Source organism: Scomber scombrus, chromosome 5, assembly GCF_963691925.1.
Source record: "Scomber scombrus chromosome 5, fScoSco1.1, whole genome shotgun sequence".
Lineage (NCBI taxonomy): Eukaryota > Metazoa > Chordata > Actinopteri > Scombriformes > Scombridae > Scomber > Scomber scombrus.
In genome coordinates, this window is record NC_084974.1 from 14,805,675 (window position 1) to 14,949,853 (window position 144,179).

A 144,179-nucleotide genomic window follows, 5' to 3' on the forward strand; every position below is an offset into this window, starting at 1 on the left:
TCAGAGGCCGAATACACTGACCAATACTTAACCTGACTTGTATTTACGGTGGTAAACTGACCCCAGGAGCAAAATTCGGTTTTCACTTAAAACCCTCCTCAAGGAGGTCAAAGGTCAGGGTCGGTCGGAACAGGTAGGAGTTCAGGAGGTATGTTTGCTGACAAGAGGGTTTTATCCTTATTGAAGGTCATGCCCTGTCCTCACGAAACCTTCCAGCCAGGCAGTTCATTGATCTACAGATTAGGTGTTTCAGTTCACTTGAGATCTGAGATCCCAAGTGAGATTCATTGATAAATGTGCAAATGCACAATTAAATACATTTTTCACATTATTTAATTTCATCTTTCACATCTCAAGAACTAATTTACTTAAGTCCCATGTTGGATTACACCCTGTCTGTCAGGGAATGCAGTAAAATAAATTCCCCAAATCAGAAAAAGGGTGTTTCGAAGAGATAACGAGTTTGTTTGTGTGTAAAGACAATTACTCAGCCTCGGGATGAATGAGGTCTGTGGATGAGTTTTTTTTTTTGTTTGTTCGAGAGTGGACGGGAAGAGCAAGTGGAGGGGACAGAGAGGAGGAGCAGAGGGAGGTGGGCAAGTGATTGTCCAGATGAGATCTAATATGTGAGACGATGCATCCTAAAGAGACGTTTTCTCATGGGCCCACCCCATGAATACAAATTCACTCACCACCCGCTCTCTACTAGAAGGACAGATGCACCTTGCTTCAACGTGTAGTGGAGAAGTACAGTCTACTTTTTCTCTTTTTTTCTTTTTTTAATATCGACTTCCATCCAATCACGAAACCCAACTGTGGTGACTTCATGGCAGCTGTTATGAGTCATCCATTCATACCTTTGTGTTGTAACTGAATCTCTTTGCTCTTATTCAGTGTCATGGGGCCATGTATTTATAATGAAGGAGCGATTGTCTGCGAGCATGTTGGCCGAAAAGTAAAATGGTGCCAATGAAAGGCAGCAGGTGAGTTTGTTAAGAGGAGAAAATATGGAAATTAATCCGTCTGCTTCTATGTGCTTGACCTCAGGGTTCAACTGGAACCGGTTGTATATATGTGCATATGTGTGTGTATGCACATGTGTCTGAGTACATGTTTGTGTGTGCGTGAGGTGTGATTGCGTGTACATGTGAATGTCTGAGTGTTTGTGCATGTGTGTGTGTGTGCATGTGCGTGTGTGTGTGTCTGTGTGTGTGTGAGAGAGAGAGAGAGAGAGAGAGAGAGAGAGAGAGAGAGAGAGAGAGAGAGAGAGAGAGAGAGAGAGAGAGAGAGAGAGAGAGGAGAGGGAGAGCGAGAGCGAGAGAGAGAGAGAGAGAGAGAGAGAGAGAGATAACAGCTTGTAAATGTACTGGGGCCGGTCTTAGTGACATCACTATTTGGGGGGATCTGAGTGGCCAGGAAAGTCAATTAGAGTTGAACTGAGTTTACCAGCTGGACACTTAGTATAGCACAGACAAAAAGAAGGGGAAAAAAAGAGTGTGTGTGGATGTGTGTGTGGGAGAGAGAGCGAGAAAGAGAGAGAGAGGAAAAGGGGAGGAGATACAAAAGGGAGTAACAGAGTGGAGAGGGAGGGAGAGAGACATAGTAAGGAGGTTTAGGAACAAGAGGGAGTTGTTGCCAGACAGACAGACTGACTGACAGACAGATACTACTCATTTTCCTCCTGCAGCTTCCATGCACGGCGGCACCAGCGGTACAAGTGTGTTTCAAACAACCAGAGGTGGAAGTGCAGGCGACAGAGAAAGGGAGTTGCCTACGAGCAGAGGTCAGGCAGGCAAAGGGGGAAGCCGGTGGATGTTTTTAAGAGTTTGCTTATCTGACACTGACAACAGGATGAGAAGCTGAGTGAGGGAGCATAAAGGGGAAAACACACAGCAGGGCAAAAACATGGAGAGGGCAGCATTACCTGCACTGCATTTATATAGGAGACATAGGAGAAACAGGCACTGGCTGTCCTGAAAGAGGTAAAACAGAAAGCGAGGACATTTACAGAGAAAAAATAGTCCACTTTGTCCATTCTGTCCAAAGGAGCGGGAGCGAGAGCCGAGGGATCGTAACACTGGAGCTCAAGGATAAACCATGGACTCTGCATACATCCCACCACACCTGGACGTGAGTACCACATCCCTCTCACGCACTCAGACGCACACACAAGTGGGTCTGTCAAGCCACAGGCCACAGGAACTGCACTGCTGAAACCATTAGTCACTCTGGGGAAAACACACACACACACACACACTCATGCTCATGCATACAGCGCTGGCACACCGCGTTGCTCAATCAAAATCTTGTCCGGTAAGCAACTTGTCCAAGAATAATATGCCCATTATGAGTTCAAAGAGCATAACGTAACTCACCACGGCTGCAACATACACAGTATGAATTGGCCCTCAGTGGTAACGCTCAGTAGCTTTAATGTGAAAAGCAGAGGTGTGTTTTTGCTCTGTGTTTCACATCGGTTTAGCTGTCAGACACACAACGTGAGCAGTCTCAGTGTTCAGTAGTCACGGGTTTGATATGTCAGTATTTCCACTGATGCTTTTGCAGTGTTTTGCCTCAGCGGGGCCTCCTGTTAACCACAATGCACTTGTGACACCGAGACCTCCTGGCATCCCAGACTGAGGCATTCTCAGTTACAGCAGTGGGGAGGAAAAAAAGAGTGTGAATGAGAAAATGAAAGAGACAAGTTGAAAATACTTCTGACGTCCAAAGCCAAAACATTGTGTGTAGATAGCAGGTTGCAGTTTGTTGTGGAAGCAGGGACGTCTACTCCACTCCTGAATGTTCATGTGAGTGTGTGTGTGTGCCCATGTGTGTGCGTGCGTGAGTCTAAATCTTTTTCCAACTGCTTCAACATATTTACAACACAGCTCTTCCACTGTTATACATCTTGGCGTGTGTTTCTGCGTATGCATTAGCACTCACTCGGTCCGGCAGTTAGCATGTGTTTAAGTCGTGTACCTTTCTTAGCATACATGCATATGTGTGTGTATAACGGAAACACACGTTTGACGTCTGGGTCATTAGCCAGCTAATCGGACCAGCTGGGATGAATTAGAGCACTGTTCTAATAGAGTCCAATAAAACCACACAGCAGCCTACCTGGAATATTGTTCTAATGATTTCATCTGTTACGACTCAGAAAGCAGAATTATGACTCCACTCGCAACATTTTTTGACATTTTTTTACTCCGCCTCCATTAAATATCAACTCCACTTCTCAAAGTAATGCATTATTGACTAGTTAAGTTTGGGGAATATTGTGCAGTTGTAAGCTCACAGTCAATTATAGTCTATGGCATGCATGCTTGTTTTATAAGAGTGTAAAGGCCGCACCACAGTGGAAAAAGAGAGGTAGTGGATACAGATGTATCCTCAGAAGTGTTCTCAGGTGTGTGCACTGTACATCACATTTGGGCTCACGAGGCTGTCTGACATGACATATTTTCGAGCATTTGAGTAAGCTCAGAGCTAGAAAATGAACCCTGTGGCATGTGCGCTGCACGTATCATGTTCTGAAAGAATGAGATGGCAGCAAAGAAAAAAGAGAGCTGGAAGCGAGGGGAGAGAAATCAGGGAGAGTGAGAGGAGGAATTTGGGAAAAGAAACACGGGAAGAACAACAGGAAGGGAAAGTTGAGGGACCAGGCGTAACATGAAGACAGCGGCGATGGATAAATCAGCCGGCTGCGGTGACACTCCGGCCCTCAGTCCGCTGCACTCTTCCGCAAAAACACCATTCATTTAAGGCCTAGGAAAAAAAGACCAACATTAATGGGAGAGAAGGAAAAGGAGAGAGGGAGATAGGGAATGAAAAGGTGATTCAAAGACGCACAAAAATAGATATTTTTAACAAGAACAAGAGACTAAAAAGAAAAACATTGTACAGAAGGGAAATCAGAGGTTGGAGTAAAATAGAAGAAAATGATAAGGACAAAAGAGAAAACTGTAACATACTGTATAGCAACAAAGAGTACAAAGCAAAAGGACAAAGTTCAAGGAACGTAAAGAGGAAGGAGGAAGGGAAAAGGCAGCAGGGTTTGAAATAAACAGATAAAAAGAGGGACAGAGTAAGACACACAACAAAAGCAGGAGTTAGAAACGGACGTTGGTGGTCAGAGGTTTTAATCAGAGAGTTCAGAGAGACACGAGGCTAGCGGGCGACAATGCTCGTCTGCCGCACGCCAGGGTCACGCTACTGTCTGCTTAGGAGGTCAGGTCACATCTAATAAGTCTTATGGGCTACGCTGCATGCATGCACACATGGAGAAGATGCACAAACACTGCTGATGAATTCCAAACCTTAATCTCACCTTATCCCTCACCTATTTATCATATCCTTCGTCATCCCCCAACAACATTTGATTAGGACAGGTTCATGCCAAAGAGGGGGAAAAAAAAAGAGCGCAGTGGTAGTCAGGGATAAAAGGAGAAACTAATCATAACAATGTCAGTTTTTCTGGCTAACTGGAATGAGTCGACACGAGGGTGGGTGGCACCCTGATGCACATGACACATAAAGATGCTAAATTAGGCTCAGATCCTTTTTGCCCGGTTTAAATTAGATGGAGCCAGTCATAACACAGACACCCAGGGAGAAAAGAGAGACTGAATGTATGTCAAAGTGATGTAGGGCACACTGGCCTCCACTCACAGCATTTTTCCTCTCTTTTTGTGTCTCTCTGCTTCACGCAAGCCACGATGACACACCCTGTTGTGTGACGACTGAACCTTTGAACCACAGAGTAACCCAGGTGACTTTTGTAGGTGAGGAAAGTACAGGAGAGAGGTGGTGTTGTTGTCCTTAATCTGCTTTACAAGCCTCCACAGTACATGGGAGAGGCTGTCCACCAGAGTGTCTAATCTGTAATTGTCCTCTGCTGCGTTGCCTCAGGTGAAACAGCACTGGGTGGGGTTGCAAGAGTTTAATGGATAGCTAGCAACAATCCCACGCTTAGAAATGGCTTATTTTCCCAGGCATGCCCTTTGAACCACAATCCACATGGACAACACACATACACATGCATAAAAGCAGAAACACACACATATTCACACCTGTGCCCTCCTTTTAACCCCTTTTCTGACAGTGTGGTAAGATTAGCAGTCATTACAGTGGTGTTATGTGTCTGCACAACCATAAACACATCTGTTATCTCGCTGTAGAAGGTCTAATCGATTCTCTGTCCCTTAGAGAGATGAGATAAAGAGATAAGGGAAAGAAGGAGAGAGATATGGCAAACTCGGACAAGGAAAAAGATAAGTGAAAACTTATAAGTGAAAAGTTTAAAAAATATTTTTAGATTTTAAGTTAACCAGGCAAAAACATTGATACATGATTTTTGGAATTCAGTCTAGATTCTCTTCTCTCTTGTCAACTGGTTTTATTCCTTTTTCTCCTCTGACCGTTTTACACCTCACCTCAACCTCTGCAGGTCAAGAGGGTTGTTAACTTGCTGGTGTCTAATTACTGGCTCAGTTATTAACACCTGCACTACAGAGGAGCAGGGTGTTAGCCAGGTCGTAGGAGTAATTGTGTGACCCCTGTCTGTGGTCATGTTCCCGCACCGAGCAGAGTCATGGAGGGAGATCATGGAGGCTGAACACTTGTTTTGAGTCTGAAGCTGAAGCACTGTCGAGTTTTGCTAAAAGAGCACTTCTGTGGGGTTTCAGTCAGAATTTACTTTGCAGGCAAGAACAATTACTTAAACTTTCTATCCTAAACCATAAAAAGAGATCTTTAAAGAAATCAGCTTAAATAATTTGAGCATTCATGTTGACTGAATGGCGCTGATGTTACTTTAGGTTAGGAAAAAGAAGAGACGTCTATTGTGATGAGAGACCCTTAACAAACCATCAATTAATGTCAAAGCTAACCTGGAAACAGAAGAGATTTTTGGGCAATGACATTAGCACAGCATGAACAGGTAACCTAATCTAATTTGACTCAACACATAACAGATCATTATCGAACCCATATTTGATCTATTGCTCCACATGAAACACTAATAAAACCAGATCAGCCATAAAACGTGCCTCCTTATTTTGCATTTTTATCTTTCTCTGCAACTTTTGACTCAGTAAACAAGGTATTGTATTGATTGTGCAGACATCTTTGTACATGTTCACAGGCTTTAAATCAGGATTTAAAAAGCTACTCTGGTGATTTAGTATTGCACACCCATAAAGTAAGGCGATTTCCACAAGTCATGTTTAAAAAGCATGGTCAAAAGCAACAGAGGCAACAAAAGGCTCTATGTCCCAATTTTAAACTTTGGAAACTCCCTCCTGAGCCACAGAAGACAACTGTTTTCACAGAGTAATACTCTCCATGACAAGTAAACTTTGTGTTTAAAAATCAGTGAAGTAACCATTTAATATTACTTTTCAGTATACTAACATAAATATCCTTTCATATATCCTATCCAACCTCCAAAAGAAAGCGTAAATCTCTCCAAAGCAACACAAAGCTACCAGTTCCTTTGTCCACATTCATACGAAACGTACTATGTCCATATTCTTCTACAAGAGTGCAATTATCCTCCTGGTCTGCAAAAGTCCAAAATCAATGTGCAATAATCTCTGCAAAGTAAGACTGTTGAACATAGTTGATCCAAATGTAAATGAAGTGTTTGTCCCACCACAGAACCTGATATAAGACTAAACTGACACATGTTTCAACACATGGGTTAACATCAGACAACAACTAAATCTGAGTTATTAATGTTTTCTGAGGGTTTATTGAACGATTATAATGTAAAAAGCATTAAAACGCGCCCATATTTTATGTTACGATCACTTGAGGAACACCCAAAAGTCTGATTTGGCAATTAAAACACTTAAAAAAAATTGGAAGCTAATTATGCATTAAATGAAAAGATTTATGGCTTCTTTACTCACTCACTCTCACACACACAGACACACACACAGACACAGACACACACACACACACACACACACACACACACACACACACAAGTTATAGACAGATCCTGAACGATTTAGTACACATACTCTCCAGTGAGTTGAAAAGGACGTGAGAAGCAAAGTAAAACTAGTTATCTGTCATTTTGACAAGCCTCTACAACTCAATTACTCATCACCAGAGTCCACAGCCTTTGATTGATGCTTTCATACACAGAACTGTGATCTCTTTTGCAGGCAAACATGCAGCATGATTAAATTACAGATAGAGACGGTTTAATTAATCCTCCCAAGGTGTCCAAGGAGATATATGAGCTTTGGAGTTAAGAGGCTCTCCATAAATTAATAGAAAAACAAAGTAGTGCTGTTTGTACAGACACAAGTAACTAGAAAACAAACTTCATATGGATATGTGGGACAGTAACATTTTTTAACTTAAGCCACATGAAGGCTGAAGACTAATGAGAAACTACTGTGACCAGGAAGGAGAGGACAGCATGATATACAGAGTCCAGCAGCATCTCATGGGAGCTATCTCTTTTGCAGATTTCTCAACCAGTACTTTATATTGTGACATTAAGTTGTGTGATTTACATTGCTCCTGGATGAAACACGTATTGTGCACAAATATGTAAATTGAAAGGACATAAATTAAAGACAGAGAAATTGCTGTACAACCTGCCTTCACATGTATTTACTATTTCCCCTCTTCTTCTCTCCACCACATTTTGCCCTCTCCTGCCTTTCTCCCTCCAGGTCCACCATGTTCCCTGCTAACCTACTGCTCCTCATGGTCCTGCTGCTACCTCAAGCCTCGTCTGGTCGCCAGGGTGGAGACACCAGCGAGATCGACCATGACAGGGTACCCCCCACACCTTCCACTTTGTTGCCCCGACCAGCCGGTTCCCCTCTGGAGCCCAGCCTGGCTCAGACCATCCAGAGTCTCCTCCTAAGCCGGCTGGGCCTGCAGTCGCAGCCCGACCCTCGGCACGGAGTGCCAGTGCCCCGCTACCTTCTGGATCTTTACCGCTTCCACCAGCAGCAGTTCCATCTACTGGAGGACCCTTCCTTTAGCTTCCCCAGCCACCACATCCAGGAGGCCAACACAGTACGCAGCTTTCACCATACTGGTAAGATCACTGGCATAATGTGATGCTGTGAACCTTTCTATAAACATTTTGAATTGTAATTGTTAGAGGAAGGCCTTTGGACTCCATCTGTTTCAAGGAACCTGCCTGCTAAAGTCTTTTATCAGGCATTGTGGATGTACAAAGCTCCAGTTTATGACAGTAGCAGATGTGACTCGTTATATAATAATGTAAAAACACTAAATAAAATCCATCTGTGCACTCTTAGATAAGATGGGTTGTCACAATAATAACTTAAAGTCTTATTTCAAAACATGTATGAGGCTTCCTTGAGAGCTTATCTAATTATTGTATTAGATATATCTGACACAGAAGAGTTAAACAGAAGAGAACTTGACACTGCAGTTCTGATCATTGTTATTAGTGGGCCTCGGTCAAAGATTTGCTTTTTGGGCCCTTGGTGACATGCATCAGGTGAACACTACACTTACAACAAAAAATCTCTTCAAGACCTGCACCATAAAATTAGCTAATAATGTAGGACCCGCCCTAGTTGATATTGTACTTCAATGGTTTAAATGCTCTAATAAGTTTGTTCTTCACATTATCAACACAAATTGACATGCAGTAACTCAGAAGCTTTTATGGCACATGTGGCATTTGCTTGCATTGGTTTTGATACAATGAATTCAAAATACAATTCACAACGTAATAAGAGGGCACTAAAACCTAATTTAATAATTTAAACTACATGCAACCATACTGGCTATGGATGTTGCACAAACTGTATTTTTACCACCTTTAGAATGCCAACACATTTAGGTACAAATTATATCTGTTGATCAAACTACATTTAGGAACTTTATATTTTCTGCAATGAGGTAAAAGTTGGAACAGTGTTAACATGAACTACCCGTGTAGTGTTCTACCCTTGTATCTAATGTTATTGGTTGGTATAGGTCGACAGCAAATTTCCTCTTTTTGAAATCATTCAAGAAAGATGTGACAAATGACGAATTGGACTAATGTAGCCACTGTGTGTTTGTGTATTTGAGTGTAAGATGGATGCATCAAACTAAAGTCCCATCCCCTCTCGTTTGTCTTCCTCTTTCTCTCAGACCCCCTTGGAAACAGTCCTTCAGCAGACGATCGTAAGAGAGTGAACATCTCCTTCAATATCTCCTCCATCCCACAGGATGAGAAGGTGCTCTCTGCTGAGCTTCGGCTCCTCCGCAGTGACAGAGCCTCGCTGGGCCCTGGGCCCCATAGACTAAACCTGTACCTCTCTGAGCACCATGAGGACCCTGAACATGCTCTGCTTGAGACAAGGTTACTCAACACAGGCCTCCACAGTCATAAAGAAAGTGGCTTTTGGGAAGCGTTTACCCTAAGTGCAGAGCTCCTTCATAAAGCCCTTGCTGGGAGTGGCAGCCTGGGCTTCCTCTTGGAGGTCAGACCAGAGAACAGCACCGCCTCTCTCCATGACCAGAGTTTCCTCCCTGCTGCAGACAAGGAGGTGGAGGAGAAACACAAAGAGGCACACCTGAGGGTGTGCAGGTCTGTGGGGCAGGATGAGCACAGCTGGGCCCAGGAGAGACCTCTCTTGGTGACTTATAGTCATGACGGGCGTGGAGAGCCTTTAGTCAAACATGTCAGGAGGAACCAGAGTGGTGGCCAGAGGATGAGAGGGAGAAAAGGGACCAAAGATAGGACCAGGAGCAGCAGTAAGGGCCGCAATAGAGACCAAGCCTGGGGGAGGGCCAAGAAGACGGGGTATGCAGTGCCAGGCTGGGGAGGCGATAAAAGAGGGGTCGGTTGGAGTGAAAGTGGAAGGGTTAAAAGAAATGGAGGTCGTGCTGCAAAACTGAAACGCCTTTCCCGTAACAGATGCCGCCGTCATCCTCTATACGTAGATTTCAATGATGTGGGCTGGCACAAGTGGATCATTGCACCCAGTGGCTACGATGCCTACTTCTGCCTGGGAGAGTGTCGCTTTCCTCTGGCCGACCACATGAACTCCTCCAGCCATGCCATGGTGCAAACTCTGGTTAACTCTGTGAATGGAGCAGTGCCGCGGGCCTGCTGTGTCCCCACATCCCTCAGCCCCATCGCCCTGCTCTACCTGGACCCTCAAGACCGAGTGGTACTGAAGAATTACCAGGACATGGCGGTTGAGGGCTGTGGTTGCCGGTAGTGGGGTCGAGGACTGGGGCCCAGAGAAAGTCAGACACAGACAAGGAAGCATCGAGGGAACAGGAGAAAGACACTCAAGACAACTCACTGACGATTAACAGCATTAGCAATACGACGATGGCACCAGAATGGCATCTAAACTTTGTGTGACGTGTTGTTTATGCAGTATTTGAAGCAAGAGGTGGGGTGCATCTGTTTTTATGAATGGATATAGTGCCAGACTGTCCCTGACAAGCACCCTTACATCACAAGCTATTTAAAACCACAACAATAATGCTGAGGACTTATTATGCTATTGTTTGAATGTACTACTATCATTATTATTTAAAAAAAGAGACTTTTTTGTACATTTATTTTGCAGACATGAAGAAAATCCAAGTGATGGTTGTCTTGTGATTATACGTAATTCCACTGAATCGCGATTCTAACTTAAAAGACACATTATGTATTTAAATAGCAACAATATGGCATATTTAATCTTGAAAATATTTAAGATAGCTGCACTCAACAGGACATACAGCAAACTGAAAGCCTGCCTCCCACATTGCGTAAGTTATAGCTTTACATCTGTACAAATGTTAAGTGTATTGAATTAACCGTATGTGTTACTTCAGCTGCCCACTTAATCATTGCAGAAATGTTGGTGTACAACAAAAGATAGCAGACATAAGCGAAGTCGCCTTCACAAGCTCAACTAACCAGCCAGGTGAAAGCAATATGTATTGTAGCTACTGAATTGTGTAACAACAGGTGTCTTTGCTAGTTGTGTCTGCATGTGTCAAGAATTTAAAAAAGGACTGGGACTTTAGTGCCTTTCAAACAGGGGCTTAAAAAATGTTCTCTGCTGAGCTTAGTAATTGTTTTTCAGTGTCTTTTTTTCTGTCTGAGTGAAAACATTTAAGCAACATCTTGTAAAATGTTTGACAATATACCTCTAATAAACCGAGCAAACAGTACATGTGACTTTTCTGTTTTCTGCTTTTGTGACATTTGCTTCTCAAGTATTTTCACAGGCCAGTGAACTTATCACCATGTTTAGGAGGAAAAAAGGAAGCTGAAAGACCCACTGAGAGTGCAGATCAAAGCAGATGTGTGTGTACTGTATGTGATACTGTAGCTGAGGAAGTAGCTCCAACTTTTAATATCAATCCAGCTGTGAGGTTGAAATGCAGGGGTAGAGGTCCTCTCTCCACTGCACATCCTAACTGTCAGTGAACCATCGTATCACTTCACACTATCCCCCATGAGGAGTGCACACATGTTTTTGATCCCAGATATCACACGGAGACAGAAAGACAGAAGGAGAGACAGAAATGGCAAATTAATGAAAAGAGATAGAGCCACAAAGGTCTACACACTCAGCCGCAGGTCATTCTTTAATGGAGGGGTCAAACCAACTCAACAGCTTCTTTGGCCACCACATTCCTGTGTGTTAGAGAAGAGGACTCTGCCCTCTCAGCCACCACCAGATGGACCAGTTCACCGCAGAGGTAACTGAAGCCCCATGTCTGTGGAGGGAGGGAGAGTTGGGGTTTGGTTTCACACCAAACGCACAACCACGAGAAGGAAGAACTGTACACAAGCCATCAACACCCTGCAAAGCAGCTAACCCCCAATGTCCATCAGACATGGCTCCAGGTCCATCACTGCTGCCAGAGACCATCTGCTGCTATTCTAGTCAGTGTATAAATGTCCACAGGATGGGTAAACAGAGTGGCTGCTCTACTCTACAATCTTTATACGCCTGAGATCTGTTTCACAAAAGCAATCTGCAAGCACCGCTTACACACAAATGGCGCCAGCGTCCCATTCGACACAGTGTTGTTACTTACAAATTGCAGATAAATATGTGACTCCTACAGTTTTCTTGCATGCTTCTGCTTGATTCATAAATTGTTTCAAGTATATTGTTTCTTTTGGTAAAGGAAGCTATCTCACATTGCAGGTTTGGAGAAATTTGGCGAAGCAGGCCCCTGGTCTATTTTTGCTGGAAGTAGAAGCATGAATTTCACTGAATGTGAATGTATGTACTGTACATTCCCGACCGATTTTTATTGATAACAAACATAAAATTTACATCTTAAATACATTAATAACAACACTAGTTTTACTTGATTGTTTATGGCACTTCTGAAAAGTGTGTGAAAAATTAGTGTGTGATAGTGAGTGATTTTCCTTCCATTAATATACAGTATATAATAAACTCATAACAAAGATGAAGATAAGACAGTGGGCTGTCTATAGGAATTAAAACAAGTACAGCCGCAAAATATCTGATATACCAATCATAAAATAAGCTAAAAACATTAAATCAGTATAATTGTAAACATCTCATAACAATATTAGGTAGTCTTTGATAAAACATTTAGTTTCTCAAATGCTTCCAGTGGACAAACAACATGACATCATGACGCAACAAGAATAGAATTTTTTAGGTACGTGTTCTCTGACCGCCTAAAATGTATGACAGAGAAATAAAGGTTGAAGCAAAGAGAATAAAGTGTAGAAATGTGCACACAAGATGTCACATTATATCTTGTTCACAGATGGTATGTGCTCTGCTGCTCTTCAGAGGTTTTGTAGATAACACACAGGGTTAGTGCCAGTACATTTCATCTCATGGGCTGTAACACATCGTGGTTCACTTAGTGATTGAGCGATAACCTCTGGCCTTTTTCCTCGGTGACCTCTACTCACTCTTTTACCCGCAAGCTATCCCTTATCCTCTCTTTCCTGACTCATTTATCTCTCTCATCCTTCAACATCCCTTTTTTCAAATCACAGCTTCGACCTCACTTTTATCTCAGCCTATTTATCAATCACCTGCTCATCCTTAGCCAGCTTTCGTTTCCAAATCTTTTCCTCTTTCAACTTGACCCAACAACTCCTTTTTATCCCAGATGCAAGATTAGAAACAGGTGTTAAACAGTCAATTTATCCCTCATGATGAAGTGAGTGGAGTGACTATTGATAAACACCAGTCTGTTATTTATATATTGTAATATATTGATGATTAGATTGTAATAATTTATTTATATGTTCATTGCGGTCTATTATAAGTTAAGTTGGACTAACTGGATTGTTTAAGGCATGTATGAGTCGGACTACTATTTGTTGTCTTCTTGGGCTTCTTTCTTGCAATATTACCAACTTGAATGATGGACAAAACTGTAAGAATAAGATTCAGCATGTCGTATGAAACCAGACGTTTCCTTTACACATTTCAACCTCCCTGTCCTGCTGATATAAAATCAGTCATTACAAAGTCATGCAGGTATGCCAAACTTTGTTCAAAACTTCAGAAATATATTTCAGATACTGGACGAGATCCCAGAGCTTAAAAACTGGCAAATATGTTTGCGTTTTGGGGTGGAATGTATAAATGGATGTTTTGATATTTAACTCTGTGTTAACATCATACAGCCTAAATGAAGAGTTTAATCGGGTTGACATAGATATGTGTAATACTACTTAAAAGAGGAAATGAAAGGAAACTGATTATTCAGAGGTGAGATGGCCCTCTATCAAGGTTGCTACTCATCACACCTTGACCTGTGCTCTCATCAGGGCTGTGCCTCTATCTCTATTTATCTTTCAAAACACATTTTCTCCCACTCCTCTTCCTCTTGCAGGTGCTCTGGTTATGGATTCATGAAGGTGAGGTTGTGGAGCACAAAGACAGGCTTATCTTGTCAGGTGTTGACTTTTTTTGAGGTTGGGTAGCAGGAGCCTTGACCCAGTCAACCCTAGAGAAACACCTTCCCACAGTCCATAAATCATTCAGAGGGCTAGCTGTGGAGGGTTACTCCCTGTGACAGACTGCATGGACACATCTGAACAGGTGTCTGAATTTATCTGTGATGTATGCCAGATAAGTACGGGGGAGAGCGGGCAGGAGTACAGATGCCTCACATTACAGAGAGTTTTTTAACAAAAGGGGTGGACATCATTTATGAGGGATTTTTTTGATACAACCAGAGTGGTTTTCTCAAAAATACTATAGCCAGATTTTTGAAACATGCAAGTCAAGCATCAACAGTTCCCCATTTAAGAAATGTATGTCAATCCACTAAAGAATGTCTGAAAACAGTATTTTTCTAGATTTTCTACATTAGTTCATCATGTTCTGCCAAATTTGCTGCCAACAAAACTGTTTCAGGCCTTCCCTGCAAAGTCAGTGAAGAAATATAAACAAGTCTAAAACAGCCAAATTTAAACATTTTGATGAATTTTCCACAACAACACTTGATTTCAGAAGTTGAAACCTTCACAAATTGTGTTTTTAAACAAGGTTGCATTTTTCAGCACACAAAAAACTGCAGCTCCCCTTCAGTGAGCCAGGGTGGTCTAAGGCTTATTGGAAATGGGATACATCAAAAATGGCTAAAAAGCAGAAATACTGAATAAACAATCCAATTATCTCCTTATCTACACAACACGACATACTGTTGACATAGGCTGTTCCCAGGCTGGATTTTTACTTATTTGCATTACTACTTAACGTTATTTGGATTTTAAATAAGCTCTTACTAAAGAGCAGCAATGCCTGCATACTGCAGTTGACATTTGTAGCATACCTCAGTTGTTTAATATCATACAGCAGTACCAACTGCTCAACATGAGCAATGTCATACATGTATGGCAGGTGTGGAGAGTGCTTCCTGGTTCACTGAGGTGCAGATAGTGTAAACAGAGTTCATGAGGACTGGCCTGCCACTCCTGCCGCCCACGCTGACAGAGCTGAGGTGAGCCATGTCCCTGGTGTCCCCTGAAGACTGACAGCCTGCTCTTTACCTGCTGGTTCATGGAAAGTACTCCCATCTTCCCCCTTTGCCTGCTGGACTCTCTGCTAAGTCAGCTATGCAGCCCACCCACAGTACATTCAATTCCACTGTCTGAAAAATGATACATACCTTGAGGACATTTTTGATTACTACCAGTAATTGCGTAAACATGTTTAAGTTTCAATATGAAATACTGTGAATTTGGGGTAGTCCTACTTATCAAAATTGATAATGTACTAAGACGGAAATGTTGCCTGAAAAGTAAATGCACATGCACACATATTATTTAGAAATCTGGAAACACTCTTGGCTTTTCTGCCACGTCACAAATCAAAAATGTCTTCCCTTGCTACAAAACGTCACAAATCAAAAATGTCTTCCCTTGCTCCAAAACTGATTAATATATTTCTAAGTACGCCAATTCTATTTGTGAAAATCTGTGGGCTTGGCAAAGAGGCACATACAATGTGTGTCTGCAGGGTTTTTTTCAAGAGCAAAGATAAATAAAAAGCCAAGATGACAGTGATATACCATCAGCAGAAGTACCAGGGCATCACTTATACTGCCGGGGTCAGAGACCCTTAATGGCTGAAAAAGATTCCCTTTTGGACATCAGAAACAGTTTTCAATCATGGTAACCCCTTAAGTGCACTAAATTGCAGTTTGATACATATAGTGTGTCACACAATAAAATGATAGTGTCCCAAATCACTGTAGCAGATGTGAATGTATCTACCAGTTGTGTGCTGCTCTTGCTGCTGCTGCTGCTGAGTTGGTGGTTTCACTCAGGAACACATAAAACAGATAGCGAGGACTTGGGGTTTCGCCTCTAAGCTTCAAAGACAGACCCATGCTAAAACTGAACAAGCAAAATTGGACCTCTGGGTCACAGAGTGAGGCAGGTGCAGCACGTCAAAACCCCAGGCATGCCGGCCGGAAGCAGACCTGTCACAAGCCAGAACGCTGACCCCTAAAGCCAGGGAGCGCTGCTGCATCCGTCTGTCTCTCTGAGCGCATGTCTGTCTTTTTCTGGCTACATAAGCATGTGTGTTTGATGTAGCGGTGCAGAGGTTGCATAAGGGCCAGCTGTTGTCCTAAACCCATTATTGTCAGCTGGCTGTGCCTGAAAATTTACATAGACATATTACAAGGTAAGAACCAGATAACATCTTAATCAAAAGTGAGTTTAAACACTGAATGAACCAACTTCCTCTTTTTTGGTCTGTCCACCTCTTCATTTATGTCTTCATCTCATCTCCATCTTCCCTCTTCCCATTCCCTCACAGCTCAAGGATGAAAAATTATGTTTTTACAGGTGTCTCACGATTGCAGATGCTGTCCCTGCTTGAATGGAAATTGCATTCATTCCTTCCCTCCTTTCTGCTCTTTCTACCTTCTCTCATCACCTCTGCTTTGCTTTCAACACTCGAGGCATGTGTTTAGGGAAAAATACTGCTGAAGTCAAGAAGAGGGAGGAGATGTCCTTAAGTTCTTTTTTAATTAGATAGCTGCAGCAGAGATTTAGACTCTGTGGGGTCGATGCCCAACTTCCCTCTCTCATCTTTTTCAATAGCACAATAGTTACTGAGAATTGGGAACATGCAGACATTGACACAATCAAGCTCAACATAGCAAAAAACACAAGTCAACAAGTCAACTGTAAGATCTAATGGTACAATTATGGTGGGGTCAAAGTTGTACTACTTTATGGTTTGAATGAAGACTTGGAGCTAGAATGCACCTAGAGGCAGGAGGTGGTTTGAACAACTGGATTTCAATCCACCTCTAAAGGGTTTTTGGTTGAAGTGTGATAGCTATTTAACATTTTTATAATTTACTGTTGATTTAGTCTCCTGAATTTAGTTGTACTACTTCTCACTTGATTTATTACCACAGTAAACACTTATGTAATGACTTTATGGTTTGAATCAGTATATTCAAGTCTTCTTCAATACAGCATGAAGACTTGGAACCATAATTTATTGTAAATGATGGTACCATTTAGAGTAAAATAGACGATAAAGCAGGGTATGCTTGCTAATGTTGGCTACATACATTACGTATCGAAACCTCAGATTAGAATAGGGGTATAGATGTAGCTGTTACTATTTCAGTGTGTTTTCAGTTCATGAAAGTTAATAGTAACATTTTGGTCGCCTGAAAAAAGTCTTGTTCGGAGTTTGGTTGTAGAAACAAACCCTCTAAGGAGATGGCTATTCAGTCAGTAAAGGAACTGCATTAAGCTGGTTTAAATCCTATTTATCAGATCAATTTCAGTTTGTACACGTTAATGATGAATCCTCCATGCATACAAAAGTTATATATGGAGTTCCGCAAGGTTCAGTGCTTGGACCAATATTATTCACCTTATATATGCCTCCTTTAGATAATATTATTTCGAAATTTCGCCATAAATTTTCATTGTTATGCTGATGATACACTGTTATATCTATAAATGGAGCCAGATAAAACAAATCACTTAACTAAAATCCAAGCAGACCTTAAGGACATAAAGACCTGGATAACCTGCAATTTTCTGTTACTAAAGTCAGACAAAACTGAAGTTATTATGCTTGGCCCCCAACACCTTATAACATATTATCTAATGATATAGCTACTCTGGATGGATTACTTTGGCCTCCAGCACCACCATAAAGAATCTAGGAGTTGTCTTTGATCGGGATATGTCCTTAAACTCCCACACAAAAATAAATTTCAGAGACTGCCTTATTTCACTTATGTAACATTGCAAAAAGGAACATCCTGTCTAAAAAAGAAAGAAAAAAAGGAAGAAAGAAAGAAAATTAGTCCAAACATTTGTTACTACTAGACTGGATTATTGCAATTCCTTATTAGCAGGCTGCCCTAACAAGTCTCTAAAGACTCTCCAGCTGGTCCAGAATGCAGCTGCAAGTGTACTGACAAAATCTAGTAAAACAGATCATATTTCTACCATTTTAGCTCCTCTGCACTGGCTTCCTGTGAAACCCAGAATAGAATTTAAAAATCATTTTTCTTCAACTACAGAGGGCCCTTAATGGTTTGGCACCATCATATCTTAAAGAGCTCATAGTGTCTTATTATCCCACTAGAGCACCGCACTCCCATAATGCAGGCTTACTTGTAGTTCCTAGAGTCTCCAAAAGTCTACCTCCAACCTCCAACCTCATCTCCACTTGTCATTGCGTATCCTTGTCTCATATTGGAATAAAGTATAGTTTATATAGTTTTGTTATGTTTGTTTGTTCACTTAGCCATACATGTGTCTCCATTAATCAGATTGTATTCATCCTGGTTTTCCTGTGCTACACCAGCCTCATTCCAGAGGGTGGTGGTAATGCACCTGAAGCTGTCTTGTAATGGTATGATAATTTAGTAATATCAGTCTCATGTCACTTCACCATCACCACAGAGGGTAAACCCTTTAAGTGGTTACATATGCGTCTTGGAGAGACGAATGCCACTACACCTTTGCTTGCTAGAATGCACCTAGAGGCAGGAGGTGGTTTGAACAACTGGATTTCAATCCACCTCTAAAGGGTTTTTGGTTGAAGTGTGATAGCTATTTAACATTTTTATAATTTACTGTTGATTTAGTCTCCTGAATTTAGCTAACTTGGCATTTTGTTTCAAACCTGCATGATCTAACTGCTTGTGTTTCTTGCCCCACTGAATTCTTAAGCAATGTCACCACATTGTCGAGTCATGGTGATGAACTGAAATGATCATTTAATGTTTGTAGCTGCAGTCAGACAGATCAGCATTTCAATGACACAATCACTCAACCTCTGTCCTCAATGTCCCCAATCACTCAGATTGCATTGCCTAGTCCAGCAGGGTAACAGCAGCATAAACACATCTATCACTGATGGTTACCCGTTGATGAGCCAATAGACCAGAGACAAACAGAGAGGAGGGGACAGAATGGCTGACACAGAAACCATCACATAGCCTGTAAGGAAAGGAGAGAAATATGAGGAATCAAGTGATGAAGGAACAGAGAGATGGCGAGAGGAAAGAGAGGAGCTGGTGGACAGCTGTTGGTCTGTTTACTTCGAGGATATCGCTCTTCTCCAGATGTTTAGCAGCACACAGAGGAAAAGGGAGAGAGAGGCGGGCAGGGGTGAAGGAGAGAGAGCAAACGAAGGATGTGAGTGATTCGGCTTTCGGCAGTGTTTGCCAGGTTGGACTCATCATAGTGTGTTTTATGACTTGCACATTCAAAGTGCTACGTGGTCGGCAACCAGGAGTGAGCAGTAGGAATGCCCTGTCACAGGATAACACAGGAAACAATCTCCAACCAAGAGTCACATTGAGTGATCCTCTTAAATCACCTCAAAAAGTGAAGAAGAAAAAAAGTTAGTGAGGCTGAAATACCATTGATGTTGATATATAATCGGACAACCTGTAAGTACTCATGCAGAAAACAATGATTTTATGCTTTAATTCTTCTCACACTTCCACAGTTACTTCTAATCTCTGGCTATATTTCCAGGCTTTGTGACCTGGGGGATTTTTCTGGCAGTGGCCTCTTTGTTTCTGTCAAGAGGAAGAGGTTTAAACCACAGGATTTGGGTTTGCTGTTAAATTCTGTGGAGTGAGACTAACTCCTGTGCAAGCACATCCGCTGAATCTGAGGGAGCTGTCGGTGTATTTCAATGTAGCCACTGTCTGACACAAAGTCTCCCACCTATCAGACCAGAAAAGGGAGGAAGGCAGAAATAGCAAGAGGAAGATAGTGACACAAGGAGGAAATGAGTTGAAAATCAGAGTGGGCTGTACAAGTTATAAGTTTCACTAACATGAGAGGTCAGTGTAATCCCCCTTCATCCTGCATCAGTGCCATATAATACACACTTTTGGCCAATAAGGTGTCAGAGTGTAAAAAAGAAAGGTAATTGAACTTGATGAATGACCACCATGGGTGATATTTGAAAAGAGAAAAGACTATCGCTCCTTGCTTTCCATTTTACATCTACTACCTAACCTATCATCGTTTCTTAAAGGCAGCTTTGTGCGAGGTTATTTTTCATTACAGTTTTTCTCAGATTCAGACTCCTTCATTGCAATTGCACATGTGTGTGAGCCTGAAAACAGGGCTGATAAGAGGCATATGAATAACTAGAGCCCATCACCGAGCAGCTGTACATGATGCTCCTGAGATACATTAACACAGGCCACAGCCTTTCCAACCTCCCTCCAAAAAGCAAGAGGAGGAAAAGAGAAAAAAAATGAGACAGGGAGAGGGGAAAAAAGCCGAGAGGAGGGGGAAGGCCTGGCATAAAGATTAGATTAGCACTTTAAAACATCTGTGAACTCGTCCGGCCCAAGCTACCGCTTCCCCACAGATTTGGGCCTGATCTCACATTTTCTTTACTCCACCCCCCTCCCTTGCTCTTCACCTCACCTTCCTCCTCCCTCATTCCCTTTTTTGTGGTATGTCTGCTCTGTTTGCTCTGTCAGTGGTCTTTTAGTTAAAGGATAAAGCTGGTGTTATATGATCATTTCATTTTTTATCAGAAAATCCCCTAAAACAAAACCATCAATGATTTAATCGACCACGGAGCTCCACATAAAATAATTGTACTATTGCAGTGAGTGACATATATCCTCACAGAAAACTGCATGACTCCATTTCAGATCTCTGAATAAATCTGTCAGGCAGATATCACTTAAAGCAGCCAGTGTTCATGCTTTCCTGACAAGTGCTTTAGTTTGCTTCAAACAGCGCTGTCAGATTGCTAACACAATCTAAAACCTCCTTCCCGTTACACCTTTTGTGAGCCAAAATTGGGCTGTAAACACAGCTTTCCGAAACCAACAATCCAACAAAGATGACCATTGACGACCATATGCAGTAATGAGACCAGGGGCTAGATGTTGTGTGATTCATTCATTTTACCATTCTTTTAATTTATGTAGGAGACAATATTTTTATCATATTATTTTATTTTATCCTTAGTTGTGATACACATTGTGAGCACTAAAAAAATCATTGATTACATTTCTGAGATATCATAGCAGATGAACGTTTACTGTTCTATGTGATCAATTAATTATATGGACGCTTAAATAATCTCATTAACAGTTTTGATTGTGTGAAAACAATAATTAACATTATTGTGTGCTGAAATATTTCTTATATTCTCGGGTGCAGTGACTTCAAGCAGTCTAGTTGCTTTTCTGGTGTCATTATAGGTTTGGTCTTTTTTGTTTTTTTTCTGCCATGTCATTCATAGGAACAATTACAACGTTTTTTGTATTGTGGCAATAGTCCTGTTTGCTTCTGTCATGCGTAAAGTACATGTACTAAGTACTTTTACAGCCATTCCTACATAATGCAAAGCTCCAGAACAAATTAAACGGCTAGTAGGTTTTCATTAGGGGGCCAATGTGTGAAATAAATCCAGCAATATTCCCAGTTTATGGCAGATAGCCACCCCGAACACAAGTTAGAGTTTGAAGATGAACTTATGTCAGCTCATATGTGTTTCCTATACTCCATAAGAAGCATCACCATCTTCCCAGAGGGTTGTTTTTTTAAGGCTTGATAATGTGTGTTGCAGTGAACACCTGATTACAGACCATCCATCCCTGCAAGTGAAGGCAAGGGACGACATGCCTCCCAACATTGTTCACATCACCATTATGTACCCATTGGGAAGAAAGCATTGGCCTAGTTTGGAGGAAAAGGGTTTCCTCCATTCCTTCCCTCTTATAGCTGTGAGCTTGTTTCCAGCAGCACTGAGCTGCAACTCCAAAGGGAGGAAGGGTGGGAACAGTATGAAGACAAAGCGATGGAAAGACTGATATATTCCGTCTAATCTCTACTGGTGGGCTGGTGGAGACTCAATTATTTTGTCTGAGAATGAAGAGATGAGCTGAAACTCTCGTGGGACCACAAGAATGCCCATCTGAAACCACAAATTTGGACTGATATATTCATAATTGGACTGCAAGCTATCTCAAAACAGCTTCAATGGCACGCCCCCAAACAGAAAGAGAGAATATAAACCTTTCTAACCAAAAAACAAGACATTGGAGCTTAATCTCTGTATTATTTGCTTGTAAAAAAGGTTTCATGGGTTGTAACTATTCTGCCCTCGCAGATGTCACGCTGCATAGCTAGACAGATAGCTAACACAAGACTCAGTAGGCTGTACTTCATGTTAAGCATGATTTACTGAAACTTAGGTTTCAAAACTTATACAGACCAACTAACATACATTTGTGTAAATATGTTAACTGAGAAAACGGCTACAGAGAACATAGATGATTAGCTCAGCAGCTAGTTAGCTCCTCTCATAAAACTGATGACAATACAATCCTTTTTACCAGCATTTCTTAAGCAGATAACTAAATCACAAAGATCAGTAACCATACTCACAGGCAGAAAAACTGCACTAAGCCTGCATGTGCACTGCTTAGCTGTGCAGACTAAAAAAAACATGGAGATTATGGCAATTTGGGGAGAACCTTAAAAGAACAGTAACACAATGTAAGAATTATTCAAAATAATACACACAATGTGCACTATGTTCTATACTTAACTGTATTGTATTGGTGTAATTTTCCTTTTAAAATAAACTTACATAAGACAAGTGACATAAAATAAGTAAAAATGTACTGTACCTAGGCACTGCAGGTTTGTCAAGCTTCAGTATTTCTTGAATGTTGACATAGTGCACATAGGGCTTTAAAAAAGATATCCAGTGTAGAAATAGTTTGGAGACTGGCGTCTTTTTTTATGATCCAGCGGGTAACACTTTATAATAAAGGTAAAAATAATATACAATATATAATATATATAAGTAATGCTAACTAATGTATGACCTATGATGATTTAAGACATGAATTAATGCAGGATGTAGCCTATCATGAATTTCTGTTGCTCAACATTGATGTCATAGTGCCTTGATCATTTGTTAACAGTGAGCAACAGGAATTTATTATACATCCTGTATTACTTCATGTATTATATCATCATTTTGCTTCACGCATTAGTTAAGTCACGCATTAGTTAAGCATTACTTGATGATTTGTACCTTTACTATACCATGGAGCGTTAATTCCAAGGCCAGGTAAACATTAAAAAAAGTCATTCACAGCTTGCACATCAACTGTGTAGCACTCCCACACTATGTGAAAGCCAATCCTGGATGCTATCAGAGGTTTTTGCTAACATTAACGGGTTATCCTTCTGTTTTTTGGTTTAGGGTAAGTTTACACTCCAGCAACCTCAGTAACGTTACCTGAGAAAGGATCACGTTCATCAAGCACATCGATTATTCCTCACACTAAAAGGCTTTTCTCTTATGTGTTTCCAACTACAGACAAGTGTGCTCAGCAAAATGTGCTAAGCAGTCAAACATTGTTATGGTAGAGTGAAATAACACTTTTTTCTTATAGGACTAACAAGTTATTTCTTTTTCTTCACCGGCTAGAGATGAGAAACATGCTTTTGTCTGCTTCTGTCTAAAGTCAAGGACCTGTTGTTTCAAAAGTTTTTCGAGCGGTAAATCTGCCACAGTTATCATTGTGAACTGTGAGCTATACGTGCTTTGCTTGACAGACGTATCGGTAACTAAGGGTTGGAGCATGGCCTAGTGAACGCCAGCTACAACTGGCTGTTTGTGGCTGATCGCTCTAAGAGTAGATAATGTGTTTTGTTGAAACAGAATATTCTTCATGATCTGCTCTCAAGCCCCTCTCATTTCTTTAACAGTTGTATTTCCCCCTCCTCTGTTTTTAATGTCTAGCTTTCACTAGATACAAACTTCAATTTAATTCAAAATCCAGCTTTGACAGACTATTTCACCATCAACCAGATGTCCAGCTGAGATCAGTGGTTTACTGGAAGCATGTACCCTCTTTAAATAAAAACAAGCCGCCACATGGTCTTGCAGATTCCCAAAACCTGGGCTGAGTCAACTTCAGGTGTGTGTGTGTGTGTGTGTGTGTGTGTGTGTGTGTGTGTGTGTGTGTGTGTGTGTGTGTGTGTGTGTGTGTGTGTGTGTGTGTGTGTGTGTGTGTGTGTGTGTGTGTGTGTGTGGATGCTATGTAGCTCACATTTGGCAGATTGTGACTACAGCTAGTAGGAAGGAAGCGGTGAGAAGCCAGCCAAGAGGCCATGGAGCATTTCCATCTGAGCGCTTATGGGACATCAACAAAGCCTGTTGTAATAACAATGAGCACTAAAGCAGGTGTCCATATTATACTTGTTTTGAAGATGCCTGGCAATAGAAATCGAGTGAAAATCGTTACAGAATTCCTATTTAATATGAGAGGGTATTATGTTTTATTAGGAGAGAGAGAGAGACATCCTGATTGCGGTTTGGTCACAGCTTGGAAACATCAAAAACATGTCATAAAAACATCCCTCACACTCCATTTGGATTAATTTATTTAGGAAGCAACTCGGGAACTTAAGACTCAGAGGGTTGAAGCCATCAGATCACAGACAATGGTAACCAAAGCAGAAGGACATGTGAATAAATTAATTATACATACAGTAGTATACAGTGTGCAGCAATAAGCAAAATTAGCAAGAAATGTTAAAAATCACAGCAAATCAATGTGAAAATCACTATTTGGCCCTGTGTGCAGCTGCAAAATACTTTTATCTGTGTTATCCTTCATAAAAATAACTCTGCTATGCCCTATTTAAATGCCAATTAAAGAGAACTGAATGTTTGAGTCGGCCACATTCCCGAAGTCTGTGCTTCTTGTGCTTCCCGAAATTTGCGCAACAGCTGCAATTCAGAGTGAATCATCGCTACAAATTGATACAAGCACTCACATGTAATTTAACAACTGATGGTGGTCGAGTATAATAAAGTCAAACAGATGATGTAAAAACTGATACTTTCTGTTGTTATTTTATTTTACTTTATCTTCTTTGGCCATTATTTTAATTTGATCTTATTAAGTGTTTTTACTCGAATTATTTTTCTCATTTTTTAATTCTTTTTTCTGTCTTAGGGATCGTCTAGCAGGTTTTCTGGTACAATTGATATGCTGTTGAAAAAGAGAGCTCACTTTTCTCATGTACATTGTATATTTATTTTTGATTGTATTTATCAAACTTAGACGGACTTAAGCTTATCAATCTTATTTAACGATTTTTATTCCACATTCTGCTCCCTGGTGTTTTTTTATTCCTTTTGTGTGCTGAATATTGTATTATTTGTTTGTATGTTATTGTGTCTGTATGTACAACAAACCACTCCCAACAAATTGTCCTTACTGGACTTAATAAAGTTATTTGTATTGTATTATACTGTATACTGTTTCTCCCTGACACTGTGTCAGTCTATTAGTTTTAAATAAAATGTTCCAAAATAATCATAACATGAGCTGATTCTTTCACCTTTTCCACCACTGCAGTACCACCCTTTTCCTGAATTTGTTTTGGGGGAAACAAATATTTGGACTCACTGTACAGAATACAGATAATGTCACATTTAAATTAGTAATGGGATTAAGCCCAGACTAACTGTCAACATGTACATGTGAGCAATCGATACTTTGTCCTGTCCAGCAACCCTTTCGTTCGTCCCTCTGTCCCCTCATCCCTCTTCCAGTCATGTTTTGGCCAAAGCAATAGCACAATGAGATAAATCACAGGTCTGTTTGTAGCCAGAATGAGAAAACCAAGCCTGAAGGTTAGAGAGCATCTGTTCTTCCCTCTTGAACACACAAACATACACAGACATGCACGCAAACAAACACGAGCCTGAGAACAGCCTTGAGCTGTCAGCACAGAGGCCTGAATCCTGCAATAGGTTATTTTAATATATATTGACAGGCAGGGAGGGACTGACCTGAGGCGTCGTGCGGTCCAGATGGAAGACTGAGGAAAGGATAGAACCGTGGTTGAATCAGAAAAGGCAGATGGAGAAGAGGAAACAAAATATGACCAAGAACAGAAAAGGAAAATTCAGAAAAAGAGAAAATGGGCCATGATGATTTAGGAGATATTCCAAAAGCAGCTTCATCTCAGCGTATCAGAGGAAATGTGAAGCAGCTAAGTTACAACCTTGTGTTATATTCTGTCATTTTCTATATATTCTGCCTTTTCATGTTTCATATAACTGAATGTTGTTTCTGCATCTGGTTTTGTGTCCTCTGTTGTCCTGTCTTTTTGTATTACAGTACATAATAAATGGAGTAGATGTGTAGCACAGACAAAGGTATAAAGGCCTGGTCACACCAGCATTCAAAATGCCAAAATTTAACAGTAAACTCAATTAATTTAAACTGCTGCATACAATGGATTTTCTTGCTAAGGTGAAGCAAATCCACGCAAATTTTTTGTGTCAGGCTGAACTTTGGTGGACCCACAAATTTGTGCCGCTGACTGTTTGCAAGCCGTCTAGACAGTGTTGACCTTTGAGAAAAAAACAGAGAGCCAGAGAGTACAAAATGGAGGACACTATCATAGCCCATTAGCTATGACCTACTTTTATTTAACCTCCTCTGTCTGAAAATAAACTCCTCCACAAAAGAGAGATGACTTGCCTAGTCTTTATGAGACAGGAGTCAATGGCACAAATACATCTTTTGAATAAAATGTTTGAAAGTATTGTCCAATTGCTAATTTTAGCAAGCATTTACCAAGCATCTTAGGTTCGAGAGCTTTTTCTGTCTTTAGTAAAACTCCTGAATGAATAAAATAATGTTCAATCCTGAGAAATGGATATTCCCTGCGGCCAAAAAAAGCATTTTCCCCTCAGACAGACATTATAAAAGAGATGTCTGTAAAACTGTTGGCAGGACACCTCAAATTGCAAATACAATCAATTAATACTCTTTGAATAATGATTTTTTAATCCATAAAGGTTTTATATTTGTAAAACTTTTTAGAGACTAGAAAAGCAAACATTTGTGAAGTCATCCTGATGTCAAGTCTATGGGCTGGGCCAGCAGGAGAAACTGTCCATATACAGTGGAGAAAAACCTGGAAGCTTCTTTGGCTCATGCGCCAGGCAAGCAATTTTCATTTGCTTCAATAGGCAACATCCTTGAGTTCGGTATCTAGTTCCTATACATCCATGGGTTAATGTGACTGACTAGCCTTAGCATGTTCTCAGCTTGTTAGCCTGTTAGCTTGCCAGCTGCAGTTGACCACTAACTAAACCTGTGGGTGGTCAAAGATGAATTTCACCGTGCCACTTTCTGGTGTGACCGGGCCTTCAAGCCAAACGAGCAGTTAAATCAGTTACACAGACATTCACATCCCTCTGTTTTCCCTCTTTGACCTCTCAGCAGTCATCGTCTGCTGCAGACAACCAGAGAGACTCCGGAGGGCTTCTTCAGCTGAGAGTTTGGTGCTCCTCTGAACTTAGGCTTCCCAACAGTTTTTTTTATTCCCTGGTGTCAATGTGGCCCTACAAATCAAGTATTCTTCAGCATGTCAGATAAAAGAAATAGACCATTTCCAGTCATAAATGAAATGCACGGATTCAACTTTGCATGTTTATGTTGGGGAAAACATGCCATAACTTCCTGAGTGACAAACTGGGAATTGTTTCTGTCAAAAGAATTGAAGAAATTCTAAGAAACCTCCAGCTGTGAAATAGAGCAATATGCTGAGTTTATTAGCGAGGCGGGTTGTACAGGTTGTCTTGTAAAGAGGGCGATATTGTCTGGGAAAAGGCTATTGCAACAACAATTTTTGTAACAGAATCCAGAAACCAGTAATATTAAATGGACAGTAACCTCTATGGCAGAGATCCATTTCTCTCTTTCCGTCTCTGTTGGTCTCTATAAGGTGGGAATGTGATGTAAGGGTGGGGGGCAAGGAACGAGTGCCAGGACTGCCACTTCCTACATGGCGGTTCTCAGGGAAGCGGGAGGGCTGGGAACAGGAAACTCCCCAAAACACATCACAGACAGACGGAAATGAATATTTAAAGTAATGAAGTGTGTGAATGCCTGTGTGTGTGTCTATGTGTGTGTGCACGTGCGAGCGTGCATGCATGCATGCGTGCATGTGTGTATGTGTGTGTGTGTATGTGTGTGTGTGTATATGTGTGTGTGTCGGATGATGAGGTACAAAGGGTGTAAAGAGGAGAGAGTGGACAGGAAGAGAATTACATCTTTAAAAAATGAGTTATACAGTAGAGAATAGTGTGAAGGAGTGCCAAAACAAGTTATGGCTGAAAAGAAAGAAAGACAGAAAGGAAAGAGAGAAAAACAGATGGAGGAATTAAAAGCAGGGAGGAATGGGAGTTTTGCACAGGTGGGATGGACGGATGGGTGGCTGGGTGGATGATGGAAAATCTTTGTCTTTCATTCTTCCCCCTTCCTCTAATGACGTGGCAGTGGATTTGCCATGTCTGTCTTCTTCTGGTCAATACTTACACACAGGTGCTCAGTACCAGATCAAATCCTACCCCCATTTTATATATCCCAAGGTCCACCCTGTGTTTTCATACTGTTTAAAAAGGGAAATGTTTTTTATTGGGAAACCAGTGACATGTGGTATGGACATATGGTAACCGTTACAGCTGGCTGATACCTGAGGAGGATAAAAGATGCATAGTAGGGTGATGCAAAAGATGAGGATGGTGGCTAGGAGAGAAGAGGATGATGGTGTGGCGCAGGAGGGAAAAGAATCATAAAGAATTTTCTAAAATTCTGAATTTCCAGAAATAGTAAGCACAGGAAGAACTAATGTTGTGGGAAAGAAAGCAACTAGGCATTTGTCAGGACTGACGAGAGCTGGGAGCAGTCAAACTGGTTTTAATTATATTACTTCGCCATGATAATATGTTCAGTATGAATAGCCCCTTTTCTACCAGGAAGTTCTAAGAACTATGGACCCAGAGAAACTAATGCCAGGAAGTATGCTAGGAGGTAAAAGTTGTGCATTACTGTTTGCATTTCCTCCACATCTGAAGAACAGTGTTGAAATGCAAAATAGACTTGTGCCGATTTAAAAGAAATACAGCAGTGTTTGACTTGCGGAAGGAAACAACAGCACAGTGACAACCTTTTGTTCTTTGCATTTACTTCTGTATGACTGATGTTTGAGTGAAAAATGGAGAGGAGTTTTCTAGCCTTGGGAAGCTGACAGCGAAGCATAACAATGAGAAATGTCCACCCCTAAAACTAATATCGATACCAGAGTATTTCCTTGTTCTATGAATAAAGCGGCACACAAATTGAAACAGCCGCTGTGACTGTGTTTGACCAATCAGTGGCAGCCCGCCCTGCAGACCCTGAACCTTTGGAAAGTCTGCACCCCTGGAGCAGGGAATTTTTGTAGCACCTGGAACTATCCCACAGTGTAAGACACAAAACTTTCCAAAAAGGCTTTGAGTTACTGTATCGGCCAACAGGTGAACAGAATACATGTCTGCTTAGAGGAAGTTCACAGGCAAAATCCACTGAAAATATGAAGAAGGTATTGGAGCAGCTAATACCAGCTAGACATCAGCATCAGCCAAGGGATCATATGTGAGGATTCCCCCTTTCCTTTTCTGTGCTCTTTGTGCTTCCTTCCTGTAATATCCACAATAATTACTTCATTAACCCATTCATCTTCCACACAGTCTCATGGCAACACTTTACATCCTGCCTTTCAGGAAGATAAATGTTGATGGTCAGTTAGCGGGCCCCTAAAGCAGTTCATTAAACCATTACAATTTATATTCTCATATTATAATTTAATAAATAAACTATTGGACTTAACACTCAAACTGAATGTGGTAGCCAATGGTTAATCCAATTAAACAGCCTAATCAAATTGACCTAAAGAGAGCAAACTTCAGAACAAACTGATTCTGTGCTGCTGTTTTTGTAAAGTTTTTGTTGAAAGGAATTTCTCTCCACGTGTCCTGGAAAGACATCACCATCAAAGTCAACATTCAGAATGTATGAGATTAAAGAGAAGGACAAAGTTGACACCAAGAAAATCTGCGGTAATGTAAATAGGATCCACTCTCATTATTATCCTTAATACCAAGTGTTATATGGATTGTGTTCCACATCTGGGTGGTGCATTGGTGGATCTGGAGGTTTGTTAAAAGAGTGTGTTGGCGTGCACATCAGGAACTGGGAAAGTACACCTTCTGTGGGTCTCCTTGTCAATTAATGCAAATTCAGAATCTGAAAAAGTAATGTACACGTTATATAAATTGCTGTCCAGTGAAAACAGTTGAACTAAAAATTAAATATATCAAATACCACGTTATGTGTTGATGAAACTCTCCTGCATCTTAGGCAAGTAAAATGCACCAAAATGTGTGCACAGGACTTCTCTCAAACTTGTTTCTCCTTTTTTTTAACAGGAGTGAACAGACTGTTGCAGAAGCAGCCATGGAAAAACAATCACAGCCTCACTATTTTTCTAAGAGGTGACAGACTTTAAGCACCTAAGGATCCTGGGACTTATGGACGCCCTGCCGCACTCTGGGTGTCCATGAGGTTTTTTAATTAAAGTGGATCCTTTCTGAAAATCACTCACCCTCCATTTACCTTGGAAACCTCACATTAATTGTGTCTTTATTAACTTCAACTTACAAGAAGGCTAGACATTCACAACCCTTTTTTCTGCTGTCACAGCACCCATTTATGAATGAGGAGAAAGTGGTTGATGATGAATGGGCTATTATCCAGTGAAAAAGATGAACAGTTGCAATGAAAAAATCAGTCATTTTTAACAGATTTATTGCCTTTTGAAAAATGACTCCACCCTTCATGTAAAAGCATGTCTATTATTGTACATGTGCGTCCGTGACTGTGTACACATATGAAAGAAGTCACTGAGCCGTGTTTGTTTCATTCAGATGATTAATTGCTTTCCCAAGATCAGACACAATCTCCTCTAATCCGCCGCTGACATCTCCATAAAGCTGAGGAAAAGGGAAGAACTAGAAGTCAAAGTCACAACACAATCCAGCTACAGATTTATTACTGCTACGGGAAAAAGAAAAGGAGGTCTCCATGTGTTAGCTAAATGGAGAGTGAGGCTGTCTTCACTGTTTACCTGTCCACCTGTCTGGCACATACAGCCTGTGAAAAAGACACACCTGTATATTCAGCAATCAATTTTGGGGGAAAAATGGCATACGAGGGAGTGATAAATTATCTTGCAAAAACTATTGTGCTTTAGCAGACACAAAAACAATCTTGTTTTGGGCTTTGGTGTCTGGTTTTGCCTTCAATCTTGTAGTTTAATCGTATGTTTGGATCTTTTGATAGATTCCTCCGCTCTTCCTTTCATCTCCTCTCCTCACTCGGCAGCTGACTGCAAACTTCAGTGTTACTAGCTACTGTTGCTAATAAATACAGAGGGCTTTCAGCCTTTATCCAGATGAAGACTCTCAGGAGGATGGCGCAAAATAAATGGCTTGTCTCAATGATGACAACTCACAAGATGAAAAACTACAGCTTGCAGTCTCATGCACCGATCTGTTAAGTGCAAATAAATTGTGTTAGGAACCAGCTGAATGTGTGCACTGGCTTTATACTTTACAGTCTCTCACTTGAAAGTCAGGCAGCAGAAGATATGTATTGGGAACGGCCCTGTTACAGCCTGTGAGTTCTGTCCTGTCTTCCTCGTGTCGTGAGGTTGAACAGAATCACATCCAATCTGTCCAAGGACGACCTGCTGGGAAGGTCCCTGCTTAATTTGTCTTCCCGCTGTTCAGCGATTGGCCCTTTGCCATACTTTAAAGTGAATTCGAACAGTCAAAATGTCGCTCTGTTTCTCTCCTCCATCTCTCACTGTTGGTAGACTGGGGCGGTGGTGTGTCAAATGATGCAGAGGACAAAACAGGTTGCCTTCAGATTTGGCAATGACACACAGCATGGCATTAAAGCAAAAGAAAACCAAGAAAACACGTTTAAAAAAAAAAGAAATGTGATGAGCACTTCCAGTGGGATGTTTAAATATTTACTTGAAGATCAAAAGGGGGAGGTCTTATTTGTTCTCTCTGCTCACTTCTTGTGCGCCACTAGCAAATAACACATGTTATTGCATGACATATAGTATCAGAAGATAATGTATCTTAAAGGATAGGCTCACAACTGACATTGCACTTAAAATGTAAGTGATGGGGTACAAAATCCACAATTCTCATTTTGAGTAAAAATGTATTTAAAAGTTTATCTGAAGCTAATGTGTGGCTTCAGTTGTCTTAAATATAGTGGATACCTTCCACAGTTAGTCTTTTTAGTATAAATCTCCCTCTGTGTCTCAACAGAAAGTGTTTTCCTGATTAGCTGTGGTAGTGTCATAAAGAGGGAGTTTGGCACTAAAAAGACAGAAATTCTGGAAGATATTGACTTGATTTGACTAATTTGGATGGCTACAGCCTCATATCAACTTCAAATGAACTTTTAAATGCATTTTTGTACAGAATGAGGCTTGTGGATTGCGGACTGGATACGTTGTGCATTTTTAGAGAATGACTACAGCAAGAAAAACATGTCATTGTTCATTTGAGCACTGGACTATTGTTTTAAGACCGACTTGAAAATTGTGAATCTGTCCTTCAAATTGTTTCATATGGGATACCACAGTCTGCATTAACAATTTGTGTATCTTCTCCAATCAGTAACAGATATTCTAAACTTGAGCACTGGCCTTTATTCAATAACTAGCCTGCTGCTTTTCGTCCACCAACCACTGACATTAAGTAGCTGTTGTCTTTGTATGTCTGTTCTAAGATATGCATGTTGTTTTGCATGTTTTTACATTGAACTATGGAAGTAAACACAATTTTGGTCTGTTGTGCACCCCACTCATACATGACAAGTTTACCTTGAATTTTGTAACATGTAACATCATCTGTCCCTTAAATATTCAAGTGTCAGTTAAAAACTTTTCTTTTCAATGAACATTTCTCTTCATCCTCCTCTGCATAGTCTTGTTTTGGTCTGCTTTGTTTGATTTTATTTTTTTCCCTCTGTAAAGTGTCCTGCAGTTTGTGAAAGGCGCTATAAAAATTAAACTTATTATTATTATTATTTAAATGAATACCAACTCATGGTCAACTTACTAGCTTTTTTCCAATGCTTTTAACTGTATCACACAGTCTTCATCAGCAGATGGAGTTTACTCAGTTGTCACAAAGATAGATATGTTGACATGCAAGCTCTGTAAATGCAAAAGAAAAAAAAAGCGATATGCACCATAAATGTGCTAAAAATGTTACAGATTAAGTTATAACAGCAATTCGAGGATCGTGTTATATGGTTGAAAACTGAAGGAAAAAAAAAAGTTGACCTTGAGTTGGGACTGTTTTGTCAAATTAGGTCAAGAATTCACTTTGATGATTAATTTAACCAATGTTTCCCTTCAAAAATGAGATATAACCACAAAAAGATGAGTGAGAAACACAGAGCATGGCATTAAGCAAAGGTTAATGGGAGACCTGCTTCTCTCCACATGTTATAAGTGTGCGTGTGTGTGTGTGTGTGTGTGTGTGTGTGTGTGTGTGTGTGTGTGCGTGCGTGCTTGTGTGTGTGTGTGTGTGTGTGTGTGTGTGTGTACATGGGTGAATGAGAGGTAACTTGTACATTCCAGTTCCGTCCATAAACAAATGCTTATATGACAACATTCAGATTATCAAGTTTGGTTTACTAGTCACGAGTTGCCTTTAAGGCCAGTTGTCCCTGTTTATCTTTGTCTGTTACAGAGCTGTACACACTGGCAGGCTATGAGTCATCACTCCCAAAAGCTGTTAGTAAGCACATCAGGCACTGATGGAGACAGACACAGTCAAGCACCCAATCATAAAGTGAAGGATCATACCACCACTAAATGTGGTTTTATAAGTACTCCACCATTAAGAGGGTCCCATTTAAGTAAAGAACATAAAGGCAGACTGCAGCATCACAGGCTGCAGAATGAATGTGAGGTCTGTGCTGCCACCTGCTGACGATATTTCTCAGCACAGTATATTACATCATCATGGGAAGAAATGAAGTATGCTTTTCATATTTTATAGCAAATTACTCAATTACATTATTTAAAAGAATATATATTTTGTAAGCAGCAGGCACACACAGATGATTCTCTTTACCTTTACCAAGAAATTAAATCTTTATGTCAGCCAGATGAAGCATAGAAGTCACACAGACTTTAGTATGAAATACACAAATACAATCCAACTCAACCAAAGAATATAAGATATCATAAACAAATATTTTATAGAATATGTTTACATAGTGAGGAATCAAGAGTTCAGGGGTCAAAATTAACATTTACCTTTTTCTACAGAGGTAGACAGTAAAGAAAACTGACTCCATCACCAGCATATTTTTGGAAAAGGTTGAAATAATATTCGTCTACTTCAGACAGAAATGTGTCCTGTATCAGAAAATAATGCTCTTTTAACTGTTAATGTTCAATTTTTAATTCAGAGTTTAAAAAACACTATTTGGCCTCTCTTGTACTTACATCAGTGTGCTCACTTTTTTAGTTGTTAGGATCCCAATTAGTTGTGATCTAAAGCACAGCTAGTCTTCACAAGGTCCAAATTACAGTCAAATATTAGACATAAATTAGAGAATAACATTAATATATTAGACAGTAACATTAATACTTTGGCACCGTAATAAAGGGGAGTGATAAATTGAGAGGTTTTGCCATGAGGAAAAACAGGTTTCACTTTTCACACACATATACTTTAATAAAAGTACAGAAATATTATCAGCGAAATATACTCATTTAAGTTGCATGAACTCAATATGCAGCATAAAGGCCTCTGCAGTGATATACGATTATTACTGATGCATCCACATATAAACATTTTAAAGTCATAGCTGATCAAAAGGAAGCTACTCCTTTTAATACTGTTTGCATTTAATTTGTATGTAAATAATGTACATTAATCTGCAAAGTAACCAAACCAAACTTGACTCAACTGACTCCAGCTGTCAAATAAATATTTAGTGTAAAGTAGCATTAAATACTCAAATTAATAACATTTTTAAATACAACTACCTTAAAAGTGTACTAGAGTGCTGAATTAACTTACATTTTACAGTTACATTCTATCACTGCCTGTCATACATAACGTTCCCGCATCCCTCCTTTCTTTCAGATTGTGACAATCTAACCACCATCACCTTAATCAATAAAGAGTGCAAAGGTTACATTTTTCCCATTTTTAGATTAAAGTGTCGCCCCTGATTTAAACACCATCTATAAACATGTTTACCCATTCCCTCTACTTCTCTCATTGTTAACTTCAGGAGCCACAAGTTTGGCCAGTTATTCTGAATGAGGTATGTCATTTTCTATTTATCGCTCACAATTTTCTGCAGTCACAAAACCATCCAGCTCACACAAGTGTTTGGTGTTTTCCTAATGAGACTTCTCCCCAGGAAATTGGGTTCTTGTGCCCAAGAAGTACAAAAACTGAAGCAACAAATTAATCTGACAGAAGAAACTAGAGTCTCAACTTGCATAAATTGTAATATGGAGTTGGCTTCAATGTTAAAACATGTAGATGCTTCTCTTCAAGCTTATCTTCATGTCTCAAGACTCTTAAGGGCTTCATTTCAATCATAACAGCTGTTTTAATGATTTCTTCTTTTATAGTTTGAGATATTTGAAATAATTGAAATTCACTTTTTCTTTTACCGTGCAGTCTGGACTAAAGTATCTCTGTCTTATCTCAGCCTGAAGATGTCTGGTCTGGTGGGAAGGAAGCTGTGCCAAAGCCAAAATCCTCAGTTTCCCGGTCTTCCAGAGAAGAATTTAACTTTCCCAGTGGGCCGCATTCACAGGCTGCTCAGGAAAGGCCAGTATACACTAAGTAAGTTGGCACTGGTGCTGCAGTGTACCTCTCAGCCGTCCTGGAGTACCTCCGCGCTGAGATGCTAGTTCTGTCAGGAAATGCCAGCCATGACAACAAGAAGCGTTGCATTGCTCCTGTCCACATCTTGTTGGCACTGAAAAATGACGAGGAGCTGAACAAACTGCTGGCAGGGGTCACAATCTCAGAGGGTCGTGTCATCCCAAATATCCAGGCAAGCATTTTCCCCAAGAGGACCAAGGCACTCAAGGATGACAGTCCTGCTAAAGATGTTGAGCCTCAAGAGTTTGAAAACATTTATTTTACAATAAAACAGTTTTTATAAACCATAGTTTATTTTAATAATTAGTCAGTAATTAAAAAATAATAATAATTTAAATATATTCTTATATCATATATGCTTGCCCTTAATTACTTTGACACTTTGACTTGACTGCCAGTGGATAATAAACTTGGCTACTGAGATTTAGTGTGCTGACGTGCAAGCACTGGAAGCAATAGGTCATCTGGGAAAATGGTTAATACTTCAAGACCCACACTGTTTGTTGGCAACTGGAAAGAGCTTCAAAACCCTCAATCTTTCCGATTGAAAACTGGTCTTATCCCTGTGAGTCTTCTCAAAACACTATATAGACCATGCTATATTTAACTACAGGAAGTCTACACTGATGTGGCATTGGAAGTTTTTGTTTTCCTTTAGTGCATCCACACAATTCAGGACATGCAACTACACCAGTGAAATTGACACTGACGCTCCTGTTTTGGGCCTTGGATTGTGCAAAAATTCTGAATGTTCCCCAAAATGCTGAATAAGATAAATGAAATATCCTCTCAACACCTAATTCAGTTGTGCACCATCTTCAGAGACAACAGCACAGCCAAAGAAGATATTACTCATCACACTGACAGGGCACATGATCTTGTAGGAGAGAAGTCTGCCAAAGATAAAGATGGAAATGTCCAAAAATGACTGTGCATGCTTGAGATTGTTTAATGGATTGGCGTGACTTTAGTGCAGAAGAAAATATTTTGTAACCAGTTTGAAATGTTTGCCAATTAAATCTGACTGAGCAATAATGTGGTTGTCTAGTGTCTACACAGTTCATGCTCACAACATTTGAACCACAACATTGTAATCAAGTATTTTTATTTTGCTGTATTGCACCTTTTACTTGAGTAAAGGATCTTAATATTATTTCCACAACTGCCTAAAACTATCAAAGCCCATTGCCACCAATGTGACGAAAACAAAAAGATCGTATAGTAAGATAGTATCTTATTATTTTTGAGATAGTATGTCATTATTTAGAGATAGTTTGTAATTATTGTGAGATAAATCATTGGCTTCCATATAAACACCCAAACGTATATCTGAACCTATTGTTTTTCTCAGGTGTTTCGCAACCCTCTGCAACAGTGCGTCTCCTGAACGTACCTCTGTGGGTAACGACGCGCTGACGTCAGACGTGTGAACAACAAACAGTTGTTGGACTTCAACAAGCTAGCGAAAGGCAGCTCCACACAAAAACAGCTCCCACGTACTTGTCCCGGACAGTGAGTTATCTACGACACCTGTACGATCCGTATATCGTTTAATATAACTTAATTATAATCCGCATTGTTACTGCCGGCAGGTGTGTCCTCGGCTCGGATCCCTGGCGGTAACATTAGCCACAGAAACATGCTCTTTGCTCGGACTGTGACGCCTGTTTTTTTCCTCGCCACCTCTGGTCGAGGTTTGTGATGCGAGCCGAGCTGCAGCACGACAGAGGGTGAGACAAGAGCCACACAGTCGGAAAATATTTTGTATCTTGACACAGAAGAATGGACTTTGTCGGGGGGGAGCTTAAAGCAGCAGTGATGCGACCGTACACGGGCCTGAGTGTCATTGTTGGGCTACAACTTTAGCAAGCTAGCTAACATTAGCTCGCTCAAATTCATGCAAATGAATTGGTTTGGTGTCGGGCTCTGAGCTCACTCTGCTAGCGTAATGGAGGCACCCTGAGTGGCTTGTTCATTCCAGCTGACTGTCCTGGTCCTCTTAAATACTGCTGGCAATGTGCTGACGACCAGGGAGCAGTAGGACGCGGTTAACAGAAATTATTAAGTGGTAGCTGAGGCTGCCTGACTTGGTGATAGTTGAGCAAAGTTGCCTAGTTTGTCAGATAAATACAGAGACAGTGTTTCTCACTGGTATCACATATTTATTGTATTGATATTTGTGTGGAATTGCACTTTATCTTACATTTAAAAGGATGCAACAAAGTCACTTTTGATTTGGACTAGTGAAAAATATAATTTAAATCACTTTGTCCCCCCCCAAAAAACTAACCGGGCAATACATAGGTATAACTTTCTGATTGCACTTAGATATAATTTGGTCAATAAAGGACCACTATAGGTGCACATCTACATGTCTTGTAGTGAGAAGGCCAGAGACGGACTTATCCTTAGTTACTGTTTAACCTAATATCCAGGCTGTCTGGCACAGTTAAAGACTGAGTTTCACTGGAAATGAAAACATGAATATCGAAGAGCAGTGTTTAGATTTGTGCAATGTAAAGACAAAAAGTAACATGGATGATGAACATAACACTACCAACAACACCGACGGGGTCATCCCCCGGATCTCTGAACTGATGATGGACAGTAACGCAGAAAAACAAAAAAATGTTCCCACAGAGGCCTCTGAAACGTACCTGTTGCCTCAGCTCACAGACAACCTTCAGGTGGCGGAGGAGGATAACCACCAGGCACAAGACACACTGGAAATTGACGAGGTCAATGGAAATAGAAAGAGCAGTGCTCAAGACAACCCTGCTTTAGCAAATCCCACTGACTTAATCTTTTCTAATGATGAGCAGCATAAGGACAATATTGGGGTGGAGAAAAGGAAGGACGATAAGGACACTGCAAAGTTTGTTGTGGGAGAAGGGGATGATGGCGGGGACATGGACATTGGTGTGGATCTGAGTCTCGATGAGAGCGGGGTGTTGGAGGCAGAATCGACAAATGTCGGATCATTGTCAGACAATACTTTAGACTCAAAGTTGACAACTCAAGATGCCCCAGCTGGCAGCGTGGCAGACAGCCTGTCAGAGGCAAGCCAGACAAGTAGCACAGAAGCTTCAGCCTCAGACCAGGCTGTGCTGTACCCCGTGGTGCAGGAGGGGGACGATAAACACAAACCAAGTGGCAAACATGTGACGTTTCCCACAGATGAGGATATTGTCTCTGGAGCAGTGGAGCCCAAGGACCCCTGGAGACATGGTAATACTGAGTGTTAATGCATATCTTTATGTGTGATTGAGTTTCTATTTATTCTCATTGTTTGATGTTGTGGCTGTATGAACAAGCCAGGATCAAGTCTCATAGGACTTCTAACAGCTTTCCGTTTTTCTCAAACCCCATATGTAAAAAGCTGCTAATACTGGGGTAGAAATGTGCACTGTCATGGTCCGTGCTCCACGTGTAGTCGGTGAGAACATGCGACTGGTGTATGGATGTTGACACTGATACATGAGAGGTGTATCGATCATGCGGTCTGTTAGATGAATGTTCTTTTGTGTCTTCTTTCAAAGTTCGTTATCTCTCGCAAGATCACACCTCACGTTCACTATTTAGTCCCCAGGCAGCACCTGTGCCCCCGTCCCCTTTTTCAAACAGAAGTTTTACTTTAAATAGACAAATAAATAGCACAATAGTGTAGTCTGTTAGTTTGTTTCAACAGCTTAAGTACATCTATATATCTAAATATAGGCCCAGGGCTGTGCTGTGTGCTGTATTGTTAGAGGATCCCACCACTCCTTGAGGTGTGCCATTTTACCACTGTCGGTTCCTGTTTGTCCAGTGAGAACGCCTCCTGAACGCTCATGCAGGATGTGGCACTGCCTTTACTGTGCTGATATTATGTACCCAATCTTTAAAGTCATAATGAAAAGAAAAGCTACCTTTTCATCTTTTAAGTGAATCTTCCGTGTGATAATATGCATATATTTTAGAATAAATGCCACGCATTTAGATAAGAAAACTTTATGGATCCCCAGGAGGCAAGTTTAGCACTACAGCAGTACAAAAATAGATCAGAGAGGACAGGATACAGATCTGTAGGGAAAGTAGATCCAAGTTAGAAAGCAATCTACAATCAACAATCATACAGATAAAGTATATTTGATGTATTTTTATATAAAGATTTGCATTCATTATGACTATAATCAAATATAATGTGAACACAAATAGAAAAATATAGTATCAGTATTTGTGGAGTTCCATTTTTTTGTCTTTTTTTATACTTAGTTAAGATTCAACTTTATTGTCATTGCATTTCATTCCATTGAGTAAATACCAGTACAACTAAATGCAGTTTTTATGTAAAATAAACCCCAAAAACCATTATTGTACAAAAAGGGTGTAAAAATAGGCAACGCAAAAATAGGCAACGCAAAAATAGGCCTTTTTTTTATTGCAGGAATGTCCAACTCAATTAGTTGCTCACAAGTCATGGTTCAAGCCTAATAATACTGATAATCTGCCTTTATTAGGTCTGATATTTGTTTTTTTATTATAGTTTTATTGCATTATGCTTCTTTTAATGCTGAGTTGGCTTGCTTTAGTACACTTCGTATGTTCAGTTTTTTTTTTTTGGAGGAATTGGTACATCTCATGTGATCTGACCATGATTCATCTGCCCCTTCATCTGGTGTGGACAATGAACATGATTTAATGAACAAGACGTACAAAGTGTGAAAGCTGGTGATGACATAGCTGCACAGCTGACTACGGTGGGAGAAGATGGTCAGATTTGTTTTGATGGTTTTTTAATGGGTAAACAATTGCGAGTCCTGTGTTGTTGTTGTTGTTGTTGTTGTTTTTTCACTGATGTATAAAACCAGAAATATAGGCCAGGCCAAAGCAAAGGTCAGTGACGCGAGATGTCCGTACGGGGGGGAGGGGACGGTGGGAAGACGCACAAAAGCAGCAAGGTTAATATCTATGAGCAATACTGCTTCATGTTCAGCTGAATTAAAATAAAAACCCTTTCAACCAGCCAGACAGCCACTAAGAAAAGATCCTTAAGTCCCCCACCCCAATTTGTTCTTTTAACATTCAGCTCAACTGTAAACTATATTGATTTTTTGCCCACTTTACTTAACATGACATTCGCTTGTCACTGTTGCTTTTCTGTTTTTTTCTGTATCAGTCTATGCAGCCATTACAGAGCACATGCCAGGCATCCAGTCTAATAGTAAATTGGACGTGAAATATCTGTAGCCAAGCTCCACGGGGGCAAAGTCCAACGCAGTTAGCCAAGATTTCCGGGACCTTATGAAACACACAGTGCTGGGAACAGAAAAGTATCTAGATGACTGCAGAGTGGGCTCAGATTATTTGGCACGGCACATTTATCATGTAGTTTATTTAAGTTCCAAAGGTCCAACTGATTGTGTGTTTGATATAGAGGTAGACGAACGTCTCGCAGTGCTGAAAATGTGCCTTAATATAAGCTATGATATAACACTGTGGTACATTTATTTATTTATTTATTCATTATTTGTTATAATCCTTTTTCAGGGAATACATCATTGCAGAAATGTAATGATTTAAACTTCCAAGCCTGGTACTTTTACATTTTGTATGTTTTTAAGCCTGAAATATTGTGGCCTAAAATATCCAAAAAATGGTAATATATTTAAAATGATTCATGATAAAGGATGTTAAAGTTTAGAAATAATTATGACTGTTATGTTCTCTGTTTAGGTTTAACAGAAGATGATAATATAGTGTGATTATGAGTGTATTTTCACTATAATAGGGTCAAATCTAAAGTACAGTAAAATAATATAAAAAAAGAAACTAAAATACAGTGGCTCCAATTTTGGTATACGCAATAATTATAAAGGAATACTTATGAACAGTATGTAAGGGTTAAGTGAATGCTGTCATTTGTTAAGCTTTTAGACTAAATCTTTACATTTCAGGTGATCTTTTATGTGTGATTGTTGTTAAAGACTCAGATTGACACACAGGTTTTTCTTTTTCCCCCAACATTGCAACTTGCTGCTCTGATAAATTACAGCGAAGCAAACGAACAGTGCGATAGATCAATCACTGTCAACAGCTAAGCTAAACTGGCCTTTTTCACAGCACACATTTGGACTTGTCTTTGCAAGAAAAGCACAGGTAACAATGAAGCAGTGTTCACTATTATTTATACTATTTACTATTTTTCCTGCTTTGACATGTCACTAAGTCCTTTGTGCAAAAAGTCCATCAAATCATGACAATGCTATGATTTGATGGATGTTTTTGCCAATGTTTTTTTTAAGCTTCATGTTGTGTCTCATAATAATGTAATAATTTCCTTTAGAGCTGAAGTGATTAATCGGTCACTTGACATAAAATTAACCCTAAACTGTTTTGATAATTGATAAATCGTTTTGAGTTGTTTTTTTAAGCAGAAGTGTCCAAATTCTTTGATTGTAGTTTTTCAAATGTGAATATTTTCTGGTTTATTTAGTCTCCTCTGACAGTAATCTAAATGTCTTTGGGTTATGGACTCTCAGTCAGGACAAAGGAAAACATTTTGGCTGATCACTTTGGGCTTTGGGAAACATTGATCGTCATTTTTCACCCTTTAGGAACATATTATAGACCAAATGACTAATTGATTAATTGAGAGAATAAGCAACAGATTAATCCATATAAAAAATAATTGTTAGTTGGCGCTAATGATAATTGCTAATATCATTGCGGTTTTACAGATAATTGTGCCTGCATTTTATACCTACATTTTCGAAAATACGTTTAGTGCAAAACTTTTAAACTCTGCAAATACTTGCTGTCCTTTAGTGTGTCAGCAGTGGCCTGCTCAAAGCTTTTACACTCATATAGATATCTGTTCCTTTGTTCAGACATCTAGTATCTTGAGATCATGCTCTCACATGGGACACTGTGCGTGTGTGTGTGTGTGCATGTGTGAGTCTGAGACAAAGTCCAGGAAATGAAATGCATCTGAATCTGTAGCTCAAGGCTCTTGATACTTAGCGAGGAGTGAGCACCACAACACAATAGATCCATGATCCGTCCAGACACGTTATCTGCTGATCTGGTGTCGGGTTCTCCACGTTCCACGTTCCTGTGTAATGTCTCCTGTCAGAAATGTAACAGTGAGGTGGGCCTGAGATCACAGAGCCTGGAGCTTCATCCATGCGTGGAGTTACTGCTGTAAAGCAGAAGGACGAATTTGCTAGATGGGTATTAAATTTGTTCTAATTGATGTCAGGAATGAAGCTTCTCAACAGCCGTTAACTTTATGGAGCTCAGAAAAGCTGCCGTTCAGAATAAACACCTGATGTTCAGGAGGGAACAATAGTAGCCAGCTGGAGTGCCATATTTCCATTTCTTTCTTGTTGCTCTAATTTTTACAGAATTGGCATCGTCCAGTTTTGTGATATCAGCCGGCGTGCAAGGTGTGAGGCTATAGTTTACACAAAAGTTGAAGTTTTTAAGAACACATTTGCATTATTTTACTTTCTAGAGCTGAATTTAATCTGTATACTCGTAAGGAAACAGTCTCTCTAAGGGGAAAAGGAGAATATGTTAATGTAATTTTGCTCAGGGTTAGGTTCTATCATACCTAAAAACCCTTTTTTCTTTTCTTCTCCATCTCCCTGTCAAGACTTGAGGAGAGCTTGTTCTTTCCCTCCAGGCCTGGGCAAATATTACATCATATCCTGAGATTCCTGAACTTCCCAACATGCTGTGTTGCTTCCCCTTGCTCCCTCCACTTCTCCTTCCCGATCTCTCCTCCTCCTCCTCGTCTTTGTGTGGCTGGCCAATTCAGTCTAGGTGTAGCTCGGGCTTATATCAGCACAGCACGTCTTTACAAAAGCAACGAATCATACTGGAAGCATGTGCCAGGTCATTTATTTTATCAGACTTATCAGTCACCACAAATACTCTTAAATCTCCAGAGGTTGTTTTTGTTAAGTCATGCAAGGTAGTTTTCCACAGCAGCCACACTGAATAATAGTGCTCTCCAGTGTGTGTGCTATAAAGGTTAATATTTATAACTTAATTGTAAACAGCCTTGTGTGTAAATAACTTTGAAGCCTTTCACTTGCAGTGCAAACAATTCCTTCACAGTAATGACCGTTTATCCTACAAGCAAACCAAACTCTTTGGCCTACGTGCAGCTCCGTCTCGTGTCATCAGACCCGAGGCCCACTTGGCACCAGGTTATTAGTGGCTCTGTGACCCATGAAACCAGAAGCCAGAACAGTACTGGATTTTTGTAAACTTTGTAAAATATAGCATATTAGATAAGTGGACCATAAGTGTTCAGGTCTGTCTTAAAGCTGCAGTCAGCATATATGAACATTGAAACCGTTTTTTTCCGCTGTAATCATTCCTCCTTTTCATACTGACTGTTAGAAGATCTCCAAATACACTTTCACTGTGATGGGTGCCAAAATGTATTTTAAGTTTATCTTAAAATAATATGAGTCATCTGAGTTAGTCATATTGTGGATATTGGACATTTAGTCTTTTTAGTAAAACATTCTTTCTGTCTCGAACAGCAGTGTTTTCCTGTTGAAGAAAAAAAGGGAAATTTGGCAAAAAAATAACAGTAACTTTGAAAGAAATTGACTTGATTTGGTTCCTTTTGGATGGCTGAAGAAAACTTTTACATACAGAAGGACAGCTGTGCATTTAGTTTCCCATCACTTACATTGAAATCACATTATGAAATGAGCTCTTATGAACAGGAGGAATGATTACAGCAGTAAAAACATGGGTCTATGTCCATTTGGGCACCTGACTGTTGTTTGAGGACAGACAGAAAATTGTGAGCCCGCCCTTTAAACTGGCAGAGTTAGCGTTATCAGATTGATAATGTCAGCTGTCATGGAGGTGTCATTAACACCCCATTTTCCACGAAAACATGAAGAAAACCCTGGAGAGTCACACTCAGTGAGGCAAATAACGCACTGAAATAGAAAATACTGCAAAAATCAGTAATGAAACTGACAGTTTTATCATTTTGCATGTTTGTATGCTCTGTATCAGTGTTTATGTAATATGTACGATAGTTGCAAAGCTGTCAACTAAGTTATTGCTTTAAAAAATAGCATTAAATGAGTGTTTAGATGTACAGCTGTTTAAATTATGAAGAGTAGTTTGATTCACTGTCCTTGAAAAAGTTTGCTCAACCGTGCATCTGTATGATGAAGGACAATATGAACACTTTAATAAAATGTCCCGTTATTGTTTCAAACAGAGTCTGCCAGATAAACTAATTAATGATGACTTTAAATTAGTGTTTTTAATTCCAACCAACAATACACGCTGATGCTGATATGTCTGTCATAGGATAATATCAGCGGATACTATCGGCCTGCTGGTTTATCTCTAGTTTAAATATTCATCTTTTATGTATTTTGGCCTGTTTATGCTACACATGCACCTCTGCATTGTGTATTTGAGAACCATATGTCATATAAAGCTGAGGATTGATAGTAAATGGCAGAATAGATGTGGAACATGCGAGTCTCCATAAAACTTGCCAGTATTTCTCTGTGATGATCAGTGATCTCTCATCCTGCCCTGATGTCGCTGTAGGACTTTGTGTCATTGTCAAACAGGAATTCCTTGCTCTTCCCTTCCTTTTTATCTCTCCTGAGGTGGTTTGCGGTGACAAATATTACCAACACACTCTCAGCACACGTGGCACAAAATGCCTTTTCATTTTACAAATGAGCATACAAACTGTTGCTTGCTCATAACGTCTCTTTCCAGCTGGTCTGACAGCTTTCCTTCTCTCAGACTCAGGCCTGGCATCATGTGGGAGATAATTTAAAATGGCTGCTCTGTTTTTCTGTTGTTTTAAGCATCATCGTAGTTTATCAAACAGAGAGACAGACTGCTGTTGTTGCTCAGACATAACATCTTAAACCACTGAAGCCATGAAGGCAACGTAGACATGCTGTGATATTATTTCCTGTCAAGCTGTAATTGTTTTGTCTGCTGTAATGTGTAAACGGATCTAAAATACCGTACATTTGAGGGTGTTTTGATGGGTCTGTGTTTGTAGGAGGCATAAAATCAATTCCAGGTTTTTGCTTAATCACACTCCAGCAAAGTCTCACCATTTATTGAGCCACACCAGGAGAAGTCATCAACTTTACATCGCTTACTTTTGACCCTCTGCCTCGTGTAGGCTTGTGCTGGAACAGCACAATTCAGGTTACGTAAATGTGCTTGGTTGGAGCAGCTTCCTTGTAAAATTTGGACTTTTATCTCCTCTGTGTGTCTGCTGTCACCGACTTGTCATACAGACTGGTCAAATCTCACAGCAGCAGCATTAGTGCCACACATCCTCGCCCGTCTGCTGCCCCACCTCTGAGCAGCCAGACAGCCAACTGTCATGTGTGAATGACGTTGCTGTCACCATCCGCAGCACGGCAGTGTGAAATGGCATGAGACGGGGGCTGGAGAGCGGGAGAGCAGGGCTATTTTGAACACTGACACTTGCATGTTAAGTAGGAGCTGACGACTCTTGTGTGTTTGCACTCCCGACACATATCGACATCCAGCCAAAACACCTGTGAGGTGCCGTCACATATTGCTGAGGCCATGTGGTAAACTTTTGTCACCCTTAAATGTAGGTGATTGGTGTACTTCATGCTTTCAATTTAGCCTTCTTTCACACTAAGCTGGCTGAAATTTTAAATTCCTTGTGCGTGTAAAAACATGTGAGTCCACCCTGACTTTTTAAGATCTCCATCCACACTTGTACCCGTCTTTTAAGGAGTCGGACAGACATAGTCGGTAAGTCTTCTGAGTCATAGCTAGTTAAATCTGCTCTCTGCGATCACTTAGCTGTTCTCATTGACACATTTTTTCTGTTGCTGTGCTGCTGCTTTGTGCTTGCGAAGTCGTCTATTAAAATAAACATTTATACAGCTTAATGTCAGAACCTGCACTATGTGATTAGTGCTATTGACATTTGAAAGGAGTGCCCATAGAGTCGGTTAGAGGCGACAGAAAGTTGGCTTCTTTACTTGACTGCTGCACACACCCCCGTCTGCCTTATGTCACCCAATTTTTCATCGTACTTTTTGGATCCTGGAAGCCTCTTTTGTGTCTCAATCTCTTCATGAAATGGGACTGTTGTTTTTTTTGCCATACCCACACACACACCTGACAGCATCTCATGAAAAACCTGGATTTAAGAGCGCAAATTGTAAAGTTCTTAAATCATAGTTTGCCAAAAGCTCTGGTTTTGCTGCACACACTGAAATGCGTGGCCAGTTTTGTCATATTTAATCACTCTGGAGACTGTTTTCCAAAAAGCTCAGTTTTTGTGTGGATGGACGAACAAAAACGAAGGGAACCAGACGTGATTTGACCTTATAATGAATTGTCAAACTAACAAATAAGTATACATTTCCTGTCAAGGTCTTCATCTGACAGCAACAACTACCTGATGGCGTCAAACATCAATGGTTTGAGTCAGTAGGGCAGCAAATCTTCTAAAGACTGCAGAAGATTTTGGCCATACATCTGAAACAGAGTGGATTAAACCCTGAGTACTGCTAGTTGGACACCTGGCCTCCATGTGTCACTAAAAGTGCTGTGTGTTCAATCTTCTCTATTCGAGCACCTTTTTCTGAACTGTTGGCTGCGAATAATTTCCTCTTACAGCATGCAACCTGTCAACACTGGTTTCCTGGCTATTACGTTTCCTTATAGACATTTGAACTGTACAGATTACGTCAAATTGATCAATTCAAGGTGAAGGCCTCTTTCCAGAAACCTCACACACGGCTAGGTCAGTGCCTTTGTGACTACCTCTCACTGCACTTTTCTTACTACAGGCCTCTTTCTTATAGCACGTTGTTATGTAACTTAGTGTTATTCTCTCAAGGAAGTCCAAATGTGCGTGCACTTCCAGATGTGGTCTGGTCTGGTGTTTATCTGCAGTAGCTTGACTGAGGCCGGTGGTGCAATCTTCACCACATTCCCAGTCTCTGCCAAAGTTTTTTCATAAACTCTCGACACAAAGTATCCTGTATCACACTTAACTAGTTAAACCAGAATGGGAAGACTAGTCAAACAGAAGAAATTCAAGACTTGATTCAAGCTGTGCATTTTCACGTCTTGTTGGGATCAGCTCCTTGTGCCGGGTCTCTCGGTTGCCAGTTTCTGCCAATTATATTGCGTCTCCTTCTACATTCATGCAAACTTGTCTTTGCTTGTTTCCCCTTTTTTTTCGTAGGAGTGAGAGGAGAAAGCGTAGCACCTGTTGATACTGTATTTGCACACCAGTCAGCGGTTAGACAAATAATGGAGGCACAAACGTGGCAAAACTGAGAAAGATAACAGACATATACTGAAATTGGGGTCGGACTTGACTTAACGATTCCGATAACTTTATATGTACCCTCAAAGGTGTGCAAAGAATCAGCATCCGTGATCCTGATCATTTCTTGTGCATATATGGAGCAAGAGCTGGCATGATGATGCTTTTGTGCTGCATTAAAGGCTGTCTACATTCATTCAGCACCTTCATATGACAGCAGCTTACAGGCAGGTGACAGCTTTCAGCTCCCTGCAAGAAAAGAATTGTGTGTTTACAGGCCCTAAAGGTTTGGCATCGACATCAAATGCTTTTGAAGAGCTTCATAAGAAAACAGTTAAGGCCCTTTTCGTGTTGCTTTAGATGTTCTTCAAAAGGACTGAAAGCAGTCGAAAGCTCTTTCAGAAGTTTTTCAGGGAGATTTCGGTTTTGCCTAATTTTATCATAACCTCCAAAACCAACAATCCAGTTGACATGCTGCTTTCTGCAACAACTGGTCAGGTGTGAAAAGTTGAAATTAGATAAATGAGCAAAGCTCATAGTCCTCCACAAACTTTTGACAATTCCTACTTCTTCTCCCTGTTTGAATTAAACCATTAAAAACACCATGAAGTGTTGTAATTTGTGTGCTGCCGTTACATGCAACATTTTATCCTTTGTAGCTTGTTTATTGATCTTCTGTGCCTCCATTATGCAACAAATAGCTCCTTGCTTCACCGACATTTAAAATGGGGCATCAAATTTCAGCTTATCTCATACACAGCTTGTTATCGCAACAGTTTAGTAAGCATTCATACACCAGTCCGCTCATCTGTCCCAGTAAAACTAACACAACGTGAGTCTGGTGCTAAAGCCCACACTCACACAGTGGGCACTCTTCGGGTCAATTTGTGCTGACCTTTTGTGGGCGGTGGTAGAGGCTTTGACTGCAACACTGTGATTATGTTGTGCAGAAAAAAAGGAAAAGAGAAGCTGCTGCCTTTTAATACCAGTGCATCATTTTGACAAGTTGTCATACTGGTGTGCCAGGGCTCGTTAGGCAGCGTTAATTGAAAATCAGAAATAAATGATACTGTGTCACATTGGTTTAAAGAGTGGATAAGAGAAGCTGGCAGCATCTAATTAGCATTATTGAAAGCAATTGAAAATAACTCACAGCTGATTACTCCGCTTCTCTTTTTTTTTTTCTTTTTTTTTTTTTTACACTTCTTGTCATATAAACCTGTTTTTCATTTCACAAAATTAAATCAGTTGGGAAATAAAGAAGTACAGAAATGGGATGACAGTACAGATGACAGCCAAAAAGCTCATTACTCAGCTGCGTAGGACTTGAATGGACCTCTTGTGACTCATTGATGATGTTTCTTGCCATGTGAACATGTGTTAAAGCTTCAGGACAGGGATTACTTTGCCTAAAATACTCATATTTTTGGTTGTTTATTTGAATATGTTAAGGAAAAAACATTACTCTAAAATATACTGTACACGAGTGGATTTTTATAGCATCTTTGATTTAAAGGTTGGTTTTGAGCAGTCATTTCTCCTCCCTTCTAATCCTCCTCCCTCTCTCTCCCCCTTCTGCGTACCTCCTCATCGCCACTCCCTCCGTACATGTACCAGCAACACTGGAGGGAGTGTAATAAAACAGAGACCGAGCAGGCAGAAACGCAGGCAACAATTGTAGCTCAGCTCTTAATGACCCTGCAGAGCTGAAACACACATCTCTGATTTCTATTTAACATCAAGCATCTGACTCTTGAGGAGCCCACTGTTTCTTTTTTGTCTCTTATCTATGCAGTGTACTTATTTTTCTTTAAGATGTTCAACCAAGTTTTCTTTGCTATTGAGTACAGTGATGATAAAAAAAACATTATTTTTTATTCTTTCTACATCTCTCACCTCTTCTGTTTCTCTAATTAAGGGGCTGTTTATAAAAAACATACTGTGCACTAAGCATGGGACCTCCTCCAACTCCCACCCCTAAACCCCACCTTCCCTCAGGAAATGTTTACACACACAAACACACACACACACACACTTTTGCTCCACAGCGACTCTGCACAATAACACTTTTCCAAGGACATCGTGTTCACTGGAACGCACAAACACTGTACTGTACAAATTCACAAGACTGCACACTTAACACACCAGTAGAGAAAAGCATTTCTATTATCAACCATGGAAACAGGGCAACAGAAGAAACTGAGCTTTAAAGTCACAGTGAAACAGAAGTTAGAGAATCTTTAGCAACTGTGCTGTGATGTATTTCCCAGTGGAACAGATCATGTGAGCGGGTGAAGGGTTTAAATCAAATCCTACACATTTGTTTGGACCACTAAAAAAGTAGGCGTGGTGCAGCGAACGCAGCGCGATACAGAGCTGTGAAGGGATTGTTGGCACACATTCCCCCTCACCCACGTTGTTAGATGAGAAGGAGGGCGAGGGAGAAATGAATGAATCACATCTCATATCAAGTTCTTTTGGAAATGAAAACAAGGTTTTCGCTCAGTAAAATAACACACTTCCCTCTGTGATGTTTCTCTGCCAGCTACTCTACAACCCACAAGCGGTCAAGTGTGGTTTTATATGATGGGTGTGGTTAGCTTGTCGCCCCAAGTCAAATTTGGCGGATACATTTTTGTTTAGGCCCCTGAGTTCAAGATGAAGCATCAAACGTCCAATGATCAAGACGTGATTTTGTAGTAAACATGATCAGGTTTTGTTTTTTCAGTTTTTCAAACATATTATTAGCATATAACAAATAATAACTGAACAATTAACCCAGGGACACAAGATTAAGAACATTTATTTTATTTTAAAACACTGTCTTTAAAAAGTTGTGGAGCCATCCTCATATTAATCCATTTTAACTTGTACTGCTCTAAAAATGACCCTCACATACAGTATGTTGCTGTTTCTGCCACCTTTGTGCCCTCATAAAGTCTGTGTATGTTCCTGATGTGTAGCTGTGCCTGCTTTTCCACACAAACGCAAAGATAAAAGATATTTTTTAATCTAGTCAGATTCATATGGATGTATTTTAGATTTTTATAACTTAATCATTTGGTTGTACCTCACACCCCAAACCACCACAGTGTGTTATTTAAGTTTTTGGTTGTTTTAGTTTTTTTGCATTATTCAGTTTGTTGTAAAAGCTGCAGATATAGATCTTTACTTCATACTGTTTCTTATGTGTTATTGTGTGATCAGGCACTGATGAGTTATGGCGCTTTTCCACTATATAGTTCTAGCGCTACTCGACTCGGTTTTTTTTTTGCGTTTTCATTATGGGTTGTTCCTGGTACCTGGTACTTTCTTAGTACCTGCTCTGCCGAGGTTCCAAGTGAGCCAAGCCGATACTAAATGTGACGTCAACAGACCGACGGCCACTGATTGGTCAGAAGAGTTGTCACTGGAAGAGTCATGAGCCGTCCCACACAAGAATCAAACCCGGCATTTTTAAATACCGGCAACAGCGTTACAGCCATTCGGCTCAATTTTCTTGCTTTGTGTGTGACAAAAAGCCACATACAGCAGCAAGTACACCATCGCCTCCATGTCCTCCATTGTTTGTGTTTGTGTCGCGTATAAAATGAAGTCAAGGCAGTTTTGCGGAGCTGTGCTATGACGACCCTGCCCACGTTGAGTAGGTACTAGGGGTGTCCTGATACAACTTTTTCACTTCTGATACGATACCGATATTGCAGCCTTGGGTATAGGCCGATATTGATCCGATACCGATATCAGCATGAATCATACATACTTTTATTACTTATTTTGTAGCGCGGGATGTTAGAAAAGGCTTGATCAAGTGATATGACTCAAACAGGAGTATTGTTTTGTCAACAATGTAGTGGCGGCTAGGCATAATGTAGCGAGGCTCGAGGTGCTCAATTAAGCGTTTAAACCCGACATTACTCACCACAGACAAGGGCTGGTCATCAAGTACAATAAACTGGCCTATCTTTTCTGTTATTGCTAATGCCTTTTTGCCGTCCCGTGGGAGTTTGTCACGCTTTGCAAATGTTTCGGACAGCGTTGGTTGTTTGAGGGAACCGGCGGTTTGTTTCTTCGCCTCTGTGGTCTTGCGAAAATCCTCATGCTTTTTCTTGTGATGCTGCTTCAAATGCGCAATGAGGTTGGTCGTATTAAACTTCCCCTGATCTGTGCCACCACGGGAAACTTGCGCATTACAAGTTTTGCACTCAGCTGCAACGTCATTTTCTGACTTTAACGAAAAATGTCATGTTAATGTCATGTTAACACGTCGATGTATGCAGACACCACAGTGTATTATTAAACAGTGAGTTAATCTGTCTATATCTATAAGTGATTTACATTTACAGAGTTTACCCAACTTCTTAATTTGATTTGATTTTTTCTTTTTTCGTTCCTTTTTTCCTGTTTTCGTATCTTGTCTTCTGTGCTTGTGGTGTTATTGAAGTGAAGACCTCTTGAAGTAATGAGAGACTGTCGTACTACAAACGGAGACTGTTCTCTTTTTAACGGCAGCTTTTTACTTCATGTGGTCATTGGCTACATTGTACAGCGGTAATTAGAGTGAAGAAATTAGTTAAAGGCCAGGAGGGAAGGACAGGAGTCAAATTCCCATCCCACCACTGTGAAAAACTGAGTTTGACTCAATCGAATCAGAACTGGAGTTTCCTATAACAGCTGTAATATTATGTATCGTGTTATACATCTAACACTCATCATGTTTCAGTTCCTTTGTTCATTATCTGTGATGTGAAACTATCAGACTATTTACAAACTGAAAGAAAACAAAAGTGTTTCCTGGTCGTAGTTCAGTTAGAAAACCCTGCCGTCCCTCCTGTGTGGCTGCTGACGGCACCGTCACAGTCGGTCACACTAGAGAGCAGTACAGCAGGTTGTACAAGTGTCTGTTTTTTGTTTTTTTTAAGTTCCAAAACATTCAGCTTACCGCTCTGCATCTCGCTGCCTCCGTTTCTCTATTTCAGTGGCTGTTTGTTTTGTAGTGAGCTCATTTTGAGACCAGTCAAAGTTTAAAGCCCGTCATGCTTTTATCTTGTGTTGCTCTGTTTACAATGACGCAGTTAGGGGGAAAAAAAGCAGCAAGTCAACTGACAAAATGAGACTCTCAACCGATGATGAATCAAATCATAGAGGTTTTAGGGAGCAGCTCTACTGCACATATGTACTGGAGCCTTGTAGGAGGATCAAAGACCAGACTGGTTTCCGTTCTGGTGGCTGTTTGGTCTGGGCCTGAAAACAAGTGAAAGATGTGTTGTTGCCGTTCTTGTTGCATTCATACGACACTGGCTCGCTCTTTCATTTTCCCTCCCCCGCACATCATTACCTCGGACTCACCGCAGTATCGGCCTGTAGGAGTCATTTTCAGCCGTGGTCTGACGTTGATAAGTTTCACTGAGGCGATGAATAACACAGAGTTTGATCGGACATGCTCGGCTGTTCGTGGTGGTTATGAGTTGTTAACCTGAATGTTGTCTCTTTTCTTTATTGTCCCACCAGCCGGTCACTCACTCTGATGTCTGCTCGTACAAACAGATATGCACAGATTCAATCATACGAATGTACACGCCCCGAGCCAGCAATGTCCTATAACTTGTTATTTATAGAAGGTTATTATTACTTGACTGCCTTAAGAGGAGGCTTCCCTCAATCTGTACAGAGCATTAGGTTTACTCTCCAGGATAATACTGAAACTGAAACAGGGGTTTTATTTTTAAACTGTTATTACATTATAATAACAGTTTTTCTCCTTAGTCCAGTTTGTTCTGTCACTGTGTTGTACAGTTGGTAGGCGATGAACTTCTATTTGGGAGACAAAGGGGGGAGGAGATGGAGGCGACTGAAAAATGAAGCGGGCAAAGTCTCACCTTGGAGAGAAATCAAAATGCTTAAAGTCATACACACACACACACACACACACACACACACACACACACACACACACACACAGAGCCACCCTGTGTGTTTGTACTGTTTGTTACAGTCTGCAGCAGCATGCACTGCTAACTCTGTATTTATCTACATACACCACCTAATACACAGGATTTGAAATAAGTACCAAATGTCAACTGCTAAAATGCATATCATCCTATTTGTCTTAATTTAATTTCATGTCCTGACCTTTCTACATTCCTGCGTACATGAACTATTTTTTCCTTCCTTGTTGCTGTCTTCCTCTGTGCGAGTGCTTCACTTCATCTCTCAGCCAGAACAGAGTGTTTGAATGTTGCCCAGTCATCTGACTGGAGTTAGCCCCTGCAACAGTCTGGGATGGCAGCAGTGGCTGACCCACACACACACCAAGAACAATACCTTCTTTTTGCTAACTTAAGTAGGGGAGCCCTTAAAAGGGTCACAGTTTCTAATCCTCTCTTTCAAGAGAGTGCTCCCCAAGGCAGACACACACAAACAGGTCACTTAAAAAGAGAACATTTTCCAAGTGTGTCTCTTTCCTAGACTTCATTATTTTGATCTTTCTCAAGAGTCGCTTGTTGTAGGGATACAGTGTCCCGAGACAATCTGCAGGGACGATTCAGCCATGTCTCACAGCTCAAAGCTCAAAATGCAGCTATCAGAAAACAGTCTGGCACCAGTGACCCACGAGTGAACTGCAGAGCACACAAAATAAATAGGCATCAGTTAACTTAATGATATAACAATGTCTGCCAGCAAGCAATAAGAGCAGGGACACTTTGTAGCTATTAAAAACATATTGTTCGTATTTTGGGTAATCTGAAACTGCACCACACCTCAGAAGTGGTGTGTTTGAACTTCTGTACCAAAGTCCCTGCCTCAACAGATCCACACTGACACTCCTCTCTGTGGATATTATGCAAAATCCTGTAATACAGTGAAGAAAATATGATAGCTGTGAAACACTTAAGTTGTGAAACATAAATTGGATTACTAGCTGGCATCAACTGTGCAGATGTATTATGTTGAAAAAACTAATACAAACATAATGAATTTTGAGTATCAGCAGATATCAGACGATATTAAATGACACAAACAAACATAACAAGGACATATTTGGTGTCACTCTGATTTTTGTGTGTAGAAAGAAACCATGCAATAAAATCATTAAATCCTTACCTCATGTTTTTTTGTGTGTGTGTGTTTTTCAGCTCAGAATGTGACGGTGGACGAGATCCTCTCCTCCTACAAACAGGCCTGTCAGAAGCTCAACTGTAAACCCATTCCCAAAGTGCTCAAGCAGATACAGGTGAGGCTCAATTTATCACACATGGACAAACAAATTCAGCCCAATCTCTCACACAAACACACACTGGCATCATAGCCAGACTAGTGTTCATTGATTTTTGTAAAGATGTGGCTGTTTTATAACATTTTTGCTTTAGGAACATGAAGATATGTTCAGTCCATTCAGTGAGGAAACGCTGATATTTAAAAATATTGATATATAAATGGTGCTGAATGAGAAAGGCTGTTTAAAACTTGCCACCTCTAGTGGGGCGTCATAATCCTCTCCTAAATCTCTTGGCTGTGTGGAAAGCCATCACAACCCCAGCCTGCTGAACTCCTGCTTTTTCACATTTTTCTCTGCAATTTGACGTAGGTAATTCCCGTGTGCTGCAGTCCTTGTTACTGCTGTCGTGAAGCTGCAAACTGCTGCTATTTGATTGCAGAAGTTTACGCTAACCACCCTGGACCTCGTTTCCCAAAAGCATCTTGAGGCTAAGATGATCGTAAAACCCATCTTATAAACCTTTCTTAAGCATAAGAAGATGGTTCCCAAAACCATTGTAACTTGCAGTAGGAACCAAAAAGTGCATGTTTTATTTAAGTTTTCATAGTTTTGTTCATTTTTAAGTCTCTATTTTTTCATGATTACTGATAGTCTTTGTTAAATGGCGATTGATGTAAAATAAATGATATTGATGTCACGCTTATACAAGAGGTATAATATAAATAAAGTGATGTAAATATTCATGAAACTTACAGGATCCTCCACTCCTTCATTTTATTTTTAATAGGATCTCCAGAGTAACATCTGTAAAGTGCCTAAAACTAAAGCTTCATGAAGTCCTGGTCACCCAAAAGTTCTTTGTAATTATGAAAGTTCCTGTTTGTGAGGTGAAACAAAACTTTGTTCCAAGATTTTTCCCCTAAATTTTTTCTCTTCTTGTAACGACAACACTTCAAAAGGATGTTCATGTGGTTTTAGGGCGCAGCGTGATGCACCATGGCATGACTCCGGACAAGTGCTGATGATGATAGTCGAATCCAGTAGAAGCAGGCATTTTTCCCAACAAGTGTGGTTGCTACTCCAAACAGGCAGGCGGGTGTTTCATGTCTTTTTTTCCCCCTGCCTTCTCTTGTGAGTTAGCCAGCACACAGTCATGTGTCCCATAATCCCTCTGTATAAGCAGTTCTTCAAATCCAGTGAGGGAAGCCTCAGGGCTGTTTGTTTTTATATTTGCCGACCTCGTGCATTTGTCTGTGAACTGGTGCACATGATTGATGTGTGTTGGGATTAATAATACACTCAGTTGTTTTCCTTATGTGCAAGTTATTTCAGCTAAATTGCCTCTGAATATGATAGATGAGAAACAGGGAGAGGAAATATGAATAAAAGCCTTTTTTTAACAGTTTCTCAAGCAGACGTAGACTACTGTCCACCAACCATCGTAATGATGCTGGAAATTTAATACTAGACAATGATACACGTCCAGCCAATATATCAGAATAAAGAGGCCTTTCTGCACAGGAGCATTGGAAGCAGGTTTTGAGTGTCCTGTGGTGTTTGTGCTGCTTCTAGACAATGAAACTGACCCACAAATTGTCGGTCTTTAGTATAGACTGACAATGTTTCCACTGCAGATGAAGGGAAACACTCCCTGCAGTGGTGGAAGAAGTATTCAGATCATTTACTTAAGTAAAAGTACCAACACAGCAATGTAAAAAATATTCCATTAGATGTCCTGCATGAAAAATCCTACTTAAGTGAAAGTACATAGGTATTGGCAGCAAAAGTCCTTATTTCATCCCTCTGACTGATATATTATTATATATGACATCATTAGATTATTAATACTGAAGGGTCAGTGTTAGAGCAGCATGTTACTCTTGTAGCTGCCGGAGGTGAAGATAGTTTCAAGTACTATCCTATATATAATTAGCTAGTTTAGTCCAGTGGTTCTCAACCTAGGGGTCGGGCCTCTCAAACAAGGGTCCCCAGATAAGTCTGAGGGGTCGTGAGATGATTAATGGGAGAGGAGAGAAGAAAAAACAAAGCTCTGATACACAAATTTGTTTTTCAGTTTTTGGACTTTTTGGAATTTTTGATTTCTGGATCATTTGAATATTCATTGAAACCACCTGATAAGTTTAGAGGGAAAAATGATGATTTTCTGGAGCTGTTAACAACTCATAGACATCTGAAATGTGACCCAACTACACACTGCTTTTTGTAAAATGAAAATAACCAAAAAATTTGAAACCACTGGTTTCATCTTTAGCAGTGTTGTCAAAAGTTTGCTATATTATCCATTGTTTCAAATCTTCATCTGAAAAGTAACTAAAGCTGTCGAATAAATGTAGTGGAGTAGAAAAATACAATATTTCCCTCTGAAATGCGGTGGAAGTATATAAAGTACGATCAAATGGAAATATGTACAGTGCTTATAGTCAGATGCTTTTCACCACTGACTCTGGTGTACCGTCGAGGAGTTCAAGTCATCATAAAGAATATGATAAAGACCTTTCTCATTATAGTCCGTCTTTTGTGGATGTGTCAGAAAAAATAATAAAGACCTGATGCTCCCTTTTGTTTATGTAAATAAAAAATTCCCCAGCAGCTGTTACTGGAAATTTTACGTTGGACCTGGTAACTCTGATACTTGACAACTGTGCATAAACAAATATATGGGTGACACTGTCTCTGCTCTGCTTGTATTTGTGTGTGAACATCCCGTCACCAAACAGAATCCCGTCTAGTGAGACTGACGGGACGGAGCAGTTGGCAGCAGTCGCCTTTGCAGCAGGGACACATTAGCACTTTCTCCTGTTTTTTCTGTCGCACAGTCCCCGCAGCACAGACTCATAAACCCTTCACTGGGCCTCGCCACCAGAGCTTTGCAAATTTGTACCTGCAGATGTGTCTCTGTGCGTGAATTGAAGTAAAGTGAGCCCCTGGTGGGAACAAATTTGTGATCTGAGAGACTCTACAAAGAAATCATCACACGCTTGGTCAGCTATGAGAGAGAAGCTGGGTTAACATCACAGCTGCTTGTGGAAATACACATCAGTGTGCTAAGCTGCTGCTCATGGTTTCATATAGTCTTATGGTCTGGGTACATTTCCACTGGACTGTTGATCATCACACGGGTGTCCCTCCTCCTTCCCTCCCTCCTCTCTGCAGTTATACATCTTTTTTATATTTCTTCCATTTGTGATTACTCATGTTTGTGATGTCTGGCGACTTTCCATCCCTCCCCATAGCTGTAGTCTGCTGGTCCACTACAGCTCCCTCTCATTTCTGCTTAGTCATCCCTGCAGTAACCCGCCATATAAACAAGCCAGTCAGACCAAATGGTCGGCCTGTGAGAGGGGGGTTAGCAAGAGGAGTTCGGCCATTTACTGTTTTTTTTTCACTCTAAATGCTTTCTTTATTAAGTCCAACTGTACAGTACACGTGGCAGCTTGCCAGAGGCCCTACAGGTTATGTACATTTCAGGCCAGTTGTTTGTGTGTTTATAAGGGTGACTATTTAGCAGCTGCATGTTGAATGCCTGCTCTGCTGTAACTCCCACTGGAGTCTTAAGACCTGGACACTTGGAGGCCTTGTGTCACATTTCTAATGCTGCAAGTCCCAGAAGGACCGGCGGTTTTCTTATTATGCAATGTCTCGCATGCAGCCTGGGTGCACACTTGCTTTCTCATAATATGTAGAAATATGCTTTCCCTAAATGCTTGCACAATATAACTGGAATAAGGTAGTTTTAGTTTATAGGTTGCATAAATGCTGTGCAGACATCTTCTTCAGTTGTGCCATGAAAGCACTCTCCTGCTAAATAGACAGGCCGTTCAGCTGACATGTGAGCTTTGTCCTAATTCAAGGGCTGCTCCCCTTAAACATTTCTAGACTAAAATGTATCTTAACAAAGCATTTCAAAGTACCTAATACCTCTATCCATATTGCAACAATATTATAGGGATGACTATTGGTGCTTTCACAAAATATTTACGTGATGAGATTTGTGATAATCATCAGTAATGTGGATGTAATGGCTAAGTGGGAAAAGGCAAATACAGCTAGAACAGTCTGGTAAGTTCAGAAAATTAATCACTTTATTGTAATGCAGCCTTTAAAACCAGGACAAGACAATACTTATGCCATATTATGATGATATGATATTATTGTCTAAAACAGGGGTTGGCAACCCATGGCTCTGGAGCTGCATGGGACCCTTCAGCCCCTCTGCAGTGGCTCCCTGTAGCTTTGACAAAAAAAATCAGTTATTTTTTATTATTATTTTTATTCATCTTTAAAAGGGAACAGCTCTTATCTTGAAGTTTGAGGTGATACTGTGACACTGAAATAAAAAAGTAGGGTTGTCGAATGGTTAAAATATTTAATCGCGATTAATCGCATGATTGTCTTGAGTTAAAGCGGCAGTCGGTAACTTTGAGGAGAGAGAGGACTTAGCGTCAAATTTGAAGAAGTACAACTTTCAGATCCCTCCCCCTCCCTCTCCGCTGCACTCCTGCTCTGCCTCCAAAGTCCCTTCCCCCAGAACCGTGTATGCTGTTGTTGGTAACGGAGGTATCGGTAGTTTTGTCCTCGCTGATTGTTCTTGTTGCTGCGCCATTACTTTCTCTACGCTCCTGAAGCCGCTCTCCCGAGCTGAGGAGGAAGGGGGAGGGGGCTGTGTGCGTGAGCATTGATTGACAGCTGTCAGACACTCCATCAGACACCATCCTGGATCTGATCGGTTCTTGTTGTCCAGTCGCGTTGGATTCTGGCAATTTGCCAATTTGCAGTAGGAGCAATAGATGGGGCTAAATGAGCCTGTTTTTTTATTTTTTTTTATTTTACAGATTACTAGTTTCATGTAATGCTGTCTTTACATAGTGACAGTCTTAGCAAATATGACAAAAAGTTACTTTTATAAGACTTACCAACTGCAGCTTTAACTCGCGATCAATTGCAAATTAATCGCACATTTTTTTATTTGTTCTAAATGTACTTTAAAGGGATATTTTTCAAGATTTTAATACTCTTATCAACATTGGAGTGGACGCATACGCTTGCTTTATTCAAATGTATGTTTATTATTATTGAAACAATCCAGAACAATGAAATACTGCATGCTCAAAAAATCTGATGAAAGCATAACATGACGACCAGCTGATACAGAGAGCCCTCCTCCCACTGTCCAAGGGCAGACCACACTAGATAGTTTGCAACTGAGACGCATGAACAACTCTATAAGTTAACATTGTGGAGGACGAAGGTCTGACTTTGGTGAGCAGGAGGAGGGCTTTCTGTATCAGCTGTCTGTTTGGCCAGCAGTTGGTATTTGAGACTCGACATACTCTGGTCGTAACTCGGTTCACATCGACAATAAATGCAAATAATGCTTTGGTGTGGATGAGCATCTGGCAGGGCTTTGAAGCTGAATTTGCCGTTCATAAGACTATTTTCTTTATCCATTTCTGCTTGTTATTCAAAATGTTACTGCTGCATCGCTTCCTTATTTCCCAAACTACAGGCCGGGACAAGGGTCAAACAGAACATGCGCACGTCAAAAATATTTTGTCATCTAAAATACGCTACTACGTCTACTTTAGACTTTAATTCTGCATGGACAGATTAATTTGCTCTCACTGCCAACGATGCTGGCTCACCTGTATGCTTGATATGTGGCAAGAAATTACAAATAATGTTATGTTAAAAAACATTTCCAGAACAAGCTCACAGTATTTGCTGAAAAGTATCAAGCTGGAGATGAGTGAAAAAGAGTGATTTCAGAACTGCTGTGAGAGCCTATATTTATAGGACTGAAATGGACTTCAGTCATAATTAAATCCAAACTAGCGTATTTTTGAAGGTTGAAGGTCTATGTTTTATTTATTTCAGCTGCACCAAGGGTGAGTGAATGTTAGTTTCCCCTGATGAGCAGGCTGGCACCCTGTGTGGCTGCCCCTGCTGTGTGTTAATGGGTGAATGTGACTTGTAACGGAAAAGCACTTTAAGTGGTCGAAAGACTAGAAAGGCACTATGTAAGCACAGACCATTTACTTTTTATTTTATTCATTTTCCACAAGTATAACGAGGACTCAAGCAGGCCTACATATAGTTCTGTGTTTAATTTATTTCAAAGTAGGCCTTCACATGCAAGTGGATTTGTTTTCTCCTCTTTATAAGAGTTTGGTGTTTTCATTTGTTATAGCAGGCAAAAATAATAGTAAAATGTCAACAGTTTATTTGTTTTAGTTCTTTAGTTTCATTGATACAACATGAACTATAGTTTTTGTAGTATAACTATATAAAACTTTATAGCCTGCGTTATCCTCATTTTAGGTGTCAAATATGTTATGCAGCTTCAGACGAATTTTATTTTGTGGGAGAGGGAGCAAAAATGGCTCTTTTGATAGTAAAGATTGCATCCCCTGATCTAAAAAGATATGTAGTCTCATATCACATTATCGATATAATATCAATTTATAGCCCAATCTTAATTCAAAGTTCTCCAAACATGACTGAGGAATGCAGCCTCCTTTTGTACAAATTTGGAAGACACGACTATCATATCAATATCACATTATCTGTTGTGCGCCACTGTTTCATATTGAAGTAATTTTTCAATGTAATGTCTAGAAGTATCACCTGACTATTGGAGTTGATCTAGACCAACTGCAAGGTATAAATAATGAAACTCCGCTGTTCGTTCTCATTAGGATATTGTTATATTCACAGAACACTGATATATCACAAACACTATATGTTTGTGACCCGTCCATCATGTAATCAATTTAAAGTCTTTCATCCTTAAAGGGTAACACAAAATGTTTTCTAAGCCCACACACAGACAGCGCTGCCACATGTCAACACATCAGGGTCTCCATCCTATTTACCAGCATCATAGAGCATCACCGCTCCAGAAAAGCATCAATTTTATTATTACATCCTCGTCCCAGATAGCTTGACTGCTTTTTTATTCCAATGATTTGACTGCTTCTTCTGTCTTTTCTGTCCACTTTGTGGCCATTAACAGGACAACAAGTCCGAACGTCTCCAGTAACAAAAAGCTACAAATTAAACATAAAGAGACAATATAACAGAAGTCACAGCATTTAATGTACAAAGAGTAGAAAGTGAATCTGTGGCTCAATCTGGTCCACCCACAACAACACATACTCACTCACACCCATACCACCACTCATGCAGAGGCACAATGTGCGTCATGTACTATTTTGGGGTCTGGCAGCTCAGTCAGAGAGGTATTTACACTGATAGTCATTCTCGCTGACAGGTGCCCGAGTTAATTGTAGGTGAAGATTGACTTGCTGTTAAATTGGTCAAAATCTCCTTGCATTTACGACCCCATCTGGATGCTGAACAACATCGAGAATTCTTGAATTAGACCATGTTTCACCAAATTTGATGGGAAAATACAGTTGAATCGTCTTTCTGTTTCTGTAATATTTCATTTTATCCCTTTTTAAAATGAGCAGTTCAGTCATTTTCACACTTTTGACTATCATGATTCGGAACAAATTGGGACCTGTTGAGTCATGCAGCGCTGACCTTGAACTCCCAAGTACAACTAAACCAGCATCAGTATGTTCAGTCACACACAGATGAGTAATGGCAGCGTGGCACGAGGGCAGAGGTTATGGAGTTCACGCTGAATGGGCCGGGCAGTCAACTAGAGAGAGGGGGATTTGCTGGTACATAGTTTCGAGGGCAGCTCTCTGAATGTTTGTGTGGGTGTTTTACCAGGGCAGGAGGTGAAATAACTTTGTACCCTTTGATCTGTGATGCTCTGGTGTCAAACTACATCACAGGATAGATGAGATACAGACTGTTTGAATGACAATGGCACATTTAAGAGTGGTAAAGTCTTTCTTACGGGTGCTACACTGTTCTTATCTAAACTGCCATCACTGGGACTCGCTCAGTATTCACACTCAGTACTTAACCTGTGGAGCCAGCACACACACTCAGCAAATTTACATGCACCTATATAATCACGTTACTTAAGAGGAGCCAGATGAGATGGGTAATCGGGGAATGCACGTGCACTGTAGAAATATAGTTACTGTAAATCTACATGTGCATGCAGCAGAACAGGAACCAGATTTAAGAGCAGCAAGTAAGACAGGCAGAGTGGAAAAACAGGATTGTTTTTAGTCTCAGTTTAATGAGGATGCATCGCTCCATGTAACTATCTCTCCTGTCATCTAGCCGCTCCACACTGTGCTTTTCTTGTTTGCAGTCTAATGTTATGCTCACGCGTAGTTAAAAAAAATAAAAAAGCCGACTAGAAACCTGGTTACACATATTCAAGGCAGAATAGAAATCTACCTGGCGCAATCAGGTTTCTCTAATCCCCTACTGCAATTATGGAAACCTGGTTTCTTGTTTGCTTGACAATTAAATCAGCTCTCAACTGTAACCTTTTTTTTTTTATTTAAGTGCATGTAAAGGCATCAATTGACAAGCATGCAGTAGAAAAACTGCAGAGGTGTGTTGAGCAAACGTGTCCTGCGAGTTTAATTCTGTTTTTAATCTCCAATTGTGATTTATTCAGTTGCCTCATGTGTCATGAGAAAGTTTCGACATGTGAGAAGCAAAGTTTGCTTCCTCGTGGGAAAACACCAACTCAACTTTGTGCAGCTTTCTTTTTGTTTCTCACTGACACCACTTCTTTTTGTTTCTGTAGGAACTGAAAGACCTGACACAGCGAAATGAATGCTTAGATCTAAAAGGTAAGCACCCTAACAGTCACACATTTAACTTGTGACAATCACTCATTGCTTTAAATTTCCCAGATTTGATCAACTTTATTTTGCACAAGAACATTATTTTTGTGCATTGATCAGACTTGTGTGTGCATTACTTCAGGTGAGAAGTTGGACTACAAAGCATGTGAGTCTCTGGAAGAGATTTTGAAGAGAGTCCAGTTTAAAGTGATCGACCTAGAGCAGACCAACCTGGATGAAGATGTAAGAAGATCCAGCTTTAAATATCTCTCTGTTGCTCTCCTTTTCTCCATTTTTCTCTGTGTCTGTCATGCCTGTCTGTCTCTCTCTCTCATGTCATTCACTCTCTTTTTCACTGTTATCTTTCTGCCTTCAGTCACACTCTGATCCCCTTGTCCACGCTTACTGCACTGGCAGGATGTGGAGTGTTTGTCATGGGTTTTCTGATTACTCCAGATGTCCACTTGTGTAAACACCATTAGGGACGTTTGGGCTGTAGACACGCACAGACAGACAGTGCTGCAGTGTAGACCAGAGGGACAGTGGCCCTGACCGTTTCCTGTCACACAGAGCTCCAAATATACTTCAAACTGCATCACAGACAGACACAAGCTTTTAGCTCTGCCAGAGTCACAGGAATCAGCCTGTTTGGGGTTGAAAGGGTCACTTTAATTACTGCTCGTTATTTTACTCCTGTCGGCAAGGCCGTGTCAATACTTTCACCTTTTAACCGCAGAATTAATTCAGCCCCAAATCAGCTGCAGTTTTTCAGCAGGCTTGTACAAAGTCAGATGCTGTAATTATAGTCCTGTCTGGAGAGAAAACATTTGGGCAGCTGTTATGTTACTTCCAGGTTTTCAGTCAGGTTTTCAGTTTTTGTTTTTTCAGTGAAAGTGAAAGCATCTGAGAAAGCTTTAAAACTTGCAAACCCATAAACATCATGCATGCGCTATCTTGGGAGCCAATAAAAGTGTAACAAACCCCAGAGCCATAATAATTTAAAAAAAGCTGATTTATTAGCAAGCCATTACAGAGTCTCAAATAAAAGCTTGTTTTTTATGGCATCAAGGATGAATGTGTACAGGCTGCGTCTTCTTTCTGTGTTTGTGAGGTTTTCCTCTGTTCACTCAGGGTTTCGTCCTCGTTTTAAAGACATACGAGGGGGACCCAAAAATTCCCAGAAGCCATCAATAGCACAGGAGTAAGGTGTAGTTATCAGATTTTCTGGATAGTGTATGCCTACAGCTTGGTGAAACTAAAATTGGGACTGAAAGAGAGAAGAGTTGTCACTGTGGATAAAATCCAGGAGGAAACGAAGCAGACTCTGAAGACGGTGACAAAATATGATACAGGAAATGTTTCCAGGAATGAGAGAGGCACTCGTACAAGTGTATCACATCTCAAGGAGAGTACTTTGTGATTATAAATCTTTCTGTTGTGCCTTTTTAATCCCCCCTTTTTTTTAAAAAACAATTTCGGGAATGTTTTTATACATCAAGTTGATTGGAAGTTTAACTGACAGTGAGTGTAATTTTCTACCTGTGTTTCCTAACTGGGGCATTTCCCAGTGTGTTCCCTCTTATGCATGCTGGAATAGCTCCATTAACGTGATGAGCCAGATGGTTTGTTACACAAAACCATCTGAGAAGTCGTCCTTGGCAACTGTTTGGAAAGGAGCAGGTACTTTCAAAAAATACTTGGCAGTTGATTGGGTGAACCGTCCTTTTATCTTCGTCTTACCCTGTGAGGCAGCTGAATTCGCAGGTTCATCAAGACCATGCGAGAATCCTCATAGGACGCTGATTGGCCCGAAGCTCCAGTGGTTCATGTAGAAGCACATCATTTTCACAAGATCACAATATCATGAAACCCATCTGCCTCGCAAGCTAATAGCATCATCCCCACAAGATGAAATACACAAATTCGTCACCACGTCTTGTTAAACTCACAGACTAATGCAGTTACATTGAGAAATGTTGCCGTGTCATTTTGCTCCTCTTGCAGCCAATCAGATATACCACTGAAAAGTGTGTCTGTTGAATAATCAAGACAAGTGAAATGTTTCCTGACAATGGTAACTCACTTTGGTTTCATAGCATAACAATGTTCACAGTTTCAGACGGCCAATAAAAATAAGCAGCTGTAAAGAATTACATTTTTATTGTGCAGTAATTAGAGGAAACACACAGGCATCCTTAATCCCACACAGTGCTGAAAAACACAAAATCTACCCTAAAAGAGCAGATCCTGACTAAAGATCATTGTGTGAAACCATAAAATACAGGTACGCTCATTGACACACAAAGCAAAAATGCTATCATTCATGAACAATATTGTATCACATCTATTTTTAAACACATGCGTTAGATGATACAGATGCACTTCAGGGACACAACAGAGCGTCACATAATCCAAAACAAATACATGGTGACGTGTGCACTTTTTTCACCCAACATGGAGCGCTGGCCTGGAAATATGAATGAAGAAGACAAATTAGTTAATGATTGAGTCACCAAAGTGTCGCATCTCAGTCTGAGACAAGTGTCTCGCCTCGAGCTCGGATGAAATGAGAAGCTGAAAGTAGAAAATATTGAGGAAGTGTTGCTGGTCGAGGCAAGAATAAGAGGAAGGTGTGATAGAAAAGGAATCAAATGGGGATGTGAGAGGATGGGTTCTTCTTTTAGATGGGTGTGGGAGATACTGTACAGATGGCTTGATTTGGCAGCGGCTCGTCTCTGCAGCAGTGCTGTCTTGTTGGCAATGATATGGGAAGATGAAAGGAGAAAAAATAGTTTGGGGAAGATGCTTTTAAGAAGCATGGGGGAGGAGCACACACACACACACACACACACACACACAAAGGGGGGAAAGGTTATGAGACACTGTGCAGCAGCCTGTCCACTTTTGTTACTTCTCATCAGCCACAATGAAAAATGAAATCATATATTTTTAAATACTAGACACATTCTGCAACTGGCTAATGAATATTTTCTTTTTCTTTTGGTATTTGCTTTTAATTGTCACTGAGTGAAAGACAGTAGGGACACAAATACCACATGACAGTTGTCGACCCATTTCTCTGTTCAAAATATGCAAATATTTGTTTGTAACTGGATATTTTGTGTTATGAAAGAATGCAAAGAAGCAAATTACCAGCAACCTATCTCCGCTCCTGTGCCGTCAGCACTGTTATGAAAGAGATGCTCCTCCACAGCATTACCACAACCAAAATGAGATTAAAACACTCTGATCACATGAGTGCACTTTGACCTTATGCTGCATCACCTGACATTTCATAAGAATCCTGCATCTGCTCCTGACCAAACAAGGTTTTGTGCCCCACAGTTTTAACGCACTGATGATTTGGCACAATTTCTCCTCCTGTTATGAATGACATCTGTCAAATTATTAGTCAATTAACTGATTACTTGTGTAACATAATATTAATATGTTAAACTGTTTTTTTAATAAACAGTCTTCAAGTTACTTTTCAAGCAAAACTACCAAATATTTCGTGGTTCCTCAAATATGATTTCAGATTTTCTGCTTTTCTTTTTCTTACTTCATAGTAAGCTGAATATCTTTAGTGTTTGGACTGTTGATCAGACTAATAAAAGGAAATTTTAAGAACTCACATTGGGCATTTTTCACTATTTTTTTAACCTTTTATAGATAAAAACAAAACAATTTATCAAGAAAATAAATGAGAGGGTAATTATTGTCATTATCGTCAGTTATCCTGCTGAATAGGATTTTTGCTTTTGTAACAGTAGACAATGTCCTAGACAGACTCATCTTGTCCTTCCAGTTTGGTCTCTTAAGTCCCACCTGAGGCCCTCATGGAAAACACCTCAGCAGGTTTCACCTATCATAAGCGACTGTTACCATAGCAACCACAGCTGCTCCAGCCTGTACCTTGTAGCATGTCTTTAAGGGATTTTGACACAGTGATTTAAAACTATTTGTTCAAATTCTTGGGACTTTTACCTAAAATGGCGTAATGGTTAATATATGTATGTTTTCTCTTTGGCTTCTGTCTCTCTCTGCTTCTTAGGGTGCATCGGCTCTGTTTGACATGATAGAGTACTATGAGTCGGCCACACATCTCAACATCTCCTTCAACAAGCACATTGGCACTCGGGGATGGCAGGCTGCAGCTCACATGATGAGAAAGGTGAGAGATCATCCCCCCCTGCAGTGGCTAGCTAGAAGAAAAGGAAAAAGGAGAGGAGCGAAGGTGAAAAGTCGACACAAAGATCTTCTTCCCTCCCTGTTTGTGTTTGTCCTCAGACAAACAGAAAGCTTTAAAGCCTCAAGTAAAAAATACCATATGAAAATGTGTTCGCTCTCAGATTCTACTGACGTAAACTTTTCATTGTTGAAGCTTTGAGTTCAGTTAAAAAGACCAGGGATCTCTGTCTGAGCTTGTGTTGTGCAAGGCTGCCGTTTTCTATCAGTGCTTCCTCAATTGCTCTTCCCCAACTCCTCAACTCAATGCCCTTTACACTGCACTTTGACGTCAGTCGTCACTTATTACTGTTAAGAATACAAATGGGTTGCTAGGCAAACACATTCATATATTACCGCTCAAGCCATATACATATGTGAGAAAAACATGGACGTGAACAGCAGCCACCTTGTTTTTTTTTAATCAAACAAAACGTGAAGGAACTGTTAATTTCATGTCAGAGGTATAGAGGAGGCGACGAGAGCGTAAAGCCACTCTGCAAAAGCAAAATTCATACTGGTTGTTGTCTGATTGTATCAATCTGTATTGTTTAAGATGAAATATGAGATGATACATTCAGAAAAACACATCCAAAACTATATGTAGTAAATTAGAGAGTGGATAATTAATTGAGGAAAAAATATTTTTAGGTGTGATTAGTTTGTGGTCGATGTTGATATCTTGGCTCGGCTGAAGTTCACTGCACTCCAGCTTTTTATTACAGTGTATCGGTGCTCAGCAATCTGTTTACATAGACACAAATGACTCTAAAATTGTCACATTCTTTATTATTAATATTGTGGCCTATTTAACGACTGTGTTCAATACCGAACATCTTAAAGGGAATATCAACACATTCTTAATTACGATTACTAATGATGCCGTTATCACAACATTTTATAAGTACTTAAAATCCTGCTGTAATCACAACTTACTGAGTGAGACACGTATTTTAGGACAAGCCTTGAGCGTCTGATGATTAATGAAGCTCGTATATTGCAGACACACTGCCTGCAGACACCACACGGATACTCCAACATGCAGACTGTTTACCTATCAATAAAAATGTTGTAGCTGATTCCAGTAAAGCCTGATAGATCTTAACGCACCAGTGCTTTGACAGATGCATGTCCTTGAATCTCTGACGCAAGGCCTTGGATTAAGCAGATGAAAACGCATACACCATCACCTTTTATCTGCACACACACGTCATCTTTTCATTCACATTTGTTTTTTTAAGGATAATGTTGTGTGTGTCTGAAGTTCAGATCCACATTTAACCACATCTAACCCAATTATCCTGCCTGTATTTAGAATAAAACACATATTTTCATCATAATAATAAAGTCATTGTTTCGCACATTATTTTGGATTTGGATGTTTACACTTGTTGGCGTGCAATGCAAATAATTTGTATTTATGTTTGGTGTTTCTAATCTTCCAATCCATGTGTGTACATGTGACTGTTTTCCCCCTCAGACGAGCTCTCTGCAGTATCTCGATGCACGCAACACTCCTCTGCTGGACCACTCGGCTCCCTTTGTGGCGCGAGCGCTGAGGATCAGTGGCAGCCTGGCAGTCCTCCACCTGGAGAACGCTGGTCTGTCTGGCAGACCGCTCATGTTGCTGGGTAAGACGGGCAGAGTGCCAGGCGGGTGACAGGAGAAGATGCACAAGGGGAAGTGGAGGGGAAGTCTTTCACCTAATTGAACATAGACTTTATTTCTCCTTATTTCTGACTCTTTTTTTTCTCCCTCTTTATCTTCCCACACATTTCCTTGTATCTTTCATTTTTCTTTTCAGCTACGGCACTGAAGATGAATATGAACCTACGGGAGTTGTACCTGGCAGATAATAAACTCAATGGCCTGCAGGATTCAGCACAGCTTGGCAACTTGCTGAAGTTCAACTACAACATCCAGATCCTGGACCTGCGCAACAATCACATCCTAGACTCTGGTACGCAGCAGTGATAGAGCACAATCAGTTTATAGTCCTGTATGTTTTATCAAGGTGGAATTCTTTTGTGAAAAAGATTTATTTACTGTGCGTGCACCTCAATAACTGTTCACAAATTCGGATAAGATGAGAGCTTATTGATACAAGTCAACAGAGAAAAACACAACTAAAGGGTATAAGTAGGCTGTTTTAAAAAGCTGTGTAAGAAAAAAGAAAAAACAATAGAATAGAAACAATGTGCAAGGGTACATTAAACACTCCATGTGGTAGTCTATGTTTTTACCCGCTGCAGGACAGAGATGTTTGAAGGCAGAGATGAGTTTTATCAACAGTTAACAGTTGTTGCATTATTTTAATCTCCATCCCGGTCTTGTTTTGTTCAATCATTTGGTTTCAGTAAAATTGAAAACATTCTTTTCAGTTTGAGAAGCAAACAAAAGTTAGTAAAAGTGTTAGACCTTGCATTTTTTGTTTGTTTTTGTTTTGTTTTATTTTGAAATTTACATCTTCATGGTATTTATTTTGGTTTTTACATCACCATGTAGCCAGATATCCCTGTTGATAAGCCTGAATAGTAAACTAATGGTATTGTCCAAGTCTTGATGAAAAAAAAAAAGTTTGATTTTTTTTCTTCTACACTTGAATAACAGACAGTGATATCATTCTCAGCTGAATTTAGACTTAAGTAGTTTTTGACGAGTATGAACAAGATGTGTGAAGGTAGAGTTCAGGATCATCAATAGATACATCTCATTATTTGTAGTTTTTAAGGAGAAGAAACTACAGCTCAGAAAAGGCTTCATTATATAAAATGAAGGAAGAATGCAAATACAACAGATTCCCTCACACTAGACTGTACAGTTTGTAATATTTTAGTTGACATCATGTACTTAATATTGTGATATTTTTCGGGTAAATCCAGACGGGCTGACTCTGTCTGTCTCTGTTTGTCATCACAGGTTTGGCCTACGTGTGTGAAGGCCTAAAAGAGCAGAGGAAAGGCCTCGTCACTTTGGTGCTATGGAACAACCAGCTCACACACAACGGCATGGGCTACCTCGCTGCTGCACTGGTACACACACACACACAGACGCACAATGCTGCCACACATTCAGCTGAGGTTTTAAGAGGAAACAACTGGCTCTGTGTCGTTAATGTGTTTATGCGTGTGTGCCTGTGTGAGACACAGTGGTGTGTGTGTGACACCCGAGGCAGGGAGAATTCAATTTTCTCCTCATTACTCTATCAGTGAAGTGATCAACATAGAGCTCTGTTGGTTGTTAAACCTCTTTTCTCTTCATATCTGTTCATGTTTGGCAGCTGTACATGTTGTACTGCAGCTCAGTCTGCTCTACACCTGGAGTGAGTTTTGTTTATTTAATGGATGCAGTTTAGCCATGAAAAGTTTACTTTTTTCATGAGTAAATTTAAAAAGTAGTAATCCAACCATTCGAGGAAGGTAGCTGTTGTTTCAGTTAAGTGCTCTGAGATGGTGAGAATTTTTCGTTTCTAAATGTGCAACCAAATTAAGAGTTTCACATAGAAGTTGCACAAGAAGTAAACAAGAACAGAAGTTTGCATTTACTGCGTATTTGAGGACTCATATTTACATTTCAACAGCAACCTGATTTCTTTGTGTAAACTTTAGAGTGACAGGTGTGTCGATGAGAGATTAATGAGTGGTTCAAATAGGTGTTATGATGTGATTTGACCAGGCATTTCCACAGAGGCACCCCATTACTACACCTGACATTTCATGCAGTCGCGTCTCGCTCAGTGAGCAGATGTAGGCTCAGACTCACCGCACCATTTCCCGTCTGATTTCACAGCTGTCCGCTGTAGATAACGCATAACTAAATTAATCGGCCTCATTTCTGTTGCTGAGTGATAGCATCATTATCTTCACACTCATGTTTTCCTCATAGGAGATAAGTTTATTGTTTTAGTTCTACATTTAGACCCTGATGAGTCATGACAGTGTCCGCCTTGACAGAGGAAGATACTTTTATTAATAGAACCACGGATGCATTTACAAACATGACATAAGTAACAATACTCCCATTATATTAATGGCTTTATTACATTTTTCTTAGTTTATCAATACTATTTATGAAATTAGATTATAATTGTGGACCCACATCAGATATTGACTGATATTCCTATTATATTAAAGGTAACACATACAGGTGCCAACTTTTGTTTGTTTGAGCAGTGAAGTTTGACTGCTGTTCATGTTTAAAATGCTGAATTAAGAAGCATATTTCATTTTAATATTATTATTTTTCACAAAAAGAGGAACAGTTTAACTTAAGTGAAACTGTATAAACTATTAATGGATCAAACAGCTGTAATTACATTTTCCTCTGATGCATAGTTTCTGTATTAGCAGTAAATGGTTGTTTACTGCTTCAGTCTGTTCACATATGTTTGTATAGATCATCTGAGGCAGGAAACAAGAAAAAAAAGACCCATGACACAAATCCTTTTTTGCAATGATAGTTGAGGGAGTTGTAAGTAGCTCTTAATAGTGAGAGTAGGAGGCACTTGGAGCTGCAAGGTAAATAATTTACTTTCAGTGTTGTAGCAGTTAATGGATGTTAAATGAATCATCAGGTGTTTGAGTGAAGCAAAGGGTAACACTTGAAGATCAAGAAGATTTAACTAAGCAAAAAGTTTGAAATGTGAGATTTATAGATTAAAGATTGCCTTCAACCTCTTAGAGTTAGTTGTTAATTATGGACAAATGGCCACTTATTTTTAGAAACACGAGATTGTTTTGCTAGTGGAACATAAAATACTGCATTTTCTGTGTGATGGTGGTTTTAAGGCTCGTGAGACGGCGCCAAACACACAGAAATGGCCTAAAACTTTCAAACACACTGATAAAGAAGATCCCATGACCATTAGGGCTGCTGATTCACAAGGCTGGAGATAAACAGTGTAGATTGTTGTCACAGTGCAATGAGGTGATAATGTTATGTACTTAACAGTTGGCAATATTAGGAGAAAAGGCCTGTAAACTGTCACAATGTAAGAGATTTTTTTTATATAGGTAAAAAGATGCTGATATAAAAAAAAGTATAACACAGAAAATGACAACGAGGAGGTAAACCTCGTTTCTGGTTTGTGTGTTTGTGTACATGGCGGTGGACCCTATGAACTTGTTAGCCACGGTTAGAGACCCACGAGTCTAGCGTGTTGTTGTTGTTGTTGTTGTTGTTGTTGTTGTTGTTGTTGTTGTTGTTGTTGTTGTTATACGTCATCAAGCGCGCGACGGTCCCATGCTGCGTTCATGCAGGCTCGGAAATGCTGAAGCCTACAGAACAATATCGGTTATAAAAACCCGATACCGATACTTCCCGATATTAAATTTTTAAGTGAATATCGGCCGATAATATCGGAGGGCCGATAATATCGGACATCCCTAAAAATGAGTTCTATAAAAATACAAAGATGCCATAGAAAAAAATGTTTCATCAACAACCAGATGAAGGTATAAAATAAACTGTACACAAAGCATTTTATACTCACTGTAATAATATCTCTGTCTATTGTTTCTCTCAGCCTTGCACCCAGAGTCTGGAGACTCTGAACCTCGGCCATAACTCTGTGGGTAACGAAGGGGTACACAAGCTGAAAGATGGACTGATCGCCAACCGCTCTGTGCTCAGACTGGGCCTCGCCTCCACCAAGCTGTCCTGCGAAGGTGGGAACTGGCCGTGTGCCTCTGCTTCAGTTTTTGTGAAGGATTTCGGCTTCTGTGCATTTTTGACTTTTGTTTCAACTCTCCATCATGTGTGCTGTAGGAGCTGTGGCTGTGGCTGAATTCATTGCAGAGAGCCCCAGACTACTGCGACTGGACCTTCGAGAAAATGAGATCAAGACAGGGGGACTGATGGCTCTGTCGCTCGCCCTAAAAGTCAACACCTCTCTGCTCCGTCTCGACCTCGACCGGGAGCCCAAGAAAGAAACTGTGAGCACAGGAATAAAGCGTTGGGCAGAAGTATAGAGGAGAGGAAGTTAAAATAATTACATGCCGAATAAACGGGCAGACTAAAGAATGATAGTAATGAAAATGTATTTGTAGGAATCGCTTTGATTTAGTTTTGAGTATTCTTTGATCGTCTTCTATGTTTCCTTTCCTTTGTCTCCCAGGTTAAAAGTTTCATTGAGACCCAGCGTGCACTGCTCTCTGAGATCCAGAACGGCTGTAAGAGAAACTTCATCCTGGCCAAAGAGAAGGAGGAAACAGAGCAGAAGATGAGGCAGTCGGCATCCATGGCTGAAATCGCCACTGAGGATGGAACCAGAGAAGAGGAGGAAGAACCAGCATCAGAAGAGCAACGCGACAAAGAGGGTAAAGAAGAAGAAGAAACAACAGGAAGCAAAGGACAGACCAGCAACCAGTCAGGAGCGAGCTCTGAGACGAGCACTCCTCAGATACACCTGGAGTCGGACTCGGACACGGAGGATGACGAGGAAGAGGAGGTGGTAACAACATCCTCAAACTCCTCTAGTTCAAACCAGACTGCTCCTCAAACCCAGGCCGGGGTCGCACAGCCCCCCCTCAGTGCCTCACGTACATCCCCGGCTGCCTCACCTACCAGCGGGCCAAGCGTCATATCGGGCATCACCGTCACAGAAGCCACAGTTCCTCCCGGCACGCCTCCATCACCGGGACGCTGTATATCCGTCTCAAGTCCAGGGAGGGGTCATAAGATCTTCATGGTAACTCGGGTGGAGAGCCCACCTGACCAGCAGCAGCTAAAACTCCTGATGAACACACCTGCAGCCAGCAGCCAGGCTAAAGAGGCCTCAAAGAAGCCTTCAGTTGCAAGTACACAGCAGACAGCCCCGCCGCCCGCATCTCAAACACAACTGAGCTCCCCTGCTCCGTCAACAGACTGTCCTGTGACAGAGCAGAGTCCAGTAGCACCCGTAGAATCCACACTAAATTCTACACAGACCAACACACTAGAGCCACAGTCTGAGGACGTCATAGCTAGCACTTTAGACACAGAAGTGAGAGATCCAAGTCTACAAGCACCAGTCCTGCCTTTAAGTTCCTCACAGGTGCAGGCTGTAGCATTTCAGTTCAATGAGGAAGTAACAGAGAGCACTAAAAGCCCCGAACCTGAGCCCACTTCTGTAGAACAGCAGCCTGCTGATGAAAAGAAGGAAGAAGAGGAGCAGAAAGAGGGTGTACTAGAGGAGGAGAAACATGTAATGTCACCAGAAAGCACAGAAGGAGAGCGTAAACAACCGTTAGCGTTTGTACTTGAACAGTTACAGAATGAGCTAGCATCTGCATCAGAGGAGACGCAGTCATCAAACCAAACGAAGGAAGACGACGAGGCTCTTCCACAACAGGAGAATCAGGAGGCTGAAAAACCTTTAACAGAGGAAGAGTACAGCCAGCCAAGCCAAGAAAAAACAAGTCTAAAGCCAGACGAAGAACAGCAGCAAACTGAACCAGATGAAGAGGAAGTGGTTCAGCCTGTTCAGACTGACAAACAGGCACAAGGAGGAGCACAAGAGGCGAATCCTCCAGCAGGAGAGGCCTCAGAGAGCCCCGACCCCGCCATATCCTCAGCTGCCTCAACCGGGTCTGAAACTGCTGCGAGTTCAAACTCACCTTTCGAGGTGGACGAATCACCTGATGAGAGCTCTGCCGATGAAGGCGAGTGTTTCCCCGAGGCTCTGATCAGCGTGGAGGAGGAGGTTGTGAGTTCAGCTCTGCCCAACGGCCTGAAGCCCGAGTTCTCCCTCCATCTTCTCGACTCTGAGAGCCCAAAACCAGGCAGCTGTGTGATAGAGCACGGTGAGACGCTGTAATCACTGACCTCTGCTGGTTTCAGAGCAGGTTTCTCCATGTTTGCGGTGTGAACAGCCTGTTTGATAACGTGAGTTATGTGTCGTTTGTGCAGTGAGTGTGAGCTGCGGTCAAGACCTGGAGGAGCTGCTGCTAGAAGCCAGTTTGGAGACAGGGAGAGACGCACCATGAGGTCATGAGGTAAACATGAATCTTTCTGTAAATTAATACAAAATCACAAGCAGACAAAGGTTCAGACCAAGGTTATTATAGTTAACTAAAACTAAAAGTGAAAAAATAATTTAGTTAACTGAAATAAGAATAAAAAACATGCAAAACTAACTAAAGCTAAACTGAATTGCAGATAAAATCAGCTTTGTTTTTGTTGTTTCGTTTTCTCCCTTTTTACTGTGTCCTGTTCAGTTTGACTTCTTATAATACCTGGAAAACTAAAACTAAATAAAACTAAACCAGAAATTAGTCAATTCCTCAAAATAAAAACTAAACTAATACTACTTAATCGCTTGTTAAACTAACTAAAACTATACTGAAAGAAAAAAGCAATCTGAAAAACGAAATAAAAATGTATGAAAATGTTAAAACTATAATAACCCTGGTTCAGACATAATGTAAACTTTTCACTGGTTACGTAGAGACCCAATACTGAACTTTTTTTTAAAAACTGTCCGTTACAGCTGTTAAATGTCAGCATCCTTCAGCAGGTGGTACTAAATCACATCTCAGCCATAACAAACCTGACAGCATAGCAGTAACCACCATTGTGGTGTGTACGTTGTTTAAGTTCAAGTTCAAGTTTAAGTTTATTGTCATTTTCACTGTGCCTTTGCATACACAAGAGAAAGAAATTCTGATTCTCAATCAGTGACCCCAGTTCAAATAAAAACATCAATAGAATAATAAACATCCTAATAGAGTAATAATAAATAGGAATAAAATCAATAAAAAGAAAATCAATCAAAGTATTTCTGTGCAAAGAACGAGGAAGGAAAAACATTTTGTGGAACACACATAAACAAATACAAAGATAAAAACTCTCAATGAAAAGAAAGTAAAATTCAATTAAAGGAATACCAAAGAAAACAGCTGATGACCAGAGTGAGACAAGAGTGTATCAGCTCTGAGAAAATGCAACGCTCTAGCATTATATCACAGGTTAGCGACTAAAATAAAGTGCTGCATTGGCTGAGAAGTGTGTAATCTATGATCTGAGGTTAAAACATCACCAAATCAACCAGATTTATTACTGAGTTTGGTTTAATAAATGTACTCCACTATATTCAGTACTAATTCAGGCCCCTTCTTCTTCTACTGCAGGGACTGCGACGACAGGAGAAAACACCACTCAGATAGTTTGTCTGGCTCTACTACATGACTGGTTGCCCCTACAGTACAATGTTCTGTCATTTCTTTGACTTTATTACCAAAACAACCGTTCCACAAACAAAGGACACGAGGACCTGGTGTTACAGTCGAAGCTCTAATACAAGAAAAAAAAAAAAAACACAAAGCAAATTATGGAAAGGACAAAATCAACTTCTCGACCTTGGCTGTGACGAATAAGGAATCCTCTACATCCACACTACATCAACCACTGAAACACATCTACATATGCACATTGAGGAAAGGGGGGGGGGGAAATAAAATCACCCTGTTATCACTACATCTTGTCATTCTGCAATCTTTACCTGTTAGCAACAAAGAAGAGAGATGGGGGGACAAATAGGAGGGAGGATAAAACACTAACCAAAGACAGACCTTTCTCACACCCCTGCTTGCTCTCTTGTGTAGATATCCACTGAAGTTGGGAAAAGTACAAGCAATTAAAGTTTTTTGGTTTTGTTTTTTTTTTCTTTGTTTCTTGACACAAAGACATAAAGTTGTGTTTGGACAATGGTGTCGACAGCACCACTCAGAAGACACACAGACCCTGCTGGCTTTAAACACTTGTTGTAGAGGTGGAAGTGGGTCACTGTCAAAGGCTTTTATATCTGAGCAAGCTGAAGATTTCAACACGTCTGTTTAAATGTTTCGTCTGTGTCCCCACATCCCAACGATTATTCCCCTCATAAAAAAAAAAAACAACAACAAAAAAGTCTAAACTCTAAGGGACCTCTGCCAAGGTGACCTCCCTCTTGTCTGTTTTCTCGTCCTCTGCTCACTTTGGCCCCTCAGGAATCAGCATCCCCCATCCTCCCGCCTGCCTCCGCTACAACAAAAACTGCTTCTTCTTTTTTTTTTAAAGAAAAACCCAGAACTTCTGCAAATGTTGGAAAGTAAGACGTCTGCCTTTTGGTTGAGTTATTTACAGTAAAGAGAAAAAAAAAGTTGTCTTTTTCTTTTTTCTCTGCAACTTCAGACACTATCGTCGCTTTGTCCGACCAGTCGTCACTCTGTGAAACTCTTCAAAACGTAAAGAGAAGCAGCTTGGTCTCTGTTGTCATCTCCCCTCTTTTTCCTCCTGTGTCCCTCAGTCTTCCACTCGTACCTCTCGGCTCCAGCTCATCATCCATGTTGCCTTCATCCTTCACCACTTCTCTTCAGACTCCTCTTTGTTTCCGTTTGGCTACTTTGAGAAATCAGTTATTTTGTATTTATTTTATAGCTATATATGAGCCTTTTCTGATTCATTTCTCCCCCTCCACCCCTCTCTTCATTTTATCTTTCCTTTTTTTCCATTTTGGGGGTTGCTTTTAAAAAATCCCCCCCCCCTCTTTTTTTGATGTATATTTCAGATTAGAGCAAATATTTAGTTTTGTTTTTGTTTTGTTTTTTTTTGAGGGAGGGGGGCAATCTGTGATGGGCGGAAAAGGTAAATATGATTTGATAGTTGACTACAGTAGCAGTCGGGGTGCAGTTTTGAAAGCAAACACAAGGAAGCAGCAAACATAATGGTCCCCTGTTGTTTTAATGTAACACTACTCTGCTGGGTGAGGATGTGGCCATGAGGGGGCGCTGACAGTTACGGTGTTTTCCTGCAGGAGACAACTGAAAGATATCACATACAACACACTGATCACATCCAGCTCCTGTCCTGAATTTCACAGAGCAAAGCAGCAAGACTTCACTTGAAATGTCAACTTCATGTATGTTTGTGAAGAAAAGCTGGTTTTCCATACTCTGATTTTTTTTCCTGAAGTAGATGCAGGCAGGTGTGTGTGTGTGTGTGTTTCTTTTTTTTTCCTTCTTTTTTTCTCCTGGAAAAGAGCAGTGTTTGACCCTCCTGCTCTTCATTCTCTCCACCCAACAGACAGTTTTGAGAGCTGAAATCATCGTTGCTGTGCTGCCCCCCACTGTTTGTAATGCTTTAATTTTTAGACATTTTTAATAATTTGTTAACTTAATTGAAATGTGCTGGTAATCACAAAGATATGTATGGCGAAATTTGTTCCTCTCAAATAAATGCATGTAATGACTAATATGTCTGAATGTTTCACTGAAATTACTCAAGTTTGAGACTTTTTTTTTTCTTCCTTTCTTTTCTGTCTTTTTTTTTTTTTTGCATGAAAAACAGGAGAAATCTGTTTTCAGATGGAGTTTGGTTGGGATATTTGGATACAACTGGTGACTTTCCGATGTGTGTTGCAGAGAATCAAATCAATATATCACTTATATAAGAATAGTACTGGTTAATAAATCTACATGAAAACGAGCAGTGCCTGTAGGGTTTTATTCACTTTCTGTTCATTCAGCTTGGTGAAGCAATAAAATGTGGAAGAAAGCAAAACCCAGGTATGGTTGGATACTTGTTACAGGCACTGTTTATGATTTTGACAGGTATAAGAGAAAAAACAAAGCCTGATACTTTGTGTGAACATAAAGTGACAACTAAGTACATTTATCCAACTACTTTACTACAATTTTGTGGTACTTGTATTTCCATTTGATGCTACGTTACACTTCCAACACATTTCAGAGATAAATATTACTTTTTACTTTATAGTACTTTCTACTCAGCTACATTTATGTCACAGCTATAGTTACTTTTTAGATCAGTATTTTACATGTAAAACAATTCTCTTTTTTTATTTGTAATTAATTACTGTAGATTGGTTTTCATCTTGACATTAAAGGGTCTTTTCTGTCCTTCAGTGTCAAGAGATCCACATTAAATCCTCATAAATTCACGACAAATTCTAAAAGTGGTGAATACTTTTTAAAGGTACTAAATAATCTGTACAGTCTGAAGGCTGTAATATAACACTAAGTGGGGACATTTTGCATAATAAGTACTTTTAATAGTTTAAGTATATTTAGCAACTAATATTTTGTGTTTTTCAGTATTTTGCTACTTTTACTTAAGTTAAGATCTCAATACTTCTTTCACCAATGCAGAGATAACAAATCTCATATTACACACTTTTCTAAAAAGAAAAAAAAAGTGTCTTTGCTTTGTCATTATGGTTAATTTATTGTTAAAATGTGAATATAATCCACTTTAATTGAAATCTACAACACAGTAAAGTGTGGGACAAGTAATACTTTCCAAAAATCATCTCCTATCTTTTGACCTGGACTCACTAAACCAAAACTATAGTTAGATAATATGTGCTTTTTTGATTTGTGTGAACTAACCTTTAAAAACAAAATAATATGCAGACCAACTGTGGTGACATGGTTGTGAGGGGTGATTGGGTTCGCGTCCCCTGGAGTGAGGGTGTGTAGTGGTGGCGGGGGGTCGAGTACAGGCCAGGGTGGGGGCTCTGCTTTGTATGTATTACTGTAATTCTCCTCTGAAGGAATTCCAGACGTCCGCTAATCCACTGCTGTACAATAATGCTCCAATAATACAGGGAGGGGAGATTGTGAGAAAGTCAGAAGTTATTAAAATGGGATTTCAGTATCCCTCAAACACTTACAGACGGTCCCACAAAGAATATATAAAAGGGGGTCCTTATGATAGCCAGTCTTTTGTCTTGTGATACATCAAAATAAAGAAATGTTACTTTAGAATCCCAGAAATGTACATTTATATACTTTCTAATTGAAACTCTGGCTGGATTATGTTTACTGAAAAGGTTTTTAATGCAGCACTTTTTAACTTTAAATGTTAAAAAAGAACAAATACTTAAAGTCATATAACTTTAAACATTTAAACCAAAAACTACAATCTTTTCTTGAACTTAACCATTCAAAAAGATTTATCATGATAATAAAGTTGCACACAGTTGCACTTCTGTTTATAATGTTACAAAGACAAAGACACAGGAATAAAATGAGACAAAAAACAGTAAAAACAGTCTTTATATGAAAAACTATTAAAAAAAATCCAGTACAACTAACTGATACAAGTGAGTTTTAATTAAATGATTTAAAGAAAGATAATGATTTGATGAGTCTGACCCTCCGATTGTAGTTGCTAACACCTAAAACAAATTAAATGAATGTCAGTGTTGCAGATACGTTCAATATCAACATTTTGTAACTTGTCAGATACATTTATTCACAACTTTTCTTCATTATGTGGATTGATGAGTGTAATCCAGGCAGCAGTTTATTACAAAAAGTAATTCTAGGGGACAAAGTTGAGTCCTTGTGATATGTTGCATATGACCATTTAAAAGCTTTTATAGGTCAGACGTACTCAAACTATCTAGTTATGTCCACATAAAAAGGAGTGAGTAAAGACAAGTCATTGGATCTTCTCTTCAAACTCTTTAACAAAGACAGAAAGGTTTATTTCACAAAATGTTGAAGGATTCTCTACTCAACTTTCTCCTGAGCCTCTCTTTTCATTGTTTGTCAGTGTTGGAGGAACTCACACAGAACATGTCAGCTGTAAAGTCAGAAAAACTCACATCACAGCAGGTTAAATCTTTTCTGTTTTAATGCCTTTTCACACACACACAAAGCCGCCGTTCATCCAGCGATAAAGCAGCTGGGTTTTGAAACAGTAACATAAGATTTTGATTTTATTGTTTTTTGTTTATTTTCTTTGTTGTTTTTTTGGAGATTCCAGTTGAAATAAAACATTTGCTGATGTTGTTGTCAGTTGTACTCCTGTTTACTTTTCTTTATGTGACTCCCCCTAAAAACTCCTGGGGCACTGTGTCTGTGTAAAGAACATGTGGTTGAGCACCACAGGGTGAATAGTTGGAGACTTCATAAGAGGCTCTGTTTCTGTGAAATGGTTTTCCAGAGATCCACAGACGGCAGGCAACAAGCCAGTTCAATTTCCTCAGTTGAAGGTAAAACAAAAGTGGATTTTTTTTTGTTGTAAATGATTAATGCTTGTTCTTAGCAGGGAGGCAACCTGGACCAGGATCAGGTATGTTGTTTCATAAATATTGGTCTTTGTTGAGCACAGAGGGTGGACGTTGTGAAGGCTCAGAGTCAAGAAGTCAAACTGGGCGGTGGATTTTTTGGGACAAGACAAGACCGGCAACTACAAACAATAAACAGTAAGGAAGGAATTAAACAGAAATAGATAAATAAATAAGTATTGAAGTGTAAAGGACAAACACCTATGAGCAGGATAGACATATGCAGGAAACAGAAAGTACACCTGACCAAAGTTGAAATGATTAATCTGCAACAATTGTGATGATCAAACAATTAATTAAATCAATTTTCAAGCAACAAATACCACATGTTGAATTTTTGAATTCAAAGTATTTGTATTTTCCAAAGCTTTGAACCTCATTATTTGTTCATTTGTCACAAGAAGGTTTAGTATTTTAACCAGTGGCGATAAGAAAGTACATTACTTAAATAGTAGGTACAATATTTCACTTGCTGCATTGACTCATTTCAGAGGACTAGATGAGGCTTTTCACTCCACTACAGTCATGTTTATAGAATATGATGCATTGTCGTAATTGTAATGTAGTAAAAGTTAGTAACTACATTAACATGTTGCTTATGTTACATATTGTCACTTAATACCATAATAATCATGATAGGCTATAAAAAAAACATTCCACATAACAACTGCTTTTGACACTTGTTTATAATACTTTGGTACTTTGAAGTAAAATTTTGAATGAATGACTTTCACTTGTGATGAAGTACTTTTAAATTGTAGTTTTGTTACTTTTACTGTCGTACTTCATTGTTCAGCCTCTAATATTCACTAAAACATCTCAGTAAGTGACGAAGGCCTTAAAATGTAGTATAAAACAAGTAGTTGATTTATTTATTTATTTTAATTAAATATAATTTTTTTCTTGTCAATGGGAAAGTCAATAAGGAACCTGGTTCAACAACATCACGCAATGTGTGATGGTTAATGTTCTTTTCTGTTATTCTTATTTTCATTTGACTGAATTTATTAGAGTGCCTTATTTTTTTTGTTCTTTAAAAACATTTTGTTGAGTGTGATATAACTGTTATTTTGGTCTATCATACATATATAATGGTAGAGCATTGGTGGGTCCTGATACTGACTTTACATTGACATTGTTTCCATTGTACATCATTTTAATATATTACGTAAAAAACTTTTATGTAAAGCGGTATGTGAGAGCACGACAGGTGAGTGTTTAGGCCCGGAGTGACAAACTGTCAGTCAGCCATTTGTGCGTCTCCAAATAATCAAATAACTTTTCAGTGCTTTTGTCAAACCATGTGTTGATGATGATGCCAGAAGTGTTTTGGGGGGATAGAGCATGAGTAGAGCTAGTGGGTGGTTTTTGGGGTTGCAGGATAATGATTCACACATTGCGACATTACAACACAGTCATTTTGTTTCTCTTTCCTAACAACAGGCAGATGACCTCATGAACAAAATAAATATTAGCACTGAGTCTCGACTTTGTTTTACTGTTTGTTGACACTGAAGCAAATTTATAAATGGATCTCAGCCGCTGATGGCGCCATAAATTGCGCATAATTTGCAACCCTCTCACAGTCCGATTCACTAAAGATATTGCACCAAAGGTATGACTGCGCAGACACGCCCAAAAAGTTTTGCAGTTTAATGTTATTTGCCATTCTTTGTTTGTTTGAGTCAAAGGAGAGGGTTCATTGGCACATTGGCCCTTAATGAAAACATGCCGAGAGCACAAAAGCCTCAATTGTGTGTCTTTAATTAGCAGAGTTGTGCACACACACAGAGCTCCCTACCATCACAAACTAATCACATGTTTTCTTTGTGTCTATTTTACAATAATGTGATTCAGTCTGTTTGTTGCCTACAGCTAGTTGTGTTTGCTGATTGAGAAAACAGATCACCTGTTACAGTCAGACCCAGGTTTATATGGTGAGACTGATTGCAATAAAGCAGCCATCATGGATGAACATGAGGCTCCATCAGAGCTGTTTTTTTAAGTAGCTGGAAGTTGTAGATAAACTACTACACCCACTTGGTCCTTGACATCATCTAATATCAATTTAAATGTCATTTAATACCTCACAAGCTTGAAGATTTGGAGAAAGAGAGAGAGAGGATGCTTCAATTACCATTTTTACTGAATAACTTCTGTAACTTCTTAACCATAGCTTGATGGATTTTATTAATCTTTACCTGGTTTTAGTGTTGGTAAGATAACTGATTGCTTCCATATTGATGGGATAATGCTTGTATCCCACATCTCGTCTTATATTATCAATCTTAATACTGCTTCAAGTGCACTGTCGTTCATATGGGCTACTATGCTGTAACAGATACTGTTAGAGATTGTAATTATGCAGCCCATACGTCAATGGAGAGAGTAGACAGGAGTCCAGGATGTCTTGCGTTGAAAAGGTTTATTTACTTGTACAAGGAGAAGTGAATGAATGATCAGTACACGTAATGTTCTGATGCTCCCTTCAATTCTGAAGTTTCTGTCCTCCGGGGATAGACTTTAAACCACACAGATAATGCCTCAGGTTGAGCCATGCCCAAATATGGGCAGGTCCAACACATCTACAATATACAGAATTTAGTCTACTGGTCTATAGACAAAACATTGCTTAGGACTCAGGACCCTTGTCCTCCACCCAACACAATATCAAACCTCTGACTCCAGTTACCTTTACCCCGTTCAGGGAAAACAGTCAAACACATATCTGACCTCAGCTGCTATAGCAACACTATCAGAATGCCTCCTGTTTTCCCCAAAAGGAGCAGACTCACTGCTTACCACTATCTCAAAGGGAGACAGTGTGCTATGACCGCAAAGCCTAGTTTGACCAAGTGTATATTAATGATGGAAAATTCCCTAACAGATACCATCTTTGCTTGGTGAGGTTTGCCGTGCATTTGAAGCGGCTCTCCTTAATCCAAATAGATTGAATGTTAAATCTGGGTCTTCTCCTGATGTAGCTCTTCTTTCTGCAACAGTATTGGCCAGAAAATCTATTGCATTGGTTACATCTCACAACTCTTAACAGGCAGCTGTAAACTACCTGCACTGCACCAAATTGCAGACATCAGTGACAAGAAGTTGGTGGGGCTCAATGAGAGTGAATACTTAATAAATATTGTGTTTTAAGTTTTTTCAGCTACAGCAAGTGGCCAAAAAACTCAATAATGCTTCATTTTTAAAAAGCCAAAGGACACAGGTGGTGCTACAGGAGGTGCTGAAGGTCTAGCCAGGCTACCAGTGGCCTCTTTGTGGTTGGGGACAGTGGCAAGTGATCAAATGCTTCCTCGCTGGGTCTTTCCTTGGGCTTAGTCGTGACTCAGGAATGTGCTGGCATGCTGGTAGAACAGTAGGGATTTATCCATGGTGTCAGCCCCTATCTGGCCTGTTGACTCGCAGTCCACTGGACTGCAACAAACCCCTGCACACTGGCACACAAGAGCAGGACCTGATGGGACTGCAGCATCATTGTGGGATCATGAGTGGTAAGAGGGGGGTTGAGAGGGTGTACCACCACTAACAGGTCAACTACTCTGATGCTTTATTTAGGGGGGAAAACACAATAGGGTGAAACATCAGAGATTTACGTTTTTTTGAAGCTCTATCAAGAAAATATTGAGAAATCATTCAAAGTAAAGATTAAATCACATTTGTTAGATGAGGCTCAAGTTTTTCACGGCTGTCAAGTTGAATGATAAAAGTCTTAAATATTTCTAAATGATGGCATATTGTGTGTCTGTGCTGTTTAATACTTTAATAATTATTTCTACATTACTGAAGGGTGTCAAACCACCTGATGTTTTTTTGTATTCAGGCATTTTTACTGAAGCAATGCTTACATTTATAGAATCTTTAAAACCACACTGGATGTAAATGTCCCAAAACCTTTGAGGCCTAACCGGCCTAAGAAGACCTCGCCTTATGATCTGATTACGTAATCCTGACAACACAATGGGGATTTAATTAGTGCAAATTAGCTTCACTCGACCGGCTCAGTGTCGTGTATAAAGGGTGGGTGGGCTGTGTGATCGTCCACTGAAGGTATTTTCTCCCACCAACGAGCTGAAGAGGGAATGCAAACAGGGATAACTGAGGAGAGGACGATACCACCCACCCCCCTCCCCAACTCACATGACTGCGATTAGAGCAGAGGAGGAGTGTGGTGGGACAGACAGGAGAGATGGTGAGCACGATGAATGACATTTTTCCGACTTCAGCGCACAGATCACATCCAAGAGCCCAACTTGCCTTTGATTGCCAGCTGAGGGTTGTCCACTTTTCTGGGGTAATTAAGATTCGCACTTTGGACTGATACGACTGATATTTGTTGCAATTGTCTTAAATTTTGATTATCATGCGCTACCATGTGTGCAAAGTTTCTTTTTGACTTTTTGAATGTGCAATCCTTTTTATTCACGAGTTATGTGTGTGCAGGAGTGAGTACTGTTAGTTAGTCGACATTTATAGTTACACTTAATATTTGATATTAAAATCTGTGGTGGAAAATAACTAGGTGCATTTACTGCACCTGAGTACAGTTTGTATGTACTTCACTTGAGTATTTCCACTTTATGCAACTTTATACTTACACTTTCCTACATTTCTGAGGGAAATATTGTACGTTTTACTGCTATACATCTAACACTATATGGCAGATATAGTTTGCAGATTAATATTTTAAATACAAAATGATCACTCTATGAAATATAAGCAGCAGCACATATAGCTGTTAAATTATCTCCACTTTAACCAGCTACAACACAGTTACAATTAAAATGCTTACAAATTCTCGCATCATTCATAATAATCCAATAACATCATTTATCTAACCAAGGAGGGTAGCTGGACTCAGTTTAGATACTTGAGGACATTTTGCCTCTCATTCAAAGGGCTTCTGCAGTTCTCACTGACTGGCGGGAAGTCCCAGGACCTCTGTAGGGTCACCTGACCTTATTAACGTCACCGATCACTTGGTTCGTTAGTGCTCCTGGCTGTTGTAACAACAGTTGTGAAGTCATTGCAATCATGTGAGGCTAAGTGTTGAGGTACGGTTTCTCTACTTTGACGTAGATAGCTTCCTTCACTCCTCTTTCTACATCAAAGTTGAGAAACGTTACCAATTCCATTCAATCTCGTTCACATTTGGCCTCAGGTGACACCATTGAGTCTAGTCTCACAATACCAGACAATCGGAGATCACTGCCTGCTGAAGATGGGGATTTCTAAATTCACAGGAGTTGCTTGAATGCTGGTGAGAACAGCCGTTAAACAAACCTACGCCCCTTACATTTGGTCAAGGACCTGCTGTACTGGAAATGATGCCCCCTCCCCCCTGTCTCGCCTCCATGTCACCACCCCAATATGAAGGACAGCACTAAAGACTTTGGATTGGTTCTGCACTCTTTTTTAACAATGAAACGTGGGATACTGTCCTCAGTCTCTTTGAGTGAAGGGTTTACAGACTGTGAGTCTGCAACGACTCTATTGACTGTTGTTACAACAGTCAAGAACACTAACGAACCAAGGGGTTTTAGTGACCTTAATTATCAAGGAATCTTCATAGACATAATTTCTAATAATAACAATAATAATAATAATAGTGTATTTGATTTAATTTAATCTAATATATAACATTCTCTTAAAGTGATTGTACATTTAGGGTTTAATTGTTTTATTTGTTCCCTCAGATTTGACTATTACAGATCTTTAGATTGTAACCATGAGTGTTGTTTGAATGTATGAAGTATTTGAGTGTCTATACTCTCAGTTGCAGGTATGCGAGTGCAACACTGGTGCATGCTGGGATTGACCAGCCTGCTGCTGGCGAGTGAGGTCGCCATCAGTCAGCTATGCCACTCCCTCATCACCCTGGTGGTTGGGTTCCACACATTCTTCATCCTCATGTGCATGGCCTTTCTTCCTCAAACTGCAAACATAAACAGATCTCAGCCTTCCTCTCTGGATCCACCTGCGTGTCCTCCATGTGCTTCCTCCTCCTCATCATCAGCACCTCCTTCCATCCCGGCTGCAGAGTCAACCATCAAAGCTTCAGCTGGCCTGCTGATCGCCACCAATGTGTCAAGCATCCATGTTAAACCTCCCACTCCTCAGCCTAACCACGAGGCAGCATCAATGGTCAACTCTCATGAGCTCATCTCCGAAATTACCTCTCCTCCAGCTCTCATCTGCGGCCTGTCCCACACCGACAGCAGGTCTGAGGCTTACGGAGCTTTCTTTGCTGTTCTCACCCTGGCCTCTCTGTGTATGTCATACTTACTGGAAATCATTAGTTTTGCCATGGAACCACAACCAGTCCAGCACCCGCAGCTGCTTGTGCCTGTTGCAGCTCTCAGTCTACTTCATAAAATGTTGGTGCTCTGGCTGAGCTGGGATCAGCTGCAGCGTGAAAGGGGCTGGGCCACGAGGGAGCGAGACACTGAATGTCACCTTGAAGTAAACCACAAAGGTAACATTACCAACAACTTTCATCCCATCTGAAAAGGCAAACATGACCTGTTCATCTTGAGTGCTAATTGCCCATATCACTTTCTAATAAGGGCCCTTCATGAGGATTTATTAATGATTAATAAATCATTTCCTCAGCTCAGTTAAAAGCCATTAATAAGAACAACGTTTGGGTTGCCAGGTTGTGGCTGATGTTGATCCTCGTCCAGTTGTACACTTGCTGCGTCTTTTAAGCTCTTAAATTCATTGGAAAGAACCTTCCACCAGATTGTTTGACCTCTGACCTTCTGCAAAATTAAAGACTTGGTTTATTATTATAAGACCCTGTTATTAATGATGTGTTAGAAACTGCAGAACTGATAATCTGTTAGAGAGTGAAAAACCTGTGAATTTTTATCAGTGACTTGACTATTTGTGACTTAACAGATTTTTTTTATCACATGGAAAACCCAACAATTATTTCTTATTAATGGTTTATAACTATCTAAAACATTACTAATTGATACATTAGCCAGCAATCAAGCTAAGAGGATGCTAGTTGTAACTTCATAGTCTTTGTACAGACATGACAGTGTTATCAAAGCTGACACGTGTGATTTTTTTTGGCTGGAATATTGACATGTATGACATCCAGTTTTAGCTCATTATCAATAGAAATCTAATTGATCTAATCTGAAATACAGTAGTTAGTTTTAAATGTGTGACGATCAAACTTTTCGCTGTAGTGTCAGTGTATTGTTTCTTGCTTATGACATGTTGCTGCAGCTCCAGTGAAATCATCACACAATGATGCATGAAGCTTTTTTGAAAATACTTTTGCACTTTTTTACCATAAATATGTTAAATTACATAATTAAGATGCTATTAAAACTGAAAGTTCAGTGTTAGTCTCAGTAAAGTGTAAATCCAGGTAGGCCTAGTTAGACTGGCACTAAGTAATAAGCATTTTTTCTACAGAAGACTTAGTGTCCTGGTGATGATATTTCTCCAACAGATTCCCTTTGAAGTAGCTGCCAAGTGTATATTCAGCTGTAAGGAACATCAAACAGTGTCCATGTTTGTTTTTCATTCCTCTGTTCGACTCCCACAGCCTTGGCTGAAGAAGAAAACCAGGCCGAGCCGATACAAGTCCTGGATGATGTTAACCAAGTCCGATCTGCTGTGGACGACTCGTTCCACAATGGGGCGCTTGTCCTCTGCAACCCGGGAGCCTCAACTATCCCTGACACCGACCCTCAATTCCCAGAGCAACAGCGAAAGGTCCACCTGCATGCAGCAGCTCCACAAGACAGCCGGGACTGTGAAGTAGCGAGGGGCGTTGGGGTTTTGAAGGCTTGCAAGTGTGAGACTCATTCAAAGGACATCACAGAGATTTCTAAAGACAGTTCCTGTTTGGGACATCTCGGTAAGGCAGATGTGTCTCACCTTTATGTCCCTTGGAGAAAAAGTCTTTTGAATTCAGCACACATGTTTTTGTTTTTGTTTTTGTTTTGTTTTTTTCAAAGATTTGGTCGTTATATGTCACCAAATTGAAATAGCTTGTTTGCTGTGTGAGATGTGTTTGTGCAGGTGGAAATATGTTCACGTGAAACAAATATTAAGAAAACAATCTCACAATAAACTCTGTTAGTTGCTATTCTGAAGCTTTCACTTATATTTCAGCAGGTTTCCCAGTTGTCATGCAATTGTGGACGTTATGTCTGTATGTACATACTTGAAGGGAAATTTGAACATCTGTAATTTCATGTCAGCTGGGCAAACTTCATCTGCTGAGGAAGATCATGTGATCTGATGGAAAGCTTCAGTAAGGCTACTAATGGACACTGTGTTGAGATTTTTTGTCAGCTGCTGTTCCCACAGTGAAGAATAATATTTTAATCAAAACATCATCAGTTTGATTATTTTACATGAGACCACGCCAACTTAGTTATGAGTTTATAGGTTTATTGCAACAGTAGAAGAGGGATGAGGGTTGAGGGCCGAAGGGTTGGGGATGCAGGGGTGAGAGATGGAGGGTTAAAGGAGGGTGATGAGGAGATGATGGGACAGGGGTGTAAGGCGAAGGATGAAGGAATGTGGTCAGAATCAGGGTGCCAGGTGTATGGGTGGAGGCGTGGGACACTGGATGGGGGAGCTGTCTCTTCTTCTGGTCCTGGATGGAGATCCCAGGATTCCTGAAGTCAAACTAAAGAGAGAACGTTAGAAATGATTTGGGTGGGAGGGATGTGAGAACTGAGATGAAGGGGACAGGAGTGGATAAGGTGTGATTTAAGTACTGCTTGTGCGGAACAGAAGTAAGGGAGGCGTGGTCTTTGTTCCTACTTTTTGTCAATCAACTTAGGTATAAAACTTCATATTTTGAAATGTAAATTTAAATATTTGAAATTGTATTATTATCAGTGTGAAAACAGATTGACTCGACTTCACATGATATATCTTGTAAGGGCTCTGACCCTAAAATGTTTTATTATCTTATTCTCTCTTTAGGAAAATATGATGTTTTCCTCAGTATTTCTTGTACTATAGCTTTGATTACATGTTAAATCTTTGTTATCTTTCAGATAGTGAAAAAGCTGTCTGCAAGTCAACACATCACACTGAGAGCCCTGTACCAAGCAGACGGTGGCCAGATTGGCTCCTATCATTCGCCTTCGCCATTCAGGACCTGTCCACCTCCATTCTGGGTCTGATCTACAGCCTGGTAATGCTGCTGGTCGGCCCACAATGCCTCTACAGCTCTGAGCCCTGCACCCTCCTGGTTTACCTGGATCCTTGCTTCGCAACGCTGGGTGTGATTATGCTGTTGTCCATAGCTAAGCCACAGGTCAGGCTCTGCTCGTTTATATCATTACATTTCGGTTAAATGCACTCAAACACGTAGATGAAGCTCCCTGACGCTCATATTTGATGCAGCTGTATCCAAACCTGTTATAGCATAATTTGCCATTTTTTCACTGGTAAATCTCCTCTCCAGACATACAGGTTGGGACTGCTGCTGCTACAGGGCATACCTCCACACATTTATGTGCCTGATCTTGAACGGAGGATTGTGAGCGTGCCTGGAGTGCAGGCTGTGCACGACCTCCACATCTGGCAGTTGAATGATTCATTGATAGTGGCCTCTGTGCACGTTCACTGCCATGCTGGATTTCCGACACACAGGTAAAGCGGCAAAGTTTGCATTCGACCTCCCTCATGAAGGTCTGATAGACTGAAACATTGCAACTTAGTAAAACAAGCAGCAGTGAGCTGTTTTCCATTTCTTGATTGCATTTTCCTCACCTGCCACTACTAAGGTGTGCAGAGATTCCTTTCTTTCATTTGACATTTTTCCTCATTACTAGTAGATACTAAATTATTCAGTTTTAACATGTTACTTTTCCTGTTGTGGCAACATCTCATTGTATCTTGTTATATCACAGAAATTTCTTGATATTAAACAAACTCAACTAATCTCAAACAGAAGACAATGTGAAGCATTGCTTACAATGTTTGAAGTTTAGAAAAACAACAATGTTAGAAACATTTACAATTACTGGTTTATATGGTTTGAACATGTTTTTATTTCATGTTTGGGATGACCACATCCATTCATTCATTACTGCATCTATACCTGTTTGAGCTGTGCTGGGTCACAGGGGTTGGAGCCAGTAGCAGCTGGGCAACAGATGGGGATAGGTCATCAGTCTCATAGAGCGGACATACAGACAGATCATTCACATATACATATATAAGCATTTTTTTTAATTCAAGGGGTGGTTTCTGGTGACCACCCCTTGTTTTCATGTGTGTCCAGATAAAACCTACATGTTTTTTTAATGCAGAGTCATTTCACATGTGTGCAGGTGTGCTGATCTGATGTCGGGGGTCACCAAAGTGTTGAAGAGTGTAGGAGTGAGCTGCTGCACTGTACAGCCAGAGTTTTCCACCTGCTCGGCTTCATCTTCATGCAGTCAGGGTGACGCCCCTCCAGTCACCCACAAAGAGGACCCCTCCCTGCCTCCTGTCCCGGCCTGCAGCCTGGCCTGTGGAAAGGCCTGTGCTTCAAGTATGTGCTGCACTCCCCCCCGTGAAAAAAAACCAGAGGAATAGCCTGCAGAGACACCGGTGATCAAAAACACCAACCAATGACTGTCAGTTCTAGCAAAATTACATTGGAGGAAAACAAAAGAATGATCTGATATCCAGATGTCAAGACGGTAAACATTGGGCAAAATTAACATATTTGAAAGTGTAATGTCTTTCATGACAGCCTGCACATTTTTACTGAAGTATGTTGGTTTTATCACATTAACGGTGTTACACCAAAGAGTCCTACGTAATGTCAAGTCTTTGTCAAAGGATTAACTGGAAAGACTGTGTGTTGCATCATTTGTACCTGGAAACTCTGTATTTTCTCTTGTGTGTATTCTAATAAAAAAACAATAATAATACTTAACAGTCTCCTCTGGTTTTTAAGTTATATCAACTTAATTGATCGAGGGAAAAATCAGAGCTGCAAATGGAGGTATGGAACAGCTTAAGTCACGGGTGTCAAACTCATTTTAGTTCAAGGGGCACATACAGCCATATTTGATCTCATGTGGGCTGGACCATTAAAATCCACTGCATAATAACCTATAAATAATACGTAATATATATAATATATATTATGACTTTTCTGTAATAAAACATCTATTCACAGAACAGATGAGCAGGCCTTAAGATGCTTTAAGAAAGATTACATAAGTCGTCCCAAACGTGTACAACATTTTTGCAGACAGGCCTGTCAGTTTGGGGTTACCCTGGAAAGAGATACTGATAAAAATGTGTCCTTAAAATTTGAATCGTGTTGCAAAGCCATCATCAAAAGTTTAACGTCCAAGAAAGATCAGAAGACTGAGAATGGCAAGCAAAAATAAGTGAGAACAGCAGTATGTTTTGTTGAAAATTTGGACTTAAGTATTCTGCAATTTTCATACATTGCAGTTATCCAGTGGGTCGGAGTAGACCCTTTGACGGGCCAGTTCTGGCCCACGGGCCGTATGTTTGTCACCCCTGGCTTTAGTCACTTTAACTTGCAATAACAGATTTGACCATTTGGGGGCAGCAGGCAACAGATTGTGAACATGACACATGACCACCTTTAAAACTAAAATTAACCAACAGTTGTTTTTTTAACACATCCAGCAGTTATGAAGCAACTATATCATTAATTCTCAGTTGTAGCTGGTGAATGTAAGTCCAACATACACTCTGTCATAGCTTTGTTATTGATATCAGCCCTTGAGGGAAATGTCATATGATGGATTATTTTAATGATACAGTCACTTACAATATGAATCTACTTATGTTAACCTCAAACCATGAATAAATTGTAACTTCAAAATGTTGAAGAATAATGAATAAAGGAGAACAGAGAAGCAGTAGGATAGGAAGGTAACTGAACATATGGAGGGAAGACAGAATGTGAGGATCCATAGAAAAGTATGTGGAGCAGATGGAAATTTTATATTTTTTAAGCATTTTTTGTATTGCAAGTCTGAAATCGACTCAACAATTATAGTTATGGATACTTTGGCCTCTTGACTCACCACTTGTTCTGTGTTATTAGCACTTTGAACTACACTAGCCTGTATGAAAGGTGCTAAATAAATAAATTTTGATTAATTGTTTATAATAAATCAGATTAGACAGTTTTTCATGACGTGCATTGCAGGAAAACCACAGGTGTGTAATTGAAACAATGACAGCTCAACATGCTCCATAAACACACCTATATTGAATCAAGCTGTTTTTATTAATAGTGAGACAGCTGCTTTTACAAAGAGAATACGTCAAAATCCTGTATATTTGAGTGTGGGTGTGTGTTTTGTTGTTGTTGTTGTTGTTGTTGTTGTTGTTGCTTTTATTGAAACAACAGAATACACATTCAGGAAAACGTCACATCACGCATACAGTCTAGTTCAGAAATTAGTTAGATATATGAGGAAATAAGGAATATGACATAATAAATTACATATAAAGGTAATAAAAGCATAATTGAAATAAAAGCAAATAATACTTCTTTTTTAAGTTGGGGGTTAATATATATCTTAGTTAAAAGTTTCAGGCAACAGTGTTTCATAATGGTTTATTAATATATTGCTTTTTTAAAATGATTTACTAGCTTGAGTGATTTAAATAAAGTGTCCAATTCAAGGAGGAAAGGCGCAATTGTAGGTGATGTTTTTGAGAATTTCTGTTTATGATTAAAAAAGAATGTGGCATACAAAACTCGCCTTGAGTTATAATAGCAGATGATATCTTTGAGTTTAAAAGAAATGTATATTTGTGTGTAATTGTAATCCTGAAATATTGGTGACGTTTCTAGCTCTGATAGCCAATCACAATGGATCTGTTTAGCATATTACAGCACAAACCAGACTACAGTGAGCCTTTTAATGAGTTTATTCTGAGTTTATTCGACTAAAACATGCATTTCTAGGTCTCTACACATTGCGCCACTCTTACTGCACATCCTTTGTTCAATAAATACAAAATACACTAAATAATGACACCCTCACTGAGACATGTGTCGCTGCTATGAGGTATTTATACTTCATAACCGCCTCCTTTGAAAATGCCCGGATGAGCCTCGGTGGTCCGGGGTGCAGGCTTCAAACCTGTAGCTGCTTAGCGGCAGAGTGGTTCAATTCCACCTTTCGGGCGACCAAAGAGCAGCTGACAGGAATTAAGGGATTAAATAGTGTGTAATATTTTCACATATATACGACGTAAAAGTTACCTAAACTTTTATTTAATCTATATCTGTTGCTATATTATTTCAACGACAGCGAAATATTCAACTCAAATAGTCAAAACTGTTTATTGTATAGTGTTATTTTAGTCCATTTGTGTTTTGTTTACAACCCTTAAAACTACACTTCCGGTTGAACTTTGTCCTTGTATTTCACAATAAAAGTCTAAATGATTTAAAGGAATAGTGACATATTTTTTTCTCGTTTCACTTTTTAGTGTTCTCCAGGATTTGGACTATATTTATATATAAGATAAGATAAGATAAGATAAGATAACACACATCCAAATGAGAATTCGTAGCAATGGCTCAAAATGGTACAGAATATTAAGAAGTGCTGATATCAAAAATAATAAAACAGGGGAAATTTAAAAAAAAACAAAACAAAACAAAAACTATTTATATATATATATATATATATATATATATATATATATATATATATATATATATATATAATTATGATTATATTACTGTGTGTGTGCGTGTGTGTGCGTAGGTGGGCCACTTCATTAGGTACACCTCTGCAATCTTATTCAATCCAATACAACAGCTCTGCTATAAATTATACATTTATTAAGCATGTACATTTTCAGTTTTTGGTGACATTGTCAAGAAGGTCATAATTCTGCTTTATGTTTATTATTGAGGACCTAGTGGGTGATGGTGGTGTATTAGGGTGCATCATATTGAATGGTATTTCTTATATTTTGTCCACTCCATTAACATACATGAGGGGGGCAAAATATTAGGATTGGAGTATTGGATTGCATTGCACAAGTGTACCTAATGAAGAGGCCAGTAAGTGCATGTATTTCACTCTAAACATGACATAGTATATAACTCTAGTTAACTGTAAACATAACTGACTGTAGGTCTGAAGTAAGAAAGCAAAGACGAGAGAGGAAATAGACAACTTTTCCCAAGAAGGCAAAAGAGGAAAATGAGGTGTAATTGAAACAATGACAGCTCAGCATGCACCATAAACACACCTATATTGAATCCAGCTGTTTTTATTAATATATGTATGAATGTATATGTGTACATAGAAGAACACTCGTGAAAATACATTACAAGAACACTCGTGAAAATAAATTACATAATAACAATAAATAAAACATATATAATCCATGAATCCCGTTTAGATTACTGTAAACTCTCTCCTTTCTGGTTTATCACAAAAATATCTCTCTTGCCTCCAATTAGTTCAGCTTTTTACTGGTTTTAAGAGACGACATCACATCACCCCAATCCTCGCTTCTCTTCATTGGCTCCCTGTTTATTTTAGAATTGATTTTAATATTTTACTGGTTACTTTTAAACGCCTAGGTCTAGCTCCAAGCTACATAGCAGACATGTTGACTCCATATGAGCCTTAGATCCTCAGGTGGGGCCCTTCTGGTTGTTCCAAAGTCGAAGTTGAAATCTAGAGGGGACCGCGCTTTCGCCATCAGGGCCCCTCGGCTTTGGAACGAACTACCTGAGGAAATAAGGCTTGCAGAATCAGTAACTTCTTTTAAATCACTTCTTAAAACTCATTTCTACAGACTATTTTTTATGTGATGTTGTTTGTTTGTTTGTTTGTCTGGTTGTTTATTGCTGCTGTCTTTTATTTCATTTTATTTTACACTATCATATTTACTGTGTTGCTTTGTCTGTCAAAGCACTTTGTAAACTTTGTTTTTAAAGGTGCTATATAAATAAAGTTATTATTATTATCATTATTATTATTAAGTATACATTTTGAATTTCTCTTCTCTTATTCTTATTCTTTCTCTTATTTTTTGTGGATCTACATCCGGTTTGCCCGGAAAAACAACAGTGATTGACAGTCTGTGATAGCCAATCATGTGTCTGGTCGGTGGAGGCGGGCCGATCAATGCGGAAACCGGACCGGAGGATGCATGGTGTCCTTGTCTGCCTGTTTTTGGGTTAATGTGGATTTAAAACTCACTCTGTGTTTCTTGGAGGTCTCTGTTTAGTTGTTACCCGGTAAGACAAACATTTCATGGTACTTATAACGATATATCATGCGCGTAGAAGTCCTGTTTTCATCAAATAACACCGATGTCCAGTTGGGTTGTTGGCCTGCTAATGAGTAACGTTATGGTTGTAAGTCAGTAAATATATTTCCTTTATTTATTTTTATTAAAGGAGATCTCTTAATCTCCTAATAAGTTTCAGTTTAATATGCCATATTATTTAAATGAACCTGCTTCAGTTTTCCTCATCGAGTATATAACATATGCATCTGCAGCTATTAACTTTCATTTGATTATCAATTAATAAATCAAATATATGTTTTTGTTTAACCCTCCTGTTGTTTAAAAAATGCTTTTGTATCAGAAATATGGATGCATTTCATCTATTTGCCTAAAAATCACATGGATGGTTCCAGTTTACATTCTTTGCAAGTATAATCATCACTACTTTAATTGCATTTGGTGATAATTTGTACTTTATGCATTATAAAACAGTCAAACCAGACAAGGTGTGAATTAGTGCTGCCATTCAAATATTTGAAATGGTTTTAAAATTGTATCCTAACTACACTTTTTGACATAATCCATTAACATATTTTCCTCTAATTTTAAATTTAGTTAAAATAATTAGTCATTTCTGCTTTATTATAACTCAAAAAGGTAGGTAAAGTCTGATTTAAATTACGCCTTTTGATAATCTTTTTTTTTTTTTTTTTTTTAATGTGTAGAGTTGGAATAAAGTTGGCTAAAAGGTCTAACATAGAATTGGGTGATGATTGACACTTTATGCTTTATTAACAGTCAAAATTGACCCAGGAGGATAAAAGTTAGATGGTTGACAGGAAGACAACAGGAAGGTTAAATGGTTATGAACTTAAATTTGATGAATCACTCAATCACAAGTTCACAGAGTCCAAAGATAACAGTAACATCAACTTTGTCTCTGTGATTGGCATTTTCACAATGTTCTTACGTTTTAATGACTAAACTATTTAAAAGGAATGGACAGATTATCAGTAATGGAAGATAATCTTAATTTACTGACGTATAATAGACTGATTAGGAACCATGTTTGGTGTAATCCTGCTTGATAAATGAGTAAAACAACTTGTTATTAAAGGATAAGTTAACAGTTTTTCTAGTCTGTCCCCTGATTGATTGCAGGGGACTGATTTCATTTTTGACTGCAGAAGTATTTATGTTTATTTCTGATCCCGTCTTTATTCTGTCTGTCTTCCAGATTTGTTTTTAAAAGACAGTCCATCATGCCTTTGCACAAATACCCCCCAAAAGTCTGGGAAGCCCTGAAAATGACGCAGGGCATCTACGCTCGTCTCCCTAAACATTACCTCAAGTCTCTTGAGAAGAAAGAGCCCATGCCCGTCCACTGGAAGCCTCTAGGAGTTCAGTACAGAATGAGCCCAAAGACGGGGCAGAGGGAACGGGTGCAGGATGTCCCGATCCCCATCTACTACCCTCCGCAGTCCCAGGCTGGCCTGTGGGGAGGAGAGGGGTGGATATCAGGCTTCAGATATGCCAAAGAAGACAAAGTGAGTCTCCAAGAAGATGATTTGCTTTCTGTAAAATATTTACAGCTGTTAACTGTATTCATTCTTTGTAAGTTTGAATCACAGGCACTCGTTTTATTGCACCTTTTTAAGATTGATGATATCTTGCATGCCACAGTTTATCTGTCTGTTGTTTTTAATTCAGCTCTCAATTGTCTCTTTGCTTAGTTGTCCACTCGTCTGAAGAAGACCTGGAAACCACAGCTGTTCAAGAGAGAGCTGTACAGCGAGATCCTCGATAACAAGTTCACCATCACAGTCACAGCTCGCACTCTGGACCTCATCGACACCTCCTACGGATTTGACTTTTACATCCTCAAAGTAAGAGAAATCTGCCCTGAGTGTTTTAAAAAGACACAATTTGGGAACAGAACAACATTTCTAACGAGCTCTCTAACTGTCCGACTCGTTTTAGACATCAAAAGAAGACCTGAACTCGAAGCTGGGGATGGACCTGAAGAGGGCCATGTTACTTTGTCTGGCACGTAAAGACACTGTACTTTACCCAGATGACTCAGTCAAGAGGGAGAAGGTCTACCACAAATACAAGGTAGGTCACATGTGTTTTAGCTCACTAAGTGATCTTAAATGTGTTAGGATTTGAGTTATTTCAGGTTTATTTCAAGCTGATGTATTTCGTATGTATGTGGCATTGAGGCTTTATGTTTCATGCTAAGTTTGCTCTCTCAAACTCCGTTTTAGAGATTTGGGGAAATGCACAAAAAAAAACGACAAAGCTGCTGAACCTCCTACACTACAGCTTTCCAAATAAACATGATTTTTAAATGACCTGTAGCAGCCATTATGCTTTACTCCATAGTGCTCTGTCTTTGTTTTTTTACATCTGATTATGTGGATAGCTCAACATTTTGTTTTATCTCCTCTCTGTGTACTACAGCTAGAATAAATACGAGTGGCCATCAAAGTGAAATGACTCATGATCATCGTCACACAGGATAATCCCTCATTCCACTTAGTTTTCTTCCTTAGAAGTCTTAACTGCAGTGAAAATCAGCCACACACATGAACTAACTGCAGGTGAATATTCAAACTGTTTAGGTTAGTCGGCAAGTTCCCCTTGATATAAATATTTATGCAATTAGCCATAATGACTGCTACAGGTAGTTTCTGTTTACTTTTGTTCAGACTCAGAAACAAACCTTTGAAATGATTAATGTAAAAAACGTCTTTATTTAGACAGCTGTAGGAGGCTCAGCAGCTCGACCCACGTTACATGCTGTATACGTGTATTTGTGAATCCCCCTAACCTCTATAACAGAGCTGGAGAGAGCAACGTTAGCATGACACACAAAACCACAATGGCCACATTTATGGGGAAATGCATCAGGCTGAAATAAACAGAAAATTCCCTGTAAGACTAATATATCGTTTATCATAAATCCTCTTGATTTTCGCCAGGTGCTGTGATTTTAAAGGACAGGTTTACAAATGTTTAAGCCTATCTTAAAACAAGTGGATATCTTCCACATCAGTTTTTTGTGTGTGTGTGTGTGTGTGTGTGTGTGTGTGTGTGTGTGTGTGTGTGTGTGTGTGTGTGTGTGTGTGTGTGTGTGTGTGTGTGTGTGTGTGTGTGTAAAAAGCTCCAAAAAAGACTGGTTTGGATGGCTTTAAATCAATTTAAATTATTTTTTGCCAGAAGGCTTTTGGATTTTGAACTCTATGTTCATTTGAGAACCTGATCTGTTGTTTTAGGGCATGATTGAAAAGTTGTGAACCCATCCTTTTGAGAAGCAAAGAACAATGAAATGATATGTTTCTCTTTCTTGCTATCTTCTCATTGAGCAGCAGTTTGAGATCCCAGAGGAAGAGGCAGAGTGGCTGGGACTGAGTCTGGAAGAAGCCGTGGAAAAGCAGAGGCAGCTAGAGCACAAGGTAGCTGCCCTAAGTTCATCTCATTCAGTACCTTTTTCCTCACAACAGCTAAAAACAAAGCAGTGGTGCTAATGCTTCTTCGTTGTAGGTTTTTTATGATTCTTACTAAAGGAATCATAAAGGATGAACATGTTGTATGTCAGTCTTAAAGATAACAAGCTTATTTAAAAAAAAAAAACACACATTTCCATTTTCTTCCTCATAGACCTTTTGGATTTCTTACATGTTCCTCTCCTAACTATTGATTGTGATATTCTGAAAAAAACTCTTAGTGATCATAACACCATGTACAGTGTCGGATCTGTTTGCTCCGTGGATTCTGACTACGTTTTTTTCTCACAGGAGCCCGAGCCTTTGTTCAAGGCCTGTGTGGACAAGCTGGTGGAGGACTTGCACATCCAAAAACTCTTAGAGCCTCATCTCGCTGAGAGGAATTGATGACCAGGAATGTTTGAGCGGCACAGAGGCCGAGAAGTTTCAGACGGGAAGCTTAAGTAGGTTGAACTGTCAAGCATCTCCAGATGGTGGTGGGAATCTGAGTCACCAAGTTTCTGTCTGAAACATTTGAACACCCGGGAGAATTTCCTGCAGTTTCAGCTTGCATTTCCATCCGGGAGTGACACACAAGGTTGAAGTGACACAAATCAAGAGGTCACGTTGGACTAATGCTTATTTATTTCAGTTCTGCTTTATTGCCTCTTGCATGTTAGATCTATTTCAGGACTAAGGGTAATGCCTCCATCGGTGTAAATATTCCCCAACCAGCTGTGATATAAGGAGCTTGTATAAGATATCTGAAAAATAAAAGATTCACATTTTCTTAAAACCTTGTTTCTGTTCATCTGTTCTCCAATAACTTTTTAAATAGTCCACTAAAAATATATTTAGCTAATTTCCTGAAGATTAATACAGTTCTTCTTTTTGTCCACTAAATATAAAACTACAACTAGCAACTGCTTAGATTGGCATTAAGCCTGGAAACAGGGAAATGTTTGCCTGGCTCTGTCCAAAGGTAAAAGATCTATCTACCAGCACCTCAAAGCTCACAAATGAACACATCTGAATTGGTTTATCTGTACAAAAAAAACAAAGAATAAAAAGGGTTAATTGTGGATTTGCAGAGGATTATGTAATGGACTATTTCTTGGCCTGGGCACAGTGATTTCAGTCACAGTGACCTGTCAATTATATTGGTCTCTGGGAACAGCTGCTCTAAAGTAAAGGGAAGTTTTTCTACTGTTGAGTGTGAAACATGTTACTCTTTTTTTTGCCCACTAGATGGAGCTAAAATACTTGAAAAGAGTAAAGTTGCCATTTAAGAGTATTAGACTTGATAACTTGTTTTTATTAGTTGTACTTAATAAATACTAACACAGAAATGTAAGTATAAGTGTAAAAGTGAAAGTACTTATTTCATCCCTCTGACTGTTAAATAATAAATGACATCATTATATTATTAATGCTGAAGCATCAATGTGTAAGCAGCATGTTACTGTTGTAGCTGCTGGAGGTGGAGCTAGTTTCAACTTTATATCATATACAGTTAGCTAGTTTAGTCCAGTGGTTCCCAACCTAGGGGTCATGCCCCTCCAAAGGTACACCAGACAAATCTGAGGGGTCTTGAGATGATTAATGGGAGAGGAGAGAAGAAAAAAAAGTTCTGGTAAACACATGTTTTCAGTTTTTGGACTTTTTCTCTAAACTTATTGGATCATTTGAACATTTATGTGAGAAGAATAGAGGGAAAAATCACTCTTTGGTGGAGCTGTTAACAACTCATAGACATCTGAAATGTGACCCAGACACACTGCTTTTTGTAAGACGTCAAAAACAAAAAAAGGTTATAAAACACTAGTTTCATCTTTAACAATGTGTTGTATTTTTAAAAGGTTGTTATATTATCCATTGTGTCAAATCTTCATCTGAAAAGTAACTAAAGCTGTCAAATAAATGTAGTGAAGTAGAAAGTACAATATTTCCCTCTGAAATATAGTGAAGTTGAAGTAAGGTAGCATAAAATGAAATGCAAGTAACTCAAAGTTGTTTTTAAATACAGTACTTGAGTAAATGTACTTTGTTACTTTTCACCACTAGTTACAGCTTAGGAACTGTAAGACATTATGAAGCCAACCATGAGACCATTAATTCATCTAAGATTTGTTAGAAAGAAAAACATCCTTATTTGGAGTTTAAGATGATCAGTGGAAAAAAAGACGAGTTGTGTGAAAATACACAAACCGCCGTTTCTCACTTGGTTTCACTTTCAACACAAATCTGGGCAACTGCGATAGGTGTTTGTGTTGCTTTGCGGTTGCAGCGTCCTATTATGGTAGGATGGGGAGTCCCTACTCGTCGTGTGGGGACTCCCGTGGGTGTTGTAACCAGGCAACAGTAAGAAAAAATATATACCTGGCACCTATAAACATAAAGATTTAGTCCTTATTTAGATACAAACGCAGTGTGGAATTGCCCCATACAACATTATTACCTAATGGTTCAATATTCAGAGACACCCTTTTGAAAGTGAAAAATGCTAACTTTGGTTATTATTCTCTGTTGGCAGAGAAGTCTCAGGGGAACATCTGGCTGCTTCATCTGAGCGAAAAAAGAAGTTGAAAAGTTACAAATGTTTGACCTAATTTTTTTCCACTCTGTATTTAATATGATTAGTTACCAGCCATGACCATGTGTGAGCTTTTGAACTGCTCTCTCCTTTTACTGTCAGAGTATTTGTCCCATTTCCCATCTCTGTTCATCTTCTGTAAATATTTATTATCATTGCTACATTTGAGTTCTGGTAAATCAACTTTCAGTCCACCTTTGGACATATTGATTATATGTCATTGAGCAATGTTTACAGTCAAGTGTAATTAATAAAATAAAATAAAAATAGAAGTTGCTCAGTTTTCCTAGAAGTAACTAGTACCTGTAAAAGCCCTGTACATAAAATTAGAAATCAAATCTTGATAAGAATTTCCCACCTTCCTTAAAATGTAATTCACCTACTGCATATATGGGAGTTTGATTGTATTTAAAGGATGTTTAAAAAGCAGAAACAACAAGTAATGACTGCAGGGCTTTAGAGTTCAATGATTTTTTTGTGTTTTTTTTTTTTAGTTGACAGCAGACAGTAGAGCTGTGACAGAGAATTAGTGGAAGAACAGTGACTTTGGATTACGTAATGAGCCACAGCAACAGGATTTTCTGTTTTTGTCTTATTTTTGCACATACACAATGAAGTACTTTGACTTGCCAGGAATTTACTGATATTATCAGCCAAACAAACCAGACATCCTTGTCAGGTTACTTTATCTTCTATCTACTTTATAAACAATGTGTCAACTGATTTCCCAGAAATGGTACAATATACATTGATGTTACAGACACTGAGACTGCCCACCCCTACAGGACTGCACTATGCCAGTCTATCATTTACTAAAATGTGTGTGATTTATAATTAAGTTCTTATTGAACAGCTGAGATCACCTGACAAAGTGGGTGTTACTTGAGTTAAGTTCAATGAAGAGTCGTTGTGACCACTTCAGTGCAACTGAAAGTCACTCTTTCTCTTCCTGAGGGCGTAGAGTTGAGGTTAAAAAGCCACCAGATTTAATCACTTTCAATAATTTCCCACCACAGAAGATGTATCCTGTAAACTCAGTATTCCCCTGAGTCTCCACAAACCAACAGACATCTCACAGTGTTTGAAATTTGAACGTTTAATCAGACAGGTACACACCACAGTCTGTAGTTCACACTTTATTATGTAGAGAGAAAGCATTACACAGAACAATAGATAAATGCCTCATAAGATTAATATCAGCAAATTATTAATTAACCTGTCAGTAGAGTGATTGGTGCAACAAACAGGGTCCAGTATCAGTTTGACTTTGTCTCCATTTGACCATTTAAATGTTTTTTTTTCTGTACAGAATCTTCACAAGAACAGTCACATGGAAATAATCCTTTTAATAACGATGACGTGGCTCAAGTTCACAGTTGTTTGAACACAGTTATTAATCTCATGGAAAACTCATTTGATTTCTATGGAGCTAGAATTACATGATCATAAACTCATAATAGTAATGGTTATATAAACTAGAACTAGATAGTTTGACGTTTTGGGAGATGTGCTCATTTGTTTTCTTGCTGAGAAGATTGATACCACACTTCTCTATGACTTAGACTGGTTTCAACCTTCTTTGATTTCCTAACATTTTAAGCTATTCCTTTAAATGCATGCAGATACCACTGTCGTTCAGAGAAAAGGTGTATCCTAATAAACTAAAGAGAACTAATGTGTTCAAAGATTTCCTGTAGCCGTTGACGAAGGCCAGCTGCAGCTGTGTTCACTGAAAATTAACCTACTTTGCAGAGAGGATGACCATGTGTTAAAGCTGATAGTGTGGGCATGTCCAAACGTGTCCTTGCAGCAGGATATCATGGTACCATTTCACAGGAAATCATGTCTCTATCTCTTGTGTGTTCACTAGATCACAGCCCAAGGAAATCGGCTCTGTGTGGAGTTTCCCAGTGGCCGTGTGCCAGTTGTGTTGAGTGCAGCAAACAGTGACGGTGTCATGGCCAGAAAAGGTAACACCTGTTCCATCCAGAAACACTCCCATTAATCATGTAGTAAATGGGCGCAAAGATGGAGTCGTGTTATCATGTGTTATATAGCTCTGTTTGTTTAGTGCTCAGTAAAAACAGGTTTGTTGGTTTGATCATGGGAAAAAATGCAGCGAGCTGAAAAGTAATTAAGTACATTCACTCAAATACTGTAGCCTACTTAAGTACAATTTTGAGGTAGGCTACGTTTCAGAGGGAAATATTGTACTTTCTATTCCACCACATTTATTTGACAGCTTTAGTTACTTTTCAGATGAAGATTTGACTCAATGGATAATATAACACATTTTTAAAATACAACATTGTTAAAGATTAAACCAGTGATTTCCAACCTTTTTGGCCTTTGCTGTCTTACAAAAAGCAGTGTGTAGTCAAACTCACATTTCAGATGTCTATGAGTTGTTAACAGCTCCATCAAATAGTGATTTTTTCCCCTCTAAACCTTTCACATGGTTTCATTTCAATAAATGTTCAAATGATCCAATATTTAACCAAAAATCAAATACTAGTGAGAAAGAACGAAAACTGAAAACAGATGTCTGCATCAGAGTATTGTTTTTCTTTTTTCCTCTCCCATAAATCATCTTATGACCCCTCCAATTTATTTGGTGACCCATTAGAGGGGCTAATCTAATAATCTAATCTAATACTTTTGTACTTTTAGGATTTTTTATGCAGGACTTTTACTTTAAGGATCTGAATACTTCTTCCACCAGAGAAATAATCAGCAACTATTTCCATGATTCAGGTTATTTATTAAACAAAACTGTTCATTGTTACAAGTGTTACAATTAATGATTACAGCTTCTCAACTGTGTGGATTTGCTCATTTTTGACTGTTTTATGTCATTTTAAATTGTATACCTTTGGGATTTGGATTTGGTTGATCAGACAAAACAAAGAGTTGAGATGTCCCCTTAGGCTCTGGGAACTTGGACAAGTTAGACCAAATAATTAATGGACTGACCAAGAAATAATAGGTTCATCAAACATAATCATTAACAAAACAACTTTATTGTAAAGTTGGCAAAAGAAGTACTGTGTCAAGAGAAACTGGGGTCAAACGAGAGGTTGTGTTAATTTTCCCATATGTCTCAATATGTAAAATTTCTCAAGTGGCTTTACAAGTTTCCCAATGACCATGTGGTCTTACAGAAACACTGTGACTCAGCAGATACCACACACACTGAACCATTTTGAAAAGAAGAAATAGAGAATTTTTCTCTGCCAGGATTACCGTAATGCGATTGCCAAGTTTCTGAGAGAAAAAAGGCATTATTGCACGGTCAAGACGCTGTGACTCAACAGACCACAAGGTGTCCAATAACCACAAACAACAAAGGTCACTGGAGCGTTTCTCTCATTTGTTGGGCAAACAAGTCATTCAGGATTCTCGTGTGACATTGCTGACATTCAAAGCTCACATGTGAAAAATAAAATATCCATCTTCATGCCAAGTTTCATTGTTTTTGTAAGTGAGAGAGCAGGTTAGGAATGTGTGCTCACAGTCACAGTAAAAAGCGTCTTCACCCATTTAGTGCTTCTGCATTCTTTTTTCTTTTGACGTCCAACTGGCCATTAAAAAAAAGCAGAAGTCAGTTTCAAGTGAAATAACAACAGGACAAAAATAACTTACTGATGTTTTATTTTTTCATGGACATATTGACACCACACTGCTACAGCGAAAGGGCAGAACTGTGAAAAGCGGCAAGAGGAAATTTGATTGTTGTGCACAAGAGTGAAACAGAGAACAAAGGGAACTGACACACATGGCGCTATGGATACGAGGACTGGTTTCTATTGCATTAAAGCAGATTAAATATTAAACACTGTAACAACACACAAGAGCAAAAGTGGAACTGCTATTTTATGTTTTAAAACTATAATCCATTTACTACTGCTGGCAACTTCTAGTAGGGAGTCACATCATCTTCACCAAAAATCACATTGAAGCAAACAAAATAAACCTACAGTACGACTGGCATTTTAGTTTTACTACAAAACACAAGCCTTTATGGAGGCTTTCATACTGTTCCCAAATGACTTTCATCAGTTCTCTTCTTAAGCTACATTGCTGACTCACCTTCTTCTCAACCTGTAAGCCTTAACATTAATGCTAGCAGCATTTACGGGCAAATATTAAGGAATGTTAACCCGCTCCTGATTGCTTAAGCCTTGACCAGCAAGGCTGTCGGACACAAATATGGGGGTTGATACCACTCTCATGTCTAAAAATGACGCTAGCACCAGCATTCAAAAGCAACAAAATCCACCTACCAGCACAAGTGCTGTTGTCTTGTTACAGAGGGTTATGTGCCCCCTTGGCTGAAAGTAGTGATAACAGGACTTCCAGAAGTCACTGCTCCAGGTTTCAGCTTAAGACTTTAGCATACATAGCGTGCACACATGAGAGTGGTATTAATCTAATAATTTCTAACTCTCACCAAGGAAGTGAAAAAGCACATATCCCAAACTATTCCTTTTAAGCGTGGTACGTGATCCTGACTATCAGGTCCTCATAGCTCTTCTTCTGTCTTCACATGGACCATGTTGGAGGGGCAGTCCTGTGGCTCTGGCTGCAGAGTCTGGTTCTCATTGACGAGCATATTGAACTGCAGGTCGCTGTAATGGGAAAAGTCCTGCGTGTATGCACCAAAGTTCTGGTTTAAGTTCACATCCATGTTGGCAAATGAGGAGCTGATGTCGGCCCCCGGGTCAAAGTTGGGGGGAATCGAAGAGGTGAGGGTCGGGTCAGAAAGTAGTTCCCATATTACAGGCGTTTCTAGCAGCGAATTGAGGATCTCGTCGGTGTCCATGTTAGGGTCCTGGGACTCGTAGCACATTTCCCCCAAAGCGGAGGGTGCAGCACAGAGCCTCTCATCTTGCATCATGGTTTGAGTCTGCGGGAAGAAGGACTGTTCTGCTGGAAGTGGTCTCTCTGCTGCAGGAGGAGAAAAGGATTGTGTTACTGAGGAAATACATACATGTGACATATATGATGAGAAGTCTGTTTGCAGATACATTTATCTGAAAACAAACATTTTTATGCAGGACCTTGTGAATCCTGTTGAAAAGAAGTGTGTTGAAAAACAATATATTTTTCCATTGTTATCTCAGTGCATCTTAATGCGGCTTATAACTGTACTTGATCACTGTCCACACTAATTATTAATAGAAGATTTTCTTCTCTTGACCTTTTTCATTGCAGACATTTTGAAGCACAAGTGCAACTGATAATGTTAATTATGGTGCTGTTCAATTCACACACATAAAACCTGAATCATAACACAGCCATTGTTAATGTTGTTAATCACACTTATTTGTTTCCTGTTAACAGTATACTACTGTAAAAAAAAAAAAAAAAAAAAAAAAAGAATAAAGAAAAGGCCTGACATGCAGTCATTGAATCTGCCTCTACACATACTAGGAAAAGTAAAAAGAACCAAGACATTGAATGAAAGAAAGGGAAAGAGATCCAATCCTCACCTGTTACACAAGGTTTGTCTCTGAAGCTGATGTCTGATTTTATCTTTCTCTTCCGCTTCACTTCATACGGATCTGAAATTGCAAAAGTTCAGAAATCCTTAATTTTAGGCTTTGAACGATAACAGGAAGTTAATTTATCTGCTGTATCTATTTGTATATGTTTTATAACATGAACATTTCAGTCATTTATCCGCCACCGTCTTTAAGAGTGATGACAGGCTCAGTGCTGCAATCGAGTGCTGACTCACCTGGGTTGTGTGGCAGGTACGTGAAGGTGATCGGCTCGCTTGTCATCTGGTCTGAGAGACGACGCAGTAAGATGTTCACGTCAACCTCCTCTGTGATATCCTGGTCCTGGTAGGGCGGAGTCTTGAACACGATGGCAATTTGCCGGTGCACGTCTGTCTGGGCAAACTCTCCATTTGCCTTCCACGACCCTCGCCGGAAGAGGATCTCTATGTCATCTGAGGATCAGCAACAATACAGTAAGTTGCCAAAGATGATTCTTTTTTTTCTTTTTTTCTTTCAATTTTGAAGTGTTGCAAAACACAACGCAGAAGGTCAGCCTCAGGGAAGAAAAACCACAAGCGGTCAAAAACTTGTGATATCGGCAAAGGCCGCATAAATAACAACAAAAACAAAAGTCAACAGAAACTAACCAAAACTTCCTGAAAAAAATCCAGCCTACAGTTTTCATGTTGCTACAAGAAATCCTTAAATGTTGACTTCACACAGACTTCAACATGAATCCTTCCTACACTTTGAAATGTCAAAAAACAGTAATTGTGTAGCTGGATGTTTCCTAGACTTAAATGCTGTGAAGATGTACTCTGCTTTTTGAAGCTTCCTTAGTCCACCTTCTGTATATTTTCTACATGAGCAGCAGACACAAATAAAACCCCACTGACTGATATTTCTCTTCTCTCACCTTTCTGCACTTTGTCACATAACATGTAGATCTCCGTCTTGCCAGCGCAGGAACCTCTGTACTGGTTCAAACAGCTGATCTTCAGCTGTGATGTAGTTGTGGCCTCTGTGAAAAACATGTCAGCAGAAATGTGTGAGAATCAGGAAAAAAATCGACATATCTATACTGCACTGTGGTCCACAGTCGTTAAGTGTGGGTGTGTGTGTTTGTGAGTCTTACTCTTGTCGTAGATCGGGTTAGACACCACGGGGCTGAGACAGTCCTTCCTGCCATCCTCCCAATCCAGCTCACATTGGAAACACAGACGCACCACATTCATGTCCATATCTTCAATGCCCTTTGAGTGACCTGCTAAGGAACGAAAAGACACAAAATTAATAATGATTTCTGCGGCAAGGATCCGCAACAAACTACAGAATCCATTGTTATTGACCAGATCGATGTAAAGAAAGCTGAAACAATAATAACTGCTTTCTGATAATGTGTCTGTATGTGTATCGTCTCACTTTTAAAAGGGTCGATGTTCTGGTTTCTTCTCTTCTGAAGCGAAACGTCTAGCTCTTTCCTCCTCACACACTGGATACCAAGGTTAGAGAAGCTGTTGAAACACATTTTTGTCAGTGCAATGATTTGAGATGATCAGTAATACAAGTTCAGTGCTGGAATAAAGAGATAGAGGAGAAGAAAAAAAGAAAAGAGGAAACATATTTTCAAAAAGATTATGTGATGGGAGATAAAACAGATGTGTGTTCACCTGTGACGTCGGTTGTTGTGAGGGTTCATCGTCACCAGGCAGATTCCTGAACCATTCGGGCAATCTTTACCCACAAGGCAGTGGGGGTGAGGCCGGTGTGGGAGATCCTTTGTCACCAAGGAAACAGTGACTGTGACCTTTTTTATGTGATCGATAGGACCCTGAATCTGAAAGAGAGAAAACAGGACAGGAGGGTTAAAGAGAAGTTTACAAGGCAACAGTGAACTTATCACAGCTGATAGTAATGTTGTGACGCACGCTAAGAATGTCATGTTTTGTGATACATACTTATATACACAGAGAAAAAGAAAGAAAAAAGAAACAAAAAAGGGAGAAAAGGTAACATTTAAAATATTAAAATATGCAGAATATTCTGCATGAGTAAGAGTTGCAGGCTTTAAAAGTGTTACAACCTGCCAATATAAGCCTTTTTTTGTTCTTCCTGTCATTAAGTGCTATTATTTGTGCATATATTTAGCAGATTTATCTTCCTCAAGCCTTTCTCCACCATTTCCCCCATAGATGACATTATTTCAGCAGCAGCTTTTTAAAAACTGCTGAGTCAGAGGCGCCGATTTCATCAAGAGGAATAAAAGTAAAACGAAACCAAAATGAAACCATCATTTTAACTTGAAATCAACATCTCTGCACCTCTCAAGTGTCTTCTTGACTGTGTGACAGTGTTTTCAGGTGAAGATAAGTGTGAAGGAGACAAACCGCCCGTCTTTGACCACACTTGAGATGGGATTTGTGGGGACTTTCTGATTTACTACAACAACCCACATCCTTCCAGCTCCACCCATTTATACCGCCCGACAATGGGGGGGTTCAAGTATGCACACCACAAAACATTACGTGTGATGTCCTCAAATGTCCCCGACAGTAAAACTCCCCTTTTAGGTCTAAAACTGAATTTAGGTGATTGGACTTTGACATGATTGTCTGTACCTCGATTGCAGGCTGAGTCTTGTTTGTTTCTGTGCCAGACGCCCCCAGGATGCTGCCGGCTGAACGTCCCTCACACTCATAGCGAAACCTCATGCCTCTCTCTTTGGGCTCTTCCACCACCACCAGTTTGGGCTTTTCCAGAACCCGCTCCAGCATCTCCGTGTCACCCTGGCTTTGAGAGGGGATGCTGTCTGATCCACGACCACGGCGAGAGGGGCCGGCATGAGAGGAAGGACCCCGGGAAGGGTGAGCCATTTCCCTGGGAGGGCACGAAGACTGCGGCAGCTGGGGGAAGGGGCAGGTTGGCTGTGGGGGAATAAATATTCAACAGATTATTAAGGACATTAGTCAGCCCTCATTTCACCAAGCAGGTCAGACTAAGGATGGAAACTCCTTTTGCGAGGAAGACCTGGTCAGACCTGGCAGCATAAAAAACTGCAGACTAAACTAAACACAAAGAATAGGCACATTTACCACCAATTTACAGTGGTCTTGAATTCATTCATTTTGATGATTCTAATGCGACTATTTTCTATTCTTCTATGATAATATACCAAATCTCATTGAGTTTTGTACTGTTGGTCAGGACTAAACAAGACATTTGGGGACATCACCCAAACAACTGATCGATTAATCGTGAAAATAATAATTATTTGCAGCCCTCATTTAAATTCCTTTTGTAGTCAGGGCAGAAAACATCTCATCTATGTCCATACTTCAAAGAAAGACAGCAGATGTATGTATTCTGACCTGAAATGATTGTAAGTTGAACTCTGTGATATAAAGTTGCAGAGAATGGCTTTAGAAATAAAAATATATCAATTACTTGTGTCGTATTTTTAAAAATAAAATTACATTTTCCCATAATCCATTATGATATTTTTCAATGTCATATTTTGTCTGAGCAGTCCAAAACCAAAAGTTACCAGCAGCTAAGAATCTAAAAGCAACAAATATATAATCATCAATGCTTATAAATGACGAAAACAATGACTCGATCACACTGGTGCTGATTAATGTTCTGGTGACTGATTCATTCACAATGGCTAATCATTGCAGCTCTTGATGGCAGCGACCGGCCTTCTCATCATGAAAAACAGGAAAACTTGTGTCTGAAATAATTTTAAAAAAACCCTGACATGTTCTTTAAAACAAGCACATTAATCAAACTTGATGTCTGTAACAGGTAACAACAACCTGAGCTGTAACGTCCACAATGTTGATAGTCTTCCTCCTCACATTAGAAAAACCAACATCAACGAGCCAGATGTGTGTCATCCATTGAATATGCAACATAGCTGCAGCTACATACATGTGCTTTCTATCAGCAGATGGAGTTGAACTCGCGCTCTCTGACTCCTCCTCTTACATTTTGGTGTCTTATTTGTTCCGTTACACCACAGACCACCAGCTTTTCCGCTCCCACTCAGACACATAGTTTTAATACTTCTCTCTCTCACTCTCTGGGTGCTGCTTTTACTTTCTCTCTCTGCTACGCTGCCTGTTAATAGTATGTGTACATTTAAGCCTCCGATGGCTTCAATGTGGTGTTAAAGAAAGCAGAAGAATCACAAACTAAATGTGAACTTCACAAAACATGCTGAGGTTTTAATGATCCATCTTTAGCATGAAGGAAACATTAGGTAAATAATCAAACCTGCAGGGGACAAAGAAGTAAACAAGCTGATCCTTTTGTCACCGGTGGAGCAGTAGAGCAGGCTGAGAGCTCAGTAAAGCGTTGCAGAGATGCCTCTGAATGAGATCATGTTTCACAATATCCTGTCGAGCCACAGATGTCTGTTGTCAAAGTGATGGTGCGTGTTAGTGTGTGTGCCAGCAAGTGTGTTAGCCAGGGCATACCTGTTAGTCTTAAAACACTGAACCTAAACAAAAGGCTTGGCAGAGTCAGAGCCTAGCGAACAGGAAATAGGAAGTCACATCAACCTGATGTGGATCGACCAATCGGAGGAGCGGCGCAGGGTAAAGAATGCGACCTTTCACCCCCGGTGGGTTTGGCTAGTAAACAGAAAGGATGGCAAACTGAAAGTGGGAGTCAGATTACAGTTTTTCCAAGTTATTCCAGCTCCTCCTCCTCCTCCCTCTAGCTCAAGCACAATGATATAGTTTGCCTCGCTCACTGGCCGCAAAGACTCCTCTAACTGTGTTTACACATAAAAACCTCAGATTCAGGGCGTCAGTGTAACTTCACATACGGTTACACACAGTCACATATAATTACCTGTGTGTGCAGGTCAGAGTCACTGCAGCCTTATCAGATTACAGCACGTCTGAGCTCCCTGCTGTCTGTAAACCACGTGGTTTATTGTAAGATCCTGACCTGCCTGACTGCTTCATGCATACCACACACACTCCAGTTTCTTCCACCAACTTTAAATTCATTATAAACCTCTACAAGGAAGTTGCTGTCACCTCTTTTTACATTTTTACAGCTTCCTCTAATGTCGAGTTTCTTCTCCTCTGAAGAACACCAGTTTATCATCACAAAATAAAAAATCCCACATTTAAAAATCTGGAGCCAGCACGTTTGGTATTTTTGTTTAATAAATGACTAAAGCTATTATTCGATTATCAAAATAGTTGCTGGTTCATTTTCTGTCAGTCGACTAATTGTTGCAGCTCTACATGCAGGAGATGATGTTTTTTTTTAACAAAGAAAAGTCGAACACGGTGCAGCAGAATTTGACTTTTAGTGCCTGGTTCAAACTCCTAAACTTCACACAATACAACTCCACAATCTCCAAAGCCAAAATGATCTAAGTGTCGTCACTGAGTGGTTTTCTCAGACTCCTCCAGAGCCACAGAAGACATTATATGGAGGCGTTTTCACAGGTTGATTAAAAGACAAAATCAATAGGATTTAAACTGTGTCCTTGTAACTTGAACATAATTATTTCTTAGGAAAACCGCCACTCTAATCTTCTCTTCACTGGAAAAACATAATCTCACTCCAAAAATTCACAACTGAAAACTGAAAGAAACAACTCCATGCTTCTCTCTTGGGTGTTGCCAACAGTCATTTAGGCAAAATGCAGGAAACCACTAACTGAGGTAGAAACCAGACAAGACTGAGACAGACACACAGATAGACCAAAGATCAACACAAATGACTACGCTGTTATTAATAAAGGGCACCCAAGACTGTTTTTGAACACACCCACCTGACACGCAGTGCCTCTTGCCACCAGCACAGGCTGTGACGACGGTTGGCAGGTCTGTCCAAGCATCTCAGAGTTAGTGCAAAGGAGGTCTACAGGAGGAGGAGGAGGCCGAGGGAGGGAGGCACCTGATCGATCTCTGTCCTCTTTGATGATTTCTTGGATGAGGTCTGTGAATAAAGCATTGATAGTATTTCAGATGTAAAATTAAACGAAGAAATACTGGCTGAGAAAATGATTTTAGTGCAAATGTTGAGACTGATTTATCATTAAGTTCATACTGAAGCACTGCAGGGAAACGTTAACGCTGCTCTGGCAGAAACATGCTGGTTTCTGCCGAAAAGTGAAGCTGCAAATAGTATGCAAAGCATCTTAGCAAAAAGAATTGTGAAACTGCAACTGTAAATATGATCGCAAAGGTTGAGTTTTCTTGTGATTTCTACAGGTGGACGTACAGGATCTCTTTAAAGATCTCTGATGTTTATTTCAGGGTTTCCAACAGTGATTTTATAAACAAAGACCACTTCCACAAACATCTTTAAAGCTTTAAACATTGTTATGAATAAAAAAACTTGAATAGTAAAGGCACCATTACACAGTAAAAGCCACATATTTAATGAGTGTGACTAATGTTTAGACTGACATTTAATAACTACACTGATCACAAGATAGAGTGATGAGTATTTCTGTATTTATTCTAGGTCAGTTTTATGCTTGATGTTACAGTTACGTATTGTGTAATAAATCCTTGCTTTTCGGCTTGTATAATGAATTTAAAAATGTAATTTCCTTCATAGAGTCCATTATTTTCTATATCAGGAAACAGATGTTTTATTGCAAGTCATTTGAATTCATGGTAACTGTCATGAATGGCAGTTAACCTAGTATTAGTGCTCTGGTGGTGTTGCTATAGTTGCCTTGAGCTCACACACTAATTTTGACTTGTGGTTGACGCCTACCATTATATGTGACAACTAAAACGGTTGCTTTCTGCAGCCCTGATGTGTAAAATAAGGAACAGCAAGAAAGTTAATCACTTAGTCAATCTGCAAAAGATTAATCTGCAACAATTTTGATAACTAAGTAATAGTTTAAGTTGTTTTTAAAGGACAAATACAAAAATTATTAAAGCTACAAGCAGCGACGAACCTCGCACCTCGTGTGCGTCAGCTATGGTATTGCTGCTAGAGGTTTGTTGATAAAGCTCTGAATTGTCAGGATTATCGGACAGTGTCTGAATGCGTAAAATATTATTTCCTGTGTGCAGTATGTGGCGCTGGAGATGCTTTATTAGAAATTGTGTATTCATTTGATGAACCATCATCCGTACACATTTTCATGTATCTACCGTTAAAGCTGATGCTGTAAAGAGAGGTGGAAATGTGTACGTCAGGTGCTGTTTTAATCAGCTGTACCTCTTTTGAATAAAGTCCAGACTAAACAAACACAAACAACTTTCAGCCTCTTCTTTCGTGACAAAACATGTAAATTGTTTGGCAAGTCACGATAACGTACATTAAAAGCTCACGAGATTCATAATATAACATTGTGAAGCTCTTCAGATCCTGACCAAATTTGAGATGGATCTGCTGCACATGCTAGACAGAGATAGTGAAAGTACAGCATCTGTGACTCTCAGTTGCCAGTAGGTGGCGTTATGACTATGACTCAATATTGACATGTAGATGTGTCCCCGAGGAACAGTGCCGGGGTTTGAAGTCAATTTTAAATAGTGGTCAAACTGTGAAATAACAAGGGTACCAAAAAGCATTTTTCCATACACAACCACAGGAATGGGAGCAGCCGTAAAACGGGTTGATGCATTGTTTTGAGTGTCACATTCACCACAAAATTGTTTCACTATCAGTTTTGATCTGTTTGGTCCGATCTCATTTTGAAAGTCTAGAAAAGACCCACGTTTTAAATGTTTTTATCACCAAACAAGTTAGCCGGGGCGCTAAACCCGAAGTTAGCTGTCTCAGCCGGCAGAAGTCTCTAGTGGAGACACTGGACGCATTGAGTACGCACAGTATGTTCTCATACGGGTATTTCTTTACAGCTGGAAGTGGCTTTTTTGGCTTTATGTGCCACTGTACAACTTTCAATAGGAATGAATGGAAATTAATTTACATTTGATTCAATTTACATGGCAAAAACATGCAAATGTCAAAGGCGTTCTATGAAAACACAAAAGCTTCACAATTTTCGTAAAGATCTTTAGATGAAACCAAATTTGAAGTCACTGGTTAATTTTCTAGAAGGATTTAAGTATAACGCCTGTAAACTGAAAAACCAGCGCAAAAATTATAGTAAGTGTATCTGCGGTTTCACAGTGTCTACACAAAACACGAACTTCACTACACACACACACACACTTTACTACACAACACACACACACACACACACACACACACACTTTACTACACAGACACACACTTTACTACACAACATATACACACTTTACTACACAACACACCCACACTTTACTACACAACACACCCACTTTACTACACAACACACACATACACTTTACAACACAACACATACACTTTACTACACAACACATACACACCTTACTACACAACACATACACTTTACTACACAACACACCCACACTTTACTACACAACACACCCACTTTACTACACAACACACACACACACACACACACACACACTTTACTACAAAACACACACACACACACACTTTACTACACAACACATACACTTTACTACACAACACATACACACTTTACCACACAACACACACTTTACTACACAACACATACACACTTTACTACACAACACATACACACTTTACTACACAACACACTTTACTACACTACACACACACACACACACACACACACTTTACTACACAGCACATACACACTTTACTACACAACACATACACACGTTACTACACAACACACACTTTACTACACCACACACTTTACTACACAACACGCACTTTACTACACTACGCACAATTTACTACACAGCACATACACACTTTACTACACAGCACATACACACTTTACTACACAGCACATACACACTTACTACACAACCACATACACACTTTACTACACAACACACACACACACACACACACACACACACACACACACACACACACACACACACACACTTTACTACACAACACATACACACTTTACTACACTACACACTTGCTTAGGTTTAAGGGGAGATAGTTAGGGGTTCGGGTTTAGGGAGGTTTTGTGTCCTTTAGGTCTGAAAAAGTTTGAGCACATTAAAAAAGCGTTTGAGTTTAAACCATAAAAATCATAAATAATAATAATCTTTAATGACTAATGACTAAGTACTATTAATTTATCATGTATATTATTTTTTGAGCTGCAGTTGCATTGACTGAGCTCTTCTATTTTGTCAGCTTTGGGGAAAATGTGATGGTCATTTTACTATTTTTTAACATTTGCAGACCTATAAACAGACTATTAATCGAGAAAGTAATCAGCAGATTGATTAATAATGACTATAAGTTTTAGTTAGTTGCAGTCTTAAATGCACTATGCTGCGTTTTTGTTTCGTTAAATTATTTTTAAGATGTTAAATGAGTTTTTGCATCACAGGACTACCTAACTAACCTGAGTCTTAGTGTGGAATATCACAACCCAAGATGAGGAAGCAGAAATATTAATGATGGTCCCACTTCTGCATCAGCTCACACCAAGGCACACATTACCTCCCACATTATACTATGTTTGTCTTGAGCAAGAAAGGAAGACACACACACAAAAAAGAAGAAAAACAAAAGTGTACACTCACCAAAGTCTGTCAGCCCCCTCTCTGCAAAGACAAACAGGAAACAGACTGTTAGTGGGCACAAGATACAAATACAGCTGTGGTGACAAACTATTGAACCTGCACACGGGGGAGCAGTGAGAGAGAGATCCGGGTGGTAGTGCTCAAAGGACGGGGATGGGTGTTGGCTCCTCTGCGCTGACAGATCACATGCTTACAGTGATGTCAGCCCTCTCTCTCTCTCTCTCTCTCTCTCTCTCTCTCTCTCTCTCTCTCTCACTAACACACGCACACACACATAGAGAGAGGAGGAGAGAGACACAAAAACCTTTGAAAAATAACATTTAAACCTACCAGAGGGAGCCTTGTAAATGTCCCCGCCTTTCATCGCATACGAGGAATCCTTCAAAACCATTAATTTCGCCGTGGAGCCGTAAAAATCCCGGTATTCTTCCCGTTTTCCTCGGTTAAAAACTGTCCGGTCTCTCTTTTAGGGGCCAAGCTTCACTCGCCTTTAAAAGTCTTCAGATTGAAGACCAGCTCTGCGTGTACGTGTGTGTATGTATGTATGTGTGTGCCGACTCTTTCTAGAGGCGTTGCACAGACGTGAAGCCATGTGTTAAATGGTATCTGCAGAGTTTGCTTCAGGTTTTGTGTTTCCGCAGCGCCGCGCTCTGATTGGCTGGCTCGGCGTGTGGAAATCCCCTCCAGCGCTGCGTCACTGCGTCGCCTCTCTGACGGGAAACCCCCACCTATGCATCAGGCTTAATAACCTAATATTCATATTTTTTTTACCTGACTGTCATGTTTTACTCATTTGAATATTCATACATTTTGTCCGAGTAGGAAACAATCGTGACCCAAAAAGGAGATTTGTTTTTTCCACCATTACATAATCTGACCTGTTTCACTTTTCGTGTCACTGCGTGTGCAAACCATTCAAATGAGCCTCCATCCCGGACACACAGCCCACCATTTATTTGTAACCAATTAACTCTCAGCTCATTAGCTTTTCCCAACTCGCTACATGAATGGCGTCTAATATTACCCCTGGTTGCATCATACATCTCTGCTGCCTCCAGCACACTGGGGGATGAGAGAAAACTCCTCACTTAAATCTTCAACACTTAAACCTGCAGTGAGGTTTTTTTGGAAGTGACAGTTGACAACACCTGTCGGCAGTCAAACTAACGTGTTTGACGTTTTATCACCATCAACTTTGAGGGATTTATTGAAGTTATGAGGCGCAGCAGAGACACCTGCCGGCCAGACGGAGGACAGGCTGCTTTTAGAGGAAAAGGAAAGTGAAAATTCAGGCGTTTAGAGGAAGAATGACTCAGCAGGGTCAGTTATCTAAATAGATACATCTTAGCTGCAGAGGACAAGACTAGAGCTGTGAATTTCAACTATCTACTTTTTTTTTTAAAAGAGCAGAAAGCTAATCTGTAGATAACCTGAGTAAATCTCAAAATAATCCTGAACAAAGTTCAGTCACACACCTGCTAGATGCATCCTTTGAGGGCTGTGAGTTGCAACAACTCAATTAATGGATTAGTTGTCAACTATTAAATTAATTGCCAAATATTATGTATATATTATGTGGCTTGCTTAACTATTTGGAGTCATTTTTTTTAAGAAAAGCTTCTCAGATGTGAATATTTTCTGGTTTCTTTAATTTTCTAAGATAGTAAACTAAATATCTTGCGCAATATTTTTAAACTCAGCAGCTCTTTTCAATAAATGTTTACCATTTTACATATTTTTAATTATAAATGTTATTTACTATATAACTGACTTTTGTGGTAGTTGCATTTTCTTATATTTTTCATTGTTATGCAGCACAACATCAAAGCAAATTCCTTATACTGTATGTGCTAGTGTAAACCTACTTGGCAATGAATCTGTTTCTGAGGACATTTGAGGACGTCAGTGATTGACATTTTTCACTGTTTTATGGACCAAAGAACTAATGATTAATGGAGAAAATAATCAGACTAATCGATAATGAAAATAATGGTTACTTGTAGCCCTTATGTGAATGCCTGATGCTGCATTTTGGCCTCATGTCACACGGCCTACAGAGAAACTGCCACTATTGTTTTTCCATTCAGTAATGTTCTGAAAGGATCTGGAGGCGTGTGGATGCTGAGACTAAAACTAAGTGACTCAGCCGCAGTCTGAGGTCACAGCAGGTTCTGATTTCCAAATATGGCAATTTGCAGGTTAAAAACAGATTTGTACACATTTTTTACTGCTAGATATTACATACACATTTACTGTATCTACTTTATGCATTACAACTTGCTTTTCTCTCCAGCTGTAAAGAGGTATGAGCATATCTCCTGTCTAATTAATTTCAAAATGGTGACTTTTGATCAAACTCAAGTAAAACTGAAACAATCAGCCATTCACTCAGCACATAAACACATTAATCTGCAACTAGGTTTGATAAACCTTTGTGTAACTTTCTCAAAAAAAAGTTGAACGTTTTCTGGCTCCCAGCTCCCTGGCTCCTGGTTTTTGTCATTTTCTGATAGTAAACTGAATATAGTTGTGTTTTGGACGGACTGTTAGTCAGAGAAAGTTGAAGAGACCATCTTGGGCTCAGGGAAACTTCTGGGCCTTTTTCACAGTTGTTTGACATTTTACAAACAAAACAATTGATAAAATAATTGATAGAATAATTGATAAAATAATCATAAGTTGCCTGAAGTCAAGCATTCGGGGTGAAAGCACGAGGGCCTGCACACATTGTAACATGCATGCTGTACAAGCACACAGAAAACTGCATTTACTGCATTTAGCACAAAGTGAAACATTTAAGGTTTCATGCAAAAAAAAAAAAAAAATTGTTCTTGAACCCAGTGCACTCAGAAAAAGATGAGGTCAAAATAAAAAATTAAAAGAAAAAAAAAGCTTTGCATAGACATTTTAAATCCCACTTAAATTTTACTATAAACATGAATGCTCAAAATTTAATATGTACCAACATGGAACCCTCTTAGTTCTCAGGATGTACAGCACTTAAAATAAAAACAAGAGACACTGTAATTTTCCCAGCACACACCTGACTGTCTCCACTGCGTGTGTGTGCGCATCAAGGTGATCTGATTTGGAGCGTGAATGTGAAACACTTTGAAAATTAGGGTTTTTTTTCTTTTCTTTTTTTCTTTTTTTTTTAGGAGGGGGGGGGGGTCAAATTAGACTTGCAAGTTAGCTATTGCTAGACAGTTTTGACATCGGTATTATTAACATGACAAGCTGAGATTCTGTACAGTTTGAGGACATACAAAAAAAATGCTTCGGTGACTGAAAAACAAAAATTAAGTCATTGACAATATTAATATATTTATATTAATACCAACAAGGCTGTTATTTTTTTCTGTTCAACTTCAGAACATTAACCATTTGTTTAAAATTGAGGGTGGTAGTAGTAGTAGTCACTGTTTTTGTGGGTAGTGCCCTGCAGGGTTCATCCATCTCGTCTCCCCTTCTCAACACCCCCCCATCATGGCTCAGGACCTTTCCAGTTTTCCTCCAGCACTACTCACCAGTTTACAGGCAATCTGAGACACGGTGCTCACATGGAATGAAAAGAAAAATTCACAAGGAATCTACACAAAGAACAAAAGTTGCACTTGGCCTCTTTCTTCCCTGTATATATATATATATTAAAAAAAGTTGGATAATTGCAACCCGTTCCCCTCCCGACCTCTACTCCAAGAAATTGTTACCCTCTGGAAATCATACAGAATACAGTACATCACGTTTTGTTTTACTTCACTTGAACTGCAAAACGAGAGGGCGGGATGGGCGGGAACAGAAAGAAGAATTTACCAAGTCTACACTGAATACGATTCCTTGTGGATCCACACAGAAATCAGAGGGAACAGTTGAACTGCATCTTTTTTTTTTTTTGTAGCGGCGTCCATGACGGCTAATCAACAACTACCCTCCCTGCCTAATTTCCACAAGTCCTCCTCGCCCCGGCAGTGAGAGCCAAGGAGGCAGATCAGGGCGTGGTCTAGCTTAATCGTTCTTCTTCTCCCCCTCTGGTTTGTCTGTGATGGCTGCGGCCGCGGCAGGAGCGGCATCGCCTGCTTGTGTGTTGTCCGGGCTGTGGTCTACTCCGCTGGTGCCAAACTCGTTGACCCTGTTGGGGTCGACCCGATAGATCCAGCGCTGGTAAAGGTAGATGAAGAACACGACATCTGCACGAGAAGACACAGACAGTACTCCGATAAGAAACAAGTTAAATTCAAATGCCTTTTTAAATAAATGGCTGCAAACAATTAAGTACCAGCTTACTTTGTATTCATTGAATTCAAGCTACACTTTAATCACAGGATGTAAAAACATTAGTGTTTTAACATACACTTCAAACTGTTACTGTCATAAATTATCACTTTTTTATTTAACGTCTTTATTTACACAAGAAACCTGGTTTCTGTAATCCGGGAGAGAGAAACCTGGAAGGAAACTGTTCTCACTCCCAGATGGAAAAACGGGAAGAGCAGATATTTATCACTTCAAAACACGTCAAACAAGAATAAAAAGTCAAGAGTGCAGATTTTACAGTCACCAGATGACACATTATAAATTTACCTGTATGACCTGATTTCCCTCAGTGAGCTGTTTTTTTTTTCTGAATATGTAAACATACTGACACACTACGATAATGACATCACCAACCTATGAATTAATTCGATTTTTTAAACAGTTCCCACGATGAAATAAAAATGTCATTTACCTGTTGTAAATAGTCTTTGTGAGGGAAACGGTTACTTATCAGTAAACATATCACAAAGAAACAAAGACTGTGACCTTCACTGACCAGTGAGACAAACAACACATTTATAAGGCAGATGGATTCGCAAGATCACAAGAGAATCCATCTTGTTCGGCTTCAAGTTGCGCACTTGTTTCCGAACCACCAATCCGCTCCCTCGCAAGGTGAGATGGTGATTAATGATTTGTCCAATCACATGTCAAATATTTTTTGAAAGTGCCAGCCAGTGGCAACAGTTTCTATCCGTCTTCTCAGATGGTCCTGTTTAACAAACAACCCGGGCTAAAGTAGAGTAATAACTGTGACTTCTGTAGATTGGTTAAATATAGTATGATGGACATAATGACTCAATTATATTGAAACAGTAACCCATTAATAAACTTGGGATGGGTAAGATGCAGTGAGCTGACACTAGGTGGAGTTAGAGATTAAATATAATGGGAAGTGAATTAACATAAAACATGAAACAGTGATGTTGATCTGTCAGTTGCTCTGTGGTTACAGGGAGTAACACACGTTGGGCTGTGACTGACAGTGATTTCCTCTGATGTCTGTGTTTTAAAGTCGACTTTCTCTAGAAACAACAAATCTGTCTGGTTTAACTGCCTCCATGCTGAGCAATGAGTCAAATTTGAAACCACCTCCAATAAAACACCGCACACCTGCGCTCATATTCATGTAGATACACTCAAAATGGCTCCTCTTGAATGATGCTGGAGGAAGTGAAAAGATTTGACTTCCACTGGTTGTTTTAAGTGATTCACTTATGTCTCCTGATCCTGGTAAAGTAATTTTAAAAAAAAAACACACAAACTGTCAACGTCTACATTGGGAAACACCTACCATCTCTGAGGCATCCTATCCTGTACATCATGGGCATCTTGATGACAAAGGCAAACAGGTCATCAATAAAGGTATTGAGAGCCTTGTAGGTGAGCATCCTCCATGGGAGGTGGGCCACAGACTTCATTTTGTAGTTGATGAATAGCTGCGGCGTCATTGTAATGAAACCTGTAACAGAAAGAGAAAAAAAAAGACACCAGTTAGATCCTTTAAACAATTTTACACCACAGGCATTAAATTAGACAGCCGACAACATAACTGAGTGCGCCCTTATAAAAAGTCTATTTATATGCCACGCATTAGCAGAGACTACTGGGAATTGAATATGTAACCATGATGCAAGTATGGAGACATTAGCTGTGTGTGTTCACTGGAGACAGAGTAATTAAGAAAGATGATAATATCTCTGGTCTTTGAAAAATAGATTTGCATAAACAGGGACACATCCTGCTGAACAAAAATGTGTCAACGGAGATGACACAGAAATGAAAATTAACACAACAGGAATAGAAAAAAGGCTAATAATGAGTATACAACAAAAGAAGTGTCAGAACATTTTTTAACAATATATGAAGCCCTGTTTGCAGTGGTGGAAAATCTACCTTTCTCAAGTACTCAACTTCTCTACTTACTCAAGTGCTACTTTATACTTCCACTTCACTACATTTCAGAGGGAAATATTGTACTTTTAATCCACTATGTTTATTTGACAGCTTTGGTTACTTTTCAGATGAAGATTTGACATAATAGATAAGATAACAAGCTTTTAAAATACAACACATTGGTAAAGATAAAACCAGTGGTTTACAATTTTTTTGGCTTTTAACATCTTACAAAAAGCAGTGTGCAGTTGGGTCACATTTCAGATGTCTATGAGTTGTTAAAAGCTCCACCAAATAGTGATTTTTTCCTCTAAACTTTTCACATGGTTTCATTTCAGTAAAAAAGTCCAAAAACTGTTGGCTGTTTTTTCTTCTCTCCTCTCCCATTAATCATCTCATGACCCCTCAGATTTATCTGGTGACCCTTTGGAGGGGCCCGACCCCTAGGTTGGGAACAACTAGACTAAACTTGCTAATTGTATATAAAGTAGTGTAAACTAGCTCCGACTCCAACAGCTACAACAGTAACATGCTGCCCTAACACTGATGCTTCACTATTAATAATATAATGATGTCAGATATAATAATATATCAGTCAGAGGGAACAAACCACTACTTTTATATAAATACTTTAACTGCATTTTACTGCTACTCCTTATTCAGTTTTTTCATCCAGAACTATTACTTTTAATGGAATATCTTTTACATTGCCATATTGGTACTTTTACTTAAATTAAGGATCTGAATATTTCTCCACCTGTTTCTGAGACATCAGCATAAGTTTTCAACACCTGACTAAAAACTGTCCCGGTCAACAGAAAACAAACAACAAGTACACACAAGGGAGTAAATGACCACTTCAGACAAACTTACCGAAGGTTAACAAGAAGCCATAGAGCATGCTGAGTACCCATGAGTACCAGCCTTTGTGCTCTACATACAATAAACTGTAGACCGCGTAGCAGCCAAACAGAGGGTAGAGCAGCCACGACAGGTACTTGAAGGCCATCTGTGCACAGAGAAAAGGAAGTCACAGTTAACTCATTATCAGATATCACAAGAATACATTTTAGATATTCCATTTTGGTCTGCTTTTATAAACTATGTTGATGAAATTCTATTCATTTCGACAGAAATATGTATTTTGGAAACACATAGACAGCCGCAGCTGTTTGACTTACATCGTCATAGATTTTGGTTGAAGACTGGACATATGTTGACTTGTCTTTGAATACCAATCTTGGGATTACTCCTGCGATTTTGTTCTCTCTGTCCAACTAGAGAAAGAAATAGAAATTGATGGTTTCTTGAATACGGTGGAAACAAGATAAGAAGACACACACATGCACGAAGGACACATGGCCTCCAGCTTAAAAAGAAACATTTTTTAAGACTTTATTTGATTATGCTGCAGAAAATTAAATACTGTTAAATATTGTTATACATGAAAAAAAGAAAGTTGTTGTGACTTACTTTGACATCCATGACCTTGGTGATTTTCCACAGGTCAATAAGAAGGCCAATGAAGACGCTGACCTGCACCACGAAGTTGGTCTCATTGTCGAGTATGTACAGTAGCACCACCAGTGATTGAAACACTCCAAAAATAATGGAGCGCACGGAGAGGCCTTCCAAAGACTGCCGGCTGTTCCAAAATTGGATATCTGAGGAGGGGAGGGAGGTGAGGTGAAGCTGAAGGCATTAAAAGATACCAGAGGAACAATTTGTGTGTTGAACACAGACCAGCTGTTGTGACCTTACCATTCTTGAAGGCAAGAAACTCAAAGATGCTGTGCACAATGGAGACAACAATGGTGAGTCCGAGGAGGTAGGGGTTAGTTTCCAGAAGGGCCACCTACACAAAGACAAGTGTTTAACTTCAGTACAGAGGTAACACTAAGAGGTTATCTAATAATTCATCAGAAAGTCCACAGGTGACACCAGCTGTTTACATATATAAGTAACGCACTAACTCACTATACATGATTTAATTAACATAATTATTAACTGTATACTACATGTTTTTTACTGCACTATGAAGTGCTTTTACAGAAGTTTATTGACAGCTGAGATGTAATAACATTTATATTCTTTCACAGAATATGAGTGCGGGAAAGCAAAGCAGTTCAAAACTAAATGGCTTTTGTACAAACACACCTTCATCACAGTAACTCAAATAACTTTTCAAATAAAAATTATTTTATGAGGAAGGCCATGAGATGTGAGTGAAAGCTGAGTAAGTACACCTAATGATGACATTGTTTTGTCAAAAAGGTGAAGATTCAATTTAAAAAGCAAGTTTCTATGTAAACGTGATTTTTTCCTACATTCAATAAAATCAGCAAACAGATATTAATACAGATGCTGTATCACTTTCTCAACAACATTAAATACAAATTAAGGCTGCAACAAATGATTGTTTTCGTAATCGTTTAATCTGAGAATTTGTGTCTCTATTAATCATTCATCAAAATAATGAATTATTAATTATCATTTGGTCTATATAACACCAGAAAAAAGTCCCAAGTTTGGGCTCTAGGCAATTAACTAATTAACTACACCGTTAAATGAAGGAAAAGCAGCAACATTCACATCTGATAAGATTTAATAAGAAATTGTTTGTGCTTTTTTTTTTACTGTACAAATAACTTCATAACAATCAGTTATCAAAATAGCTGCCAATCAATCATTTTTCAGTCACCTAATCGATTAATTAGCTCTAACGTCTAAACAAGAGCCGTTATTATTGCAACTCAACTAAGAGGGAGAAAACTTGGGTCTGGACCTGAATATACTCACATTTTTTTTAATTCTCTGTGACCTTTGACATCTTACCTTGACTGAATCTTGATCTTCATCAGACTGCTCGTACGTGTCCTCAGGCAGGAAGTTCCACGGTGAGCGAGCGTTCTGTGCAGCGTACAGCTGCCAGCGCCATAGCGACAGCGGGCAGTAAGTGAGGCGCAACGGCAGATTTGTCAGGGTCTCGTTGATGGGATAGTAGTCCTTCTGAAGGTTCCAGTAGTCATTGAAGTATACAATGGGGTAGTAGTCTCCACTTACTGCATCAAACTTCACATCTAGAGGTAGACAGAGCAGAAGAGAGGAAACGTCAAAGATGGTTTGACACATGAAGAACTTGAAACAAGATCCATTATTTGAACGTTTACATTTGTTGAAGTTTTAAAATTTACAGCATTACAAACTAAAAGCGATGATGTGAGTGGAGGAACTTACGCTGGTCTAGCGGAGGAGGGACGGAGCCTTTGACCCAGGCGGTGTGGTCGTCCACCATGTTGATAGTGATGTTGGGATGCCAATGAGAGATGATCTCCACTGGACCGTGGCTCTCTGCCCGCTGTGAGGAGACATTTGATTACACGTGTCAGTGAAACTAAGTGATGTATGTGCTGCTGTAACAACTTCCGTTTTTATTGAAGTTAAACCCGAATGTTATCAAATATGATTTAACCTGATGATTGATTTTTGGTTCCTTGATTATGGACTCTGTGCAGAATTACTTCAAGTAGCTATAGGATTTTTTTCATCTATGTTATCATATATTCAAAGTAATTACTCGAAGTCCTCACTCTGATCAAATGTATGATGGCAAAACTGTCAGGCTATGTGGAAAATCCTCCTCCTGCAAATCACTGATCAACTTATTGCTAAATAATAATAAAATAAAATAAAGAATAAAAAATTAAAAAAAAATCACCTTGATGATCTCAGGATCTGCTTCTGTCTCTCCTGTGAGCAGATTCTTGGTCTTCATGAACTTTCTGCGCTTGAATTTATTCAGCACTGAAAGAGCAAACAGATCGAATTTAACACTTTGTAATGATCATAGAAGTTATTACAGTGTTATTGTTGTGTTGAAAGTTAATTCAGACCACATGTGCTTACTTCGTGTTGAATGAACTGTTGCCAGTCTGCGATACTGCCCCTTGCGTTTGGGGTCTGGGTGGAATCCACTTTTAGTGAAGTAGACGTGTATGTAAAGGGAACCGTTCTGCTGCATGCTCTATAAACACCAAAACAGGAAGAGAAAGATCAAAAAAAATACATAAATAGTCTTTCACATCAAGTTCAGTATTAACTGTATCCACATTGTCTGCCTCGTTCCCTACACCAGCAGCTGTTCCTCCTCACCCTCCCCCTTCCGTTCATTCTCACCTCTGGGATGTCCATCTCTTTATACTGTTCGTAGCAGCCATCAGCACTCTCCCCCGTGTTCCAGTCTCCGTAGACCAGGTCCCTGTGAAACCAGAACAGGGAATCTGTGTTGTTGAAGTCGGAGAACACTTCGTCCTGGGAGATGTACACGTACAGGTCCTGCAGGCATGGTGAGAAAATAAAGGTGTTTATGTTATTACAGACACAGGGGAAAACGAGTGAGCGACCGAGTGAACTGGTGTGACAGGGAGAGATAACTAAAATACTTCAGAGGTTTGTTCAAGAATTAGCTGCTTCAATTCAATTAAAAAAAATACAGCTGGCCATGCAGATAAAGGACTGAGTGTTTATAAAGGGGGACAGGAGTCGTACCATGAGGGTGTCCTTGGGGAAGAGGTTCCTGCTGGGTACTCTGGGTGCCCCGGCTGGCGTGTTGGGGTCAGGAGTGGACGGACCACGACGGAACCAACTACTGATCGCCCAGATTATGAAGATTCTGGAGGAACACGTGTGAAAAAAGTTTAGTAAATAAGGAATCAAAGTCAAAGATATGTGAAGAAAAAAACAAGAAGGAAAGAAAAGAAAAAGAGAGGACAGGACCGGGGGGTGGGGTGGGGGTGGATTAATATTTAAATGTATCTGTAAATGAATGAACAAATGTCGGGTAAATTTGCATAAAAAAAGGTTCAAAAAGTGTTTCACATTTTCTCTTGAGATCAGAGCAGCTGCCACAAGTGGGTGAAAGCACAAGAAGGCTAATCTGATTAAACTGTAACCAGTCGGGCTGCATTTTAGTCTGACTTTAAGAAGGCGCCTTTTCTTGCATCATAAATCAGTCATGGGTCAAGACGGACAAACATGAACTGAAAGAACAATGTGGAGTACTGTGTGGCCAGGAGTGAAAATATTATGAAATATTTAGGAAAATATAAAGAACTGATACTTCTTATCTGTCTAACATCTAACCTGCATTTGCATGTTTTTCAGTGCAATATGAAGAAAACAAAATCATAAAAACTGAAGACACTCACTTTAAACAAGATCATGTTTTGTAATTCTTCAGTCTGATGTAAAACAGGTTAACTTTTTTCTCTCTTTTAACCTAAAACTCTGTCCTGTAAAGGAAAAACTACTTCCTAATGCTGTCTGCTCGACCTTGTGGTACCATATAACCAAATTCATTCTTAAATCTCTTTACTTAATCAATTTCTGCCCAGACTTTGAGGTCTTCTGATTTGGCTGTTTCTAGGTCTAGATAGGTGACAGGATCTTTACTGTCAAGGCCCTCAGACTCTGGAACAGCCCGTCTGAGGATCGCTGGCTCAGAAACCAATTTTAAATCTCTTCTAAAACCTAATTTCACAAAAGGGTTGATTTCATCATGAGGCAGCAGCTTAGTGCACCTATTTTACACTTTTATAATTCCCGTCTTTTATGCCTCTTGCTGGCTTGTTTCCTCTTATTTTGTTTGCATTACTTTGTTATAATGTATCTGATGTTTTTTGTATTTTATCTGTATAAACACTTTGTAACCGTGTTTAGAAAGGTGCTACACAAATTTAAAAAAAGGTTATTATCATTATTATAGAGAATAGAAATAAACCTGTCTTCAGAATCAGATGCTTCTTGTAAGCGCCTGTGTCTGAGCTCGGGTGTTGTAAATGTGACATTGTTTCCTCAAGAATATTTTTTAAACTGCAGCCCACATTTGTTCCTGGACCGACCCCAGAACCAGTTACACTAAGTGCTGCAGTTCAGGAATATATTGAGAGTTGTGCTGTCATTTTTATTAGGGTTTTATTTGAAATGGCTGATGAGTAATAAAATTTGTTGTCACTGCATTCATAATCTCCCGTCACCCTTTTTAAACATTGCAGCCATTGGTAATAGGGACGTTACGCTTGAAAGCCACATGTAACAGCTGACATCCGCCAACATACAGTTTTTATTCTTGATATTTAAAAGCAGCACACAATGAAACACAGTGGACGACATACTGAACGAGTAGAGTACAATTATGAAAAGATTTGTCGCTTGTCAACGCCCCAAAGCGAGAACACATTTTCCACTTGTGACTGTACCAAAGCAGAAATGGAAATCCATCAATAACAATTTGTCTGGCTTGTTTATGCAGCAATGTGCACAGGAAAAAAAAGAAGAAATAGATTTTTATAAAAAGCCAAATTTGGGTAAAGTAGCAGATGGAGAAACACAGAAACACTCCGTGGAACAGATTGAGGCTGAAGTTAATTTTTAGCTGCAATAAAATCAGGACAAAATGTGTTAAAATTATTAAAATTGCACTACTTTCATATTAAATGTGATGCCACCATAACAGACCACATTGTGTATTTTTGTAAATTATGATAATCTTATTATCAGACAACGCTTTTAAGTACGAGTCTGCTATAAAAAGACAAAATGTAAACAGGCACCTGAAGAGGACTCCTTTAATGACCTGCCATGCGTTCGGTGCTTGTTGCTGCTGCTGCTGTTGGGGGTCCTGTGCGTTTTCGGCCGTCTGCACTGCTTGGTCATCTGTTGTCGCAGCACTTCCATTACTGCTCACCTAAAACCAAGAATACACACACACACACATACACGTTCAGTGGAGGAGGGTCACTGTGACGATGTCTTCTGATGTAAAATGCAACATGTGATGAAGCATGACATCGAGCAACAAGTTCAACAGCAGAGACAGAAAAACCACTCAAGAACTCGGGAGTCAGAAGTACTTTACAGTGAGTGGTTGATATAATGCAGTCTGCAATTTGTACATCACAGTACAGAGTGACCGCACGTATGAAGAGAACAGCTTTATCTATAACGCTTCTGGTCCATACAAACATGAAATGTGTCGAAAAAAAATGTTACTTTTACTTATTGGAGTTTTAGAACATTTTTATAATTTTTTTAATCTTCTTTTTGTTTCTGTATAGATCATTGTGTCTTCTTTTATTCTAAGTTTGTATTTCCTGCCTTTTCAGAGTTATTTCACTTATTTTCTGATCTTTATATTTGACTAATATTGCTCAATTTGATTTTAAATTGCTGTTTGTTTAAACATTATTGTTGCTGTTGTTGTCAGAAAACCAGCAAACACCTTGTGAAAGCTAACGGGGATCCGAATAAAGAATAGTATACAGTAGATTTTAATGAATTGAAGTGAAGTGACAAATGAGGTGATTTGAGGTGACAAAAATACAATTCAACCCAGATTTTTATTACATGCTGATCACACATAATTGATTAATTAAGCCTTTATTTCAAGCACTTCTTTCACTTTCTGAGGACCCTGATGAAGGCCGTAAGCCGAAACGCGTCTGCCTATTAATAAAGGTCTCCTTCACTACAAGTGTTACTTGAGCTTTGACTTTTTTTTCCATTCAACACACGAGCAAATCCCTCCATGATTTACTGAGGTGATAGAATACCCACAAATTGTTTTCATAGCGTTATAGTTGGATACTTACAATTTAATGTTTGAAAACACATAGCAAATGTTTAAATAATCAATTAATCCTTTAAATCCTGTCTCAAGAAAACATGCAAAATCTTCTGTTGTTCCAGGATTTGCTGTTTTTTCTGTTTCATATAATTGTTAATGTTATATATTTGGGTGTAAATGCAGCGCAAAGACGTCACTCGGAGGTCTGGAAAACCTCCTGGGCATATTTTATTATATTCTGACATTTCAATAAAAAAAATTAGATTAATCAATAATGAAAACAACATTGTTTGTTGCAGCCCTCCAATTATTACAAATTACATCTGAACATGACTAATGTGGTACAATCTGAGAAATACATAAAAACCACGAGGGGCGGCTAGGTTTCATTTTTACGCAGACGATATTACCAAAATTAATCAATCTGTCAAAACTGATATTGACAGGCTTGTTAAGCGACTGTAATCTAAAGCCCAATAAAACCTCTGAAGCATGGTTTAATAACTTTAAAGTCATACGCACGTGAGCATCAGCCTGCATCTTTAATCTTTGCTCTTTAATGTGATTTCACCCCTCCAAGCTCCAGCGTGTCCATGTTACCCCCCCTCACCCCACCCCCCAACCCTCCACCCTCCTAGCAAGGCCACGATCTATTCAAGTGACACAATGGACAAGCACACGCCAAGTCATGAGACTCGTTCACTATCTCAACATCTAATCTCCCCCCGTTGTCTTCAACACAACGGACACAGACGGGAGGTTTACAAACAATTACCACTTGAGGGTGAAGAAAAAGCTTTGTGTTTAACAGGTTATTATAATTCATCAGAGAATGAACAAGCAATGAAATGATCAAGGTTTTTTAGGGGGTAGGGGGGTGGGGGTAAGTCACTAAACAGAACATTTCAAGGCCGAGAAGTGGCTCAAAAATAGGTGCTTTTCATCGTCACTGCCACGTCCGGTTGTGTTAAAATAGAAGCACTTCTATTATGAGACAGACATGGATCTCCCGTCTCCTGGAGGGATCGACGTTATCTATTTTAGCACAAGATAATACATTTACACACCTTGAACACGGATTAACAATTAACTACCTATTCAGGGGTGCAGGGTAAATGCTTTACACCTCCTGATTGTTACAGGAAGGGGGGGAGAGGTCAGGTGAGTCACTTGTTCACAGAGGAGTGGAGATTGTTCTTGTAATGTTTATAACACTGTGATAATATCTTCCTCAGCTGGAGGAAAACAATGCAATAATAGGCTTATAAATGAGGTTATAAAAGAAAGCGATGCAACATTAGGCACATAAAAAAGGATATCTGTGGCTCTCTGCTTAAATAAAGATAGACTATAAGTTTATTTGTTCACACTAAACTCAGAAGACACACCTGTACACAGGCTGTTACCCATTCAGTGATTTCCCTGGACTACTACCACAGAAACGTCTCTGAAATTATTCACCGTCGCCCAGTGAGCCTCAGGACCAACATAACCGTCTCCTCTGAAATAGCACATTTATCCTGACAGAGCAAATTTTATTTTAAACAAAGATACACTAATACATGCAGTACACTTGCCCTAGTTTCTACCGCCCGTGTATTATTGTTACACTTGAATCACTGAGCTGAACGCCCATTTTACTTGGAGGATAAATCTCCCACCTCCGCCTCCCACAAAACCTACCAAATTCTTTCACAACATTGAACCGCTGTCATGAAGGTGTTTCCTTCCTCCTCAAAGACTTTCTGAATAACAAAAGTATTCTGTCGGCTGCTGCATGATAAAAAAATTTGCAAATAAAAATATTATTTGTCCAGATGTTTAGATGACTCTTCAGTGGAAACCTAAAAATAGGTGCTGCTATAGAAAACCTTGAAGGTCTTTTCGGGACTTATCTTTCAGGAAACCAGGTGGATATCTCTGTGACTCAAATGTAATGATAATACATGAGACCAAAAGTACCCTACACCCTGAGACTATAAAGCATGCAGCAATTAGTTTTGTATTGCATATTGCACTTTATTGCTCTTATAGGTTATCAATGTTTTATCAATGTTTTATGTATGTCTTAAATTGTTTTTAATTGTCTTTAACGTTCCTATGGCTCAGGGAGTGGTATCTAAATTTTGTTATATTGTTGTCTGACCCTCAACATTTCCCCAATTAATTTATTTAAGAATAAAATGGATTTATAACACTGTAACGGATTGTATGCAAGAGAGGGGAGGGGGGGATGGCATCAACAGACCATTTCTGTTTAGACTGTCAATGACTTGTGTTAGTGAAGAAAAAAATGTGTTATGGGTTAAAATACCGAATTAAAACACTGTTAGGATTAAAATGTTAAACATCAACAACAATGTTAAATATCTGGTAGGTTTTTAGCCTTAACTTCAACACCATGTATTTTTTAATAGTATGGTGCAACTCTGATTTTAATGATTACAGTATAAAAACTAAGATTTATAGGAGCCTTGTGTTTATTTTGTTATCTAGAGTAGATTTACAAAAAAAAGGAGGATTCTGTAAACTGTGAAAGTCTAAATCTTCAGTTTTTAATCAGGTGGTCAAATACTTTTGCCCAAAGGCGTTATCTGCCTAGCACTGCTTTAAAGGAAACTAAAGGAGCCAAACCAAAAAAGAAAAAGAACAGCAAGTTCTTTAATAATAAATCCAGTGATTGAAATGGCTGGTTAATCATCTTGGTCATTAATTGAGTAAAAATACCAAATATTTGCCATTTACAGCTTCATAATGTCCTTGATTTTCATATCAGACTGAAAAGAAAGACCAGTAGCTTGTCTCTAGAGATTGATGATTCACTTTGACCTCTGGTAAACTGACTAACATGGGTCACTCGGAAAGAAACAGTAATATCCCTTTAATAAATATATTTTTAAGCGATTAAAATGAGACATTTACATTATTAGCCAAATTGGACGTTTTGCTAAACCTGCTTCATCTATAACTTGATGTGTCATTTGTACCACGGAACAGCTGCCAGATTGTATATTTCTGTAATACATTTGAGTGTTAAAATATAAGTGTTGAAGCTGGACAGAAGAAAAGACAAGTGTAAAGATTGACCACACAGTAATAATGAATGTGTGAGGGCTGCTTGCTTCAGACTGGCCTGGTTAATGAAGCCCCAGCTGCGTTGTTCGGGTTCAGGCCTTGTGAGAGCTACCAGACACACTGCAGCACTCAGCCGGCTCTCACCACCACACTCTCCGTCAACTCATTACCTCACCACCGGTCACATTACTGCGCGTCTCCCGGGGAAATTTAACCGTTAACGCCGCTCCTCTGCTCGGTGGTAGTCATGGTTTCTCAGAACGTCGTTAACGGCAGCAGAGGGTCGTTTAAAAAACCAACCGGCACTGACAACGTCACTCGGGCACTCGTGTAATGAACGGTAACACGTTTAAACGTCAACGGCCCCACACGCTCACCGCTCAAACAAACACACTTTTTCCCCCTGAAGCCTTAGAAACGAGAATCAAACACGGTGATAAAAGTGTCATTCATTTTACCTCGCCGTTGCTCGCGGTAGCTTTAGCAGCTTCGCTCTCCTGCGTCGCCATCTTTCCTCGTCTCTGTCACACTCACACACTGGTGGCTGGGAAACTGTGCGTCGTCTCGCGAGAGGTCAGCTGTGGCGTCACTGGAGTGACGTGTGGATGTGATAATAAAACTTGCACCTCTATCACATGTATAAATTAACACTGCGGTCAAGTGAGCTGTTTCGTGTAGTTACGGTAAAGGTGCTACGGGTGCTTGGAGCAGAAAAAAGTCTCAGTTCAGCACTACTATCCAATTTGTTTATTTTTATTTTTTAACTGTATGGCGTCATCTATACTATTTTTTCATCTATTCCTGCATAGTCTAAAGTGGTCTATATGAAAAAACAAACAAACAGTGAAATCTGCCTTCATTGCATTTTCACAAATAGAACAAAGCTTTCACAATTCTGAAACTGTTTTAAAGAGACTTTAGCCTCCAGTCCAGATTTTACGAGTCTAGGTAGTGTATACTTTCTGGCACAATATATCATAATGACCAACTTCATTATTTCCTGGATTTTGTATCACCATAGTCCCTAAATGTATGTATAAAATACAGGAAATGGGATTCAAATTGAAAACATTTGTATGGCGGAGGAACCCCCAGACCCATTGTTTTGTGTGTGTCCCACTTCTCAAAGCAAAGTTGCACCCTTTTGTGAACCTGATGTGTTGAACTAAACATTTTTGGACTCAGTACTTCTAGACTACTTGCTCAAATACTATCAACTGTTTTTACTGTGTAGCCTACTTTATCCAGTGTCAAAAATCAACCTTTTCATCTAAATGTGATGTGGAACCATTTCTTCCATAAATTCAAAACATTTTTATACTCTGTACTTTTTAGACTAGCCTACTTGCTCATATCTATCTATCAGCTGTTCTACTGTGTACTTTTTGAGTAATTCAGTGTCAAAGTCGCTTCCAGTAAAAATAATACAATTAAAATAAAGAAATCGCGGTTTTCATCTAACTTTGATGTGGAATAAAAAAAAGTCTTCCATAAGTAGTTCGTGAGCTTAACATTTTTGGACTACTATACTGACATTCCACAGATATCAACAGATTGTGAATTCAGACATATACAGTAAACAATGAGTGAAAAACATATCATTCATGTTGTGTTACATGCACAGACAAATTCAATCTGATAAGCTAATATACTGGCAAATCATTTTTATTATTTAGTATTACCCTTTGGCACATAGTAACACAAGCACCTTAGAGATTGACAGTTGGTTTTTTTTAAGCAAAGGAGGTCAACACTGTATTTTGTGTGGTGATGACAATCCACTGAAAAGAAACCACAAACAACACATTTTCTTTTTCTTCTGTAAACTTCAGAGGACAGGAAAGCATTCAATTTGAAGTAAACGGTTTTGGATTAGAAATATAAAATAAAGCATTAATAAGGCATATCATTGATTTGAAATGCACACTGTCAGCTAAGTGTTTTCAGTATAATGAAGAGGGAGACTGTAAAATGAGTCACTTACATTCATGCTGATGATTGACAGACTGAACATAAGATGATGTGTTTTACCATGTAGCTACAGGAACAGCATCAGTTTTTGCTATGCCTTCTTGTGTTTCAAAATATTACCTTGTTGACCTGCTGGCCGTCAGTGGTCACAGGTGTATTGTGGTATTTGGTCAAAAACATACCTATAAAAGGTACATTGTAAATCTCATACATACATTTTTGCTTGTGCTATAGATGGAAAACATACTATACATAGATTTAAACATAGAGTTAAACATCTCCAATAAATGACTTATAGCTTAAACTAAATACAAATCTGGATGATGCCACGGGATACGAAAAAAACACATACAGAAAGGGATAAGAGCCAATATATAGACGGGTGACGAATAAAAGGAAAAACTAGTGGCTATTTCATGGTGTGGGGGGCATTTTGCTGGAACGGTTTGGAGCCATATGACTCCATTGAGGGAAGGGTCACTGCAAATCAATACAAAGTTGTTCTGAGTGATGATCTTTATCCTATGATGAAATATTTCTATCCTGATGGAGTGGTCTCTTCCAGGGTGACAATAGACAGTCACCAGATCTCAACCCAATTGGACAGAGACAGGTGTTGCAAATTGACATCCACTATAAACACTGTGATACTTTGATCAGACAGCCGTTTCAGTCTGTCTATGTATATTGTATCTGTCCCTATTAAATAAATCATAATAATAACCTACGAGAGATTTTGGACCAACACGTTAGACAGTGCTCTCCACCACCATCATGAAAACACTAAATGAGGGAATATCTTTAGGAAGAATAGGGTTCAGAGTTCAGAGACTTTAGCATCAATAACAAGATGCACTGAAGCTGTTCTGGCAGAACATGGTGGCCCAATACCTGACTAAGACACTTGATGTTGGTTTTTCCTTTAATTTGTCACCGGTTTGTAGATTGTATTTGAACTGCATGTATTTAAATGTGTCATGCTCACATGGAACAACAGGAATTAATAAATGCATGAATTCAAGTAATTTAAAAGTACAACTTGAAATTCAATGTTTTTTAAAAGAACAATTTAAGATTAATTTCACAGTTCAGATGGAGACAATCTAAAGACTTCAGAGAAAAGGCAGATAAGATACGGCATCCAAGCCAAACTTTAGGAAGATGTAAGGGAGCTACAAGCTGCCGAGAGTTTTTTTCCACAATACACTATCTACAGATTTATTCTTGGATATTAATGTTTATTTATATATGAGAGGGTTCAGTTTAAATTAAGCAGATTCATTTGGTTTAAATATTACGTTTACATTTTTAAAAATAGTCAAATTGAGCTGCAGCATCTCAAATTTTAAACATTTTTATTAATGTGGTTCAATATAAGCAGGACACATTGATGCACAGACAATTTTTAATAAGAGGAATTCAGTCAAAGAAAAATAAAGTGAATTACATCTCATATCTACATGGAAAGCTTAAAATGGATTGTTTACATATTAAACTCAAACACAATGAAATTTAGGAAATCTAACTTAGTTTGAAAGGAAAAACCTACCCTTGAATACTTTCACACAGTTATTCCAGGACTTGGGAGTAAAGAGCTGAGGGTGGTGCTGCTGTGTTTCTCTGTGGACGACTGAAGCTACTGTTACTGTGGATTTGTTGTTCTTTTGTAACTGTGAATTTCTTGACTGTGTGTCGTTTATTAAAACAATGCGTGGATTTATCATGTAGTTCTTACAAAAACGAAAACCTGAAATCAACCATTGAGCACTAATTTTAATTTGATGGCTGGAAAACATTTTCTCAATCTCAACTCAAGCTGTGTTGATAGAGATATGTATGTGACGCCATGTTAGCCAGGTGCAGAAGGTACAATACCACTTTGATTTTGATAATAATTTTGGTGTCAAAGTATTTTAGGGGGTATCTTTCCCTCAGTCGACAGTTGTCTAATCCTGGGATCACTCTCAGCAATTTACAGTCTTCAAAAAAATGCTAAAACTAGTGCTAACTATAAATAGTTATATACAATCATCTTTGTACAAAATTATATAAACTAAATTAGGAGAAAGGAAGCTGATATTTAAACTGACTGTCAAGATTACATAGAGGACTCCCATCTTGAGAAAGCTTAGGAGCAACTAGTACTACTAAAGCAAGTTAATTGAATTGAACTGAAGTGTGTTAAGTGGAGGGCCACATGTTAGCCTCCACGATGCTGTCTAGATGCAACAAAAAAAATCTCTCCTTTATTAAACTTTGCTGGATTAAGCTCCCCTTTCGTGGTTATCCTGTATTATTATCATACACCAAGAGATGTACTATCTTTTTCATGTTGCCTTGGCCTTACTGAGAGGAAAGTTCAGCCTAAAAGACCTTCAGACACCACTCTTTGGATCATGCCTTCCAGAGTAACACAAACAAAAAAAAATCATTTGTTAAGCTGACAATGACTTTCCATCATCTCTGGTTGGTGAAAGGATAACAGCTTGAGGCGGACACTCAAATTTCAGGGCAGAAAAACTCTACCTCTTTGACAGGGAGACGTAAAAGTCTTACATCTCATCTAAACCATAATCCTCCTCAGGGAAGTCTCCCACAATCACATACAGGGGCTTCACAAATGCACCATATTTGTTCTCACATTCAAAATATCGCTTCCCGTCAACACTGTGGAGACATAATTTTAAAAAAGAAGGAAAAAAAGACAGAGTCAAATGCAAAAACATCAAATTTATTTACTATGATCGGCGAAGACATGATGGTACTCTTACCTGCCATCGTGTTTTCCCATCGGCTCATCGTACTTCACACCCACCCAATAGCCTGGCTTGAAATCTGCTGTACCTGTAAATCAACATGAGAGCAACACTCATTACACCAGCTGCTATTGTTATTGTTGTCAGCTCAGTTATGAACCTGACTCTGCTTTTATGTTTGGAACTGGCAATAACAAGAGAAGACACAATTGTAAATTTGTCATTTCTAGTGTATTCAATTTCAATTATTAACGGTAAGCAAGATTGTGTATTTTTAACCAGTTTACTGCGTGTTATATGTTACTAATATGACATAGATTTTAGTAATCAAAAGCTATTAGCAAAAATGATCTAAAGCACCTTTTAAGTTTAGTAAGAAATTAGAGGGTGGTAATTTGTATTTTCTCTCACTGAAAAAAATGAACAACCATGTATTACTTGAAGTCTGTAAGTTTTATATACATTAAGACAGTTTTTGTTGTTTTTTTGGCTCTGACTTCCAGCAAACTGTATCTGAAATTACACAATGACTGTGACCCTGTTTAAACCTGGCATTAACATGCGTCTCAGGTGATCTGAACACAAGTGGGCAGCGCTAAATACAAGTGTAAATGACTGCCAAAACACATTTTGATCCGATCACATAAACCACCTGCTGAGGTACTCTGGGATGCATCTGACCAGATATCTTTTGTAGTGTAAACGCTCATGTGTCCCACAGCAAGGGAACAACAGATAAATGTAAAAGCGTTTGTTTTGGTGAACGGCTGAAAGAATGGAGACGAGCACAGATAAACTTGTTGGAGTAGATTTATCTGAACAGTTGGAATAACCCATATATGTATATTAGTTCTTGAAAAAATTTTCTTCTCTCTTTAGCCTGAACTAAAAACAAATGTGATGCTTGTCTGGCTGACGTACTAACTGTGAGCTTGGTCCTCTGACCTTCTAGCAGAAGAAATGTAGGCAGCAACATAATCTGGACACAAGTGGTCAGCTCGACACACATAATAGAGACAGATGTGAACAACAACGTATCTCTGATGTCCACTTATGACCGGATCACCCAGGATGCGTGTTAATGCCAGGTATAAACAGGGTTAACTTTAAGACTGAAATCGAGGCTGTGTATATCCACATCTGAAAGAATATGTAGGCTTTTCTAGGCCTTTCATACACCGTTCTTTGATCTTCATGTTAACAACAACAAAAGTCTGCGAAAAGAGAAGAACTATTGAAGCAGGAAGTTCAGCAGTTATTTCTTGTCCCCTAAAACTCAGGGGACTATGGATAAAAAGGGCCAAATTCCTTCTGTGTAATGGGTTTTCATCACCATAAAGTACAAAAGGCTGCTCTGTTGGGGAGAAAATCCTCAGTAGCAGAAGATTTACACCAAATAAAGTAAACCAGATAAGCTTTAGCCACACTTACCAACATACATGACTGTGCCAACCTTTGTGGGCTGCCCAGCGACCTGCACTTGGCATCGGCTGCCAACCGAAATGGCATCAGCAGCAACCTTCTGTTCCTCCTCCCGGGCAGCAATCTCAGCTTTCTTCTTGGCCACTTCTTCTTCGTTGAAACGACCGACGCGATGTTTCTTCATGAATGACCTTGCTGAATCTGAGGGAAAGACAGTTGGATAGTACTAAACAAAGTATGGTCTAAAACAGACTGTAAATGCCACTGAGGCTCTTTCGTCAAATAAGGTCAAATATTTACTTTTGCAAAATGGTGTGAACTCAGGCCTGATTATCTTAAATGTTGTATTCATTGTGTAGCTATAATGTTAAACTTTACAGCTGCAGTAGCTCCATATGGTCATAAAAATGAAGAAATATGTCTTAGAGGTAATGTTATGAGATATTAATTGGAAGCACACTGTACCTGTTTTCTTTTCATACGCATCATCTGAGAGTTCAAACTTCTCCACTTTGGAAACATCAGTAAACTCCCCCATCTTGCCTCCACTTTGATCAATAACCTATGTAAAAAATTAGATACAGGACAAGAGAGAGACAGATTCTTTTTATAAAAGGAAGAAAAGAGTAGTTATGTTTTATAAAATAAGCACACATCCTTAAAACTTGAAACAAGCACGGCCAGTTTTTGTGGTGTGGGTAAAATATTCTTCAAATGTTTACCTGCAAACTTCAAATCAATGACAAGTTCACAAAGAAACATGTAAAATCCCCAAAAGATCTATCTCTAATTATCTTATTTCAGGCAAATACCTTTTAACCTTAGTTTCTTGGAAGCAATACTAAACCATACAGTAGGACTGGGTATCGTTTAAAAAATTACAATATCAATACCAATCAAAGTACCCTTAAAGTGAAACTGATACCAACTGAGAACTTCATTCGATATCCATCACACATTTCGTGCACTTGCTTTTATCCCGCTTAACAGGCGTGTAGTGTAGTCACATTTTACAGCATTTAGGTGGCATCTTGGCTGCTGAACTGCTAAGCACTCAAATTCAATTTCACCGTGACTTCACCACCACAGACAGGTAGTAGCTGCTGTGGCAGTTGGCCAATCATGTTGCAGTAAATAGATGAACGCTTGTGTTAATAGGCTTTGAGCAAGTCCTTTCAAATAGTCATATTTTCTAGCTCTGGGTGCAAAAAGGATCGATTGTTGGTATCGTTTGACAGGAGACATTTCAATACAACTTGGTATCGATCTATTTCAGTCAATATCTTTTAAGGTATCGACTGAAATAAATCGATACCAGCCCTACCGCACAGCTATGTACATACATGTATTCTGCAGTCATCGTCCACAGGATATGAACCCAGCAAAGCTTCATTGTCATCCATCTTCTGCAGGAACTTGTCATTTACGCCGAACAACTCCAGGTCCATGACGGAGGGAGATGCACCTATAACCATCTCCAGTTTCCCCTATACACAGTACAAACAAATAAGCAGCTATTACAATGAGTATTAATTAATTTTAAGCCATTGATAGTATGCCTCAATACCGATATTGCCACAATATCGTATTAGGATGAGTACTGGTGAGTTCACAAAATATTTACAGTGACTTTTGATAAATAGTCATCATTAATGTGGATATAATGACTAAGTAGGTAAAGGCAAATAATAAAACAGCTAGAACAGTCTGGTATATTCAGAAAATGATATCCCTTTACTGTAAGGCAGCCAAGAAGACAACACTTGTGCCATATCACGATATTATGATATCCAAAGTATAAGTCTCATATCATAATATTGATATAATATTGATACATTATTGAAATGTATGTGTAGGTTAAGTTAGTGAAAAACCAGCAATAAAGTCAGCTTGTGCATATTTATGTAACATGTATATTGGATGGTGCACTGTATAACAAACTGAGACTCACCTTCAGATCTGCGATGGTAATCCCTCTGTTGAACCTGCGCTGCACCTCAAAGGAGGAGATGGTGCTGGTGAGGCGCACATTCACAGTGGGGTTGGTAATTACTGTCACTCCACTGTCCATTTTTCCACACTGTTTTTTGACAGTTTCTGATCACTGAAACAGAGGAGCAGACAATGTGACACATTTTCCAATGAAACTGACACACAAACACAGCTAACAAACAACAGGGTTCCCACACATTTTTACCAATGAATTTTCCAAACTTTTCCATAACTATTCCATAATATTTTACCACATTTCCATGATTTAACTTAAGTAGTTTAACAAAGGTAGGTAGGAAGATTTTG

The 144,179-nt window shown here is 39.5% G+C and overlaps 7 protein-coding genes, 1 non-coding gene and 1 pseudogene across 11 annotated transcripts in view; 6 read left to right on the forward strand and 3 right to left on the reverse strand.

Moving 5' to 3' along the window:
* Positions 1-1,652: 1,652 nt before the first annotated feature.
* On the forward strand, positions 1,653-11,120 carry bmp16 (bone morphogenetic protein 16). Its single transcript, XM_062419135.1, has 3 exons — positions 1,653-2,130; positions 7,695-8,068; positions 9,145-11,120. Exons 2-3 carry the CDS (start codon positions 7,702-7,704, stop codon positions 10,218-10,220), a joined length of 1,443 nt encoding a protein of 480 aa, XP_062275119.1. The 5' UTR covers positions 1,653-2,130; positions 7,695-7,701; the 3' UTR covers positions 10,221-11,120.
* Positions 11,121-15,519: 4,399 nt separating this feature from the next.
* On the forward strand, positions 15,520-37,252 carry LOC133980586 (histone H2A, sperm-like; annotated as a pseudogene).
* A 50-nt stretch (positions 37,253-37,302) lies between these two features.
* On the forward strand, positions 37,303-79,773 carry ppp1r37 (protein phosphatase 1, regulatory subunit 37). Its single transcript, XM_062419638.1, has 14 exons — positions 37,303-37,334; positions 37,415-39,050; positions 55,278-55,375; positions 64,065-64,110; positions 64,247-64,347; positions 68,159-68,278; positions 69,812-69,962; positions 70,136-70,291; positions 71,251-71,363; positions 73,856-73,997; positions 74,098-74,264; positions 74,447-76,112; positions 76,219-76,304; positions 77,439-79,773. Exons 2-13 carry the CDS (start codon positions 38,303-38,305, stop codon positions 76,293-76,295), a joined length of 3,585 nt encoding a protein of 1,194 aa, XP_062275622.1. The 5' UTR covers positions 37,303-37,334; positions 37,415-38,302; the 3' UTR covers positions 76,296-76,304; positions 77,439-79,773.
* Positions 79,774-82,215: 2,442 nt separating this feature from the next.
* On the forward strand, positions 82,216-93,230 carry LOC133980761 (uncharacterized). 3 transcript variants are annotated; one of them, XM_062419554.1, is made up of 6 exons: positions 82,216-82,309; positions 88,176-88,874; positions 89,964-90,278; positions 91,435-91,697; positions 91,848-92,035; positions 92,719-93,230. In XM_062419554.1, the coding sequence occupies exons 1-6, from the start codon at positions 82,249-82,251 to the stop codon at positions 92,963-92,965; spliced, it is 1,773 nt and encodes a 590-aa protein (XP_062275538.1). In that variant the 5' UTR covers positions 82,216-82,248; the 3' UTR covers positions 92,966-93,230. The 3 variants fall into 3 exon arrangements, with proteins under 3 accessions (XP_062275538.1, XP_062275539.1, XP_062275540.1); XM_062419555.1 differs by having other exon boundaries at positions 89,964-90,215; XM_062419556.1 differs by having other exon boundaries at positions 82,248-82,522.
* Positions 93,231-95,476: 2,246 nt separating this feature from the next.
* Positions 95,477-95,563, forward strand: trnastop-uca (transfer RNA opal suppressor (anticodon UCA)). The gene has a single exon. It is a non-coding gene; the product is annotated as a tRNA-Sec (tRNA).
* A 1,965-nt stretch (positions 95,564-97,528) lies between these two features.
* mrpl28 (mitochondrial ribosomal protein L28) lies at positions 97,529-101,920 on the forward strand. Its single transcript, XM_062419207.1, has 6 exons — positions 97,529-97,643; positions 98,874-99,183; positions 99,370-99,522; positions 99,617-99,751; positions 101,008-101,094; positions 101,437-101,920. Exons 2-6 carry the CDS (start codon positions 98,899-98,901, stop codon positions 101,530-101,532), a joined length of 756 nt encoding a protein of 251 aa, XP_062275191.1. The 5' UTR covers positions 97,529-97,643; positions 98,874-98,898; the 3' UTR covers positions 101,533-101,920.
* A 5,431-nt stretch (positions 101,921-107,351) lies between these two features.
* Positions 107,352-119,406, reverse strand: relb (v-rel avian reticuloendotheliosis viral oncogene homolog B). 2 transcript variants are annotated; one of them, XM_062419401.1, is made up of 11 exons: positions 119,154-119,406; positions 118,824-118,844; positions 115,019-115,185; positions 111,840-112,145; positions 110,892-111,058; positions 110,644-110,735; positions 110,357-110,488; positions 110,138-110,242; positions 109,458-109,673; positions 109,210-109,281; positions 107,352-108,661 (listed from the first exon to the last, which is right to left on the reverse strand). In XM_062419401.1, exons 1-11 carry the CDS (start codon positions 119,212-119,214, stop codon positions 108,240-108,242), a joined length of 1,761 nt encoding a protein of 586 aa, XP_062275385.1. In that variant the 5' UTR covers positions 119,215-119,406; the 3' UTR covers positions 107,352-108,239. The 2 variants fall into 2 exon arrangements, with proteins under 2 accessions (XP_062275385.1, XP_062275384.1); XM_062419400.1 differs by having other exon boundaries at positions 107,352-108,664.
* A 3,068-nt stretch (positions 119,407-122,474) lies between these two features.
* clptm1 (CLPTM1 regulator of GABA type A receptor forward trafficking) lies at positions 122,475-136,268 on the reverse strand. Its single transcript, XM_062419522.1, has 14 exons — positions 136,191-136,268; positions 131,645-131,778; positions 129,582-129,705; positions 129,210-129,368; positions 128,940-129,057; positions 128,752-128,837; positions 128,271-128,391; positions 127,869-128,113; positions 126,795-126,888; positions 126,507-126,697; positions 126,215-126,310; positions 125,907-126,042; positions 124,432-124,599; positions 122,475-123,010 (listed from the first exon to the last, which is right to left on the reverse strand). The coding sequence occupies exons 1-14, from the start codon at positions 136,239-136,241 to the stop codon at positions 122,829-122,831; spliced, it is 1,905 nt and encodes a 634-aa protein (XP_062275506.1). The 5' UTR covers positions 136,242-136,268; the 3' UTR covers positions 122,475-122,828.
* Positions 136,269-139,041: 2,773 nt separating this feature from the next.
* tbcb (tubulin folding cofactor B) overlaps positions 139,042-144,179 on the reverse strand; it is a 5,926-nt gene continuing 788 nt past the window's right edge. Inside the window, exons 2-7 of the mRNA XM_062418939.1 lie at positions 143,833-143,985; positions 143,225-143,368; positions 142,347-142,443; positions 141,891-142,082; positions 140,475-140,547; positions 139,042-140,370 (exon numbers count right to left, since the gene is read on the reverse strand). Of these exons, the coding sequence (XP_062274923.1) occupies positions 140,256-140,370; positions 140,475-140,547; positions 141,891-142,082; positions 142,347-142,443; positions 143,225-143,368; positions 143,833-143,952 (741 nt within the window). The 5' untranslated portion in view covers positions 143,953-143,985 and the 3' untranslated portion in view covers positions 139,042-140,255. The remainder of the gene's footprint in view (positions 140,371-140,474; positions 140,548-141,890; positions 142,083-142,346; positions 142,444-143,224; positions 143,369-143,832; positions 143,986-144,179) is intronic.

Bases quoted from the DNA above. Each gene is read 5' to 3' on its own strand.
- bmp16 (XM_062419135.1), top strand. From the start codon at position 7,702: ATGTTCCCTGCTAACCTACTGCTCCTCATGGTCCTGCTGCTACCTCAA. The intron at 8,069-9,144 runs GTAAGATCACTG...TCTTTCTCTCAG, and splicing joins ACGCAGCTTTCACCATACTG to ACCCCCTTGGAAACAGTCCT.
- ppp1r37 (XM_062419638.1), top strand. From the start codon at position 38,303: ATGAATATCGAAGAGCAGTGTTTAGATTTGTGCAATGTAAAGACAAAA. The intron at 64,111-64,246 runs GTAAGCACCCTA...GCATTACTTCAG, and splicing joins TGAATGCTTAGATCTAAAAG to GTGAGAAGTTGGACTACAAA. The intron at 71,364-73,855 runs GTACACACACAC...TGTTTCTCTCAG, and splicing joins GCTACCTCGCTGCTGCACTG to CCTTGCACCCAGAGTCTGGA.
- LOC133980761 (XM_062419554.1), top strand. From the start codon at position 82,249: ATGGTTTTCCAGAGATCCACAGACGGCAGGCAACAAGCCAGTTCAATT. The intron at 88,875-89,963 runs GTAACATTACCA...CGACTCCCACAG, and splicing joins CCTTGAAGTAAACCACAAAG to CCTTGGCTGAAGAAGAAAAC. The intron at 90,279-91,434 runs GTAAGGCAGATG...GTTATCTTTCAG, and splicing joins TTCCTGTTTGGGACATCTCG to ATAGTGAAAAAGCTGTCTGC.
- mrpl28 (XM_062419207.1), top strand. From the start codon at position 98,899: ATGCCTTTGCACAAATACCCCCCAAAAGTCTGGGAAGCCCTGAAAATG. The intron at 99,184-99,369 runs GTGAGTCTCCAA...CTCTTTGCTTAG, and splicing joins GATATGCCAAAGAAGACAAA to TTGTCCACTCGTCTGAAGAA. The intron at 101,095-101,436 runs GTAGCTGCCCTA...TTTTTCTCACAG, and splicing joins AGAGGCAGCTAGAGCACAAG to GAGCCCGAGCCTTTGTTCAA.
- relb (XM_062419400.1), bottom strand. From the start codon at position 119,214: ATGGTTTTGAAGGATTCCTCGTATGCGATGAAAGGCGGGGACATTTAC. The intron at 112,146-115,018 runs GTGGGTGTGTTC...ATTCCCCCACAG, and splicing joins CAAGAGGCACTGCGTGTCAG to CCAACCTGCCCCTTCCCCCA. The intron at 110,489-110,643 runs GTGAGACGATAC...TTCGTTCCTTAG, and splicing joins GAACATCGACCCTTTTAAAA to CAGGTCACTCAAAGGGCATT.
- clptm1 (XM_062419522.1), bottom strand. From the start codon at position 136,241: ATGGCGACGCAGGAGAGCGAAGCTGCTAAAGCTACCGCGAGCAACGGC. The intron at 129,058-129,209 runs GTGAGAATGAAC...TGGTGTTTATAG, and splicing joins AAGAGATGGACATCCCAGAG to AGCATGCAGCAGAACGGTTC. The intron at 124,600-125,906 runs GTAAGTTTGTCT...TTTCTGTTACAG, and splicing joins TGGCTTCTTGTTAACCTTCG to GTTTCATTACAATGACGCCG.